Genomic DNA, 144179 nt, shown 5'->3' with positions numbered 1-144179 from the left:
AGCATTACAGCCATGTGTAACAGTTCAGATCCTCTAAAAAAAAAAAAAAAGCAGTCATTTAATTTAACAGCAAGGCTTTTTTCCATCAAAAGGCTAGATAAATCACCATTATCAAGGTTAGTCCTAATCACAGTATATGACATGAAAAATTCTATAAATACTAATGCATATGCTGATGTTTGGAAGTTGCTATCTCTGACTGGATATATGTACCTCAAAAAAATAATCTAGTAGTAACTCTGGAAAAGGAACTGAAGCATTATCACACCTCAGGCACAGTCCTTTCCCATCACCTTAGGACACTTATACAGGCAGTGAGCTCCAGTTTGATATTTATACCTAAAAGGGTTCAACCTCACAGCTCCCACTTCTGAGGGAAGACATTTAGCCATCTTCTCTAATATTAAGTTTATGAGCAGGCCTATGTTATGGAGGCCACCAGAATGTCACTTAGGTACAAAGTGTCTTTTGAGATGAAGCTGCACTCGTAAACTGCGCCATTGACACTGACATAGCCATTATATGTATCCTCCTCATGGACAGAGTAGAGAAAATAGGGAGAAAAATGAATGGAAAAATGAATGAGGTTTAATTTTTATCCCTGCTGGAAAGTTTTCTACCTTGATTTTCTGTCACACATATCAAGACAGTTTTGCAGGAAGAAACACAAAGTAATGTTTTGTATCACCATGTAAGATAAAAGCCCTTAAGAGGTAGTTTGAAGAGGTGAGGCAGTGTGCAGTTCCCTTGCTTCTGGCTCTCAGGCTCAAATCAAGTTTACAGTGGCCAAAGTTTGTGCCCTTGTGAGGTGCTCTAAGTGAAGGTCCTGATTACCTCTAGGTCTAGCTGGGAAGGCCTGCAGGCCACCTTTTGCATGTCAGAAAAGTATACTGTAACATCTGGGCCATTCATTTAAGAGCTGGAATTGATGATCCTTGTGGGTCCCTTCCAACTCAGAACGTTCTGCGATCCTAATGGATTCTGTGATCAGTGCATTGATCAGGTGGCTCCTCCACTCTGGCACACAGATGTAATAGTTTCCTGAGAGTATCAACAAAGACTCCACAAGTGTTTGGCAACACCAAGACTAAATGCCCAACTCCTTTCATCCCTATTCTGTTCGACTTTGGGTGCGACAGGCTCTTTGTCTTGTTTAAGCCCCCAAATACAGTGCAGCGTGCTTAGACCACAGTCATTCACTTGATGCACACACTTTATATGATAACAGCCTATTGCATTGGGAATGGAAGAAGTCTGATCCAACAACCCCCTATCCACTTTGTAGGAGAAGGATTTTAAGACTTCCATGTACTGAAATCTGAAATGCTCACAGAGCCCTGAGGACAAAGCATCAGATGTCATCCAGAGGAATGTAGGCTGCCATGCTTTATGCAGTATCCTGGCTTTACTAAATCTGCCATTAATGCCTCTGGCACCACTGTAGAAATTCCCTCTGCAGACAGAAAGCCCATGTTATATTGGCCATCCTGAGCTCATAACTTTCAAGATTTGTCCATGTTTCCAGGACTGGATAGGGAGACATAACTTGCTTATATATCATTCAGTTCAAATGTTCATGAAGCTGTTCTTTTTGTACTGCTTATGTTCAGAATGAATTTGGTGCTTTCAAAGTTGGGCATTAATTGTTTCTTAATAAGATATCATCATAAAACATGCAATTTAGTGCTTCGTTTCTTCCAATTTCGATATAGAAATGCAACTCTGCTAAATTCGATCTTTAATCCCCCTGGCCCTTCATGTAACTGGTGCTATAGACTATGAAAGGTTACCGACCCATAGCAAATAAATTAATAAGCTTGCGTAATTATATTTGGGTCATTTTATTTCAAACCATGAAATCAAATGCTCTGTTCACATTAGTGCAGGAATTGCTCTAACTAGCCATTGGGGCTCCCTTGATATACCATCTGCAAATGAAGCAGACTGACACATGCTGGACTAAAGAATCCATGCTCATAAATTGCATACATGTTTTTTTCCATTACGTTTGCTGGGCATCAGCTTTGAATCCTATTTCTATCAATTTCCTGTCTCAAAAGAGTAATTCTGCCTTACAGCATGATCTTTGTCTTTTGTAGTGAATAAATTGCAGTCTCACATCACTACGAGGTAGGTCAGATTATTTATCCTCCAGCTGTCTTGGGGTGCAGTGCAGAGTGTATTGGCACAGCCACCAAGAGGACTCCTAGAAAGCCTGGAAAGCAGGGCTCTGCTTCTCATGGCAAAATGTGTCGTAGCACTGTCACTTATCCCATTTCTGCTGGCCTCCTGTGCATCCTCTGCTGGAAGTACATGCTCTTAATGACACCTGGAGTCTTTGAGGGTCTTACTTGGCTCTTTTTGGCTCCATTTCACCTCATGATCACCTTAAATTGGAGGCCTGGGAAAGTTCTGCAGCTTGAATTGCTGCAGTCCCCAGGAACCTAACTGAGCTTGAAAAGTAGTTCTAACTTCTATACCTTGTCATGTGGTCACAGGGTAAGGCTGGTAAGGTCAACTTCTAGGTTACCGTGAGCATCGCAATAGCCACCTTGGCATCCGTCATGGAGAGATGTCCATTACACACAGCACGGAGCCATGAAGAGGGATCTTCCTGCTCCTGCTGTATGCTTAAAGGGCCAAAGCAGGACCGTCATTCCATCTATTTCCCCACTGCAGAGACTCACTGAATACTATTTCTGCCCATAACTAACAACAATACGGACAGCCTGTGAATTGATTGACCACCTGACATCTCTTGAAAAAACAGCTGCACACAGCTGTCTTGTGAGGTAGGCCAGCTGCCATCCACAGCTGGATGTGTATTGCTCACACATACCATAGTGAAGAAGAAGAGGAGCATGATAGGACCTTAGTTGAGAAAATAGAATTGGAATTTCCTCCAGAATGGGAGATTAGTTCACAGCATTACTTGTGATATATTAGTCAAATAATGGTAGAGACAAGCATCTACAGCTGCATGGAGTTCACAAAGTTAGCAGAGCTACAGGTGAATATGTATGAGTAACAGGGCAGCTTTTAGACGCTGTGTTAGTTCATTGGTGGCTATAAAAGTGACAGACCTTATCCAGCCTCTCCATAGCAAGTCTCAAGTATGGTGGCTTCTGGATGGTAAGAGGATGCACCAAAGGAAAGGTCATGCTGTATGTGCCTTGTGCTTATATACTTTCCCTAAACATCTGCTAGGAGCCCTGTCAGCCTAGTATACTGAGCTAGATGGCCCTCTAATCTAGGAGGAGAGTTCTCCTGACCTTCTAAAGGAGGATCTCTGGGGAGACACGTTATGGTAGCAGAAAAAATGGCACGTCTTTCCCAGCTGCTTTACAGCAGAAATGCCTCAATTCTGCCCTCAGTAAGGTTGTTGAAGTTCCCACCCACCACAGTGCAACTTGTATTTGAATAGCTGAGGGTAGAACTTCTGAAATTCACATTTCAATATGTTTGATACAACCTGTGAGCAGTTTACCTGTCTGGAATTTTGAATGCAGCTATTTCATACAAGGGCAATTTTTGGCAGATGTAGCCATTTTATACTTATAAAGTTAGCAATGATTTTAGCACAGGAGGTTTTGTGTGCAAGAAAGCCACTGAAAGAAAATATGAATCAGAAATGAACGTAAATCTAAGCAGAATGAAAGCAGCTGCCTGCTTCCAGCACAGCGCTCCAAAAGTTTAATTGTGTAGTCATCACCCTTTTAAACTTAAACCATACAGAGTTTGGCAAGAGAAAAAACAGAAACAACAGAAAAAGGAGACCCGCAATACTTTATCACATTAAGGGACACACAAAAAGAGGATTCTGTAATTTAAGTGATGACGTCCTTTGAACATCCTTTTCATTTGGCTCCAGGCCTTCCAAGTACTGCACATGGGGGATGCCAGGTCCGTGCTGACAGATGGGGTGGACCAGCCAACAGGGGGCAGCCAGAGGACAGGAATGAGCATCAGAGACTGGCACCCCTTCACTGGAGAGCCCAGAAAAGCAACAGTCAATCACCCCACCAGCAGCCTGCTAGCTGGTCTCTAGACCGATTCATTAGACAGACACCTCCCTCCCTGGATCATCATTTCGTTATGACACAGGAAGATGTCAGCCTTTCATGGGACAAAAGGACATTCTTAGGAATGCAAAGGACTGAAATATCATCTCATACCCTGGCATGCTTCCAGGACACCAAGGATGTGCAGTCTCCTTAATCACAAGTCCTTTTTTGGTCCTGCTGCATTTTAAGAGACTAGTCTGACTCAAAGATGATATCAAGTTTGCCTGAAGTAGCCTGGAGGATTTGCATTTGAAAGCCATCCAGCCCAAGCTTTACCAAACTAGCCTTTCTGAAATTAAAAGCAGAAAGAAGGGTCTTTCTTGACAGTGGTTTTTTTCATTCTGAGCTTTGTCCTTAGGAGAGCACACTGCTTTCTGCCTCCATTATAATATTTTTGGATGGTATGCTCCTTTTATTTGGGCGAGGTTGTTAAGCAGACCGCCAAAAGGACAGACACAAGCTATTTCAGAAGGCTGTGCTTTCATTCTGCCAATGTAGTCATACAAGTGCATCTCTGCTTCATAGCACTGTTCCTACACTGAAAGCCAGTGTTCATGGAAGCTCAAATTAAACTGGGCAGATTGGCATTGCAACTGGGTTGGTCGCTGGGTCTTAAGGGAGATTATTGCTATGGCATAATGTTGTCAGAGCATAAAATTAGAGGCCTGACAAATAAGGATTTCTCACAGGATCCTATATCTGTGGTGGACTCTGGAGCCAAACATAACCAGCTCTGACTTTCATCTCACACGTGGGATATTTATAAATAAATGAGATTACCCTCCTCCCTGTGAAACATGAGAAGTGAGGAAAGGAATGTTACCCAATGAAATCACTACAGCCTAATCTTTTCAGAACACTGCTACTGAACTCACACTATTGTCATTTCTTCTTGGTTGCCTCAGATTTCTAGAGCCCTTTTTCAATTATTTCCTACTCTTGAATTTTAAACTCAAGTCTTCTACCTCTGTTTATGAGGTACAGTGAAGTTTCTCCCACATCCACAGGACCTCCCTTCCTCAACTTTTGCATCCACCCCCGTTGTTCCTTTCAAGGCACTTTATCTATTCATCTATTCTTGTCTATTTCTCTTTTATCAGCCCCAATTTTCATGCAATTTTATATTCTTAAGTAAAAAGATTTTTCCACTTCTTTTTTCTTAGACTCAGTGTCAAAAGCTCACTCCTATCCCATAACACTCTCCACTGCTGCACATTTCTTGTCATCTTCTAGCTTCGATATTTACTAGCAGACATGACAAAGAGTGGGAGCCACAGGCACATTCAGAAACACAGTAACTGGAAAAGAACATTTTAAGATAGTGGCATTTCAACATGGATGTTACTTCAGTTCTGTCTTCATCATTAATTCTAAAGGAGTCTTTCATCTCTATGTTATTGTATTTTCAAGCTCTATAAAGGAAGTTTCTCAAAATTCTTAAGCAATTCAGAGCACATATGCTAGTCAAAAAGCAATCATGTCTTTTTTAAAAAAAAAGCTGGTGGATAAATCATATTTACAGGGTGGTTTCCTACATTCATTGTTCAGATTGCTACATGCTAGCTGGGCCATGGAGAGATGTCAGCTTCTCAGAAACTTTCTTTGTAAGCAAGTCCCATTGCCTGCCTAAAAACTGTTCAATCGGTTAGCAAAAGCCTTTGTTCCACTTCCTTTCTTTCTCGAAGTGACACAGCTGGCCCCCTCCTATGCTCCCTCAAACACCTTGGATTTGTGAATGGCTACAGAGGCATGCTCACTAGATTCTAGAGGCATTTGTTAGCAACATTAAGCAAGCAAGAACAAGATACTGAAGGTCTGCCAGCACATGTGAAAGACTGAGATGGCTCTAGCCCCAGATGAGCAAAATACGTTTCTTTACACATTATTGTTCCTAGTCAGCCCCAATTCATTGTCCATTGAAGACAAAGGCTGTCTATCCAACTCAACGGGTCCACACTGCACCCCAGGTAACATATTTCAGAAATTCTCCTGAGAAAGAGCAGGAGCATTAGCAAAGCAGCACATGAATTAAAGCAGGCTTGATCCTCTTTAGTGTATGCTCTGAGCTTGGGGCCCACTAAGAACCTTCTGATCACTTAATCTGCCTATCTGGAGGATCTGTATATATATGAGATAATCCCGGTAATCAAGAGTGTAGATAATAGCATTATTATTTTATTCCCATAAACATTTGAAAATAAATGTTTTCTTCTCCAGTGCAATCTGATAGGTAAAATTCACACACTCTGAAAAGGAAAACAGACCTGCCAGAAAACTGCGGAAATGTAATAGGAAAAAAACAAGGATAAAATATCTCAGAACGCAAAACATATTAAGTGTAAACATTTTGACTGGGTACATGTTTTCCAGTCTTCAGTTGTAATCAGAAATTACTGATAAACAACATACAGCTGATATGTTTTATGAGAGGTGTCAGAAAGCATAACCATATTTACATACTGTAGTTGTGCACCTGGAACCCTTGGACCATGACAGGCAGGAGCAGAAGGCAAAAGGAGGCTGAGGTATGGCTAAGACAGAAGCTGACAACTCCCTCTATCCAAGGGATGGGGATCTGGGAATATTGGGGCAGTGGCGGACAGGAGAGAAAGCCCGTAGCCAGAGAAGGGCAGTCCAGGTCTGGCATGCTGATGAGTGATCACAGCAGTTGCAGTCCTATTCTGGTGCCCCCCTAGAAATGCAGTATCTGCTTGAGCCCTACTTAGTCTATTATGTCACTACTAAAGCCAAATAAAAATTTTGACAACTCAAAGACAGGACTGAAGGATAGAGTGTTACTGATATAGTTCAGCTGGTAAGAGTGGAAAGTCCAGTCCTCTCACAGTACTGTAACAACAGCAAAGCAGGAGCATTAACTCCTGTTAATGGGGTGAACTGTTTTTCCTAGCCTTTGCATCTCTGAAGAAACGGACTCTTCATCTCTCCTGGCAGAATTTCCTTCTGATCAGAATTTCCTTCTGATCCTAAGGGAATTGTAGCAAGGACTAGAGGTCACTGCTATGACAAAGCATATGTTTGGGAACAGCAGTTATTGACAAGCTTCTATCCAGTGAGCACCAGAATAATCCCCTGAATCATCAAGGGAAACTCAGGTCACCTTCCATTCCACACATCTCTAACTGTGGTTTATTAATAGACTGAATACATTTGCTATTTCTACATAAGGTTAGTCTGTTCTATTGAATTTGTTTTGGGTTTATTTTGTTGGGGTTGGTTTTTTTTTTTGTTTTGTTTTGGTTTTGTTTTTTTTTGGGGGGGGGGCAGGTATTTTAAGATGAATTATGCTTATTTTTGTATCACTCTCCCCGAGAAAAACCTCTGCAGTCTAACCAATTTCCCAAACTTTTGCAACCTTGGCTCACATGGTGTAGATGGGGCTTGGAAGGGAAGAACTTCCTCTACAGCCAGGCATTCCTGTTTCTCGTTGGCTTTAAATTGAAAATCTATAATGAGGGATACACCTAGGAAGTGACTGGATTTATTTGAAAATTAACAGTGTAAACTGGCTTCTCAGAGTTCTTGCCATTAGACTACAGTGAAACATTTTGTGATAAACCACAGCACTACAGTTTGAAATTGGACTTGAAAAATCATCTACATCATATGCCATCTGCAGAGCAGGAATTACTCACCAGGAGCTCTTGAGCTACAACAAAATAAATGTATGCATTTCTGCCAGAAAGATTGTGCCAGAAAGAGCAGACTAACCAAGAAATAATTTTTGCTACACAGTACTTACACAATTGTTATCACTGTTGACCCCCAAGTGACTCAGTTTGCCTATCTTCTGGAAAAGCATTCAGGATACCAATATGATTCCTTATTCTTATTTAATTAATGGTAAAGTTTTTGGGATTTTTTACTTTATGGTTTTGGTTTCATCCACAATAAAGACAAGAGACTGTTTGCAAAATCTGGATTTTGCTTTTCAAATTCTCATGACATTCAGTGAAATCTTAATCCAGCACTATTGAAGTCAGTGGAAGTTTTGCCAATGACTTCAACTGGGAACAAGAATTTAATTATGCACTAGTGAGAGCTGTCAGCATTTGATTCCAGTACCTGTAAATACAGAACATGGGCCTAAACAGATTACAGTTGGTCCATAAATGGCAGTACCATGGACTAAACCCAACTCAGGGGTCCTTTTTTTTTGAAAGAGAAATTTTTTTCTAGAATCCAAACCCCAGGAGTTTGCCTTCCGTTTCCAAACTCTTTCCTTGATCTGCAGGAGACTAATACCCATCCTCTTTTTTCTGTAGGAGCATTTTTTGTGAATAAATTTTTTACAGATTCACAGAATATTCTGAGTTGGAAGGGACCCCCAAGAATCATCAAGCCCAGCTCTTAAGTAAATGGCCCATACAGGGATTGAACACAAAACTTTAGTGTTATTAGAATCATGCTCTCAAAACTGAGATAAATCCAGGCCACTGACTTCACAGGATGAAATAAAAAGTTGTCATTGTTCTTCTGTCTGATTCCTCCAGGCTGGCTTCCCAAGCCTGCAATCCCTTCCTCCCCAGCACCACAGGAGGATTGCTCTTATGCATGGTCTTCCTTCCCTGGGGAATCTCCACAAGCACTGTTCAGATATGTCAGGTCTTCTTTAGCATTTATTTCATTAGGAGATCGAGTCTTCCTTAAATGTCAAGTGATTGTCTGGGTTTTTTTTTGTTTTCCCAAGACAGGATGTTTACATTCCTGGCTTTCACCTGGTTTTCCAGGTTATCAAAATTTCTGTCAGGTAGGATATTACTTTTTGCTGCTCCCTGCTCTCCACACAATTATCTAAAGTGCTTTGTGTTTTCCCACACAGGGCCCACTTCTGATCTCCTCCAAACAGGTTTTAATCTGCCTGATTTAAATGGAGTTACTTCTGATTTAGTTCACTTCAGTGAGGAATCACTCCATGATCCTCTGCAGAGCTCTTTTGGGCTTCAACTTTTTAATTGTGCTGCATAATGCTTTTATCTTCCTTATGGGGCCTCCTAGCCCCAAATCCACACCGCAGCAAAAGTCCCACCATAAGTCAGTCTCCCCATCACAGAGTGAAGAGGGCAAAGAAACAGAGCATCAGGATCACAGGAAGAGGATACAGCATGGGCTCTTACCTTCCACTCTATTTTTCCTGTTGTCTGGCTTTCCTCTGCTGTAAGAATAAGAAGACAAAAGAGTTTTGCCCCAAACCCATTTCTGCTGATGCTTACACTAAGTTGAGACATTTTAATCTGTCCTGTCCACAATAACTCTGCTCATCCCATCTGGGTCTTTCACTGAAAGACTAATCTCACCTGCTCTAGCGGTATTTGTCGGTTTGTTAGAGAACAATCAAATCTACTAAAGAGATTAAAGAGGTAGTTCCAGAGACAGATGAGATACATGGAATGGTTTCTCCTGGATCCATCAATCTTGCATCTAGTTACAGTAAATCAGCACCACAGTGAACTCAATCCATTTCATGAACACATGGGCTAAGGGTTCATTTTTAGAGCCAAGAGTAGTTTATTCCCAGAAGTTAACACCCTACAAAAGAAGATGAAGCAGATGAAAGATACCAAGCTGGAAGTCAAATGTCTGTGTGCATGTTCTGTATTAAAGAAGTTTTCAATATTTGCATTTTGCAAGCCTTAAGTTAGAATAGATATTGTGGCTAAATAAATTAAGATTTAAACAGAGACACCCTATTACTAAAATCTGTATGCTTAATATCTGAGACAACCACTGAGGCTTCTTCTTTCTGTTGATTTACAAGCTAGTTTTACAATCCAGTCTCTAAAACAATACACACATTTTACTAGTATGATAAAATGCTCCTGATATTAGTATAATAAAATATTTTACTTGCAAATAATCTTATAAAAGTTTTCCCAAAGCAAGGAGCAAAATGTGGCACACATGTAGTGCAACTTCAACTAGAATTTCTCTACATAACCATTCCTGGTTCAATCCACCACCCAAACAATGATTACATCTTAGAGGAGAGATTTGACAAAATAATAGTGAATGTTTTTGAGAGGAAGAATAACAGGATAAACTGCCTGAAAATACATTCAGATAATGTAGCAAATTAAGTATTCCAGAGTTGTCTTTAAAAACATCTTGTCTAAGAAATGTTGCTGAAACTTCTTAATGAGAAATTACTAATGAAGGTGTTCTCTCTACAGGGCAGCTGAGATAAGGTCCATGAAGAGAAATATTCAGAGCCCTCCTCTGGAGGCAGGGCAATTCACTTTGAAGCCAGTTTCTGCTTCTGAGTAGACAGAGGCAGATCAGTATTTTGTTCATAGGCTCTCAATAATTGACTCCACATTCATCTGTGTAATCAGTATAAACAGCTTCATTGGCAATATCCAAGTGAAAACTCAGGTTAACTTTCCCACTCTACAAAAAAACCCCTGTACGTATCTTTTAGTGCAGGAGGCTTGGAATCAGTATCATCCATTATTGACTTTGTAGCTAACTAATGGCTTTGCACAATGTTAGCATTACTAGTATGAATATAGCTAATGGATATTAACATGATGTGAAAAAGTGGTCGTTAAAACACTGTAAAATGCATTTGGTTAATAATTAGCAGCTCTGAAAGCCTAACTTCTTAACTAATGCATTTATTTCACATATTTATAATTGCAAAATTATATGTACTCACTTTTATAAATTATAGTTTCAAAAGAAATGTGCTCAGTATAATTCAAATATACATTTTTAGGCTTCCTTTCTTTCTGTTTTGCACTTTACAGAAAGTGCAAAGGAAGAAGAGTTCAGCAGAAACTCAGTGATGGCAAGTAAGCAGATGGAACTCCTGGAAAAAAGCATTCCCCAAACAGGAAAATCAAAATGCCACATGGAAATACTGTGTTCTAGCGTGGACTCCAAGGTACCCAGTCCTCTCTGTCCCAAGCGTTCTCTCTTGGAGAAGCCACTCAATTTACTGATGTGCTCAGGATCTGCTGGATGAGCATCATGCATCAATAATAAGCTTCATCAAAAGTTTAGCTTCAACACAGAGGCTTTTACGTAAAAAAAAAAAAGTGCTTCCATTCTCAAACACCATAATGGTGGAGATCCAGTTTCCTGCTACAGGGAATCTGCAAGGAAGTGGTTGAATTTATCATGTCCTAGGGGGGAAAACACTCAAACTAATAACACCCGGAATAGCTATCAAAATAAACAACAACAGAAATCTAGATGAGATAAGCATAAAAAACAGAACTGAAAGAGGAGAGTTAGAGGAGAGTAAGGAGATGAAATCCCCTTAGCAAGGCCTTGACTGGAAAAAAAGGAAAAAATTTCAACAAATATCTGCTACACCTTCATATTGATTTTTGATTTTGACCAAACTAGAAATGTAGTTACTTTTTTTTAGTTTATGAGTGGGACACGTGAGACCTCATGAAATCCCTCTGCCAGCTGCAGCAACACTCTTGAGGACCTCAAGCAGAGGTCTACTGACTCCCTGGATGGTTTCTGTCCAAGTTACACGACCCCTTGGTAAGGAGTGGTCAGCCCAAGCACAGTAAGGCCTGGCAGTTGTGGCTGTTTAACTCGAACTGCCCAAGGAGAGAGGCTTCAGCTTGGCTCATCTAATCCTCTGTGCCTCTGACACTGCCTTCACCCCAGCATAGAGGGGCTGCTGCTGTGTTGGCTGGGGCAGAGTGTGCTCCTGAGCTGCTCCATGGCATGCCAAGGCTGCTTATATTTGTATATCATGAGCACAGAGACCCTCTAAGTGGAGGTTTTCCCCTGTTTGTCACAACATCCTTTACACAACTCTTTGGGTTCCTGTGGAAAAAAAAAAAAATCTCCTCAATGCCTTATTGAGTTCATTTGAAATTCCAAAACTAATGAGGCTTTTGTCTCCCTCTTAACCTAAGAGCTATTGTTACCTCTAAAAATAAAAGAGATAATCTGTTAAAGAGCTAAAAATACTGAGCTCTGAGAGCCTTTTCAGACCTTTACATAGAAGATGATTGACACTCTTGCACCTTTAATCTTCACAAAGAAAACGGTGAGGCAGGAGCTCCTATGCCCACCTCACCTCTTTCATCAGCTGTCTGCCAGTTGTTCTTCCACAGCCTGAATTGATCTAGCACAGTCTGGGTAGAAGGTTTGTGCTCAGAAAGCGGTATTCATGAAGAATCTACAGCAATCACCCAAGGGTGCTTGGGCAACATTGTTTTAGGAAAGAGCTGTGTATTTTTTTTTTTAGTAGGAAAAGCAGAGAATGCTTTCAGATAGGAATGCCAAGAAGTCCAGCTATGTGCCACCTGCCCAAATCCCCATGGCTCCAGCACAAACAAAAGCTTTCCTGGAACACAGTAGGATGAGGGGTGCAGGCTGGGTAAGTCATTGCATGCTTTGAATTGAACAGGACAGCAAAAACAATTAGACCTAGTTACCAGTAGCAAAAGAAAAGCTGTCCTGTTTATCATAAAGAAGTCTTGAATAGTCACAATGCAGTGAGCAAAACTGTCCATTTTCCAAAGCTTACTGGTCAAAACAGACAAACATTTGCCTCACTTTCCTAACTGCAAAGTTGTGTTGCATGGCCACAGCAAGTTGTTGGCAGAGGCAGGACTACAGGGGTGAGTCTGAGCGAAGAGACGAGAAGTTGCCCCGTGGCAGACATGACACACTCCAGCTGGCTCCACCAGACCCACTGCAGGACACTGAGCCCATCAGGTGGTGCCTCTGTGATAAGATAACACAGAGAGAGAGGAGAACTAAAAGGAATGAGAAACAGCAGAGAGAACATCAAGGTCAGAGGAGGAGCAGGTACACCTGAAGGAACTGCAGCCCATGGAGTGCCCAGGAAGCAATAGATATTTCCTGAGGGACTGCAGACTGTAAGAAGAATCCACATCAGAGCACAGGGAAAGTGTGAGAGGAAAAGAGTAGGAGAGAGAAATCACTAAACCTCTATGTTCTGACCATAACTGCCCCCCTGCCCCTGCATCACCTGGGGAGCATGTACAGGAGTCTGGAGAGGAGAAGAGAGGGGAGAGAAAGGAAGGGGACAGGAGGCTATATCTTTGTATTTCTTTGCGTCTTACAGCCAGATTCTATTCTAATTGGCAATAAATTAAATTAATTTTCTCCAAGTCAAGTCTGTATTGCCTACAACAGTAATTGGTGAGAAATCTCCCTGTCTTTATATTGACTTATGAGCTTTCTCATCCTATTTTCTCCCCATGCCCCACTGAAAGGGGTTATGAGTGAGAAGCTGGATGGCAATTTGGGTGTTTGCCAAAGCTAACCCACCACAAAAGTGAACCCATCACAATGTGCCAAAAACTCAGCAGTACATGGACTTTCTTGGCCTGGAGCCTCTGCAAGAGGATGTATTTGATTCCATCAAAGGAAGTACTGGGAAAGGTAAGAGCTACTTCAGAGTTCATCTACAGACATAATACAAATACACAAATAAAAAGATTATTGCCTAGGGGAAATACCAGTTTCAGCTCTTGCTAATCATTTGGAGGAAGAGAAGGTATCTGAATAATCCCTGAATCCTCAGTCCTGCTGTCCTTTTTGTTAGAAACAAAAAGGAGAGTGGAGGACACTTGAAGATTCTCCAGCAATGATACCTTGTAGAGGTTCTTTTTGATTCTAAAAATATTTTGTTTACTGCAAGTTGTTCTTTCAAACAAAAGATGCAAACCTGCTTCCAAGTCCTGATTTAATTTCAGTGGGCATGTAAGGATATAGCAAGCTTTCCTGGCTCTAACTACAATGGGGCATTTTGGTCATTTTTCTCCCAGCAGATGCATAATGCTGAATGCTCTTTATATGGCCAGCTGCATTAAGCTACTTTTAGTCTACAGTCTTTGAAATGTGAACAAGTCTTTTTCCTGGGTTCTGAATTCTTATGACACGTTTTCCATAACTTGCAGTACGCAGAGGAATGTCCTTCCACTTCTTCAACCTCTTTGACAACAAAAAGGCTGCAATGGGGAGGACAGCAAAGGAAGAAAGATTCCTTCCCCTAAACACTCATTCTGGGGAGTGAGGAGAGACTGAGAGGACATTTCTATTGTCCAGCAGACTGCTTGTGCTGCAGAACTATTTCCAACACATAGAATTCCCCAAGCCTGTACAAGGTGCCATAAATTAATCTCTAACTCATTTGTACTCTAGGATGTTTCCATCCATTTAGGCTATCAAGGGATTTGCTATGCTACCAGTGTGTCATTATAAAGTCCTTTAAAATATTTCAATCCTGTTTTAAACTTAGACTCCTCAAAGATCTTTAACTGTGTGGTATAAATTTATGAAGACCATATGAAAAATGTCAAGCTCATGATAAAAGTCAGAGATAATCTAGAAAAAAAAAATAAATGGACTACAAATTAATCTTCAATGTTTCTGTCTGTTCCCACTAGAAGAAATATCTCCAGCAGTGCCCCCAGGACAAATCTCCTGACAGAATCAGGCAACCTACCTCACGTCTCTGTGAATATTCTGAAGTCAATGGTCACTTCCACAAAATCCAGCATTAAAGCCTCTTCAACATGATCCTGTCAAGTTTTACACGATGCACGGGGTTTGGTCAAAGACCAAACTGTCTTTAAAAAATCTGGGTTGTTTCTGCAGGTCATGTTCTAACTGGAGGAGCTCTGCCTTTTTGACCAACACCAACTCAATGGCAAATCTTGTCTAAGGCTGAGCACCAGAGCTGTGCCTTTTTGCGACGGAAATTCAAATCAAGTTTTGGTTGTTCGCAGTTGACGGACTGTGTTGCACTTGTGCAGGAGTTGTAACATACCAGCTATGACCTCCTGTTTAAACCTACTTTGGGTAGTTGTACTCCAGCTAGTCATGCTCCCTACCATCTCAAACCAACAAAATAATCTCCATACTTGAGGACACTGCTGTGGGTTGACAAAACAATTGTTCTGGCTACTACCAGTATTGCTACCTGACACACATGGAAAAGAACATTTATAGATGTTTTGAAAGTGCAGGATATTGGTCAGTGTATAATTATTTCCAAATCTAGGATCAACACTATTTCTATTTCTATTGTGCTATCAGAATTGTAATAAAGATTAAATCACTCACTGAAGTTGCACTTTACTAACATTGTAACCTGGGCTTTGTAATCAAACAGAAAAAAATAATTCTGGCTTGCTTCTCATATCCTCAATCTGATGATGATTTAGGACAAAAACTTCAGTTCTACAGAATGGGAATGCATTTCCTCAAACTCGTTTCTTATCTCCCAAATCAAATATTTGTTCTCGTACATGAATCATGCAAATCCCTTGTTTTCCTGATTCATTCCCCGTGGACTTCTCTCCATTAAAGGAAGCTTAGATGGGGTGGACAGGACACTTACAGTACTTCTAGAGCAGCAGAGCAGGAGCCTTTCCTCAATTGGTTACTGAAATTTCCATGAGCTTGTCCTCTAATAGCAGGTCTGTTGAACATGAGTTGACACATGTCCTGTAGTGTCACCCTTTACAGCTGTCCTGAGTCTTCTAGGACATTCTTTGCTGGCCTTCAGGTCCTCTTTAGACCAACTTCCAGGCTCACATCAGAGGAATACTGTTCTTTCTCTTTCTCTCTCCAACTTATGATTTTTAAGGCCATCCATTTCACTTTGCATTTGACATGAAGGCAAGGAAGTACATTTTAAAAAACACCTATTGGGAAAGTAATAAAAGCCTTGAGCTATTAAATTCATACACGTTTTTCCTTAGCCTTTGCCAAGTTATGTGCAATAAAACAATTTGACTGTCCTTGACCACACTTGATTGTTGACTATCAGAGTAGCATAAGATATCCCTCAGACAGTCTGATTACATTATGCAGTGAGATTATATTAAATGTGTCCTACATTTTTGGCTCGGACGATGGCTAACCGTGAAGATAGTGAAGCCTTTGATTGTGAGATATTTCCTTTCTCCATCCTATTTAAGAGTATGATCTTCTGCAAATTCTTAATAAGATCTCCTGACAGCTCACATTTATTGTTTTCTTTAGCCTACATTTGTGTGTAGCTTATGTGAGCAAACCTGCCCCAGAGTGACCCATGCTCCAAAACAAACTGTTTAAAACATCATGCTGCTGGCTCTGTGAAACAGAGTCATTTCAATGGGCTTGCTCAGTGACAAAAATCCATTTCACATCTTCCCTGGCCCAAGTCATTTTCATTTAATCACTCAACAGAGTGCAAAGGGCTTATATGATGCATCCCGAGGAAAGGAGCGCATACTTATACCCTTCTTGATTTTTATTTTTTAGATGCTTTTATAAAAATAAGCCAAGCCAGCTATAACAAAAAGATCTTTCATTTGACATTCATCATTCACATTCATTTGTCATTAAGTTAGTGACATTGAGAACAATCTCTGGCTCAAAAAATAAAGTAAAATTCACCTTAATAACATCCGCAAAAAAATTGTTTCCCTGCTACAAGGTCTACATGCATGTTCAACTGTGGGACCCAAACCATAGAAGGTGTAGACGTACTTCTGATTTTGAAAGACAGAAAAACAAAATTATCTTCTTGTGCTGATGAAAAACTCAGTGAATTATTTTTTTAAATTTTTTAATTTTTTTTTTTTTTGAGATATGGTCTTCAGGGAATCTGGGAATCTTCATTCATGACCAGCAAAGAAAAATAGCAGCAATGCTGAAGATGCACACAGAAATTTGAAAAGGCCAAGCCAGATTCACCTTGGAGTTTGTTGGAGATATTCTCTGATAAAGGCCATCATAGAGGAATTATGAGAGAGAATTTATGAGGGCAAAAAGTAGCTCTCCCCCTACCACTGCCATGCATACCTTCCTCAAGTCATACTTACAGACATCTAAAAGGGCCAAGACATTCTGGAAAGTGGGCAGTGTCTGCTGAAGAAAGAGTTCCAAGGGAAAAACAATGTATAGAGCATATAAATTCAGTCCATAAATTCAGCACATTCCTCTATAGAAACTTCCCATAAAACTTTGAAAGTTATTGCTACTGAGAAGATGTGACAGGACAACAAACCTCTGGCTTCCCAGAGGATGTCCCAAGTAATCCATCAGTCTCCTTTGGACAAGAAAACTTACTTTACAGCTTCCCATACTGACATTATGACCTGACCTACTGGAATGACTGAAAATTTTCCTGTTGACCCCAGTGTTTACCAAAGGGCCTCCTATCTTCATTGACATATTCCTGTTAATAAATCTTGCAAGCACAGTGTTATTTTCATTTTACCAAGGAAGAAGTCAAATGAAGGTTTTTGGTCAAAGGTATAGAGACTGTCCTTGCCAGGGCTGGATTTTGGAAGGTTAGTCACTCTTCATCTCATCTTCAAGTGAGCCGAAGCTCTTTTCTCAACAACTTTTCTAAAATCAGTGCAATATTAAAAGCAAAAGGTAGCAGAGGACATCTCTCTTGACAGCACCCACTTCAGTAATGGATGTATTGATAACCTAAAAAAACCAATTTTTTTAAAAAATCCCTCTAGGTCCATTCATCTCTGGTGTGTCTTCCTTACTTTCTTGCCTGGAGTTCAGTCATATAAAAGTAAGTGGAAATTAAACTAATAAGTTTAACAAATCCAGCATAAATGGTGGCTTGGCTGTTTACATTTTGACTGGAAGTGATCAGTCTTTAATGCCATAATGTCTGAGAATCAGCTGGAAAGACAGGGAGGATTTTCTGCCCACTGATACCTGACCTTGCAGTTTTGGATTGCCAAGTAGGAGCTGAAACCTGACAGTTCATACATTCCCAGTGCCCAAATTGTATAAAGAAAGGACTTTGCAGTAAGAGTGGGGTTGACAGGCGAATTGTACATGTGGAGCATTACACTGAAAGGGCATGCAGCTCATAAAATAACAGTCTCTTGGTGAAGTAGCAGACAACATGTATCTCTGCTCTATTTTACACATGCACATTTTAAATGAGATTGTACCATTTTGAGCACTTTTTTTTCTCTCAAAGATTCATTATTACCACCATATCCTTATAATTTGTTCCAAAATGAAATCAAATATTCACTAATGTTTTTCATGTCAGAGTGACAGGGGGGAATACTACTTAACACCACAGCAAATTCCATTAAGTAGAAGAAGAGTTTAAAGTGTTGTTGTGTTTCTCAAGCTCCCATTTTTCATTAGATCTCTTGTATCCTTATTTTCCATGGGTGGTGGGAATCCTTAAGAGCCCAACATATCAGGAAAAAGCACAAACTTACTCAGAGCCTATGGCTTTACTTCATTAATACAGAACAGTTACATATCATTGCAGATATAATGCAGCATCTGGACAGTTTTTCAGTTTCTTTCACTGTTGTTTCTCCCCTTAGCATTAAGAAATAGCATTTTCCTTTTTAATTCTTCATCTAAAATGTTGTGTACATCCATACACCAGCTTCTCCTCCTCCCCAAGCACTCTAAAATGAGACTGCTTTTGAACTGCAGGCCCAGCACATGGAAGTGAGCATTTTTAATTTTATTTCTGTTCTACTGGTGACGGGGGCTGCATTTATCAAAGCTGAAATATACAAAAAATACCTTTCAGAGATGATATGATATAAATTCTGATCACAAAAATAAAAAGAGGGTATTATTTTGCCTTGCAGAAGGAGAGTGAAAAGGCAAGCTAGAGTAACTACTGAGAGATTGCAGTGCTGCAGAAGCTTATATGTAATGTCTTGAATCCGCAATGCTTTTTGCGGCAAAGGCCAAGATACTTAGCATGCCTTTGCATTTAACCATTCTGCTGTCCATCACATCTTTAAAAATTGTGTTTTAAAGAGATAGTTGAGCTTAATCAAAAGCTCAATAATTTAAAACAGATTTAAAAAAAAAAAAACAATGCAAATACGTAGGACTTTCATCAGTACTTTAATTCCAGTTGTTGTGTGAATTCAGATTAATCACCTTGGCATTTTGGAGAAAATGATGCTAATGACAAAGTGACTAGATCTTGCACTGTGCAGTGCTAAGGCTTCAGTGACCTCAGGACGCAAGCTAAGCCAACACAGCATCATGCTGTATCTGAGAGGTATTGCAGTGCCTCAGGAATCACTGAATCATCATCACTGCATGGAGCAAGCATGCTTCTGGACATGGAGAACAATGGAGACTACAGGGATGAAGCACAAGCCAAGCAGAAAGCCATCTAAGTTAATAGAAATAGCCAGAAACAGCAAAGTAACTGTGAGCCCTGCTTTGCCTACTCCCAGGAAATTCATGCGCTTGGTGTGAACAGAAGGGAAGGCCAGAATGCCTATGATGGCAACTGCTACCGTGTTGGCTGGGCAGGAAGGATCAACTCTTTCCTTCTGCTGCCCTCATCTGTAGTAGCATCACCAAACCAGTTTCAGGAAGGTTGCCTGGCTCTCTGTTTTTCACCACTCTTGCTCTCAATCTGTCTCCTTAGAACAGAAGAAGATAGCCCAGGCCACATTCCCTACTAGAGAAAGATAATAGCTGAGTTTTTCCCAGACAGTAGAACGTGAGCAGAACACAACCAGCTAGCTCAGTCCATCACCTTTCAAATCCTGTTTCTACCATGTGAGATACTACTTTGGCCCACCTGGAATAGGAGACACAGAATTCTGCTCCAGGAAGGCACAGATGTTGGTCAGTTCATGCATGTGGAAATTAGAACTTGGTAATTGTGTCCTTTGTAGGCATTATCTTGATTAAAACAACTGAGGTAGAAACAGAGTGAGGAAGATGGCTGAGGAAGACCCAAAATGTCTGCACAGTAATTTTTCATAATATAAAAATTATAAAAGTTCCAAATAACTAGGATCAAGTCTGAGGGAGTAAAGGGATCAGAATCAAAACCAGAAGACTCCTGACTGTGAGGATCTGCAATCCATACATCCTCTCTTTTCATTGGACACATATGTTAAGGAGACTTGCAGTGCTGCAGTCTCTTGAGCCTCTCTGTGCTGTACATAGTTACAAACTAATTTGATTTTTTTCCTTATTTTATTGTATGGACTGGCTAAGTGCTGTTTTGTGTAACGCAGGGAACCAGGGGTCTAGTTAAGCATGTGTAGCCATTCACTCTTACAATAAAGATCTGATCCCCTCAGTCTGCCATATATGAACTTAAATGGCTAAAAAGAAATTTGCCTTCAGCTCAATTGCTCCAAATTACAATTTGTTTTGCATTATCGAGGAACACGCTGGGGGTCACCTGGAAAGAATAATAATTACCTCACTGTAAGCAGTGCTCTCAGAAGCTCTCTACCATGTGGTTATTTTGTCTTATTCGGTATGCATCATTTTGATCTAAAATAATTTCTAAAAATACAGTCATTGCCTTTGGCTTTCATTCCGCTTAAACTATCACATAATGCTGCACATGGACTGTTTTCTTTCATTATCCCCGGCCACCCTGAGCTAGAGAGCATGCATTAACACTACACCTCCTATAGTGTAACACATCTAAGCCAAGGACTAGAACACAGGACTCAGAGTGCCAGCAAATGAGCCATATTTGCATTTGTATGCTTGGCCACAGTGATGCAGGGGGACGGGGTAAACAGAAGCTGCCACTTGACTCAGTCTCTCTAAATAAATGGAGGCAAAAATACTTGATAAATGCATGATAATCAACACAACTGTATAGTGAAAGAATTATGGCAGGGAGGATAAGGAGGAAACAGACATGTCTATTTGTAAAATGCCATCCTAACAAGGAGAGAGCAAGAGTTATAAGATCACTCACCTAAATACCTCCCAGGATGTCTTCTCTGATTAAGGATTTGTGAGAGTTATTGAGTTTTGAATTAGATGCACTTTAATAAAACAGTAGAATGTTCTTATCTGATTGCACCTGTATTGATTGTGTTAAAGAGGTCTATCCTCAGATCAAGGTCAATGATTTTACATAAACTCACTAGCTAGATGGAATTGCTAGCCATATTTAGGACACCCATAGTATGTCCACCCTTTCGACATATGATACCTACCTGTAAAACCTAGAACTGGAATGAACTTAACACTCTTTCCATATTCTCTCTGTCTTCTAGCAGGACAGTACTTACTCTAATTAAAGTGTAAAACTAATTTGGAAAAGACCACTCATGCTAGTAAACTCTCTAGCAGCTCTTACCAGCTAGAATAGGAAATTTTACACATATATTTAAACAGTGTTTCATGGACTTTAAAGCACCCTTGACCATTTTGAAATACTGTACTTCATGTAAATATCCTTCTTTACCCAAGTAAAATGGCACATTAATCTGATTCATTGTTCCATTGGCTTCAGTAGAGCTGATCCAGCTTTGTACTGTGGTGTTATAACTTGGATGGTTTCTGAGTGATACACTCGTAGTTCTCCTCAGTAACTGTACATAAATATTTTATATATGTATGTATGTAACTATAGATAGATAGATAGATAGATAGATATAAAGCATAGTACATATAATTATGAGCATGTATAAAACTTAAAATTGCACATACCCACCTACCCACTTTTAGTCTGCTGGCTTACCCTGCTTGGGACCTGTGTGACGATCTAGGAAGGAGTACAGCTGGTAAAGACTTCTTGCCAGTCCCCAGCTCGATTTTGAAGCAGAAAACAAGCCTTCAGAGCCTAACTAGACCAGGCAACTACCACAGTGAGTGAAGGCCCTAGCAGGTTGTTCAGGTTAGCAGTAGTGCATGACTGTGCAGCTGTACTTCGTGGGGTTACCTCAGCTCTACCATCATTCCTGAGAAGAGATCAGCAATGCTCTTCCAGAGGTGGTAGAGGAACTTCGTCCTATCCACTCTCACCTAACCTTGCAGAGGATGAAGCGGAGAAAGAGGGTTGTTCAACAGGCTGCTTGGTGCTAAGGGAGACGCACAGCAAAGCAGAGGTGATCCTGTGCCTTTGTATGGGCATAGTGAGGCTGCACTGTAGCTGGGAAAGGAAATAGGCAGCCCTAAGCTGCCCCCTTCAAAACTCAGACTGAAGAAGTACTTGTCATGTGAGTTTTGAAGATAAGGGATGTCTTGCTCCCTATGAACAGGTGGGGAGACTTCCAGGTAAATCTGTACCTCCTCAAATGTTGCAGGAACATTCCTCACTTCATGCCAAGTAATGGAAACTGAGCAAATAGAGAAGTCTCCTGTCACATTTATAGGCTGGAAAAAGGACTGGCCATGATCCTAAAGCTGGTTTCTGTTGGTGAAGCTGCTGACAGACTGAGGCAGAGTCTGAAGGGAACAGCTGCAGGGGAAGAGATGGGCTTACTGTTGAGAGAGACAAGGGTGCGTCAGTGGTGCAGGTGTTGAGGCTGCTGGAGGCCCAGATGGCGAGAGATTTCCTGAGTAATATTTCCAAATGTCACAATTGAAACACATGAAGGGGAAAGGGATCCCAATACCCATGAAAAGCAAGTTTTGTTCATGACAACATGAAGTCTGTCAGCAAGGCAAGGAAAAGCTGCCACCCCAGCTCCAGATGGAAATACATCTTGTCCACATAAAATACCACTCAAGAGCCTGTTATTTTTTTTCTTAACTACCCTACTAGTTTTTCTGTGAAAATTTCAGTCCCAGCCACAGACACAGCAGGAAAGTAGGATTTAGGAGAAACAAGTTTGCCAAGGGCATCTGGAGCTTTCTCTAGAAAGTCTCATGCTTCTGCATGTCCCAAGCTTCAAAGACCACCTGGCCAAGATGACAGGCACCCAAAGGAGGAAAAAAGCAAAGCACTCACTGCTGTCTTTGAGCCAAAAAAATCACATTTGCTATCTATGGCTAAGGACACCAATAAGGATCCTGTCTCCTCTTCAGCTGGCGCATTTTTATGAAGGGTGGGATTTCATTTGGATGATACACTGACTCCCATCTGTTTGCCTTATTTTCCTGGTGCTGCTAAGTGCTGGGGAGGAGTGAGTGTGTTCATTTTTGAGTTTTCTACTCCCTGTGTCAGCCAGTTAGAGTGAGAGCAGAAGGGAATTAGATGATGCTTCTCAGCCAGTAGGAAGTGGTTCAGACAGGACTGTGCTTGAGCACTAACTGGTCACACAAATTTCCCTGGATTCTGTTATCACGTCTGCCTCAGCAGCTGAATGTTCTCTGTCCATCAGCAGGTAAAACACACTGAATTTTGCTCAAAATTGAAACAGGGAGAAAACACTTATTTCTTATCATTGACAAGTTGGATCCCTTCTCCTTGCAATTCCACTGAGCTACTAAGATACAAGATACCTAATCCTTTTCTTTCATGCACTTGCTACTTGTTTCATTTCTCATTAATTAACTTAATGCACGAAAGAATTCATAGGTTTTTGAACAGCTCAGCTACTTGTTTCACTGCTGTAGCACTTGCACGGTCTAATAAGGAAGGAGCTCCTGATGCAATTCTAGGCACCAACATTGCTCTTTTACTGCTGCTCAGCACAGACTTTGATTTTCTCTCATTTGGCAGGAATGAGCAGAGATCTCCTTCCAACAGACAGGTAGTTTGATGAGAAAGGTCTAAATTCTGGGGCTTAGAGGGAGGAAGGAAAACTAAATGAGCAAGAGAGGCAGTGGCTTCACAGGAGCACAAGCCACCAGATCAATTCATTAAATGAAATAGAGCAAGCATGTTGCTTTAAAAGATTTGTACTCTGGCAACCCCAAATTTTTAAGGTTTGGAGTATGATGTTTGCCATTTCTCCTAGCCTCATTTTCACTTCTAGAAGCTGTAGGAAAGGGGTAAAAAAAGGTGAAGACTCACTGTCTTCTCATCCTATGAGACAGAGACCTTCATTTGTGGGAATCATCAATTATTTTGAGAACTTGGACATGCTGGCTTTAAATGAGGAGGCATGGGGCAATACATAGGAGACCCCCACAAATGCTTAGGCAACGTGCAACAGAGAGGCAAGAGATAAATTCCTGAGCTACTGTCCTGTTACAGGAGTTGCACTGCCGCTGCTACCCATGCTCAAGGATTTTACTCTGGCCCACTTTTACCTGTACAAGCTGCCTTCATTTTCAGAGCAGTCAAATCCTGCAGTGCCCTAAAGGAAAGTCAGAGAAGCAGCCCAGGTGTGTCAGGCAAGAGAATGCAATGCTGGAGAACTGAAGCAGGCTCTTTGATTGAGTTTCTATAATGACAGAAGCAAGGTCTTTAGTGCCAGCAGATAATCATACTTGTCCTTCTCCCCTGCACTACTCAGACAATAGGACATGGTCAGGGCCTTTCTCTACTGAGAACAACATCTGGGCTGCCAGAGAAATTCCCTGGGACTCCAGTGCTCTAGAGATACAAATATAAACCAAATTTCCTTGTTTCTTCTTTAAACAAGGCTCAAGGAAACTATCCCAAACTTGCTAAACCCAGTGCTCAAATAGAGTTTGCCTGGCTGGACAGAAAAAAGGGAGCAGGAGTAGGGGGTGTCAGGCACAATTTTGCGTTAGAGTTGGCAGAGTTTGGAATTCAGATTGGGTGTCCTTCATGGCTTTACTTCAGCACTTTCATGCTAGTTTAACCCAAAAAATTGCACGTACTTATTTTCTGCAGCCTTCACAGCACAGTTCTGCACACTAGCATTGTGGGTAGCTCAAAGAAGGGCAGAGAAGTGAGGGTGAATAAATGATGACTTTTTAGAAGTGACACAACTTTCAGTCTCATCAAACAGTCTGCATTACATATTTGTGTCTGTCTCCACAACTAGTAGGGCTGGAGACATGCCTTTTTTTCTCCTTTTTAAATGAAAGGGAAGACAGAGTTATCCCTCAGGATGTCTGTCTGCAATCAATAGAGATACAGCAGGCACTGTGGTTGCAATAAGCCAGAACAAGAAATAACAAACCAACTAAAATCAAATATCTGTCAAGTCTTCCCTAAACTAGGAATGCAAATGTCTCCAGTTTGGAGATTGGATGCAATCACCTTATGTGGCAAAAAAAAATTAGTCTGAAGCCAGTCAAAGAAAGTTCAATGTATGCGCAGAAAAGCAAAGATCTCAGATCTCTCCTTGAAGAGCTTTCAGGTGTGAAAACATACAGCATGCTTTCACATCCAAAGCACTAAGCTCCCATTCCAAAAATCAGCATCATCCATGATGTGCTCTAAGCAGCCCAGCTGAAGAGACCAAGGACACACAGTGCTTGCCTGCCCAAAGGATGTCTCGTCTGGCCTCCGACACTGCTGTGCTGTCTGTATCCATTGAGCACTTGTCTCCCAGCAGCTGTTAAATGGGCTGGCACCTTTTGTCAGCAGAGACTTCAATATGAAAAAATCAAAACACACTCAAAAAGAAAAATAGAGGAAACTGCAAAGCATATTAAACTCCAACTGGGACAGCAAAAAATAAACTGGGGAGAGGGAGGATGAAATTGAAGCCACTGCTTATGTATGAAACAGCAAATGTTTCCAGGGCCACATGTTTTACCTCTGCTGCAATAGGCTTGCTTTGGTTCAGGTAACAAAGTTCATAAATAAGACATACACAGAGTTGTGCATAGTTTGCTATGCCTCTTCTTTGCTAGCATGTTTGCACTTTCCCTCTCCTATTTTAGGAGTTGGTGTATTCTTCCAAACACAAACAGGCAGAACTGGAGTCATCACAGGCAGACAAGGCAGAAACCTCTGGACTGGGACTGGGACCCAGTCCTCCAGCTGCTCTACATCTTTACAACCCTTGGACATAGCTTTATGCCATGAGCCACCTCTCCTACCTTCATACCTCATTCTCGGGTGAGTTAGAAGAAAGGAGACAGAGAAGCACTTCCAAAGGTTGACTGAAGTCTGGCAAGGATAATCAGACCAGGGTTTTCTATAGTTACAAGGGAGAGACAGACATCCTCTAAAGCAAGATTTGGAACAGGAGCCCAGTTTGGCTGATTTAAATCAATTTCCCTTGTTTCAAGCCTGATTCCTCTTCCTGCCATGTGGCCTGTGGGAGAAAACTGAATTGAGAATGAGACCCCAGCCAGGAGGGAAAGGTAGAGAGCCAGGAGAGAAAGTTACAGAGCCATCATCACTGGGAGCCTCCAGCTGCTCCTGGAGCTTTTTATATAGTTTTGACTAGGTTGTCAATTTGTGCTAGTGGGCTGCTTCCTCCAGCCTGCATCACGGTTTTCTTGGAGCATAGACATCTTTCCCATCTCCTCTTTCTCACTTCACTTTCCCTCCTTTTCCATTTCAGCTTCACTTCTCGGGAAATCTCCTGGGTTCGGCCTTCCACCAGCTTCAGTGCCAGCACACTGGCTGCTGCAACCACGCCGTTGTCTCCCACTGTGAGCTCTACATCTCCCTTCTGCTGCATGTGGCCAGGCCAACAGCACGGCTCAGGCTGCTGTGCAGAGGGCAGGACCTGTCTGCTGGCTTGACTCTGCAGCACCTGGGACAGTAGAGCCTGTTCTTGGCTGCTTGTAAGGCATGACTGCAGCAAACAGGATGCCCCAAGAGAGATACATGCAGAAACCCACGCAGTCTTCCACTTGAAAATAAGATTGTGCCAGGCCTCAGAGTCCCAAGAGGATGCCTAGAGTCTGGGGAAGGAGATGTGAGCATTGAACTGGACACCTTTTCAACTTCACTTTGTACGCGTTCGCTTTATGAAAGCCACACACACACACCCGATCAATTGTTTTTTTCATGAGACTCAGATAAACAGGAGGTGATGCTGCTTTCGGTCAGCAGGAGTGAATAAGAGAGATAACAAAGGTGACAGGATAAGGAAGCCCACATCTATAAGATGAGAGCATAATTTTTCTACTTTCTGGAGCTCTCTCACTTTAAATGCCTTGCTTTCATTTTCTCGTGTGTGTTAATAATTATAAACCAAGAAACTAACACACCCAGTCTCTATGCCAAGTTAGCTCCTTAGGAGTGCATTTTTTTAAAAAAACATTGAAGTTATGAGACTGATACAGATAGGGAGACACTGTGATCTGCTCTGCATTTGTGGGATCAAGCAAGATCAGCATAACTTCCTGATAATAGCACAACTGCATTGTACTAGGGTTTATATACTGCTTTCAATATACTAGTTTCAAGCCTAAATTTAAAGCAGTACAAACACTGCATGTAGGCAAACCCTTGGGAGTATGTTTTTGCTCTTCAAAAAATTGTAATCAAAGGAACAATGACCCCACTGCAGTCACTGGGAGTTTCACTAGACATTGTTTTCAGAAGTTCTTTCAGCTCCTGGAGAAATTTCTGTTAAATCAAAAGGCTTTCATAGTGCAAACAGCTTTTCGAGGTTAGGAAAAAAAAAGGGGGAAAAGAAAAAGGAAATAACACCGTCTGATCAAAGGCAAATCTATGTCTTCATCAGCTACATGCACATTAACACCTCATTAACACTACTTGTACCTACAGAAGAATTCAAGCATGGGAGCTTCTCTGGCACAAAGTAAACAAATCCTAGGCAGAAATACTGCTTTTTTCTTACCAGAAATAGTGGGTCCTTGACAGCAGTAGCTTAATTCTTACCATTTATAAGAACAGAAATGAAAGATTCCAACATTCAGTGATAAAGAGTTCCTATATGAGAACTCATAACAATCATGATAAAAACAACAACAGCGACTGAAGAGAACAAGATAGGTTTTTTTAAACATAATATCGATTTACAGTATGGTAAAAATATCAGAATAATCATTTGGAGAAAAAAGCATCAAAAGGGTCATAAAACATTCCAAGTGTTTCATAGCCCTGAAGGCAAGACATCATTAGAAATTGTCGCATCTCAAAATTCTCCATTGGAAATTCTCAGTTCTCCTGGGATTTCCATTTTCACAATCTAGTGCCACACCTCTGCCAAGAAGCAGAGCTGCTGCTTCCTCTTTCTTTGCCATACCTTCAGCTCAGCCATCTTTGCAAACCTCTTCAAAACACTAAACTGGCAGAAAACAAGTGCATTAAAAGCACATAGTGGAAGACCAAGATGGTTTGCTGCCTCAGTGGCCTGGGGGGCTGCAGTCTGGGCCGTCAAAGTCAGCAAATTCTTAATTTGCATCTGGCTTGCTGCTCCCAAAGCTCCTCCACTGACCAGTGCAGTCAGGATGAGGATGTGCTTGTGCACGTGTACAAGTTGCCGAGGAGAGAGTCCTTCATTCAGGCAACCATCATTATCTGCCTTTCTGTATGTTTTGTTTTGCCAGGGCTTAAGATTGGGATAGAATCTGCTGAGGATGTGCAGGATCTGGGATTTTACTAGGATATCCTCTAACTGATCATTAGCAGGCAAAAAGAGAAAGCAAGCCTTCTTTGGGCTCATGCTGAATTTGCACCCATTTCACTTCTCTAAAACCAATTTTGTTAAACCAGATCAGATGTTCTTATACTGACTTAGCTAAAATCAATTCCTAATTGATTAAAGCTAACTTGAAATAAAATTGCCGAGGCTATAATAAAGGGTGACCGTAGCAATTTAACTGACTGGATTTAAAACAACCCCATCAATTAAGCAGCTACAACTGTCGAGCTTCTCATGACAGAGTTTGCTTCCTCCTCTGTGCTCAGGAAGCATTAAGTGCAATGGGGACCTAATCCCAATTAGTGCAGCAGAGCACTGATGTGGGAAAACAGTAACAAATCCAGAGTGAAGCTCATCATGCAAGGCACTGGGCTGGAGAACTGAGTTCTGCTTTCAGCTTTCCAGTTAGCCACTTGCAATGCCTCAGGCAGGATATTCTCCCTCCTTGAAGGTTATGAGTATAGTGGTTTGGTCCAAAATACTCATTACTGTTTACCTTCTGTGAGATAAGAATTAGGAGAAACGCAAAGCAGGCACCAAACTTGAAAAGAATATAAAGAAGTTTATTAACAGACCCAAAAGAAGAAAAAAAAAATCATACCACACCTTCAGAACACTTCTCCTCCCCCCACCTTTCTCCCTTCTCCCACTGACAATGGAAAAAGACAACCCTTGAGATGTTCAGTCTGTTTACCACTTCCATAATAACCTTGTTCAGTCCATTTAGGAAGAGGAGTCTCTCTTGCCCATGCTATGAAAACATTATCACAACAAGACAGCCGCACAGGTTGGTTCTCTGCTCGCATGCGAGTCCCTTCCCCCAACTTGCAGCTTTTCCCACAACTGCTTTCGAGGGTCCACTCTTGAGGTTTTGTGGGGTACAATTTTAAGGTTGAGCCATTCAGAAACAAAAGTTCTCTTCACCCATCTCTGGGAGCATTTCATCTCTAAGAACAGAGACCCTTCTCCTTCCCTGGGAGCAAAGGGTCTTCCTCATCTTCATCTTTAAGACTATCTCTGGAAGCATCTCTAGGAACTGAGGTTTTCTCCTTTTCCCTTTGGAGCAAAAGTCCTCATCACTTCCATCTCTCCCTGTTCAAACTTCTCATGAAATTACAGCTGCATCAGCATCTGCCTATCTCAGCACAGGTGCTTTTGCTCACAAGTACAAGTTGAACACTCCACCCCCCATGCCTTCATGAAATTACAACGGGTACTCGGATATATCACAGCTTTACAACAGAATTTCAGCTTTAAGCATCTCCTCTTTCTCCTCCCTCAGGTTTTCAGCTCTTCACAGCACTAAAAGTGTTAATCTCACCTCGGCCTTGCAGCTGGAATTTCACTTATCGCTGTTGGTGACATGATCTTTGCCAGACAGCGGTGCAGCTTCAGCTGAATCTTGGCCGCAGTGGAGAGGGGGAGCTGGGCCACTCTGTCTGCCCACAGCAGGGCTGTGGGGGGGTTCCGTGGGTGGAACAGGGCCCATCAGCTCCAGGATGGCCATGGTCTGGCCTGGCCTGGCCCGAGCAGGGCCTGGGCCGGGCCTGCTGGGCCCCTGTACAGGGCCCCGCAGCCACCTGTCCCAGCGCCGGAAACGAGACAGCTGTGGGGGTTTGTCTATTCTTAAGTGTGTATCACAGAGGCGGTCACAACTTTTAAGTGGCTCAAAGAATTGTCCATATTCAAACTGGCCAGCTGATAGGTTCTGTTAGGTCACAGAGGAAGCTGTAAGCACCCCTTTGCAAGAACATCAGTTCTGGGACTATGCTTGCTAACCCATGACAATGAGCAGAGAAGGCAAATTCCTGGAGACAAGACCAGTCTCATACCTTGCATTTGCAGCGCAATTTGCACCAAAGGGCTTCAGTCTTGTCCAGATCTTTGGAATGCTGGCATTAACCAAATATCTGTCTTTGTAAACTGAGCACCAGCCTTGTAATTTCTCAGCAGCTCTGTCAATTTTTTTAAACTTATATAAGTCCATAGGTGAGAGACAAAATTAAGACAAAGTTAGAATTTCTCACTTTTAATGGCTTATATATCCTGTTCAGCAGGGATTTCTGCAACGTGTATAGACAGCGAGGCCCGTGGAAAGAAATAGGGACCGATTCTTGATAGATGTTTCAGAGATCTTTATTCTCCAGACGCATGGCCAGTGTCCTGCTGAAGAACGGAGCAATCATGGGACCAGAGGGTCCTCCCCAGGCAGGGGAACACAAAACAACCAATGGGGAACAGGACTGACCAGGGAGTAGGGAAACCCCATAGGCCCTGCCTCTGCCCCAGGGCCCCTCTCCCAGGACTACATGGCAGGGGGGAGGAACCCCAACACCTCACCCTTTTGTTTTAACTAAAAGAGATTTAAAACTGATCATTGAAAACAACTGGATAAACAAAAGATAACAAGTACAATTTTAAAAGAAAACAAGCCACCCTCCTGAGTCTCTAAATGTCCAAACAGATTTTTTTCTCTGGAACATCTTAGGGCTGGCAGAAGGGAGACAGGACTCTCTGAGCATGCTTTGTGAGGAGACTGAGGCAGGAGAGCATTTCCTTCATCTGTATCTGTTGGGACTCCAATCAATGACAGTTAATTTCTTCCCTCCCCCTTTTCATCCGCCCCTCGGCATAGGAGAGGAATTGTGGGGAAAGGGAATTGTATAGGGAAGCCATGGGGTGGAAAACGGATTAGGAATAAACTCGGGATGGGGTAAACTTAGGAAAGGGTTCATACTGGGTATAGGGTAAAAGGGGAAAGTAGGCTGTGAGTAGGGAAGTTGCTGGTATGGATATTGTTTATAATTTTGTGCATAACGGCTGCCTTTGACTGGAATACCCCCAGGCCCTGTCACATTGGCTGCCTGCGGGCCTTTTCTTCCTTGTACTATACCAAATTGTACAACTTTTCCATCTCCTCCACTCTGGAGGTATTTTTCAGGGTTATTCTTAATGGCAGTTCTATGGATGAATACATCTTCCCCTGTGTCATCTTGTGTTACAAAGCCATTGTTGTTTTTGACATTGTACCATTTCACAATTCCTGTGATTTTACTGCTACAACTTCTCCTATCACATGCTTGTGTGTTTGTCGTGGGTGCTGCGCGTGGGTCCTGCGCGGCCGCTGCTTCACCAACTCCAACGTCTCAGTTGGGCCCCCACGTTGCGGCTGCTCCGCGTCCTCCAAGCGGCAGCTGCTCCAGCGCGTGTCTGGGCTCTGCGCGGCCCCGCGTTGCCATCGCCGCCAGCCCCGCGCCCTGTGAGTGGTTCCACTCCACCAACTCCATGCTGCTTTGAGAGCGGCCTCATTTCAGCTCGGTGCTGCAACGCTGCGCGGTTTCTCGTGTAAACAGCCAGGGAAGGGGCAAGAGCAGTCCCATGCGCTGGTTCTCGGCTCCTGGCTGCTCGTGGGGGCCGCCTCTCTGCTGCACGTGACCCATGGCACCCGCGGCACCTGCGGCGTTGCTCCCTCACTCGCTGTCACGTGGCAGGGGACTCCGAGACAGGGATGGGGTCTGCGATAAGGCACAGGCTCCCAAGGGGCCAGGCACATCCAGCACAGGCAACTCCGCCGGCACGGGCAGGGGAGACCCAGTGGCTGCCATCACGCACCCCTGGGATGGCCGCCGCGCAGTCTCAGCCATGTGATGACTGTCATCTTCTGACATAGGGGTAATAGGACCATGCACATGCTTCTCAAGATCTTCATTCATTACAGGAAATGCACGGAGAGGTTCTATCACTAGTACATGTTTTGATTGAGCCATTATATTATCCAAGATCTTGGACCAAAAATCGTAGAGACCAGTTTTAGGAGGACTAACGTCAAAAAGTAAGTCTCAAGAAACATAAGGGAAATTTTTGAAAAGCCAGTCAAAAAAATGTTCTAGATCTCCCAGAGCAAGTTTCGTGTTTTGCTGTTCCAGGATTTCTTTAACTTCCAGATACACTTCCTTCTGTGGTTTAGACAACCCCATTTCCCACGATTCCTCCATAGTCCAGAGAGAACAGCCAAACAAAAGCAAGAAGAGAGATCTAGGGAGTTTCTTTACTCACGAATTTTTGGGATCTTCAAAATCTTGATTGTTTCACGGTCGCCGTCTCCAGTGATCGATATGCTGCCCACATTCTCCACCGTGTCCCACTCTAAAGTCACATCCATATGGAAAAAATTACGCACATAAAAAACTGCTTCAGCCACAAACCTGCTGATGAAATTTGGCTCCTGTGATTTAGTGCGCTAACAACACATTTGGATACTCTCAGAGGAAGAGTCTGCAGTACAGCAGAGGTTTAGCACCAGATTAATAAACAAGGGTTTGGGGGGCATGTAACACTTGGCTGCTTTCTCTGTTTTTTCTGTGTCCATTGGAGCCACTCCTGCCAAGCTGGAACCAGCATCAGGTTCAGAGCACCCCGAGTTTTTAGCAGACAGCTCTAGTATGCTCCTGAATTATGTAAAACCTCTGTAAATAGGTGTCTGAAGCACTGAGCACCAAACATCTCCTGTCTGTGAGACCAGCAGCTTCTGCCTGGTACACCAGTCAGTACTGGGAATGAGGGTGGCCGAACGCTGCTGCCTTCAGGGAGCTTCATCCATACAGGACAGCAAAAGTTAAACAAATAATCTCCTTCAGTCCTCTGTGCTGCATATCTTTTCTCTGCCAGCCCACAGGGAACTGAAAAATACCCAAACTGCTTAACTGCTTATTCAGAACAGACATGAGCCAAAGCTGGAATGGGTTATGAAAACTATCCTGAAGACTGGATTTTCTGGTAAAAAAGGATTCAAATCCAGGCCACTCTGTCTTTGTTTCTGCACAAACAGAAGTCAGACAGTGATTTTTCTCCAAAACAACCAGAATGTTTCTATGTCTACTTCATTTCCACATTTTGGATTCCCTGGTTTGCCATCCATCCCACACAACATCCTTTCCTTCCTCCTGCCAATCACTGCTTCACACTTTCAACATTTATTTATCTTGCATTAGCCACATAAAGAGAGTTTTCTTCTTATTGCAATCCTGCTCAACTGAAGTCTATACTGACCTCAATATAGAACAAAGAAAAGGAACTAATAAACATTTTAAAATACACTACTTTTATTCATGTCTAAAATCTAGTTCATAGGCAATGGGAGAAATTTTCCAAAAAACTGAAATTCCCTTCATTTGGCTTGGTTTGGTTTTTTCCCATTGATGATTATTTCAGCTACTCAAGAAATTATTTAAAAACTTTAAAAATTTGAATGTTCTTTGAGGAAGCAGAGTAAACACTGATGGAATTCGTGTCAAAAATATATGTCTCTTATTATTATCAAGTATGACACTGAAGCAAGATATGTACATTTGTGTGGTTATGTATCAACATACATATATTGTGCCTATATGTGCACACACATGTACACGTGGATTTACGCTCTTTGCACACAGAGTTATCTATGTATTTGAAAGAGATTTAAGTTGCACAATTCAGTCGAAATCCAAGTTTGAATCCTCTCAAGATTCAGAGGTATTTGGATCTAAGCCTGGTTTTCAATACTTAGAAAAAAATGGGTTCTATTCAAATTTAAGAATCCATTTAAGGCTCAAAAGTTTCTCACCAGTAACCTTTCCCAGAGTGGCAATGAAATTTGAGCTTTGCAAATAAGACAAGGTCACATGAAAAATACAGGAACATTGTGTCTCTACCAAGATGACACAGCAAGATGGCATTCGAATAACCAATTAGGACTTCTGCTACTGTAAATCAGTATATCTATATGGAAATCAATATACCACGCAAAGGAACACAGCCATTTCAAAATCACATTTTTATCCTTTGTTATGAGAGGGAACAATACTAAGTCAATAAAGTAAAATGACAACTCTTTTAATCTGATTTCTTTAGGCATTTGACAGGAATTTCACTTTTTCCTCTGTGTAATCAATGAACCCCCTTTGTGTAGGTTTTTCACACAGCAACAAAGGACTGTGTACACGGATGTGAATAAATTATGAGAAGTACTCATGAAAAAGTCAGGAATAGAAAGAAGGAAGCCTAGAAACAAGTGCTACATTAGAGACATCTTTTATTTTTGCAATTGACCACATTCCAAATTGAAGTTAATAGAAGTTAAAGTTAAATTTAAATAAAGTTAAATTATCAGCCTTAATGGAGATTTATCCTAGTTGCAGTTCCAACACTTTAACACAATAAATTGTTATGCTCACCTGCTAAAATGCAGTTGTATTAAATGGCCTGCCAAAGACAATTAAATCCTTGTGAAGACATGCAGAACAAGATTCTGGAGAACATTATTGAAAGGTAATCCTAACAATAATTGTAATCAACAGAAAATATGTGTAATCACAAAATGTGTGCAGCTACAGGCAGCATGTGCATCTAAATCTTTGAAGGGGCAGTGATGTCTCATTTTCAGAGAGTGTCACCATGAGCGATACCCACTCTGTGTCTAGTTTAGGAAGACATGGTCTCCCCTCTCACTGTTTTCTGCTGGAGACATATCCACCTACAAACCTCCTAAGGCTGTCTGGAGCTGTCTTCTGCTCCTTCTTGGCTGTCGAGGGCCACCATCAAGGGATGCACCAAAACTGCTGGCTGCACTACTGCCCCCAGAGGAATGCAATGGATGAATGGAACAGTGGATGAATGAAACACACACACCACCCTGACTTTAATTAATCCAAATGTAAGCCTATTTTTGAGTGTATGAAGGAGTCAGCCTGACCACTGCCAATTACATGTTACCAGCACTGAAGAAAGAAGACAACACCTGTGCAGCCAAATAGTCAGAGTTGCTCTGCTGCCACGGGTAGGCATTTATAGCCGACACCTTGCCTAATTTAAGGATGCTGGCTACTATTCTCTTCCAGCTCTTGCCAAGGCCTGGGCAGGCCTGAGCACCAAGGAGGCTGAATTTTTCCTCACACCTCATCACTTAGGGGCAACAGCAGCGATAGTGTCAGCACTCGGCTCTACAGCGCTTGGTGTGACAGCCAGCCCTCTGCCTCCATCAGTTTGATTTGCAGTTTACCACAAGGAACTGCAATAGTTTGCACTTGAATAATAAATACATAAATAAACTGGAATGAATAACACTCCTGGGAAATCAGCAATGAATTTCCAGGTCTATTTCTTACTAGGAAAAAAAAGGGAGAGAGAGAAAGGGAGAAGATGAATTACTGGGAGAGAATTATGCTGCAAACCTTCCCTGGTCACGGAGTATTGACAGAAAAAGAAGTGCTGAACTGTGGGCTATTTGGAGATGCATTTTTCAGTCAGTACACAACTTCCCCAAAATCTGTACTTTGTATTTTCTTAATGTTATTAGAGGTGATAAAGACTTTTAGGAAACTGAGAGATGAAAATTATATCTGAAATTAGTATTTCTGTTTTTCCTTCCTCCAGGTTATTTCTACAAATCAGATATTGTGAATTGTTACCTTGTTCCCAAATCAAGTAACTCCAGTGAGTGGCAAAGGCAGGGTTTGAAAGCAGAATCTCCAGTGGTCTGTGCCTCAAAACTGCGGTTTATTCTCTTCAACTTTGAGCTTTGAGGCTGCTTCATTAACTTGGACTTAGATTCCAGCCTCAGCTCCTGTTGTGGAGAGAAAAAAAAGGATAAAAGAAAACCTCATCATGATCCAGCCAGACCTTGAAAAATTAGACCAACAGAAGAAAAGAATACAATCGGAACTTGCAAAGACATTTTTTTATTGGCCTTGTAATTTCCTCACTAAACACGCTTTTAGCAGCCTACCCCTCTCAGAATCTTAATTATCTGGAGGCCCCTCATAATGGCCCCATTCATGGTTCTGCAGAGCAAAAGCACTGTGATATCACAAACACAGGAACTCAGAAGATACAGCATGTTCCTGAGGAAGGGCTGCACACCCACAGATAGCTGGCAGAAGGAATTTACTACTTGGAGAACATAACATAATACGAATATGTAGATTTTCTTCCCTTTTTTCTTTTTTCTTATTTTTTTTCCTGAAGTGAGGAAGAAGAGATGCTGTGCCTGAGCTGTGTAAAAAAGGAAAAAAAAAGAAAAAGAAAGCCTATAATATACAGTTCTGAAAAAAAGTAAATATTATAGGCTCTCCATCTCTCTCCTCCACCATTTCTGACTGTTCATTGACTACCATAAATTAATATGACGTGATATATTGTAAAGGCTGGAGACATTTTATGAGCTTCTGAAATCTTTTCCAACAGAAAATGTGAAGCATCACTTACAGTTCAGGGCTTTTTTGGTTTGATTTGTTTGGAAATGAACCACATGCTGAAAATACTTCATTTAAATCAAAACTAAGAATAACAAGTTGGTCAGCATCCTTGAGAGCTGGACATTTTTAGTGGTTCAAGTACATACTTCTGCAGACCCTTTCTATGATAAAAGAAAGAAGGAAAATACTACTCTATCTAGCTCTGAGAGTCTATTACTTCTCAAGTTCCCACTGATTTATGCTCTCCAGGTACTTTTTGTAATCAGTTTTGCTTCTTAAATTCACAGTCTGACTTTGTCTAAAAAGAAAAAAAAAAAAAAAGAAAAAAGAAAATAAGAAAAAAGAACAGAATCTCTTCCCCACCAAAAAAACCCCCAAAAAAACTAACTTTGAAAGAAACCACATGGTATGCAAAATACAGTCCAGAAAACAATATCAAATCACATTAAATAAAAATCTTGCCGAAAAGCTGTAACTTCTGTAATAAGTAATTTTACCAAAATATTCACTGTTCAGGGGAAATATCAACTTTGTATGTCCATACTTGTCTTGGGATGACAGCTTAATACATTTGATGTTCCAACAGAAATGGTCCCCTTTACTTCAGGATTTGCTGTCTCAGGCCTACTCATTAAAGATTGACCAAGGTCCTAGGGATAACTTTAGGAATACCTACCAATTTTTATTTCAGCAAATGTGCTGCCTCCAGAACTCATGGGCTAGCCAAACACCATGCCCATATTCCTAGCTGTAATGGCAAAATAAAAGTGATCCCAGAACAATGATAAGAATTATGGGTGGAGAAAAAAAAAAAAGAGAGGAAAAAAAGAGAGGAAAAAAAAAAGAGAGGAAAAAAAGAGAGGAAAAAAAAAGTTTATGTAGAACCCTTGCAAAGGAAATTTTAACTTGGGTCCAGCTTATCACACCTAAAATTTGTATTTTAATATTAAACCTGTTGTATCTAGTATGTGCAGATGTGATCCAGATCAATTTACATATCAGAAATATCCAGATTAAAAACAAAGCAAGCAAACAAAAATAAGAAGCCCACCCACAAACAAGGATACATAGAGGCATTTGGACCTGTGAGGGTGAGCATTTATAGATAACACCTCCCTGAAGGCTTCTCCTCAAGCAGTAAGACAAGTTAAAAACATTACAAAATGGGGTTTCGGGACTGTACTCCTTCCCAGAGTCCTGTTTTTAACCTGCAGGGAGGCCACCTCAGAGAGAACCAAAAGCCAGAGGCTCCTCACATGCATCCAGGAGCCTGTGCATGAGCTGCTTTAGGGACCAGCTTCAGGCTGGTTGCGCTCCAGGAACCCCATCACATGAATGTGTGCCAACCCAGCACCACCACATAGGCACCTTGAAAGAAAGAAAAAGGAACATAAGAGAAAGAAACAGATGTTTTCAGTCATCTGGAAAATGTGTCCTCCAGAAGAGGGTGAAGAGCAGAGTGTGTGCATGCCAGGCTACCCCACTGCACCTGCCCTAGACTGGTACAGTAGCATGTCTCCACATTTCATGAATAATAAATTCCTGTGTTAAAGGGAGAGATCACTAGAGAGAGTACATTGAAGAAAAGCTTAAGTTAAACAGCTAGAAATTCACCTGATACTTGCATTTACCAGCTGAAGCCCAGAGTTTTGCATCTCTAGGCAGAAAGAACAAATTGACCTCTTCACAGAAGCAGTGCACTGAACATGTTTAATAAATTGCTTCAGAGGCAGAATCAGTTCTGAACTTAACACAGGTGTCTCAGGGAGGAAAAAGGCACATAAAAGCACTGTGCAAACTGCTGACAGCACTAGCTATGTGAGAGACAATCAAGGTACTTAACGTTTTAAAACACATGCCCTGCATAATAACCAACACTTCCAGAAGCCTCTGTCACTCTTCCAAGAACTGAATTAAGAGTCACTGTACCAGGATCATAAAAGATATCCTTTAAGCCTCTTGCATAAATTCATGTGTTCTGAGATGGAGAAATATGAACTTATATTCTTCATGTATCCAGGGGCCATTTTCCCCCTGAGAAGTTGAGGGGAGAGGGAGAACAGGGCACCACACTATTGATTTTCTACAAATACATTTAACCTTTAGCAGCTGCTGTCAGCATTTCCAGTGCTAATACCAACAGTGAACAAAGTAGCTGGAGGAGTGTGGAGAGCTTGCGTCAAAGGTGAGGCTTAAGAAATCAGAGACTCCTCTCTCAGCCCAGGGTGAATTGCTTTAATGGCCATACCAGAGAGGGTATGGATGCAGGAGAGAAAGGAGAAGAGAAGGGGAGGTGTCTCCACAAGTTCAGGCAATATTTCCTGCAAAAGTAACAAGAACCTGTTCAGTAATTTCCCTGAGCCATTGCATCTGGGTCAACTAGTAAGACTCACATCAGAACGTTCACGAATCTTCTAGTGAACATTTCCCTCAATGACTGCTATGCAGCATCAAAGAAACAGGGCTTAGGCCACAGGTGCTGGGGGCTGCCACTGCCCAGCTTCCAGGCCTGGTGAAGGCTGATGGTGATGCTTTTTCCTGGTCTTAAAATCAAGAGTCATATACGGTTAGAAGGGGAAAAGGGATTTTACCTTGGTGTTTATTTTAAGGATCCTTAGGTGCACACGTCCAGGTCATATACATCGAGATGCACCCTGCGGAGTGTGTATCCCCCCCAACATTGGGTATAACATTATAGGTTTTACTAATTAGCATATATATCAAAGATTCCTCAATGAGAGGCTCAAGTGAGCCCCCCCTCCCCAAGGAACCTTCCCCTGGATGGTTCTATCTTGGTTTACAGAATGTGTTCTGGAGAGGACCTTGGGGTCTGGGGCACACTGATCCCTAGCTACGAAGCTTCTAAAATGTTTAGTCTCTTAGCTTAACAAACAAGTCCAAGAATGTAGGCAAAAAGCACTATGAATACAGAAGTTGTAAAAAGGTATAACAGGGGTATAAAAGAAAAGGCAAAAATCTTCATGGCATCAATGGAAGCAGGGTGACTGGAGTTTTGCAAGAGGCAGTAGTTGAAAAGGCTGGTAATAACTTCTGTAGCCCTTCATTTGTGGGTCACTAGGTCGAATGCAGAAGCACACGAAAGTCAGATTCATCTCTCTCGCAGTCACACAGTGCCTACATGAAGGGAGGCAGTGGTTTCAGCCTAGCTCCTCCCTAGCCACTGCTTGCTCCCACCATGAGCCCAGGCTGACTCCGTCTGGGACAGTCTCGCAAAGAACACATAACAGCAAATCAGCATATAGTTTGAACTGCTTCCTGAAACCTAAAAAGCTGATTTATGTTAGGCAGGTGATGTGACATCATCACAGTAAGTTACAATTGTCTTGAATTCCTGACCAGCTTACCCACACTCAGGCCATTAATGTACCTCCACCGGGCATACTTCACACACCCCGCTGCTGCAGCTGCTCTCTGTAAAAGCAAACCAAGCCAGCAGCAGCACAAAATCTCCCTATGTCCCACACAAATGCATACTCCTCAGCAGAACAGATCCATGTTCAGTCCTAAAGTAAAAGCAGCACTCCACTGTCACAGCCCAGAGACGGGCGAGTGCTGAGCCCCCTCAGCAGAGCACCAATCCGCAGCACTTGCTCCCCTCTCACTTGGCAGTGGGGCCTGAGCCCTGGTATCGTAGAGTTACGACTGAGCTTTCTAAAATGCACTGGTTGCTATTTTTTTGTTGTTATTACCTCCTCCAACACAGTTTGGGCTTGCAATATTAAGACAGCTTGGGTTTACATACAGAGGAACTAAAAATAGCTTTCCTGCTAAATAAGTGGTGAAAACACACCATTCGATGGTGCTGCATGGCTCACAGGATTTATGGTCTTGTGTTTGGGATGAACAGTGCAGTTCTCTTGTGCTGTTTCCATTATGAATAATGTGGCCACACTAAACTCACACTAATAAAACCTGAATGTATCACTGCATTGTTTGGTACTCTGTATAGGAGAAACCCATCCATTAGTAAGGCAGGCACTGAAAACTCTTTGTGACAGGAGCAGCACAGGGACAGCTTCACAGCAGCTATTCAGAGCCACTTTACAGCTTCCTGAGCAGAGCCCAGGTTGGGCTTCATGCCAGCAGTGTGGAAAATGGCTGGCAGAGGCTCTGTCCACTGATTTGTAGGTCATGTGAATCCCCAGGGGAAAAGGGAACAGGTACTGAGAGCACCTATTAGAGGGTGCTTGCAGCATGTCACCACCCATCTTTAACATTTGTTTCAGTCCACCTATTGATAATTCCTCTGACAAAGCAAAATGACTAAGACTCTGCAAATTGGACAATCACCCCACTGCTTCAGCTGCTACACAAATATTGGTGGCCACCAGAGTCTGCATACGCATCAGAAACGTTCCAAAGAAAGCAAAGCAGGCAGTGAGAGGGACAGTGCATGCTGCTGAGGCAGTGTGCTCAGAGGGGTGCTCCCTGTTCTCAGGGAAGGATTGAAGGCACTGCAGACTTTCTGCTGTCACCAGCCCAGTTGCAGGGGCAGAGCCAGTGACCACAAAAGGTATGACTGCCTCCAGGTCAGAGGCGAAACCAAAAGCAGTGAGATCATCATCTACCAGCAAACATCATCTGCTTCACAGCCAACAGCCTCCAGCTTTCCTTGATAATGGCTGACATATGCTGCTTCCTGCATGCCCCATCACTAGGTTGGCCTCCTGTGTTCTGCTCCAAACCACATTCATTTGATGAATCCTTTAACCTTGGAGAGATACCCAAGAATGTACTAACACCATCCCTTACATTTCTTCTGTATGAAGCCCGTAACAAATGTCTCCCTAAGTTGAACAGCCTTCCTTTAAAGAAACTTTGCTACTGGATTTGCCTTTCCTGCAAGCAGTGGTATTTAACCTTGCAAAAAAGCCCTGTGAGTTCACCCAACTGCTGTGGCACAAAGAGAGTCCTGATGAAAAATTTAAATTTAACATCTTTCAGCAGATGACAAACCTTGGCCTGCCTGAAGCCTTTGAAAGGCCAAAATGCAATGCAAATTAAAGTTCAAGGAGCCTAGAAGAAAACTGTTTTAGCTTTAGGCTTTCAACCAAGCAAAAAAGAGTTAAAATTTTATTTCAAACAGCAGTTCAATCATTCACTTTCCCAGTATTAATGAAGGCCTCCTGCATGTTTCCCCAGATAAGGCTGTGATTCACGTAGCAGGCATACCCCACAAACTCAAAAGGTCAAAAAGATGGCAACAAAGCATTCTGTTAATATTACCTAGAATCCACTCGGTCCCTTTGGCTATTTTAGTATCAGTAAATAACTCCCTACATTTTCTGACCTAAGCAGTTCCATTTGAGAAGGTTCCCAGGCTAGATGTTTCTAAAACGTTACCAAATGATTAAACACAAATCCTCAAGTGAAGAGAGCAGGTTTTATTAAATATCCCAGAGCAGTGCTGTCTGCCCACACTTATGCCCATGTCTGGCTGCTGGCTGATAAACGCCTTGGCTTTAAGATATTACTTATTAGCATGCCTGTATATTTCCACCTCACACAGTCACCCAAGGGTGATTGCTATCTGTTAATTGAATTCCGTGCCAGCAACTGTGTCTTTGTGTGCCTGCCATTATAATTTCGAGGACTGTGACTTCATTTCCTATTTACAAGTTGCAGTGATGAAAAAGTGTATTTATTTATATATAAATAAACTCAACATTTTTGTAGCTATATGGCAGGAGGTGAGTGGAAGTCACAAGTGAAATGCATAGGTGTGTCTGGTTTTTTGCCTTCCTTTTTCTTTTTCTGTTTAAAGGCATTCTGCTTTCTACCTGAAACAGAGCCGGTGTGATGGAATATATCTCCAGTGATGGAAGAAGGGGTCAGGGGAACAGAATGAGAGTCTTAGCTTAGAGCAGAGCAAGCTAAGACTGTAGAATTGCTTGGGTTGGTGCCTTCCAGCAGTGGACTCTATGGTGCAGCCTTACCATATTTTAATCAAGCATCATCGCCTTCGTCAGAGTGGTTTATGCAGTGTTTCTCCCATAGTTTTAGATGAGAAAATGTGATGCGTACATTGTTTGGCTCTCCCAGTCTCTGGAGGAGAAGGAAGCCAGCAGAAGAGACAGGACCCCAGTGACATTTCAGTGAAGACTGACTGGTCTGAGTTCTGGCCCTGGACTTTTGCAGCAGGAATCTATGCCTCAGATAGCTTTTGCTGGCCTCCAGAAAGAAGTGGAAGCTTTTGAGAACCCATTAGTCCTTTTGAGTTTGGACAAGTCTGCTTCAGCAAACAAAAGGAACTCCTGAGCCACCAGCCACATTTGGCTGCTGCTGCAGGAAAACTTGGTCTATAATCCCTTTCATAAACACACTGAGATCCACTTCATAATCCCTCTTGGCTTTCTTGCCCCTCAATATGTCTGTAGGAAAGTTGTTCAAAAATCTCAGTCCCTGGAAGACCAGAAGCTGATTTCTCTATTAAGATCCCCAACAAGTGGCTAGTAGAAAATTAAATGTAAAAAAGCTTGGAAGGGGTTGTGGCCACCTCAGGCTAAGGGTCTGTGGAAAACCAGGGTCTTTTACCCAACCAATTAATGTTTGACAGAAAAAGCAGTCAAGCCTACAGCCAAACAAGTCCTTGTTACAGTGCGCTGTATGGAGGTGGATTTCTTCCTACCCACGTTACACTTCTGAGCACGCCTGCTGTGAATACTCTTATTTCCAAATGCCTCCAAAGGGAGCAACTGAGAAATGAGTTGAAGAATCCCAATCCGTTATGTCAGACACTAGCCAAACACTGTTTATTTAGCAGGAAATGCTATGAAAGCATTGCTTTTTAATAAAACTCTTAATATTTCCTGATACTTGCCTATGTGAGAGTTTCCTTCATCACTGTTTTGCTTTACCTTTTTCCATAATCAGAATGTAGTAGACACATGTCAATTAATACAAACACCCAGGAAGTTACAAAATGTTTTGTGAACTGAAACTAAAAGATTGGGGATCAGATTCATTTAATCATCCTGAGAAATCTTTATCCAAATATTACTGTAGTCCGACCTGTCTTCAGTTTAAGATAACTTCTATTTAGTCTGGTTTTTATTAGGACAGTATCAATATGCAGGATGCGTATTGCTATAAATTAGCTTTAGAAAATTTTAACTGTAGGCAATTGTGTACATTATATTCATCAATGATTCAGCTAACACTAAAAAAACTGCCTTCAAACATCTTCTCTTTGTGCTATAAATTCTCTATAAATGGTATTATTTTAAAAATTATATACAGTTTGTGTTTTCAGAGTACCTTCCAAGGACAAATTGTTTGCAGTGTAATAGATGGAACAAAGGTTGCCATCTATTATTGAGATCACTCAATAATCTTTAGATTTATTTTGGCTTCTCATAACTTAGGAAAACTTTGTCCACTTAAACAGCCTTTCATTTTTTTTAAGTTGGATGTCATCCTCATAGCAGTTATAAATTCCATTGACATTAAGTTTCTGGAATTTGTTTTTTTAAAATATAGGAAAACACTGTGCATGCACAAGGGCCAATAAACACGTAATTGTTAAACCCCAAACTTACTGAAGCCTTCGAATAATCAAATCGGTCAATGTCAGAATTAACAGGATTGAAATGTTTCAAGGACATTGTGCAGGGGATTTGATAATATTTAACTCATGAATAGTAAATATAAATAATATATGCTCTGAAACCAAAAGAAATGAAGTGAGGACTACATTGAAACAACCAGCAGTGAGAAAAACTATCTTCATATTTTGAATAGCTCACATTTTTTTCTGTCAAAAATATCATCACAAACAAAATGTTCCTATGAAGTGTTTCAATTCTGACAAAGAAGCATTTCCTGGTGGAAGATATTCTGGTCAGGAAAACCTTTCAACACAATGTACTTCAGGCTCAGTCTTTGATTATATGAGAACACAGTGCTCTTTCAAACGTCTCAAATGCAAAATTAGTCCTGCTTGGTGTATGGCTCCAGCCGGAGAGGTGAATTAGTGCAGGGAGTTTTCTTGCTGCAAGCTCTTGCTGTTGGAGTGGGAAAATCAGAAACATGCTCACTGAGCCAGGTCAGTTGCTTAGGTGACCAAATCCAGGAAAGAGTCCCTGCCTGGGAAACATTATAAATTTGCCTTGGTCTGATCCCAAGTCTTGGCTGGAGCCTTGGTCAGAGCCTTGGCCTGTGACACAGCATGGGACACGCGCACTCATCGCAGCTGAAGGCAGCTGGGGGACAACCGGAGCATGGCTAGTGAAGGCCATGCTGCAAGGCACATGTGCATCATTGGGGGTTGAAACAGGATTGCACCTTACCTCTGATGCTCCATAAATCTGAGTGCTTGCCTTCGCAATGCTAATAATTTTGAATCTGTTATTTTTGTTGTATAATTGTATATAGTACATAATTACTCATAATACATTACTGCACATGCGACTGCAGACAATGTTTAGACATTTAATCTTAGCTCAGTGATTGAATAGAGGGTACAGTAAAAATAAATATCCATGTATTTTGTAAATATTTGCATAATGAGCTATTTAAATGCAAGAGATTCTAACATATGTAAACAATTGGAAATACCCTATGTGTGTAAGTCTAAAGTGGATGTAAAAATATACACAACCTCTTGTAAAATCATATGATTTAGTAGTCAAACAGCATATTTTTTAAGGCTTTATATATAACTATTACAGATTGTAAATACCCATTGTATTAAAAAGACATTGCTTGGTACAATTAGTCTGTGTGACTGTATGACTGTCTCTGATTGACTGTATGACTGAAAGATTCGGATGACAAAGGGCAGTAAATGGACATTAGTGACTGTCCAGTTACAGTCAAAGCTCTTTGGGGTCTGCAGACTTAAGACATCCAGACGCTTACAGGACTCAGTGTAATCAATCCCACTGCAACAAGTAACAGAGGACATAATTTCCCTCTTGTTAAAAAGCCATCACATAACATGCTGTGGAGCTTCTCCCACAGAGTTTTCTCCCAGCTCACTGTACAGCAGTCCGTGCCATGGGAACTGAGAGGCTACCTCCACCCTCACCGCTTGCTTTTCTGGTCTCGGTCCAGTCTGAGACTCCTGAACCAGTGCATCAAAATGGCACCTTAAAGAGGCCCCACAACCTTAGCCACAGTGTAATGTGACTCAGCATGGTTTTTGCAAAGGAAATGTAGCAGTGGAGGATGGAGGGAACAAAACTAATTTCAAAGTGAAAGCTTTTCTTTGTGTTAATAACCAGCCTGAGCTAGCTGTCAAGGAGGGAAACAATGAGCATTGTACTTGGTAGCAAGGCTGCCTTCTGACTACTGTTCCTGCAGAAAGGGCCTGTGCTCTCTGCCTCTGCACTAAGGACCAAGGCAGTTAGATCATATCCACAGTCACACCTCTGAGCTCACGCCTGATTAAAGAAAGTGAGGAAGGGATTATTGCTGCCATCTCCCTCAGGCTTCATGACTCAAAGGGACACTGCTACAAGATGCATCCCACCACCTGTAGAGCACCCCATGTCTCTGTGGTAGAGGGGATGAGTAGAACTTCCCCTACTGTGGGAAACACAGCTCTGTTCCCAGGGAGTATCCCTGCTGCCTCTGTCAGGATTCATCACTGACCACCATCAGTGTCCTAAACGACTTCAGTTGCAACATTTTAGGCCCAGGAGCTTCTTAACATGATGAACTCCTGGTTCCTGAGCAGTTAATAAATGTTTGAGTCACTGAAGAGCTAATTTAAGATAGCTCACAATAACGGGGTGTGGCAAATAATTGGCGGACTGAAGAAATGGAAGATAATACGAGATGCCTGGGTGTGGGTGTTTATGTGAGGCATAGGGAGCAGTTTTTGACTCAGAGGCTAAGTTTTCTGGGCCAGATTTAAGGCTATGGAAACTTCAGTATGAATTTTGGGGAGGGAAGAAGTTAATTTCATTCTGTTCTATGGGACATTTAGTTTCAACATTAAACTCGAACACATTTTCATTAGTAATGCTCACAGTCCTCAGGCAGCTCTGAATTTTTAAAACCTCCCTTTCAAACTCCTACATTGCATTCCAAACAGGTTGTGTCCAACTCGTGACAAGCCCTGCACAAAAAAAAAGTATTTTCTGCACAGGAATTCCACATGCTTGGGGGCAGAAAAAAGGGGTTTCTGAAATGCCACACACAAGAAATCCATTTATGTTGTGGGGGAGAGTCTCTCAGTGTGCAAACCACAATCACAGTCATATTTCTTACACCTTCCAACAATCAACCCACAAAGCTAACACTGCTCAGAAATGCTTTTCAGAGATTTTCTACTCACCTGAAATAAAGATAACATTTATACTGCTCTCTCTCATTGAGCAGCTATTCTTAAAACCAAGATGTGTTCTTGACTAACCCATTTTCAGAGGAAACTTGAGCAGCTAAAACCCATACCTCCTGCAGACCAAGGAAAAAGGACAGTCAGTTAGCCCACTCTGTTCTCAGTATCCATAATATGAAATGTTATTATTTTTTAAAAAATTATTAAAATAAAATTTAATTAATATAGGGTAATGTTATGGAGAAAGATTTTCTTTCTTTTCTCCACCCCCCAACAAAAGGCTCTGAAATTAAATTGTTTTGTTAGAGGAAAGCATCCCAGATCCTCATCACAGACAAATGTGTGAGCAGGAAAAACATTTGAGAAAGCCTGCATAACAAAAAAAATTCCCATTCTATATATCAGACTCTTTTCCAGTCTCCTCTCTCACTGCCCTTACTTGTATGAATGGTATCTGCCTCAAACCAATGCTCTTTTAAGAGCAAAAGGCTATGGTGGACTCATTTTATGCCTAAATGTGTGGAAGATGTGTGTGTCCTAACAAAGGGCGTTTGAAGCTCAAGGGCTCTCAGACATCTCCTCCCATCCATGTTCTTCTTGTGTACTCCACCACAGCACTACATTTACAAGAACTTGCAGGTGTGTAGCTGAACATGTGCACTCATGGTACACTGTATAGGAAAGTTAAAAATTCTGACCAAACTAAGTCCCTCTCATCCCACAGGCTTCTTCCAAAGTACAGCTCCCCAGAAATATGTGTGAGGAATTAATCTATTGCTGTCATTTGCACCTTCACCATCACCACTGGGACTTGAAATCATTCAATAAACTTTCTCTCTGGGTGGAGCAGTGTTCATCTCCACAGGATGGACACAGGAAATGGACACTGACATGCCTGAATCTTGGGGGGCTGCCTTCAAGCAAGTATGTGTCCTCATGTTTGTGAAGACAAGTTAAGACAGGCTGAAAACCGTCAGACATAGCTTCTTGTTCAGGTAAGACACCTTGCTTTTTGAGTCTGAAGAAGGAAAAGTAGTGCAATTTAGAGGCAAATGATCTGGGTCTGCGCTAACAGCCCTTCATACTCCAGCAATGAAAGGTCTAATTGAGGCTGTATAATTATCTCCTCACAATATAAAATGAAATGTGCGCTCCCTTGGTGGATATCATTGACAAAAAGCCAGTTCGGGAAAAGGCTGAGATATACAGCAGGATCAATTTTATTTCTAATGGTTTTTAACATTTCATCTATACATTTAACAGGCTGAAGCAGGGGGAAATAAATGTTATGTTAGTGGCTGTGTCATGGAATGAGGCTTTGCTTTTCATTAAAAAAATAAAGGGAAAACAACCATCACCATTTTATGGCTATCATAATTTGTTTCACATACCTTTTTTCAGTACTAAGGTGTACTAAAACATTAAACTGGTAAATAAAAATACCTATAGACTTGTAAAGAGATCTTCAAATCTCCTGGACAAAGACTTGAAGAATGTGGGTTTATTTTATGTTAATTGCCTTGTAATACTTATATGAGTTAATATAAAAAAGATAGATACATATACATAGTAACACATACAATTATCTCTTTATCTATGCATTACTTCCATATAGCAAAAATGTACTAAAAATATTGATCTCAAACATTATTTTGCATTGCTCTGTTTCTTGTTTTATTGATATTAGCAATGTTTGCCTCCACATAAAGTCTATTTTGCTGATTTTACTACCACATGGTGCAAACTGAAATCACAAACCAAGACATAAATTTGCATTCAGACACCCATCCTAAACTCCCCCCTATAAAGCAGTTTAGACTTCATGCTTAAAGAACTAGAAAGATAAAAGCTTAATTAATGCATTTTTAAAATTTTAATATATGGTATATATGCACCAAATGGAGGCAAGAGTACAACATCTTTTATATGATAACATATAATTTGATCTCTTAACTATGAGGCATCAATACCATTAATGATGTAAATAAATAAGTCAAGCAAGATGAAGTAAAAATCTGACATGCATCGTGTCTAGGGTCCTTGGTTTTATTTTGAACCTATAAACCTCGGGTAAGGATCAAGACTTTTCTACGGAAGATTTTACCCTGTGGATGTTTATTTTTCTGCAATGTAATTTGATGCTGCTGATGGTTTTGGCATCAATACGTTAAAAGTTAAATTTATGTCAGCTCAAACAGATCAACTATCAGATGTTGCTATTAACTTTGACATCAAAATCATTAAGAAATTGCCATCATGTAAATTAATTATCAGAATTGTATTGGCATGAATGCCTAATGATATTACTCATGGAAATAATTAAAGAAAATGCACAGTGAAAAATGCATTAGAATAATGGCACAAAATGTCATTATTCTGGCTTCTTGACAACTAAATGCTATTAGTTTTCAGCACAGTGAACTTTAAGGTTAACTGAAAGAGGCAGGGAAATCCACTGCAGAGCTCAAGCCACTCTTATTTGTGCCTTTATTTATTCAGTAGATGAGACTGAATAAATAGGAGTGAAAACTGACTTTTTTAACTTGACAAATAAAGCTTTTTTTATCACTCTGGAAGAGATTAAAATAAAACAAACAAACAAACAAATCTAAAATTAAAAAAAAAAAAAAAAAACAAACCACAAAGCAGCAGAATGAATTATAGCACTGTTGTTCAAATATATATGTTCTTTTGTGGTTGTCAATGTCAGGTCTCAAGGGACCTTAGGCACAGCAAAGTTGTTAAAATGTTAGGACTTTCCTGAGCACAGAGAAGTAATAATTAACACAAAAGTAATCAGGCTATCACCTTCCACCCCCTACCCAAAAGGTCCCTATTACTGATCAGTGCTCAGGGGAAGAGAGTTGCCATTATGGGGCATGTGTATGTTCTCTTAATGTGTAATGGACTGAGTTAGGTTTCTTTATCAACAGTAAAAGACTGTCCACCCTCACAGAATAAACATTACTAACGACTCAGTGGTGCATGCCAGCTCACTCATCAGCTGAACACGTTTCTTTTAAATGTCTCTCTCCACTCCCTCTCAAGTCAATGGAAAAGCTCTCTCTCTCTCTCAGTCATGGTTTTGTACTTGATCCAGAATTATATTATAGAAATAATGAAAAAAAGGCAGTAATTTCTGGGCTTCTTGCCTTCCAGCTCCCATCTTTACTAGACTAAGCACACATCACTACGCCCCCAACACAGAAGTTCACATCCTAAAAATAAAATCCTATGTTTTAAACAATTAAAGTATGGAGGCAAGAAGCCTTATTTATCCTGCTATGGAAGGTCAATCCTGATGACACTCAGAAAAAAAGGAATATTTCTAGGATATAAGTGGAGGGCTACGAAACAGGACATCTCTGAGCTGTTTATGGCCCTGTCCTTGTTCTTCTACATAACTACAGGCAAATCAATTAAATGACTTGCCTTAATTTTTTCCCTGTTGCCAAAGGGCCAACACAAAGAGAAAAGAAAAAGATGTGGCAAAGAATCCACAGTTAAAATGCCAAAAGCCACTCCATAAATTAAAATTAGTCAAGCTACCTAACCAAGCACAAACAAACCCTAGAAATGTCTCTAAAAATTTGCAGAAGAGTAATTTGTGACCTAACGTCCAAAGTCTTCATCTGAATCTGCCAGCATAGACTCCTGCATGTCTGAGGAGTCACTTGTAAATCTCTGTTTGGAGCCTTATTGTCACTGCGCTCCCTAGTCTTGACATAATGAATCTCAGCTGAGAAATGGGACACAACAGGCAGGCAATCTACGTGTCACTGATACCAAAGGTTTGGGTACTGTCTAGATCTCCTGGCACTTCAGAGCTTATTTTCTCTGGTTTTCTTTTGGGGGACTGGGAGAGACACAGATCAAAATGTTTTAGGGCAGACAAAGTTTCTGGGAGAAATTTGGAGCATAATAAATATGAGGGCAATGGGTTTAAAAAAATTAAAAGCAATTTTAAAAAAATACTTGAAAGTTATTTATGGATTTCTTTAAAATTTGTAAGTTGCCTTGGGGACAGCTAGCTTTTGAGGTATGCTTTGACTTTTTATGGTGAAGTACAGATATTTTACTTGAAACAGTTTGTTTAATGATGCCTTGAGCCTTTTAATTCTGCTTAACAATCTAAACTTTGCTTCTAATCCATCAACAGATAGGTCAAACTTGTACCCATAATTTAAAGTTATGTTAATAAGATCTATGACGTCTTGCAACATTTTATTGATAATATGTAATTTATTATAAGTATCATGAGCTTGCAGAGCTGCTGTCACTCAGGGATTTTGCGTATAAGGTATTACATCTCCAAAGCGCGCTGCTGCAGTGAAAAAAGAACTTTAAATAAATAGGCTGGCACAATTCTGCCTTCAAAGGGACAGTCTATAAATTCACAAACAAGATTTACTGTGTAATTCAAGCCTGAATCAACACAGGACTTACACTGTGTAGCTAAGAAGGGACACACCATGTGGTAGGGTGCTTATAGTGCAGGCAATACTGTAATGCAGAGGTTGTTTTTCAGGCACTCCTTTTCTCTTCTAACTACATTGATTGACACCTCCCATTTTCAGTCACATACCCACACAGAGATTGACTGCAAAAATTACTACACGATAAATTTATATAAGGAAAATATATCTCACCTATTTAGTGCTTTTTAATGTAATTTAGCAGCTGGGAAAAAAAAAAAAAAAGATGGCAACAGCAGCATCATGGGACTTCATCAATTCTCCATGCAACATGGCAAAGCAGCTTCTGCACTACATCTGTGTGACCTTGGAGGTACAGTAGCTGCATCTGGATTAGAAAGAACATCTGTAAATGCACTAAGTTACTTACAGTTTATAGCCACATTTGCTTGTGTGAGTTTACTATGTCCTACAGATGATATTTTTCACTCCCCTGCTGTTTGTTGATGGTATAAAATCTTCCTGGGAAAGGGCAGACAGTACATTACTTAGGGAGCAATAAAACCATGCAGAGACAGTCTTCGTGACATCATCTGAAGATGTAATTCACTCAAGGAGTTGCTTCTTCTCCACCCAAAAATTTAGCAATGCGATCTACTAAGAATCAGCTTGCCTTTTTCATATCTACATAGCAAAAAATACTTAAAACTAAAAACAATACAGGATACATTTATCCAGTTAGATCTAGCTTTACAGGGGTTGGGACCCCCAAAAATAGAACTCTCTCCAAAGGGTTAATCCATGTCTGTGTTATGACACCAGTATTTGTTGTTGTTATATGATCAACAGAAGTCCTGGCTCAAGTCACCCACTCTCAGAGCTGTCCCTGACTTTCAGAGGTCAAGATCATGTTACCTCTCATCTTCTCCTATATGAGCAAAGGAAATGTGTTCTCTCCAGCTCCTTTGATCTCTGCCTACAGAGCTGTTGTTTGACAAGTAAGGGTGTACTAAGAATGTGATTTGCTAACCACAGATACAGCAAAATCAAATGTTACATCCTGCAAGCTGAATTGGAGTTGCAATTCATCAGCCCTCTTTTAAGACCAGAACAGAAACACACAGCCCAGTGTTTAGGCAGCTGGAAGAAAAAGATGCATAGTATATCTGTCCTTCAGAAATACTTCCTGCAGTTTTAGCTAGTGTAACTGGAAGATTTCTGACCTGAGTTGGAGAGCAACACCGCACTTGCTTTCCTAAGAGGCAATGTTACAAATTATCATCTGCTACTAATTGAAAAGAAGGGGTTATGGACAAGCGTTTGCAGTGGCCCATTAAGTAAGGCAGCTCCTTGGTCCTGCTGCCTGCTCAGCTCCGCATCTTAAGTCTTTGAGCAAATAATTTTAACCCTTGTGCACCTGAGACTCCAAACCTGTGAAACAGTTACTCCCACAGGAGTGCTGAATTTAAATACATATTTTTAAAGAGCTTTTTGATTTGCAGGCACACCCTACTCTAAACAGAAGATATCTTCTGGCCAGGCTCATGGGCTGTGAGATAGCAAGGAAAAGAGCTAATGCTGAATGGCCAGCAAAGCCACTACTGTCTGTAGTGCTGGGGACTCCTACAGCTACAGTTTGTTCTTTTAATTAACTTCTCCAAACACACGGAGGGTGTCACACATCCTCACTGCTCTTCCTGTGCTCATGCTGTCCCAATGTGATCTCAAGGAGAGCCTGACTGCCTCAAGATGACTCAGACAGGCCCATGGTGAGGGCCAGAGCCCTTACGATGTTTTGTGTGAAACAGGGATGGAAGCAGCCTCTGGGCTGTTAGAAGAGACTACTGGGACCTGGAGCTGCTTTCTTTACTATGATTTTTTTCTATCCAAACCTGCTTTTTCTTCTCAGTTCATATTGCATGAGTGCTACCCTATTCAAGAAGATTTTGAAGAAGTGTGCTTGAAGTGATGAGCTTGGCTGTGCTGCAGAGCAAGTGGGCCAGAGCCCTCTAGCCCCTCTCATCTCCCCCTTGCAACACAGCATGAAAGTGGGTTAACAGGCCCCTTAAAATGGTGACTTCAGCCATCTCACAGTTCCTCTCACCAAAGCCATGATGCTTGCTTAGTCCTTCACCTCAGTCCTCTTTGGCATGATTTCAACGCAGCAGCAACATCTGCCAGGTGAATCCAGGAATGCCTGGCTGCCTGGCCATGCTGCTGAGATGGGGTGGCATGGGATGGAATGGGATGGAAAGCAGGGTACCCAGGCAGCAAAGGTCTCCTCATTTTAGACAGAAGGATCCTGATTTACACAATCAGAGACAAAAGCATAATCAACCTTGCTCTGATCAATTGCAGTGGAAATGGTAAGGAGCTATCAGTGCAGCAGCCAGGAGAGCGTAAAACTAAATATAACCTGTAGGAGGGGAAGAGAGGATGAGTTTTTGGAAACACTTTTCCGAAGTGAAACTGGAATCTAGGGAAGGTTTTACTCTCTTCTCCCCACTCTCCCAGTCTGTGCAGTGAAATGGGAGTTCCTGCCTTCCCTCTCGGATAGAAGTGCCACTCACGTCCTTGGGATGAACAGCTGGGACCATCCTGCTATCACCTCCCTGCGCTTCCTCACCACTTTAAAATTAGCATCACTGTGATCAGGCAGCAGCGGAAGGAATGCTCACCCACTGCTTGCCACGGCATTCAGAGCTGATCACTAAAGCAGCACCTGCCTCCAGGAGCCGGGGAGTTTGCAACACCCCATATCTCCAGCAGCTCGGGGCCGGGACTTGCTGTGCGAGCAGAAGGCTTTCACCCACCAGAGAGCTCCTGCTGCTGCTGGCACCGCCTCACGTCTGCCAGGGCTAGCTCTGCACTCGGTGTGAAGCAGCCGGGGAGGCAGAAGTGCCTCTCAGTCATAAATAGCAGAGCCGGTCTGAGCTGAAGAAGATGATTCAATGAGATATTTTGGTTGCATTTTTACAAAGGCAGCAAGACTCTCTATGGAAGTTATTTTTAGTGGGTTGAGCCCCATGATACTCATCAATAGGCACACACACTGCCAGTGCAGGAAACATGTAGAGTAAAACCACCCTGAGGGTTATCCAGACTAGGTGGTAAGTGCAAGTCAGAGAAGAGCTTCTTGTAAATTCTGAGCTCCAGAAACTTCATGGAGCAGATTTCACAAAGAGACCTCAGCAACACGAAAAGTCCATTCAGCCCTTCCTGGCCCATCCTGATAAATGTTTCGTTTCTGGTTTAACAGCAAATTGAAATTGATTAGGCCAGCATCGATATTGTCCTACAAAGTACAGAAAAGCTAAACTCATTTGGGATAAATCCCAAGAAAGAGCAACATTCATGCACGCAAACAGACACACACCATTTAAAATAGATTCATCTGGGATGCATAAAACCTGAAAAACATTCATTAAGACTGGAAAAGGAAACACTATTAATCAGCTCTAGGCTTCTTTTTACTCAGTGGAAGAAAACTTCAGTCAGATAATTTTTTAAACATACATAAACTCTTAATATTCTCATTGGAAGTATTAGCCAGATAACTTGCTGTAAATATGAGGAGGTGGGAAAAGAAGCAAATGAAAGGGGTTGGGGGCCAGATTATTTTTATTTTTTAATTTGCATTCAACAGGAGAAAGATTTATGCATGAGATGCAAATTGCTATGCATTATTTACACATCTGAAGAAAAACAAATCTTGAATGTAAATGCTTAGAGGGCATATTTTTAAATATGAAAGTGGTAACATTATTATAATGTTTATAACTCCCACACTGTTTAAAGGAGATTAAATTGGGGAAAAATGAGCCCTTTTATTTAAATTATAGAGTCCTCACTAAATATTAGGGCAGAAATCAAATACAAACATCTGTGTGTTTCTATTCTTGAGAGTCTTTTAGAGCAATTTGTTCACCTTGCAGTTGTCCTATCCAGAATATCCCAGTGGGTTAGCAACTGGAGAGGGCAACAGCCAATTACAGCATTTCTGTTTCCATTGTGAAATATTATTCATGCCTTCAAACAATTAAGAAATGGAAGTACCATTTAAAAGCAAGTCCACTCCATAAGCAGTCCAGATTGGGTAGTAGAGTATATATAACCTGTAGCTGAGCACTCTCCTGAGAATGAGGTGAATAGCACTGAAGCCTGCAATGAATGAGCAAACAAAGCTAAAAAACAGGAAGAAAACAGCAAGAATGTGAGAAAGATGAGATAAGAGCAAGTGATGGTACCTAGAAGATACAGCATCGCTTACCTGATCCATATCACTGAACTGTGCATTTTCCAGTTCTCTTTGGAAAATTTAAAGGACTTCTACTGTACTAGCACTGCTCAATCTTTCATGTATTCATTTCTGGAGGCAAAAAGCTATTATATGTGGTTTTTTACCAAGAGAAAATCAAGGTAATGAGACCTGAGTTATCAAATCCATATAAGTGCTTGACTCCTGCCAGCTTCTAAAACCTTTGATTATCTGCACCACAGACTCATTAAAAAGCAAAGACGTTTGTGTGCCTTCATGTCCTTGCCACTTTTGAAAAAGCGACTCGCAACACTGCCAACCTGAGGGGCTCAAAAGTTGTGAGACTAGACTGCATAAGCTGAAAAATAACCATGGAATTGCCACTTTAGCTTGCTTTTTGACTTTGTGAGAGCTGCATGGAGGTTGTTCTTTTCCTTCAGCTGCCCTACATGAAATGGACCTTAGAGTCACCTTTCCTCAGAGCACACCTCTCCAGTGGGCATGCTAGAGTGAGACCTGAGTACACTGAAAGAAGTGTTCTTGTAACACAAAGCAGTGACTGCCCACAGCAATCACTCTCAGGTAGCCCTGCCCACTGCAGAAAGAAATCAGTGGGAGTCCCGGCTGTGTCCTGCAGGAGAAGGAGCCTTGCAAGCACATGTTTCGCAAACTGAATCAAAACTTTGATAGAGAACCCAAAAATTTTAGCAGAGGGCTTAGAGAAGGAATGAGGGGCATTCCCTATCCTATTTCCTATTAAATCAGGCAAGGGAATTTCTAGTATGATTAAGAGTTGTCAAAATGAAAGGAAACCAAATCATTAGTCATGACCACTCACTTTTTGAATGTCAGTTCATAAACACATTAAAACCAAGTGAGAAAGCACCCATGTTTGCAGCCAAAGACGTGGAGCAGGGTTTTGTGGTTGTGGTTTTTATGGGTATCCCCATGGCTAATTCACATCCTGTTTTTGTTGATCTTTTAATATTTATGTCCAGATGCCACTGTAAGCTTCCAGATGTTTTTGCACAGACATCAAAAATGTTTGCATAGCAATTACCAAAAGAAAGTTTGAGGCATTCTCAAAGGGCTGAGTATGACAAAAAACAAAGTGGCTTTTGTTGCTAAGATTTAATTTTCTCTTTTTCTTCTCTAATTTTTATTCTATTATTACTATTATCTATTATTGTTGTTATTATTATTTCTTTATAGACCATTTTTCAGCCTACTGACCAAAAGCAGAACCCAATCCATCTACTCTGAGTATCCTGTTTAGGTGCTGCCTCCAAAAATTTTAGGTTTCTGATGTCAGATGACTCCTGCATTTTCTAGCAAGTACAAATATTTAAATATGTTCACAGGTGAGGGTGATATATCCATATAACTAAATCACCCATTCATTCTCCACTGACCATAGACGACTCTATTCCTGAAGTTTAAGCCACAAATATTCCTCTGCAAAAGAGAAGAGACTGAAGGAGCAGGAGCTAATATGTGCCCGCTGACCTTTTGGGTTCAGTCTTGAAGCAGTGGGCTCTGCCTTCCTGCCTGGTGCCACAGCATGGTCCCTCAGGAAGCTTCCCAGACGTCCCTCGGGAAGGAGGTGGAAATGAGCTGCCTGTCCATCTCCACTTTCACTGCACCACAGTTCTGACTCACAGAAAGAGCTTGTTGTCCCATAGCATCTGCTTCCAAAAATAGATGTGCAACTAAAACAGAGCCATCGTAGTGCATTCAGGCTAATAAGGAAATTATCTAACACTTGCAAGTGTCCACAGGGAAGGGACTCCTAGGAAGTCAGTGCTGGACCACGGACAGGGATTCTAGATGAAACAGACTGTATGGGTGGGAGTTAGGTGGGCTTAAACTCTTCAAGTTATGTGTTCTGGCAAATATAAAGCAAACTCATGCTTCCCTGTGTTTCTGTACCGTGTTGGGAAAAAAAACCCAAACCCCTAAAAGCAAATGTAATCCAAGTGCCAAGTGTGGAGGAAAAGAAACAAAGCCTACCTTAATGCTGATATTTATATCATATGCTAGAACAACACAACTAAAAAGACCTGTGTTCCTCTAGAGTGAGATGACACAGGGAGGTGATTTGTTTAGCACCAATGCTCAAAGTGACAGTCCAGCTGCCAAGTTTGGTGGCTTCTGTGAGAGAAAACAGGCAGTCTTGTTCTTTATGTGCTAAGTGTTTGCTGCAGTACACATTTTGGTCCCAAAAATAGTCAACAAGGGTTTTACCAGTGAGTTCAATGGGGCAAAGGTTTCCCTTTGGCCAGCAGCAGCTGCAACAGCTTCAGCCAACCACACTGCTCTTGTGAACTGGTGTGTCCCTGGATTTGCCCACAGAGCTCCACAGAGACAGAGGTGGGTGGCAAACACGACTGCATGAGTTATATTTGTATTTAGCCAGCTACAAGTGAAATTACACCATAATGTACTCAGGGAAGGATTTTTCACAGAGAAACAAATATTGAAGTGTGAGAGTGTTTGTCAATATTTTCTGTTAATTGACTAAGGATTGGAAACATACATCTACGTCCCAGACAGCGGTGTGAAGTGGAGATAGCCAACCACTCTAAACTGGCTTAGATACCAGAAGAAGTATGTCTGTAGCAGCATTATTTCAAACTCCCACTCAGTTAGAACTAGCTCAGGCATCTTCCTCAGTTACCTTGTAACCTGCAGTATATTCTGATGCTATGACATAGAAATTGCAGAGAGCAAACAGCTGGGAAACCATAAGATAAATTTAAAGTTATTTTTCAGAAAAATAAAACTTGCTAGAGAAATTATTTCCTATGAACATCTTTCCTAGTTTCAGCTCAACTCTTTAGCTCAAAAATTATGTTAAAAAAAAATGAAAATGAAAAAGAAAAAAAGATTAATCTGATTAGCATCAGGAAATCCATGCAGACATTATACAACACTGCTACTGTGAAATGTCTTCTTAAGTCCATAAAGCCAAACATAAAGACCTTTAAATTCAATCTACGATCTTTAAAAGGCAAAACAAAACTAAACCATGTCTGAAAACTGTGGGTCAGGTGTTCAGCTGTTGAGAAACACTGTGGTTTCCTTGAGTCCAGTGAAGCAAAGTTCCCACACATCAGCCACAAAAAGCTGTAATGAGTTGCACCAGTTATTGTATTCACTGAAATAAAGGAAGCTCCTCACAAGCCTTCCTGAACTGGTGATTCTCAGGCAAGTCAGGTGTCTTACCTAAATGATCTACCCCCAGAATTTAAGGATTTCATCTTACAAACACAGCCACCCCTGGAAGCTGCACTGACTGTAGCTACTTCCAACACTGACCATGAAACTCCATTTTATGATACTCAGCAGCAGAACCACCTATTCACCTTCTGTTTCTTGGCATTTGCTTATGATTAGTCCAGAGTCAAGAGAACATTTTATTCTCATAGCACTTGCTTGAAGCATTTTTGTCTCTGTTTATTACAATTATTTTTTTATCTTCCCCTGCAACATCAGACTTTGATCACTGTCAGGGACTGATTAATGAGCAAGGTGGACATGAGATGTCCTCTGGGAAGGCAATTTTTATGATTCATTTACAGTAGTGACATCTGTTTGCATCCTACTTTAAGGACTCATTTCATCAAACTGTAGTGACCAAGAGGCATGTCCCTGGAAATCTGTATTTGCCATTTGGGAAGCAAAACAAAATTTTATCTCATCAGACTGCAAAGGGAAGTGATGGAGTTTAACTGTGAACAGGATGGTAGTGCTGGGTTGACAGTTGGACTAGATGATCTTAAAGGTCTTTTCCAACCTAGACAAATCTATAATTTTATTTATGATTACTCTATCTTCTTTGGTCTTGCCCAGTGCTCCTAACTTGTCATGGCAAGAAGTTTGACCAAGGCTCAAAATGAAGGGCATGTGCTTATGCTGAAAGCCTAAAAAACCATGTGAATAGTTCATTTAGTAATGTTTTCTTCCTTTGTTTTATAGTGTTTCTGATAACAAACAGTGTTTAGCAATGAAAAATATGTTGCACTATAGCATCAGTAACCACAGAATTAAAGTGACTGAAGCTCCTTTAAATAAAGGACACCAAGGAGGTATGGGCTCATCTGTAGCTGTGCACCAAAATTACCCAAAATATTCCTCTCCTTTACCACTTCTAGTCAGGCAGGAGGTCATAAAAGAGGCCAAGGTGTACATGGTCTGGTAGGATAAAGCTGCCTGGACAGTCACATAAAGGAAGGGAGCCACACCTCTAGGCTGCAGTTGATAATCATGCCTCTTTTAATCAGGAGTCTGTCCTGGCTGTATCACAGCATCAGGGTCTCTCTTCTGTGCCATGACCCTCAGGAGTCTTTCACATGTGTTGAGCCCTGGCAGTACAGCTCAGGGGAGGGACCACAGCAGGGTCCTGTGCAAACACTGGAGGTATAGCCCAGGGCACAGCAGGTCAAGGGGGAAAGGACTGTGCAGCCCTCTGTTACAGCCCTTAACGGTTTATCTCTTATTTTCTTGCAGGTCCAAACAGGCATTTTAAAACCTTCAAACAGGAAAAAAAAAAAAGAAGGGATAAAAAATAATTTTAATTGCAAATAGTGGCATAAAACCTGTGCCATTCAGTCAGCCTTTTTCTACCAGGTAGTAGCTTAACTGGCTGTTTTTAAAAACTATTGCCTTGCCCTGTTAGATTCAATATCTGTCACATGATTAATGTGCTGGTGTCTTATTAACTGCTGTGTTAGAGGAGCTGCTGTACTCACCACCCCCCCCTTCTCTCACTCCTTTTGCAAAAACCTCAGTGCAATCCTGCTGCTCTGACTGGAGGGTACTGCACCTTCTGACTAAACATCATGAAGAGCAAAGAATTACCATTTCCAAGTAATCCATCCCATAAATCAACCCTCACATTTTGTTCTGAGGTGGTGAGGGACTGTGTGAGTTCTCCCTGTGTTCACATTCACAAGACTGTCTGTCTTCAGAAAGAAGAATAGGAAAAAAGGGAGCAGGGGGAGAAATCAGCAATGGTTAAATCATTCCAGCATCTGATTGCTCTTATCTGGACCTCCCTGGCTGCAAAAATAATTTGAGACTGTTGAAAATTGCCACCTTATCTGATTGGTGGTCTTACCAGCTGCTACTTTATCAGTGCCCAGCTGGATGAGGAAAGCAGGACGTGGCATGACCTTGGTGTCTCAGCGCCCGACCTCAATATCTGATCAGTCGGGTGTCTCGCTGAGGCTGCCTCGGGATGCTGTGTGTGTCCCCTCTGGCACCAATTAGTTCAGAAGACATTTGCTTCATACTGGCGTTAGCCCCCAGCACACATGCACAGAGCACATCCCAGCACAGCACTGCCCTGCCTGATGATGCTGCAGCACCTGAGGTTTAAGATGCTTTTCTGTAAAGCTTTGGCAGCCTTTCTCCCAAAAAGCTTAGTTTGCAGGACTGCAGACAGTCAGCAACATGTCAGTATCCTGCTGGCACTGCAGCCAAGGCAAAGCAAGGCCCCCACACGGCTTTCATTGGCTCTGTGTAAGCTATCCAGTAATGTCCGTCAGCACAGGGAATGTCACCGGCAGAGAGGCGCACCACAGACACTGCCACAGACTGTAATAGGGAGAAAATGAGTTTTGTTCCTTCAGACTGGAAATTGAAGGGAAAGGTTTTTACCCTAGCTCTAATAGCCATTAGCTGCATATCTGGGGAAGGCATTCCACCTCTCTGTGTTGAGACAAAGACAGAATTACACTTGTAAGAATCCTACCGAGGCAAGGTTATAGTGCTTGTTACCCCAGGGCTGCCCCTCAGTGCTGAAGAGGAGAAATTCCCTGTCTATTCCATTGGAGGGGCAGGGTGTCTGAGCAATACCTGTGATCCTCTACCCAAAGGAACAATAAGTGGGACAGTATCCAGGCCTTCATCAGCCCTACTCTTCCTTTTCTCCTTCACTTTTCTCCTTGCTGTGTCTTCAGGAGAGCCTCCATCCTGAAAAGATCCTGCAGGAAAATATATTCTTTGGGGCCAGTCCCTGGGACACAGTCACCTCCTCTCCTGGCTGCTTGATCTTCCACCGTGGTGGATGCTGTTTGAGGAATTACTTCTCAAAACAGCAGTCATTGCTCTGTGCTGCCCTGTTCAACAGGCAGAGTATGAACAGCATGCTGGGGAAAAATCCGGGCGTGACTCACCTGAGGTATCATAGACCAACAAGGGAAAAGGTTGCAATAAGTGAAACCTGGAGCACAGGGAAATTAACCATCCAAGGAAGATCACAGTACTCTAGCATGTCATTTCTAAAAAAGAAAATTTATAGTTCCTGTTTCAGTTTATAGCTTTTAATTCCTTTATATGTGTACATTTGTTATACAGATTTTTTAAAAGGTTGAAACTAGAATCAAAGATTTTGATTCTCTTAAGCCTTTAGTATGACCTCAATTTTCTTTTCTTTTTCCTGGAAATTACTATAAGTTTGTTTGTTCCTGTTCCATTCAACAGAATTTAATGCAGAATTTCTCATAAAACAGCGATTTCCTTCCCAATTATTTCTATCCATCACCTCTGCTGCATTCGGTGACTGCCAGTAGGAACTTTGGACATGGTCTTTTCACACCAGACCTGTGCCCAAACCCTGGTGTTTCTGCATGCAGGAAGTAGAAGAAAAATGTGTCAGTTTTATACCAAAAAAAGTCTCTCACAAGCTCTTACTCTGGGGGTAAATTTCCCTGCACAGTGAGTAGGGATTATAGCAGGGGGGGCCATGAGGATTAGAGCAGGGGAGTCCAGAAGACAAACCAATGGACCAGTGCATTCTTTGACCAAGGCTTTGTTTGCTGTTGTTCCAAAGTGCCAGAACATTGAAAACCATTATGTCCATGCAACCTTGGAATTTAAAGTTCAGGGGCCTATGTAAGTCTTTGCAGAAGGTGCAAAGTTTATTTTTAATGCTGCTGTAATTTTCTCCCTTGTTCCTTAAGCTGTGATAATAATAATAATAATAATAATAATAATAATAATAATAGTAATAATAATAATAATAATAATGAAGATAAGAATTTCCTATATATTTTTGTTCCATTTGGGCTTTACTCCACTGTGGCTGAGCAGAGTCATAGGGTTTGCTGTCTCCTAAAGCCAGATTAAAATGCCTTTAAGGTAGAGCAGTTGCAAAATAATCCTTACTTTATTTTGACAAACAAAGAATATTTAGTGTATTTGGAGTCTGATCGTTTACTAAAAGAAACAGAGTGTGACAGTACTTGTGGCTTGCAGTAGCAATCTTATCAAGCAGGGCTGCCTGCTGCCCCCCGACTGCACACAGAGCATAACCCTGGACAACATTCCTGCACTCATGAGGACATTGCAGCAAATTCCAGTCCAAATAAAGCCTCAGAACAGATAAGCAATTTCACCTCAACACACACAGATGCATATGCACAAAAATGTCCCCATATCAGGACCTAGATAATAAACCCAAGGATGCAGCCAAGTGCATCTTGATTGACAATAGGTAACAGATTGCCTTAGTGTATTCTTTAGGAGAAGCAAAACATACAATTAAATAAAAGTTGTTATTAAAAGCAACCCCCTTCCCCCCCGAAAATAGATGTCAAACTCTGACTAGATAAATGTGGTATTTCAGGTGGAAAATTGAATGGACTTAAAAGGAGTAATATGAACAGTTGGTCCTGGAAGAGCTTATAGACTGTAAATATTGCTCACTGCTGATGCTAACACAATGATGAATGTATCAAAATATTAGTATCAAAAGACTGCTGGAATAGATTGGCAATGTTGTGGAAAGCGTGAAGGGAGGTAGCTGTCCTTCCTGTGGCTTTATATTAATCTGGGTATTGGCTGATAGCAGGGGCCATGAGCACTATAATTAGATTTTGGAAATGTATATGGGGAGGAGGAAATGGAATAATTAAGGTAAGCTATCAGATGCCTGTCCTCGTCCTTTTTAAACAAGCCAGAAATATACCCTGCACTCGTTCAGCATGCAACCTTCAAGGGGAAAGGTGTCAGACACTGTAATTGGTAGAACTTGAATGCTGCTGTACTGGTGTCCCTTTTTTAAGGAAACCTATTTTCCACACTATAATTGATCCAGCAGGGTTGTTATCTCATAATGCACACCTAGAGAGGTACTAAGAGGCCTGAAGGTAGGAAATAGCAGGACACTTCACAGCCTCTGTGCTGCACCCTCTCTGGGGGAGCTCACTGCCAAGGCAACAGGCTATGTGGTGAAATTATGTATATGTATATGTATATGTATATGTATATGTATATGTATATGTATATGTATATGTATATGTATATGTACACGTATATGTATGTGTATATGCATATGTATACATACATGTATGTGGAGAGTCTGGGGTTTCCTTCTAAATGCATGGGTGAGGCGTAAAAAAGTGCTAATGTGATGGCATCTGGCCGGGTCTGACAGCTGAACCAGGTGAGCATTTGCTTCCCCTTCCAGGGTGCTGGTGGGCGAGAGAGCACCTGAAGGGCACACTGGCTTTTATTTAATTATCCTGCCCTCCTTAAACAACAGAGAACAGCCAGGGAACCTCAACAAACACACAAAAAAAGAATAATTTTGGTGTGGAAAATTATTTGACATTATTCTTAAATATTTAAAGGACACTGCCTGCTGGTTTGGAAATGCAGTGAATAATTTAATACTGTTTGACAGAATCTCTTTGGGTCAATTATTCAGTAAGTGGATTAATATATTCTGACTAAAACAAAGCACATTGCATTTTGGCGGGCATATCTCATTACATCACATATTCCATGTCACATTGCATTGCAGAGGATGCCAGCATAATAAAATGGGGCAACTTGAATTAAACAATACAATCAGAATAATTTCCAAATATTTTTCCAAACTTTTCTGTTCCTGACTGTTTCTCTACCTGATCTGTTTATATTTATCTGCTGAAAAAGGGCAATAACCCCAACAAGAGATCTGATCAACTCATTTTTTAAAAAATCTTGTTGGAAACTGCCAGCAACTCTTGACCTCATTACAACCCTAAGCATCTTATCTATACCAAACACTTTAATTTTAGAATAGCATCTTTAAAGCCCGAGGGGAAGAGAGAGAGCATCTCTTGATGCTTGACAGCAATTCTCTAACACTGACATAGTCCAAAACAGAAATTCTTATCAAATCGTTCTGAGGAAAGCAGCCGTAATATAGGATCTCAAGGGCAGTAGAGATACAATACAGGTTAAAAAAAGAAGGATCCTTGGGATTTTGAGAGATACGTAGAAGGCTTCAGAGGCAACAGCTGTCTCACACCAGGGAGGGTTTTGTAGATAAAATTGGAATGCAGGGTCCTGCTTATGTTTCAAATCACCAACAGCCATACCTCCCTCTCCTGTACTTCCACTTTTCATTCTTCCCCAACATGCTCTGAAGAAACAGGTGAGACTTTACTTGCAAAATCCCATAGTGCTAGGTGTGGATGACATTTATTTTAGTAAAGCTAATCAAAATCTGGAATTTCTTATTTTGTGGGGAATTCTCAGATTCTTCAGTGTTCCTTCAAGTAAAATGGGGATAAAAAATCAAAAATCTCATACCTTTACTGTGAAATAGAATATTCCAAAAGCAATTCTATGGCTATGCATTTTTTATAATTGTAGCATGAATATTGCAACATGGTGTAAAACCCAAAACTATGCTGTAGAGGACAAACGCTCAATATTGTGGGAGTGATCTGAGTATAATATGATGTTTACTTCATTAAAGTGAGATATTTCTAAAAACAGCTTCCATTTCCTGCAGTCAGCATGTTCTGACCAAATCCCTTTACCAGCTCAAAATTGTAAAGACAGATATGCAAATATGCATATCTGAAGGTCTAAGTAAAATCAGAATAAAAATTGTTACAAAAATAAAAGCTACCTGCTCTGCTGCTCTCATGGCTGCATTCAGCAAAACCTACTACATAGAAAGGCTAGGATGGCACTTGGCCTTGTCCAGCAGCTGCTTTAGCAGAGCAAAGAGCACATCTAGGGAAAAAAAGAAAGAGTTTTCTTCTGAACATTTCCTGAGGATGACTCTACAGGAATTTTTCTTACCATACTTATGAATGGGAGCAGGGATGAGGTCAGGATAAAGGTCCAGAGGAGCTTGTAAGATTTGTTGTGAGGAGTCCCTGGATTGTTTAATGCAGACCAGCACCAAAAAGTCCTCACTATCACGTGCATCTTTGCCAGACTATCTGAAAAATCTCTTCTCCAGAGCTGTATGGCAACCTGTCTTCTTCAGGTCTCCAGCATGAGGCCAGGAGTCCTTCCTGCAGTCCCATTGTCCAAAACTGCTGTGGCCTTCTCACACTCTTCAGGATCATAAAAAAGAGGGTCAAAGGCACTTCAAGAGAAAACACAAAGCTTGAACCAACCTTCAAAGCCCAAAAGAAGCCGGAATGGGAAAATGGTCAGGCTTTTAGATTAGTCAAATTTTCTTACCCATTTCTTTGTGTTTTGTGTTAGGGATCACACTACAGCATAGTGATGCTGCATGCTTGTCATTTTGAACATCCAAAATTGTTTTTCCCATTCTACTAATTGGGAAATGGAGACAAAGGGAAAGTCATTGATCTAAGAGCTTAGAGGTTAGTGTCACAGACTTACACAGAGCTTGCAGCTTTAGCTGTTGGCAAGGTTTGAGGTTGGACTGGCTGACATGAAGCTCTCAGATCTACACTGACAGATGGCAATGCTTCCACAAACAAACTTCCACATTCCAGACGCCCCCCAAGGAGCTCCTTTGCAGCAAGGTAACTAGTAGCAAGCACTGATGAAAAGATACAGCCTGAGTTCTCCTTCAGACTATTCAGTAATAAACATTAATATTGAAAACCCCATAACCACCTAAAAATGCATAACATCAAGGCCTCCTATCCTTGACTTTTATGCACATAACTTCACTCTGAGTCAGCCTCATTAAGCCTAGCTGAATAATTCGAATTCTCAAGTGTTTGGAGGGTTGAGAATTGAATAAACATAGCAGAAAGCTCACGTATCCTCCTTACATTTTTAAAACATGTACTTCCAAAGAGATGTTACAAGAAATATATTAAAGACAATAGTTCAGTAGGCTGAGATGAGAAAACATATGCTACCAGAAATCTCGCCTGATGTATGAGGGAAATGCAGTTGAACTAATTTCTAAATTTTCTAAATTCTATCATGTCACACTGAAAGCAGACAGAAATTTATTACACAGGGGGTTAAAATATACATGCATACATATACATTCACACATACATACATATACACCTTGAATGGCTCCTGTAGGCAGAGGCAGAAGGTGCTGTGTGGTCCCTCTGACACGTGGAGGAACAGAGGCTAGGGTGGGGTGGGTAAGGGAGGTGGGACTGGGGGCTGGGGGAGTCCAAGGGTCTGCAGTTTTTCTGGGTCTGCAGTACTATTCAGGGACATTTTTGGCAGGGCAAGGAGTAAAAGGATCACTAGCTGCAGCACAAGAAAGCCTAAAACAGGATGGTCTGGGCTCTGCCCCAACATGAATGCTCCAACATAGGAAGGAAAGCATTACCAAGAAATAAAAAAAAGATATATGCAGAAAAGAGTTTTTGGAAACCTCACAGGTAGTGGATTATTTTAGAAACACAGACACTCTCCAACCATTTCACACAGGCAGCAGAGTCTTTTTGCGAAGACAGGAGAACCAGAGGGAGAAGGGTCAGAATCAAAAATGAAAGTGGTCAGGTTAGATGTCCAGATTGAGCTGTTCAAAATGCCAGCTGTGAGTGATGGCATTAGTTTTTAAAATGTGCTTTTTAGGATTTATTACAACTAAAATGTCTGAAAGAAGCCACAGAGATGAGCCCAACTGTTTGAATTTCAGTGGTGCAGAGAAAGCCAGCAGTGACTACATCCAGCCTCTTGGATAGCACAAGCAAATTGTCTCCCCAGAAATGTGTGCTTCAGCCTCTCATTACAGCTGCACAACATCAGTTAGAAAGAGTTGCTGTCCTGACAAAGGGTATATCAGTTCAAGAGAAAATAAGTAAGGATCTGTTTTTTCTTTAGTAGATGTAGCAGGTTCAGTAGACTTTTTTTTTTTTTTTTTTTTTTTAATAATGAAATTTTCCAGTTAGAGAAGTGAGTATTTTCTATGTAAGTAAATATTTTCTATATTCCTGATTTGGGAAACTGAGTGCTTTCTCAAATAAGGGGTGGATTTGAAGCACTCATTGAAGGGCTATTCATGAATAGGGATCTTGTTTCTCAACAAGAAATGAAAGATGAAAGGAAGACCAAAACTATTTAGTGGATAAGGTTTAATGCAGAGTGATCTACCGAGATGAGGGGAATCACTTCCGTTTTTCACTGATGCACCAACAGAATTCGGGCTCCAGGCTTACTGAAAACAAAACAAATGCTGCTCTATTTGAAAGTAGAGTTACAGAGGAAAAAAGCCTTAGGAAGAAAAGTTCCAATTAAAAAAATATCTAGGAAAGATCAAAGAAACATTCATGGTTTAACTGACACCTGTAGCTCTCTCTCTAGTTACAAGGAAAGAAGGGTTACATGACGAACAGGGGCATGCTCCCAGAGGGAGGAAATGTGGCATTTGACAGGTGCAAGAAGCCAATAAATTATGGGATATATGGAACAGAAGGGGCCATCTATTTCATTGAAAACTGTCAAGGTTCAGTCTGCAGAAGATCAGAAAGAGATGCTTAAGATAGAAGTTAAAGATAAAAATGCTTTTTTTTTTTTCCTTTTTTTTTAGGAAGAGGATAAGAAGAAGGAGGATATCAGTCAGAAAAGTAACTGAGTTAGAATGTAAATCAAAATTTGCATTCCAGTGCTATAAAAGTATGATGGGACATTCTGTCTTCACGTTAATCATGTAAATTAGTTCAGGGCTGAATTCTGCTCTTACAACCAGAAATGTCTATAATATAATATTGCACGTGTTCTGAACACCGTGGGTTGTATAGTCTGCTGGAATTGTCTAAAAACACCAACTTTCCTACTTGAGTTTAAATTTTATCTCTACCACAGAGGAGGAAGAAATAGTCACCAGCCAGTGAATGTATGAAAAGCTGATAGCAAAAGCAGCACGAGGCTCAAACCTGATGCACAGGTGTCCAACAACTGGTGCTGCTCAGCATGGTGTTCAGAGCTCTGGCCAGGCTGGAGGCTGCCCTCTGTTCACCCTTGCTCTTGGTTTGAATCTGGTTTCTACTTGTGCTTCTGCTGTTCAATGGTATAAGCAGAAATACTTCATTGTCTCTTTTGCCGTAGGCAAGTGTGGCTGAGTGCAAGTGTATTCCCATTAAGTCATGGGCATTAACTGTGTATTACTAGCAGTGAACTAGGAAACTGCTACACAGTCTCCAAATTGTTCTATTTCTTTCCTCCCATCCTCCCCTTAGTAGGAACGGATTAAAAGTACAGACTCTCTGCGTTTTCCCTTTTAGAAAGAGGAGGAAATGGCAGCTTGAAGCTGAGAGCAAGACTTCCCCATAATATAAAACAGTGCACTGCCCCTGATGTGAAAGGAGCTACACTAATTTACATCCACAAAGACTGTGGCTCTCTAGCATACTAAGTATCCTGAGCTAGTGCTGCACCAGGTATTCAGCTGAGATATACAACTGTCCAGTGCTGACAGTACTGTGGGGAATTGGCTCTCCAAAAATAAAGTAGGAGCAGGCATAGAAATGCCTTGTCTTTCACTATGTGGCTCTCACAGTGAAGACAAAACCAACATTCCCATCAATGTCAACAGGATCAGAATATGGTCCTCGGAGAATATTTTATATTGTTACCTCCTTTCATGACTCAAACAAAATTTCCTTCCTGGGTAACAGCCCTGGTTTATGACAGGAAATAAGTGCTCTGTCACACCCTGATAATTAGTACATCACAGGCAGAATGTAAAACCAGGCAGTAAAATGGCATTAAGTTTCTGGCAGAACTTTGAGCCACATATAAACTATAAACAAGAAGACACAGACAAGACATGGTTGTACTCCTTCCTTTCAGAGAGGCTGATAATAGAAAGGTCATCGCCTCAGGAGAAAAGAGAATACTGAAAATGAGCTCACGCTGCAAAGCAGTTACAATGCCATTGCCCTGCTTCATATTCACACAGAAAAAAATCTCAGCACAAGCAGCTTTGGCTGTGTGCCTTTCTTAGCATATAAGGAACTTCTTAAACACACTGGGAGCTGAAGGGATCACAGTGAGGTGACTATCACTGACCATATGTGATGGAGATGGAGAAGGAAGAGTCTGCTGTGAAATGCTGTGAAATGTGGTGGGGGTTTAAGGTTTTTTTTTAATGGAGATTATCATTTCAGTGTTCTGAAAATAACCACTGTTCTGAGAAAGGGAAATGAGGGGAAGGAGGATATACAGCAAGAACAACACCACACAGGTAAAAATGAAGACCCTAGACAGCAGTGAAGAAATGGAGACCCAGGTTTCTACCCATTGCAGCAGAAAACACATTTCTCACACTTCACATCCATGAATCATTATCTAGAATGAAAAGACAAAACTTTTAAAAAGTAAATTAGAAAACAATTTAAGGGCTCTAGATAGATTCATTAAACCAAATTGACACTCATATATTCAGGAGAAGAAGAACATGCAGGTCTTTTCAAAGACTTTTTTTTAAAATGCCATGGAAATTAATTACTCAGTAACAGGAGTTGAAACCCACTGCAAACTTGAGTTTTTTGATTTGAGTGCAGATCCCAAATGTGCAGAAGGCCAAGGAAAACCCACATTAAATGGATGTGTGATCTCTATCCTTTTCTGGTGAGCAGGTGTCCATACCCCAAAAAAGCGGGGTAAACTGAGAAGCAAAGAGGCTCTGAGTCCCCCCTGCCCAGGACTCTGCTGTGACCATTCACCCACGCACCAGCTGGAGGAGAGTTTGTTTGCCAGCAGGGCTCAGGAGAAAGTTTACAGCAAAAGTGCAATGGGAGCAACGCACAGGACTGCACTTGGGCTACACAACTTCAGTGCCACACTGCATTCCCACAGTGGTAGCTCCAATCCACAAGTTATTGCTAATATTAACTTTTTAGCTGAGTTTCCTAAGGAAATGAGGCTTAGGCAATCATTTTTTCTGGCTGGTTTCCCTAATAATTTTGAGCCTACTGGCTGATGTCAGCCAAGTGGAATAGATGGACAGACAATTATGTTGTTATAAATTTTATAGAAACAGATGTCTGGAGAGGGGAAAGGGAGAGCAACCAAAATTTATTACCTGCTAAAGGAAAGGCTTCAGCATGAGATCATCATTTATGTATCAGAGGATCCACACAGAAGAAGTCCTCCTTTGGATGGAAAAGCTCTTCTGTAGATGCTTGTGATACCAAAAATTCAATGGGCACTGACACTTTTAGAGACATCAGAGTCAGTTGGCCCAGGTGGAAGCCTGCAGGAGACCTGGCTTCATTGGTTCCAAAGCCTGCAGAACCACTTGTGCCCCATCTAAGCACTGATTCATGCTGACTCACACTGGACATTTCCCATATGACTCTACATCCTATGGTATTTCCTATTCTCAGAAACTCTCCTCACAAGAGGCCAAATGCAAAGGATTTCCTTCAGATTTCTGAGACTATCTTCCTTACTTATTAAAAGTTTGTTGATAATTCTCCTGCTTTTCAGCCCACCTTTCAGCTTTTTTGATACCAGTAAATAGTTGCAACACATTATAACACTGATACCATCAGCAACACCCCTGTAACACCCCCTTTGAATTAATTATCTACTTAGTGTAGGAATTACAATGACCCATATCTGCTACATTAAATGGATAGGGCACACCTCTGTGTATTGCCTGTGTAGGTAACCCATTGCTACACCTACATCAGCATCTAAACCTCAAAACTAAAAAAAAAACTAAAAAAAAAAGCAGACCTGAGGATCTGTACTGGGTGGTGCCAAAATACATCTGGTGGATTCCTTTGAGCTCATTTAGACTTTCTCTCCTGAAGAGTTAAAATCCAACACGTGAGGGCAGACTTACAACATCAGTTTAGCAACCCCCTTTTTCGAGAAAGTGTATGTTCCATTTAAAAAAAACAAAACAAAACAAAACAAAAAAAAGGAGAAACAAAACCTCATCAACATCTTGACCAGCTCCTGTTGAAAAATACATCTCTTTGAGAAATCCAGGACATTCCTCTTTGCATTAATTGACACCTTATTAGTGGAATGAATGTTGCCAGTCTTTTCTCAAGCTGCTTGGAGGTGAAGAGACTCTTTCTTTCCCATTACCAAAAACAACAACAAAACATCCCAAGAGAGAAGAAAAGAGAAAAAAGGAAAGGGAGCTGCTGAGAGCCAGGCTAGTTATTCATCTTTGAACATTGGTTTCCATGGGAATAAGTTTGGTTCTTTGTGGAGGCTGAACAACCCCATGCAGTCTAATGCTTCCAACATTACATTTGTGTGGTCAACTTTCCTTTGGCCTCCCCTTGTCCCCTTCCTCCTCATTCCTGCTCAGCAACAAGACTGGTGTGACAAAAATGAAGAAATCATTCAATAAATTGGCTGAATTAGGTTTGAATCAAAGCCTCCTGAAGCCATTCTACTGCCACCAGTGAAACTTGGATGAAGCCCTCACAGCATAAAGCACACTGGCTTCCAGTCAGCCTGTCAAAACTATTACTCAGCCTTTGTCTGTCTCAACTTTTCTCTTTTGATGGTTTCTGTCTCAGTTTTTATCTTTATATTTGGGTGTTTGGTTTTTTTTTCCCTCTGCAGCTCTTCATTGTTTCTCTGTTTTGACAGATTGTGTAGAACATAAAGCTCTGTTCATATTAATGTTTAAAAGTGAATGATTACCTGTAGGCCATGAAGGACACAGGTTCACCAACATTGGCAAAAAGGACCAAATAAACTGAAAAGTGATTTGAGATGAAACCTCACTTAAATCATGAAGCAATTTTCCTACATTAAACTCTTGAGAGATTCACTTGCTTTACTCTGTTTTAAGCAGAGGTGAACAAAAGCAACATGACATTCCTGTGAGAGAGGGAAACAGATGAAGACTGGATGATCTCAGTCAGGATGCAGCAGACATTACAGAAAAAACTCAGGGACCGTGTATTCTGTTTGAACTGACTACAATAATTGCCTAGTCTTCTTGTAATTTATTTTGACACATATTTTTTTTAAAAAAGAAACTGTTTATGAATACATTACTCAGAGGCTGCCATGCAATACATTTTCATACATTAATCCTCATCATTTTGCTAACTGTCATGATTTTCTTCTATTAAAGGAATAAAGGAAAAGCATGTTATCACAAATCACTAATAAAATATTTAGCACTTCCTATTGCTCCAATTTAAAAACTTCTCCTTCTTAAAAGCTTCTAGAGTCCAAAGTTTTTTTGAAAAAATGAACAAAAGAAAAATATATTAGAAATTCATGAAAGCCATTCACAGGGAGACTGCCAGGACTACAGGAGTTTTCTTTTGTAAGGATACCTCTTCCTTACAAAAGATTTTGTATTTTCAGATTTTGAAATGTATTTTCTTTGCAAGACAGAGACGCTGATGGGTTTTCAATTCTTAAATCCAAGATTATGTCGAATTGTCTAATTTACTTTACCTACCCCTTAGAAAACTTAGCTGAAACTGCAGCATTTTATACCATAAATCAGGATGAAAGAAGCTATTGAAGCACAGAGAAATTGACCAATCATTTGGTTGTCAATTCACACATCAGTGAATGACAGGTAGAACCATTTTAGTCTTATCATTCCTGTAAGGATGTTAGCAATTCAGGCCAATGAAGATCCATTGTGATAATGGAAGTAATAAAGAAAGCTGGAGCTTTGACCATGCACTAGCATTCATGGCAGTACATCTTCTCCCCTTATTCACAATAAGATTAAATAAGAAGGTTGTTAGAAACCCACAAAAATAAAGCTGCCATAAAAACTACCTTCTATGGATCCAGGTTTCAGTGGTGCAAGTGCATTTCTCTTTTTCTCTTCAGTTTCAACTCAGCTGAGGCCTTCTCCCACCTTCCTACTGCATTTCAGTCTAGGTCAGAAGTAAAGCAACTGTGAGAGACGTGTTTTCTTAACATATGTGTTTCAGGAAATCAAATATACCAGGTTATTTCTCCAAACAAAGGGAAACACAAAACTAAGATTCAGAATTTGCGAGGTCTTACGTCAAACATTTCAGATACTTATTAAAAAAGTGGGAGTGCACAGCATTACTCAAGCTAACTATGAAATGTCAGGAGAGTCAATTTAGACCAAACTGAGCAAGTTTAAGCAAAACATGAAAGAGCAGTCCAACTTCTTGCTCTGAAGTACATCTAGCATGGAAATGTTTGTTGATATATATCCTTTAAACCAGGGAGAAGACCAAGTTTTCTTCAAATCATACTTCTAAGACAAAGTGAATTGATGCCTTCAAGACATTTTATCAGAAATAACTAAAATGCAGAGGATAACTGAAAATTGGAAAGGCAAATCACGCTTCTGTTACTCCTTGTCCTTCAACACATGAGAAGCATGAACATTTTGTACAGAGAGAGCCATCAGCACATTAGCTTCAGTTCAGCATAGACTGGTAGATTATAAGAGGAGTTAATATGGTCTGGTATGGGAAAGCTGTAAAAGCTAAAGCAAACCCAGGACCTTCAGAACATGAATTTTGATGAGAAGCCATCATTGAAGACTGAAACAAAGTTGAAAGTCTAATAGAGAACATTTATTGATTTTTTTGTGGAGATATTAAGTTATCTGGAAAATATGTGTATAGCAAACATCAGGTCTCTAGCAAAGGAAAACTGTTTTGGTTAAGAGTTTCTCTTACTTTCCTGACACTTTCAATTGGGAAAAAAAGAAAAAAAAAGATGCTCAGCACAGCTGGAGCCAGAAGACAACATGTGCCTCTGCCCTGCTATAAACACTGCCTCCCCAACAGAGAAGGTCCTTCAGAAGTTCATGTGGGGATGGGAACCTCTTATGAGGAAGGTTACAAGGAGGTAGAGCCATGACCTACTAAAACAACCTGGATGGAAGAAGGACCTGGAAGGAAGAAGTGTTCCTGGTTTTATAAACTGGATACCTTTCCAAAAAGAACAAAGAGGAGTTGGATGTGATGGTACTTGTTCTCAGACTGCTACTTAGCAATGTGAGGGTTGGGGTGCTGCCCTGGAAGGGGAGCCCTCCATGCAGCTCCCTATTCTGTTGCGTTGGACACAAACCATTAGAACTAATGGAGAGAAAAAAATACATGATTATGCCTATACTTCTACAGCCTTGTTATCAGGGCATTTACCTGAAAGATTGAATATCTAGGGTCTAGTCCATGGCTGAATGACAACTCAGGGTAAGTCCTGTCACTGTTTCACGGTGGCAAAACTGTCCTTGTGCAGGTAATAAACAGGGATATCCATCAATGAGCTTGTTAAGCCTTATCTTTTTCTGTTTTTATAAATAATTCCAGTTCCTAATGTGTCATGTAGAAGTCATAAATTGGGAAGGACAGAATCTCACACTCATTTTACAAAAGGAAAAACATTATCTCCAAGGACGTAAAATACAGAAGAAACTCTGTAATTGGAAGCTTCTACTGCCTGTGCAAATTTATGTCACAGAGGAAAAGATTTGGACTCTCTACAAGTTAGAGTTAAAATTTTAATACCTAGGGTTTGTACTTTGATGATGGTGTCTTGATTCATCATATTTTCTCTCTGCAAATACCTTGTAAGCTAGAAATTTCTGCAAGCTTGTCAACTTTCTCAAATAAATCTTTTTATTTATCTTATTGATTTGTTTTCCGGAAGTATTTTTCCTTCTTCCTAATGTTTTATTTATCTAACAGTGTTCACATTTTTATCCCTGGAAACCTTTTCATTTGCTTTTTGTTGCTGTTTATTTGGTTTTTTTCCTTTTGTGTTTTCTGCAGAAATACAACTTGCATTTCAATGGCAATACTTTATACAGCTGAACATCCCAAAGTGCTTTACATTTAATTACACTCATAGCAAAGAGACTGTAAGACAAATGTGGCCTTTGGGATCTCCAGAAAAGGGAAGGAAAGCAAGTCTTTCACAATCAGACCATCATGCACTCACATGTGGCACTCTTCTTGCAAATGAGCACCACTGCAGCTTTGATATGTGATGCACAGGAGACAACAGTCAGGAAATGGAAACAAGAATGGAAAAAACACACACTTCTTGTTTTTCCAAATTAAGAAAAGGTACCAGGCAGCTTCTGGAATTTAGTGTCTTATCCTAATTCCCATGAAGAAATGTAGAGTATTTCTTTTTACCTAGAGTAATAGAGAAAAAGACATGTAATAAAAACCATGCATAGATACCTTGTATTTATTTTGTTCAATTTATAGCATGTGGTGTTCTATTCCCTTCTTCATCCTTTTGTATGTGATATTTTCTTCTGTGGCAGTTTGCAGAATATTTTACTGCTCATTAAATGATGAACAAGAAAACAATCCATAAAATTTTTGCTGCATAAAAAAAAATATATATTTGGAAATCAAACTGTAATTTTAATAATAAAATTGTGTCATATTTCTTATTTAAGGAAAAAATAATGAGGAATGTAACTAAGATGCATAAATTTTATGACTGCTGCAGAAATTTTCAGTGATCATGAAGTTGGTAAGAGGTATTTTTGGTCATATCATAGTTTTGCAACCAGTTGTTCAATAATTTAAACAAATTATTTTAATTTCTCATCCAGGGACATTCAACAGTCTAGCATGGTCAGCCAATTTATATTATGCTTGTGATGTAATGTAATAGCTTTCATATCTTTGGTCAGGTTTTTCTGAAAGTTATTTTTGAAATAAGTGAACAAGATAAAAAATTAACCTGAAACTGTTTAGTAAATATGAGTAATATTCATGGATTTGCCACAGACTGGTGGGATTATCATACTCTTTTCACAGATAAGAAAGCCCTGGCTAAGTGGTCTGGTTAATGTTCTTGGACAATTTGATGTAGAAATTCTACAGCAGTGCCTAGGATAAAATCCCAGACCAGTGCTTTATCCATCACGTTACTGTTTCTCAATGGTGGATTGCAAGTGTTCTTGCAATATGTAACATTGAAATTGTTACATCTGACTAAATGAAATAAAATCTAGTTTCCCCATTCCATTATGTTTAAAGGTCACATATTCGCTAGTAACTATTCAAAACACATATCCACACCAAAAACCTGTATCTACAACTAACATCATTAGCCAGGAGTTTTGGTTTGATTTGGGTTTGTTTCTGACTTTCAAATAAAACCAAGGAGGCAGGATCACAAAATTGCTTTTCCTGAGACTGAATGTTGCTATATTGAACAGAACAACAAAACACTGCATTGGGACCTAGTGTTCCTTCCCAAATATTTTGGCTTGTTGGAGAAGGCTGAGAAACACAAGCTCCTTTCACAGAAGCTCTGTACTGAAAAGGGACCCAAAATATCCAACCCACAGCACCCCCCAGCTACACTACAATTGCACCTACACACAGCACTACCACACTGTGCAGCGATGCATAGTCCTGAGCAGCTGGATTGCATGTTGACCATGACCAGTTTCTATACATTTCTAGACTTAGCTCCATGCCTCAATACTTCTTAAAAACATGTCTTGAGCCTCTGAAAGCTGAGCAGACAAAATAGATAGGCAAATTGTTACAAAAACAGTAAAGGCTATTTTCAAGCTAAAAAGAAACAGTAAAATGGATTTTTTAGTTCACAGCTGATCTCAAGTCTCTTCACTATTTTTAGTATCATTCTCTTTCATTGGTAATTTTTTTTAAATATTATAGTCTTTTCACCCACAATCTATTCTCAAGCCCAATACATGATGCCGTATGCAACAGCTTTGTAGATGGGTTTCACTGAATTTTATGTCTTCCACTCTTACAGCAACTTGCTAACATTGTACTAAGACAGTGAGAAAAAAAGGGTTTATAAGCACAGGAGAGTAGAGTTACTCCATGTCCCTCCCTCCTTTAAAAAGTTACAGTTTTGACACAAAATATTGTCCAAGAAATCAAACATTACTTCATGGGATGACATAGTTTAAATCACAGCCCACAGTGCAACACCAAGACAAGTGTAAGCCAAGACCCTAACAAGTGGTGGGCCTTTTGAAAGTCCCTGGCTCCTCTCAGTCAGTGGAAACACTGAACAAATTTACACAGAACAAAATGTAGAAGTGGTTATGGGACTCAGATTTATAATATGCTTCCAATTTTAAAGCTGAACTTGGGCATAGTTTTGTGTTCAGTGTGAATGGTATTCCAGCATCAAGGACCATTTCTCAAGGCTGTTTTCCATCTTAGGACACTTGTCAATCTAAACTAAACCAATTCTCCACTCACATCGTATAACTGCAATCTTCCAGGGCAGTGGGAGCTCGGTTGACAATGCCCTAGAGCTGGGAGCAAGGAACTTGGCACAGCAGCTAGCGGCCATCTCAGACCAGGAAAGGCCAATCACAAATCTGTAACTCACAACAGCAGTCAGTCAGTGGCTAACTGGACATTTACCAGGTACTTTGGTCTCATCACCCAAATGAACAGACATTCTTCCTTTCCCCCTTCCACCCTTCTCTGTGGCACCTCTCTGCCAGTGTCATGCAAGTAGACTCTGTCTCTGACCTACAAATTCAACATTTGCAGTTTTTGATTAGTTTGACCCTACTGTTTCCCCTCCTGATAACTGTAATTTCCTTCTTTCTTTCAACAAAACTATAATTTCTGCTTCATTTCATGTCCAGTTTACAGCTGCTCTTTCTTCTAGCTACTTTTCCTGTCTACTCTCCAGTGATGGGTCACACCTGTATATTTGCCCCCCATGTACCAACACTATTCAAAAGGAGTTACCCAATTTCTTTTATACCTAATTTTTTTTTTTCTGATCGAGGCACAGAGCCAAAATATTACTTAACAGACAGAACAATATTTTACTAAGCTTTTACTTATATATTGGAAGTTAATGTAGCAAAAAAATTGCTTTGCTAAATGAATGCAAGACTGAGTTTTCCTGGCTTACTCTAGTACAAGAAAGCTGCAATGAAGACAAGAAAGATTATATATTCCAAATCATCTTAGCTACCCTCTTTATCATTATTATTGCCTCCATTTTCTACTGCATTTTAGAGTATATTCTAAATGGAATATTAATATTAATTTCTTTCTTCTTCATGAGAGTTCAGATTATTTGGGATAATTAAGGGAGAGAGGATAGGAGAATCCATTGTGGAGTTATAAATCTCCAAGGAATGTGTTCGTTTTGCATTTTAGTTCTGCTGAAAAATGTAAATGCTTCAATTAGTGTAAAAATCAGAGGCTGCCTCACTCATTAACAATGAGGCCTCTAACCTCTCACCTTGCCCATATCTGAATCAGAGGAGTCTGAAAAGGGAAAGTTGGCCCATTTCCTAAATACAGACATTGCCCTTAAAATGAGTAACAAGAAAATATCCCCCTCAGCCTCCCTCCCATAAGGAGCTAATTCATTTCCAGAAAAGGCCAATATGGAGAAGTTAGTGTCCTGTTGCATATGATGGGGAAGCTGGTGTGCTTGTGGATAGCATTAGAGCAGACTTGAAGATAACAGGGTTGGGCATCTGCAGTACTGGGATGCATCTCCTCAATCTAAATATTCCATGTTTCATAACAAACCTGTCAATAAGGGACGTGAGGGCAGTTTTGCTGCTGTGCTGTGCTATCCTACAGCTAACACAGCCTGAAACCTCCTAAAGGCTGATTGAAATCGATTCACACGCAGGTGGAATGCTACAGATCTCTCTTCTCAGCCTTTATAAAGCGAGATTTAGTGGGAGACTTTTTATTTATTGAGAGATTCGTATTATACCAAATTCAATATTCCTCCAGTCCACAGTTACCCAGAAAGATACACTTAAACAAATGCCTGATGTATTCAGCGTGTATGGGACCAAATAAATCAGGGGTAAAGAATATAGCTACTACCACACACATCCATTCTGCACACATTTATTTCTAAGCTAGCAGCTGGGAGGCAAGGAGGAAAGCACTGCCTGGACTGATGATTACATTTCCTCAGTGGATAAAGCCTACATGTGCAAAACACTAATGCAAAATTACCTGCTCCCTTTGCATAAAGAAATTTCATCTGTAATGATTTGATTAATTGAAGAATTAGCCTTTTGCTACCATTTTTGACCTGAGGTTCTTCTGCTAATTTTCCTTGAGGATCTTCCAGGAAGTATAGCACAAGTAATACAGCATTACAGGATTCCAGTATATTTTCAAGATCATCAGCCCTGCTCATAACTTCTAATCCTATCATACGTTAGTCCAGTTAACATTTTCTGAGGTTTGAATCAGTTTTTAATATATGAACTGCTTCAGGCAGGGGCCCAGTTGTCCAAATGCCTTCAAGACGTTGACCTAGTTTGCATAGAGGCAGCTTTGTTTGCATGAACAAATTAGTATGGAGAAAGGTCATATTATCTCCTCATGCCATACCACCCAACCAAAATATTCTTGATCACTCTTCCAATCCACTCTAAGTGCTGCTACCAAAAATTACCTTCCTGATCCATCATTTCCTCTCCTCTGCTTGTTCTCAATACTGCCTGCAGTCACTCTATGGTATCTTAACAGTCCCAGCTCTGTTCCTACAGTGATATTAGCCTCGGTCATTCCATCTCCACACTACCCTCTTTTCCGATCTCTGTTTAAGAAAATATTTTGAAATGCTAAATTTTTACAGAATTCTGATAAATTCCACAACAGTTGAGTGCTTCAAAATATTTTCTTAAACTTCTTCTACCATTTTGCCTTCAAATCAATCCCATTGACACTGGTACATGTACCTGAGCTGTCTCCTTATCACCTTAAAATCTTTTCATCTCAGGATTTCAAAATACTTTGTATCATGACAGTTAAGACTATGTAGGTTCTGGTTCAAATTTTCATAGAAAAAGCAGCATTCAAAAGCAATGACCATAACATACTTAGATAAAATATCCTCTTTGGAGTATCAAAGTTAAAAAAGCCACCACAACTGGGCTAAATTTTGAGAAATTGAAGTATAGAAAAATAAGGAAGCTTGTTAAAAAAGAAGCTAAAAAAGATATCTGAGAGAATGAAATCCTTACAAGTAGCACAGGGACTACCAAAGAATGTCCTACTAAAAGCAGAGCTTCAGTGCACACTGTCTGTTTCTCAAAAACGAGAAACAATAAAAAGAAGCAGGCGTGATGGAGCAGTGAACTAAAGATTTGGGAAGTAAAAGAGTTTATTAGAATTTAGAAGGCATCATTCAAAAAGCAGAAGCTGTATCCAAATGAAGAAAATAAAAAGGATCATAAAACCTGGCAGATTAAATGCAAAAATATAATTAGGCAGGCCAGGGGGAAAAAAAGAAGTTTGAAGAATATTTGGCTGGAGCAATCAAACATAATGCTAAATTCCTCTTCCACAGGAATCATCAACATCAGAGCAAAAAGCCTGCCAAGCAGTCTGTGGAGTCCACTGACAGGTTGTTGCAGAAGCGCAGAGGGAGCACCTGCATTACTGCAGCCTTCCAGTACCCTAAGGGAGCCTACAAGAAAGATGGAGAGAGACTTTTTACAAGAGCATGTGGTGACAAGGGAATGGCTTCAAACTGAAAGATGGCAGGTTTAGATTAGATATTAGAAAAATATTCTTTGCTGTGAGGGTGGTGAGGCACTGGAGCAGGTGGATGTTCCATCCCTGGAAGGGTTCAAGGTCAGGTTGGATGGGGCTCTGGACATTCTGGTCTAGTGAAGCGTGTTCCTGCCCATGGCATGGGAGGTTGGAACTAGATGATCTCTAAGGTCCAAATCCAAATCATTCTATGTTTCTATGGTTCCAGGATCACTGTAGAAGAAACTGCTGGAATTTCCTCACTAGAAGCCTTTTTGGAAGGCAATGCTGCAGAGGATTCATCTGAAACATAACTGACTGTGGAGAGGCTGTTGTAATGTTAACACAAGTGTTAATGAGTTGTCTGGGCTGGGTAGTATTTCGCCAAGAGTTACAAGAAAACACAAGGAAGTAATAGCTGAATCACTGATAGGGGTACAAAGCCTCCCATGTCGATTTTTAGGCACTGAACACTGAACTGAAGGTTAGCAAATGAGATGCCGGTGAGGATCTGGAGAGCTACAGGCCTGCAAGCTTGTAACTCTAGTTCACAAATTTGTAAAGGCTACAATAAAGGACAAATACATGTCTGAATGCAACTTATATGGAAGAGCCAATGTCAGCTCTGTAGTGGGACATTATGCTTTGTAAAATCCATTCGAGTTTTTTGAAGTTAGTTAACATATAGGTCAGGTGAGACAGCCAAATAAAATACAACTGAATTTTCAAAATTCTTTGTGTAAAGTGTCACATTAATGATTTTTAAAGAAACTGAGCAGCCGTAGCATAAGTGGGAAGGACCTGGCAGGGACAGATAAAGGGCGAAAAGACATGAAATAGAAGATCTGCACTTACAACAGAAAAAAATGCCCTTCACAGTGAAATAAAATTATGGACTCTGAGGTGGCAATTACCATTTGGTAGCAGGAGCTTGAGGTTACAATAGACAGCTCCATGGAAGCATTGGCTCTGCTCAGCAGCAGTCAAAAAACCAACTCAAATGCCAGTAACAACAAACAGGACAAAAACACAATTGTGACTCTGTTCACCTGCATGTTGAATATTTTTCAGTTAGGATCCCTTCATCTCAACAAAAGGACACAAAGGACACACTTGAGGTGGAAAAAGCTCAGAGAAAGACCAACTATGATAAACTACTGCATGGTTTATACAGTTCTGAAAATTCATGATGGTGTGGAGTCAGTGGATAGGATATGACTTCTCACTGTCCATCCCCTGCAAGGAGCAGAAAGTGTCAAATGAAGTTTGTAAGAGCTAAACTTAAACAAAAAGAGATGACCTTTTCAGAAGAGGGATCTGTACCACTTAGCATATTTTGTTCAATATCTAAAGAGTTTGTTTTGTAGAGCAAGGACTTCACATTGTTCTGTATCTACCTCTTCAGGTCCAGAGTCCTTAAACTGGACTTCCTGGGGCTACTGGTACAAATAATTAATCATATATATTCCGCCTACCTCATAACTGTTCTTAGGAGTCAGTTTGTAACAGGGAAATTCACTTGAGCAAAGCCCTAGACCAGTCATAGCTTCCTGTTCCCTCTTTGTACAAATTCAAAGTCATCTCAACATATTGGTCTCAGTTTAGAACAGGAGTGGCAAAGGTAGAAACAAATGATAAAAAGATGAGCCATAAATCCCTGTAAATTCTTATATCACAAGTAATGCATGCACGTCAATGATGAACCTGTGAACATGAAGAAAAGGCATGTGAAGTAAGAGTATTTGAACTTTGCTGAAGGTAGCTGTTTCCAAGATGCCTGCTTGGTGAGAAGCTACTTTCATCCTGTACAGAGACTACTTTCATTATGTCTCATTTTTGCATTATCCTCTGCACTCCAATTTCTTGTATCATCTTTCTATTGTGGAAGATGTCATGGGAAGTCTCTTCCTCTACTGTTTATGGTACAAAACAACTGGGAGAGGGAATCCACTCCAGATAAAATCCCTACCTAAAGGATATAATTGACTTTTCCTAACTCAGAGCTAACAACAGAAGTTAAACAACTGCCCCATGGGACTGCACTTCTGCTGAAGATTAGGAGAACTCTCCAGAGAAGAGGGAAATACCCTCTAACATCCACTGACACAGATCCAGAGTCATGCCACTGATGTCTTGCCAAGATTTATGCTGATGCAATATTCCGTCCTGAGAGCCAGTTCTGACTGATGCATTCGCACCATAAACTGAGTGGTGCCTGGGACTCTCAGGCAGTTTTCACTACATTTAAACTGGAGCTAAGGAGCCAAGTTGGTGACAATTTCACACAGAAACATAGTACAGTACATAAGCTGAGGCTGGTTTTATCTGCAATACAAAAAATGTTAGGTGTCTTAAAGAAAAATTAATTTTTTTTCTGGTGTGATGGTGAGAACTAGCACAGCTAGGCTTCACATATCTGAGACAGTATAAGGAGGAGATATCCCAGCAAAAGTACTTTCCTAGTGAGGGAAGAACAGTCCATCACCTACTGGTTCATATAGCTGAATTATTTAACACGTTAAAAAATTAAATAAATTTTATATTAATTACATTAAAAATTGTATATAATGGATTCCCCCTTTTCTTCTCTAATAATTCAGATAAACAAGCAAGATCAAAAGCTGTAGTCTGGCTGGAATGAGCATACCATTCTTTACTGTTAAATTTCCTATACGATATTACTGAAGATGAATTTTTCATTGTTTTAATAGAAAATTGTTGTACAAATCTTTCAAATTTCCTCAGTATCTGAGCTCCATATGAGCACAGGTTTTTATTTGGATATGTCAGTTCACCATAACCACTTCACTAAAGAGAGCTTTACCATAAGAGTTTCCAGTTAACAAAGAAAAATAAAATAGCAGGTGTTAACACTGGAAAAGAAAATTGTGACAGAAAATTAAGGTTATTAGGGAAGCTGAGAATTATAAAAGGGCCAACAGGGAGTGATTTCAGAAATCACAGTTTAGCAGCAGAGCAAATAAACAAGGCAGCCTGTGACTGAAGTCATCAAACTAGAGGATATTTTAGCAAAATAATAAAATGAGAGTCTCCAAATGGAGCCTGGTTACCTAACTGCTGTATTCTTTCACTTTTGGCTCAAGAAATACAGCCAGCCTCACTACCTTGCAGGGCTGAGCCCTGGACAGGAAATCATCCAGATGTTCTTGGGTTTGGGGACTGGATTGAGGTTTTGACACAAAACCTGTCTGTCAGGCAGCACCTCACTGTGTGAACTGTGAGGTGTTACTGCGACCTATTCATGACTTCTTCTCTTACCTGAGGATGCAGTGGCTGACACAGCAACGTGAGCCAGATTTTGCACTTATCCCTATGCAACTCCAGGGCAGCCATGCCCATCTGCAGAGCTGGGAAAGGAGACACCTCTGCCTTCATCTTCCTCACTGCTGACTGACACATTTGCAGGCAGGAAACATAATGATCCCAGAAAGATTGCTCTTGCCACCACCCTGCTATTGGCTGCAGGGGTGAGCAGTGCACAGACACCGGGACAGCGCAGGGACACTCTCAGGACAGACTACTCAGAAGAGCTGTACAGGGCGAAGGGCCTACTGAGAGGACGAGGGACATGTCCCACAGACATGAAGTGCAAAGAACCATGTCACAGGTGTTCTCTGTCCACAGAGGCTGTGGCCACAAAAGTATTGTCACTACAAATATTTAAAACAAGATTTAAATAAAGCAGTTTGTATGAGCTCAGAGCATAAGATAGACTCTTCTGCGTAGCACAGAGTCACAGGTAGTGGGCAGCAGGAAGAACAAAACGTCAGCATTTCACAAAAAACCAAAGCTGTGTTACAACCCCTAGGCTGTAAGCCAGCCCTGCTGAAGCAGACAATGACGTAGATCTTAAGGGCAGCAAGAACTGCTACAACAATCACGACGCCTGACCCCCTGTGTAACACAAGCCATAGAATTTCATCCAGCAGTTCGTGCAGCAGTAACACCTACTCTTCCCTGCTGCAATGAGGCTCCTTACAGCCCACTTTCAAATGAACTCTCAGCAGGACTCCAAAGGAAATGGACAGATATTAGACAAAAACTTGTTTGTTTGCTTTTCCAAAAGGAGCAGCCGGGAAAACAGTTGCTAATCGCTGATGTAGGAGTTCATCACTGGTGCCCAGTGGGCATGAGGCAGTCAGGCTCCAGCTGAGCGGTGAAACCAGGGTGGCAGTCACACCACGCTGCAGCAGGACTAAAGCTCTTTCCTGCTTCGCTGACATTCATGTTGCCTTCCTCTCACCCACTGAGTATTATCATCACAGAGGCTGAAGTCTGAATGTGTTTAATGCTTTCTTAGCCACAGATCATTAGTAACCAATTCCACTTTCCACTGTCTCAATTGTTTTTATACAATACAAGACTCCTTTTTTTCCTCTCCCCTCCCTCTTCTTTCTTCCTCCTTTTTCCAATTTTCTTGTGGTAAAACAGTCCTGCCTGAAAGCAATAAGCTCCTTTCAGAACTTAAAACCCTAACGGCAGGCACTTGGAAAAGAAGCTCTAAAGGCACCATTATTCCTCACTTTGGCTTCATTACTGGCTCGCTGTCTACATGCATAATGCTGAGCTTTTTCCCACAAAAATAGCAGTCCTCAGATAGCCACAAATCCATGTTAGCTGCTTGGGTTATTTATTCTGGAGGAAGCTAGCAAAGTGACAACTCTTAGGACATTTGGGAGGCCACCATGAAGTGGTGAGCACTCAGCCAGGTGTGGGAGGAATATAAATGAAGAAATTACTTAGGTAATTGTACCCACCAGGAACAGCTATTCATGCTTGTGGGGTATTCCCACTCTGCTCATGATGTTCTCTCCTCTTTCTCTACCAAAGCTTTTCTGGTTCACAAACTCTCTTTCCACAGTTCTGCATCTCAGTGCTCACATAAGGCCTGAAACAAGACTGCAACTTGTAATCGCTTTTCCTGTTTCTGGTGGGCTACAGTGTCCAGAGCAGGAAAAGTCAGGGGTCCACTCCCAGTGCTATTACTTGCTCTCTGTGAAAATTCCAGCCATTCATAAGCTACTGACTGGCAGCAGGCTGGCTGGAATAGGCAGCACCTCTCAATAAAATGCTAGAGAACAATAGGACATTAACACCAAGGGGGAACCTGCTACTGCTCTGGGTGTGCCAAACCAACAGGGGCCATCGAGTTTTGCCTGCAAGACACACATTTGGAAGTCTCCAAACAGAAATGTGGATTGGACTTGGGACTCAATTTGTGGCTGCAAGGGACAGCAGGGGACCCAGAGACTAAGAAATCTAGGGAATTAGCCAGATGGTGAGTCCCTCTTCCATCACTGTCCTAAGGAGAATAAAGAGCAAACGGCAGGGTTCACCCATCCCTGGCGGAACAGTGCCAAGTACTTTGCCAGAGGTAAAATGCTCAGGTTGTTAGTCCCAGGCAAAGACAGGACTCCACCGTGCCTCATCACTGGCCGTCCAACAGGCACTTTAGGATACAGTATCCTGCCACTGGGATTGTGTGCGGAGGGTAAGGAGATGCTGCCTCTCTCTCAGCCAGTGCTATCACAGACTCCTGTGGCCAGTCCATTCCCTGTCACTAGGGTGGAACCACCACATATTTGCTGCAATTGGCTCTGAGCAGGGGCAACCCTTCAAAGAGGATAAAGGGAGAAAACCCAAAGGCACTAAATGTCAGTGCGCATCCTCACACTTTGTGAAGAAAAAGCCTCCTGCAAAGCTGTGGGTCCTGCTGCACGGTCTTCAAGCCTACAACTCAGAGCTTCTCATGCCTTAAGCCCAGCATAGCCCATCAGAAAAAAAGAGGTGTACCACTGCAGTGGGGCATTTGTAGCTGTTTGACTTGCAATCCATCCCTGAATGAGAGAAACTGTGCAAAAACAGTTAATATATCCACACCCTGGCACTCAGAAAGCCATTACCTGGGGAAGGCTCTGTACCCTGTTTGGCTGGACAGCCAGGGGCGCTCCTAAACCCCAGCCCAGAGCATTTGGTGCACGGATACTGTCAATCCCCAAGCAGCCACTCTCTGCCTTTGCCATAAAGAGCAATCCTTGTGTGCGTGGGGAGTGGGGCTCCTTGCAGCCCCCACACAGCTGCCGGGTGCCGGGGGGAGGAGCGGGGCCGTGCCCTCCGGCTGCCAGAAGGATGGGGCGAGAGGCGGGCAGGGGCACGGGGATCTGACAGAGGCACGTGGCCCAAATCCTGCACACCTGCTGCGGTGCGATGCCAGCTGCAGCCCAACAAGGGGCCCTATTGATCCTGCCCGTGTGGTGGGTTTCTCTGTCTCTGCACACGCGGCTGAGGAGATCTCGTGGAGAAATTTTCATCTGTGGTTTGCTAAGGGTCTCTCCCCAAAGAATCATGATTTAATTGCTGTTATTATCTTCATAAAGCTGTCTAGAGTGTGTTTCCAGTGGTTATTTAAAGCTTATCTAAAAGATATTGATAGGAGTGGAACGCCTGGTTAAAACTGCATTCCTGGTATGCCAGTAGCAGAGTGTGATAAAAAGAGTAGGTCACTTAAATCAATCATCATCTTTCTCTAATTTATTGTATTGTATTTTTGGATCCATGCATAGCACATACAGCATATCATTATGAAAGTAATGCAGTTAGAAGATATATAAACAGATAACTGCAGACTGAGTTACTGTCAGTTTTCTGTGGAGAAAAAAAAAAAAGATAATTTGGCAAAGAAAAAAAACCACACATTATAATTTTTAAAAAGATCCGCTGATGAGGAACATTGCTGTAGAAAGTGAACTCTCTAAAACATGTCCCTAAAACAGTGTACACGTTGCTGATGAAAAAAATTATTTTAAAATCTCTTGATCAGTAACAGCTTCAAAAATAACAGTATGAATAATATGAATGTCTGGTGGGAACAAACAACTGCACAGGATATCATTAGGTATATAGTCTATACATATTTTTTTCTATTTTGATTTGCTGTAGAGAGAAAAGATAGAAGAACAGAAGCGATTAAACATGTTTTAAAAAGATGGAGGAATTTTTTATTTAATGCAAATCCCTTGTTTCATCATATCGCTAGTGACTCATGCATAAAGGCTTAGAAATCTGTGGAAGGAGATGAGAAATCTCAGAAACAGATATGAGCAAATAATTCACTACAGGAGAGTTGTTTTCTCTTTAAATCAACTCTGTTTTTTTTATTTAAAGAAATTATTTGCAAATAGGTCATTCTAACTATGAATTTATTCCTGTGTTTCTAATCGCCTCAGGGATTGTTTCTGAAAACAAATTTTAAACAATGAATTTACAGACTGATCATTCAAAAAGCTTAGCTACTGTGAGTTGCCAATCAATTGGTATTAAAAATCACATGTATTATCTCTACTTTGTAATTCACTCCCTGAATTGCAAAGTCAAAAAAGTATCCACCAGAGTTTTGAATCTCTCAGGTTCACTTTGCATAATGAAAAGAGATAAAAAAAGTTGAGGAATTAAATGTCACTTCATGTCTTTTTATGCCCTTCTACACATTCACCAAAACCCCTTGTCACCTAGCCTGTTGCCCGTAGTCCAATCCCCAAGTAGTGTATCCCTTTATAACTCGCCACAGGAGAAGGGGCACATGACATCTTTGGACTAGTGGCTTTTACCTCTCTTTTCCCCTCGCATTCTTCCCAAGTCATTTGTGTTGGTGAGCACCTGTCCGCCAATGATGCAACCTAACTCTACTCTGGCATGTTTAACTATCCAAGTTCCTGTGCCAGAGCTTTGGAAGAACATTAGGAGACCTCCCTCTGCCTGTCCTACACCATGCAGCACCACAGACCAATTCACATACCCATCCGTGAATGGCATGAATGGTCCTGGATGGTCTTCCTCCTCCACCATCTACCATCTCCAGAAATCCTCTTTAGTAATTGATTTGTGATTGCTTGAGTTCCCTTCAGCTCTTAAATAGCTTGGAAAAGGAGTTGTTGAATGTGAGACAAGGCTACACAGACCTCCTCCAAAGATGGGCACCTCTCTGGGCTGGAAGACTGTCAGGAGCAGGCAGTGGCCCCTGCCCTGATTTTTCTGTGAATAAGCCAAGGAAAGTCAGACTTTCTGCTATGGGTATTACCAAAAATGAGGTGGCAGCGTATGGAGTAGCAGCACAGTTGGTGATGATTTTTAAGATTCATTGCACCCTAATTGGGGTTCACCATTGCACCTCCTAAATAGCTTCCATAGCCCAAGCTTTTTGAGGCTTTTCCTCTGGTTTCCTGAGCCAGCTGTACCCAGCTTAGCTTGGGTTTATTTCTTTAATGCTTGGCTTTTGCTGACTTTACAATGACTTTTGTCCATGCCCTCTTCTTTAGCAATTCAATGTTGCCTATAGTTCTGTGCACCCTGCAAAAGAACTGGTGAAGGGTAAAAATGCCTGTGAAGAAATATTTGGATATAGTTATTCTAGTGAGAGTTGTTGCTGCAATATCTGGCATACAGAAGGAAGTATCACAGAAACATTTTTCCCCATGGAGCAGTTTCATTACCCTGCCAAATCCTTTGTAGCCAGGAAAATGCCTATGCCACAAAACTGAGACTGATATTATGCTAGCATCAAATCTGGGCTCATTACTATGTACATCTTACCCCAAAATCATTCTTCACATAGGGTGCCCATGCTTTGTTCTTGCAATGGAGTATGCTAAGGAGGTGAAACTGGGAAGCAAGACAGGACATGAGATTAATGCTACAAGAGCCAACACATCATCATTCTTCTCGAAGGATAGCATATATACCCCACAATAACATTGGGAAGTGAGCAGAAAGTTCACTGATCCCAGACAGATCCATGACATCCCTCCTTGAAGAGAGATTTGGGACTTAACAATAAAATTATAAGAAGAAAAGAGTTCTCTCTATCAAGAAGTAGATTCCTCTTCTAATAGATTGAAACAATTAGGTAATTTCCGTCTCCTTCCTTGCAAATTGAATCTCTCAATAGCTCAATTTCTTCAAGTGCCACTGTTTTCTCAGGCACGACAAAAGTCATTTTGCTGAGCTTCCATACTCTCCAAGTACCCAAGCATCTCTAGCACCTGAGTGTTCAAATGCTGCAGCTGTTTCTTGAGTACTGCTTGGACATGTTTCAAGTTGACATTTTAGATTGCATAACTCCCGGTGCAGCACTGCGAAGATGTCTCCTCCCATTGCATCAGAGAGTGACCTGCTGTGGCAAAGGCTATTACTTCTTTTGAGATTATCAAGTCTGTGGTGCCTCATCGAATTATACAGATTCCAAGGGGAGGAAAAGTAATGCTGCATGCCCTGGGCTCTGAACTTTTCAGTGCAACACATCTGGAGAGCCTTCATCTGCATATGCGTCTCTAATGCCACATCTCCTTGGTGAACACTGCGTGCATTGAATTCTGCTAACATAGGGTACCAGACAAGTAACAATAGGAGCTACGTTGACTTGGTGCTTGTCCCATCCTAAAATAAAATACTGTGTGACGGACTAGCCACAGCTGCACTCTTACAAAGAGCAGTCTGTGGCTTCTAAGCAAAGCAGCTGAGAAGTTAAAAAAAAAATCACAGCTTCCCCCTCCCCACTCATCTCCACACACATGTTAGATTTAAGGCCAAAATCCAATGACTAAACTAGGCATACAACCAAGAGTGACCTGATTTTGTGGAGTTACTGAGCACTGGTATTGCCCAGGGACTTCACTGCTTCAACACTGTGTTTCTTGGGGAACACAGAAGCTCAGTTCCTCTGAAAATTAGACACATTTGAGCAGGTGCCTCAGCATTTAGGGTTTTTAATGGCTCAATTTAATTTGTTCATCTGGAAACTATTTCATTTGAGAGTAAGGGCAAATGAATACTGAATAAAAATCATTTAAAAAATCAAACACTACAAGTCTGGTTTCTGCAGCTACACTGAGTACCTCTAACAGGGTGGGAGCAGCAGGCCGTGCAATGGCAGGACCACTTTCCCATGAATGTGGCACAGACCAAGTGCTACAACAGATAGTACAAGTAGGGAGGGCAAAGGATGACTGATCACACCCAAATCTCAGAAACCCCAGGTGAGCAGTACTCTCACTTCTCCAGGTAGCTCACTGACACTAAAGATGGTAGCTTTTCTAGTCAGCTTTGATTATCCAGGAGTCCAGGGATGCAAATGAGCAAACTTGGATCCATCTGAGACAGAGAGGGTGATGCTGAACCCATAGGGTGAATTTTCCATCTTTTACCCCACATCGCTCACTTTGCTTGCAGCAAAGGTGGCAGGAAAAGACTAATGCTCGCCTTCAAGGGATTTGAAGAGAGTTCTTGGCTGTTTAAAGAAAGCTTAAAAAAATTGTAATTCTTGAGCGACTTTCCAAGGCTGGTTGCTGAAGGTTACACAGGGCTAGGTGTATAATCCTGTTTTTCAAATGTCAGCAGGAAAAAAGTAAAATTCTCCTTTTGGCTTTCTCCAACCCCTGAGTAATCTGATGCAGTATAAATCAATATGTTCTTGAGACAGCATTCCACGGAAAATGTAAATTGTAATGTTGTCTGATATTTGGGTTGTACAAACTCAGGCAAATTGCAGAAACTATAATCCTGGGCTGTGAATCACTGCTGCAGATCTAATCTCTACCAGTCTCTTCTGTCTATCAGCTCTGCTGCCTGCAAAGCATTGGAAGTATGGATTACACAACTTGTACTTTTCATCACTAACATGCCCTGGCAGTAAGAAACTGTAGTGTGACCAAACAGTTAATCACAAGCAAACCCTCATAGCTGGTTTCAATCTCCTGTGTGCAGATATTCTCACCTCTCCAACAGGAGCAGGTTTCGCTGCTTACAGCCAACACACATCTACCTTTATTTTTTAGAGCAGAAACCATTCAAAGGAACTCACTGTTTAGGAGCTGTGATTAGAAGGAAGCTCTCTAATGCAACAAATGGTCGAGCAGACAACACAAACCAACAGATGCCAAACTATTTGAAGCCTGATACAGAACAAAGACCTCCCTCCTCAAATGAGGGCCAGGGCTGCAGAGCCCAGACAGAAACACATACCAGCTGGCCAGCCATGCAGAATGAAATCTCCCAAAGACCGGTTTCATCATAAGCAGCAGCTGACCGATCGCAATTGACAGGATGGCTGACAAGAGAGCTCATTCCTGGGGTTCCTCCCTCCCTCGCTCTCAGTCAACATGAGCCACCACTTTTGTCATGGGAGCCTGTGGTATGTGTTTGCCTGGCACAAACTCATGTTCATGAGGAATCAGACTTATTGTTTGCTACAGTCTGCCACAGGGCAAGTAAAAACTCCTGTTTCGAGTTGGCAGAAACCAGTGAAGTCAAAATCTCCTCATAGTGAAGTGCATGCTGAGCAAGTCTTTAGCTGCTTTGGAAATGCAGGCAGGTCTGCCCTGCTTCTGCTGGGATTGAGTGGTGCTTTGACACACAGCCCTTACCCCACAGTGATAAACACAGTGGATATCACACCTCTGCATTATTGCTCACATCTCCAACTCTGCCACCACAATTTTAGGCTGTATATTTGTCAGCAGAGACTAAGGCCTGAATAGTTGTATCTCTACTTTATTAGTGTATTCACAAGCCTTTCTAAGCAGACCACTATAGACATTTTGGTGGTTCAAAGAAGGAAGTCTCACAGCCTGTGTGCAATATGAGACAGGAAAGCGGAAGATCCTGGAAAGAAAGGAAAGGAACAGAGTCAGAGAGAAATTTCTGGTGAGGTGAGGACTTTGAAGAGAGAAATGCAAAGAAAGTATCTGATGTGAACTCTTCTACAGAAAGCTGGCAGACTTCTCCAAACCCACCCAAGCTGCTGATCTGAAGAGAGCACCCTGAAAATTCCTTGTGAAGCAAATGACAGGATGAAGGAGGATACAGGAAGAGAGGATGTCTGAAAGAGACACACAAGTAAGGTAGGGACTGTCAGCAGGAAATTCCTATTTTATATATCAGGTCTAACAAAATTAGGAGTCACCCAAAAACCTCCCAGCAAACAGAAATTTCAGCATCCACATGCTTTTTGGTTTGCTTAAGTGCTGTTTATAGCTCCATGTTTACATACAACCCATCCACTTTCTTCTTCAGAAGACCCATGCTTTTTAAACGGTTCTGTAATTATATTTCTTCATAATAGCAGATAGTTTTAAAAAGAATATCAGAAAAGCCAAGGGAACAAACTCTTCTTGGACAGTTTCCCATCCCTGTTATTTTCATTAAAAAACCGGGTGCACCAAGACTACAGCTCTTTGCACTGTGCCTGACTCAGGAAACAAGCAGTTTGTTATTATGGTTATTTCTGGCAATTTAGGCCATTTCTGCTCTGAAACATAAAGAATTCCTATTTCAGCTTAAGTACTAGTCTACAGATTCAAAAAGCATGTGCTAAGTCTTAATCTACAGGGTGTCCCACCTGACTGACTAGGAAATTAATCCGAACAGAGCACAGCAAAAATTACAATAAGTTGCCTGCATCACTTCAGGCCATATTCATCAAGTGATGGCTTATGAGTGCTGCATACTGAAAACACACAGGAGCTGGGTATTACGAATTCTAAGCCACTGCCCATCATTTCCCTTTACCCCACAAGTTCCTTAAAAAAAAGCCAGATCCTTGGCTGCTGTCAATTAACAGAGTCTCATTCAAGCTGATGCTGAATTAAACAGGCTAAAGATGTGTGCCCTGACTCAAGTAGAACAATCTCTCCCCCACAATTAAGCAGAGAAGCTCATCTTTGTTTAAATATTCAATTCTACAAAGGCTTTCAAATCCTCATGCTCACAAAGGTTAGGAATTTTGTGGGCAACAGTGTAGGCTGTGTGCACAGGATTTGGGAACATTTATGTAAGTGGCTCCTAAGAAGACTTTACAACAAACTGGGAAGAGCGTGGGGCTTCACGTTGTGGCTATAGCTCTGATCTCTCCCTCCACATTTGGGTCTTAATCACCTAAGGCATCCACTAATTTTTGAGAAATAAAATGGGAATCAGTATTCTTAAAATCAAAATTTTAAAAAATATGGGATTTCCACTGCACTGCCACAGCACTTCTCTGTGCAGCTCCCCATTTATCTTTCATGTACACACTCTTCCCTCTTGCCACCTTATAACCACTTCACTTGCAGGGCAAGGTAGCAACTTTCAGACAGCCAAGGAAGCTGTGAAGAAAAGGGTAAGGTGTGACTATTTTCCATATTTCAGGCTAAAAATTGACATGATTTATTTAAAAAAAAGACCAGGGAAGTTAGTAAGCCTGTCCTTTACCACAGGATGCAGGATTTCAAGCTAAAATATGGGAAACCCCATATTAAAGGAGAAGTCTGCCAACCCTAGGAGCTCAATCATAAAGTGGATTATTCTGTGCAGTCACAGAGGTTTTCTAGACTACTCGTTTTCACATGAGCTGATAGCTTAAGGGGATGTTCAGACACTGCTTGATGCTTTTGAACCTGACCTACAACCAGCCAATGTCAGTTCAAACCTGACTGCCGGCAGAAAGCATGGAAAAAATGGGAAGAGGAGAGAAGCATGTTGTCATGGTCTGCCTCTATCAAAGGAGTTTGTAGTCTGATAGACATCAAACCAACAGAGCAGAAAGCTCAGATGGCACTGAAGCTAAATAAATAACACATATGGTGGGGATGGGGGAGAAGTTTGGAGCTGTGTAGAGAGGCAGGGGAGGTCTGGGAAAAGGGTAGTGGGTGGCAGAGGAGGAGAAAATGGATAAGACATGGAGTGACACAGACAGGCTCCCAGTCCTAATGAGGTCCAAGGCAAGTAAACAAATGCCTCCTTCTTCTCCCTGCCTCTTCTTTGTCCTCAGTGGGATCTGGGCAACCCTTGCCCTGAATCCCATCTCCAGTGGATGGTGACTGTCATTCCTCACGGGAGCCAGCAATAGGGCAGACCTTTCCACCTTCCTAGTAGCTTCTGCAAAACACAAAGTGCAAGACTGGAAATGCCCTGGGTCAGTGCTTAGCACAGCATCCCAGGCACTGACAAGGGGTTGGGAGGGGAGGCACTTACTGAGATGAAAGGCAGTTCCCACCCCTCATATCTCCTGTGTCTCTGTGGAGGACATTTATATTCAACAGAGTGTACAGCTCATGGAGATGAACAGGTTATCTCACACCCCTTAAAAAAATTCATTCTTCTTAGAGGTCAGGAGTCTAAAATCTACACACTCAATTGGATTTCCTTGATACTAATAGCACAACATAAATTTGCCATACAAATACATAAACTTGCCATCACCTGAGTGATTTACAAAATGCATTCCTAAAAACCAAAATAAATAGCCTTCCTGGAGGTTGAAAGATTGTTCCTGGGGGCTTTTCTTTGGAGTCAAAGTGGGTCCAATCAAAACACATAGCACTCAGTTCCACAACGTCCATCACACCTGGTACATGGTGCCTGTCACCTGCTTGGCAGACAGTGAAGATCAGGGAGCTTGGCAAAGGCTTCAGATCTACAAGGAAGATCAAATCTCCCCCCCAGATGGAGCAGCCCTAGCAGGGTACCCACTGGGATTCTCTGGTTACTTCCCCATGTCAGCTGGGGAATAAGGTCTTGTTCTCCCTAAGCAGACCTGGCTGATTATCAGTCTCAGGATTTGGGGGTGGCTAGCACATAGAAATCATTCTTCACTCTACCCTGTGCATGTGCTGGGGCGTGGAAGGGTCCTGATCTCACTTTCTGCTGTGCTCAGCGATGGTCTGAGGGTCAGCAAGAGAAATGAAGCTGAAAAACCATAAGAAGTCAGAAAATTTACGTTAAAGACACAGTCCCCTCTTCCCCCTTGGGACAGGAAACAGACTAGAGCAGGTTGCTAGGCTGGCAAGGAGGGAATGTGATAAAGCAAGCCTGGTTGAAATTGGTGCAGGGAATTTCACAGATGGGTGACATACAAGGAATGCAAGATCTGCTCATATGTGTAGTTAAATAACCCCAGAAGCATGCAGAACTCCAGCAGGCAGCTGCCTTTGACGCATATACAGCAATAGGTACCAGCTGATAAGGAGTTATTGGCTCCTAAAATACTCATGGATTAAGAAGACAGGAAAGGAGGTAAACTAGAAGTCCTAGCTAACAGATATGCATGGCAGAGGTTGGAAAAGGAAGAAGATTCACATTTTTAATGTGGGGGTTTTTGTTACATGGCTGTTACATTACAATTTGTGGAGCTAGACCTGCTAGATGGTTCCCCCTCTCTCTACACAATAGAGAAGATCTCAGCACTTATCACAGCGTGACCAAGTGCCAAGGAGAAGGGAAGAAGCACACAGCCACACAGCCTCTCCATTCCAGCCATACCCATGTTTCAGCTGCCCCTATAGTTAAGAGTCACAAAAGTGGAAATTTCACTTCCAATTCAAGTATTTATCTCGCATTAAAAGGCAAATAAACTGGATGAAGGCTACTCACACATCATAAAGTTGTGTACATCCAAGATGACCTTCCTACTTTGTACACTTTGGGGTCAATTTGAACTAGCAATCTAAAAGGGAAAGTTTCCATAACCTATTGCCAGCTACTTGAATCAGTGATTTCCAAAATGTGGGCCATAGACAGCTGGTTGGTCATGTGTGGCTGGCACTCCTCCTTTCTCATTGCTATTTCAGCCTAAGTACTGCTAAAAATATACCAAATGGTTTCCTAATATTGCATTCTCATGTGATCACTAGCTAGTGTTGAAATGGGGATGTAAGAAACCCAAAGATGTGAGAGTTGGAAGAGTGGTGCTCCACACATCAGGAGATAGTAAAGGGAGGTATGGACGACTTCAGAAAAATGTGAGATGCAAAACCAGACTCCCACTTAAGAAAGAAAACAGATAATGCAAAACCATGGGATGTACTGGAAAACTGTATCCTTTCAGTTAAGGCTGTTGAGAAGTATGTAGATATTTTTTATGATTTGTTGGGGAGTTTATGTTTTCTTCTGTCTGTAGCTGTAGCCTCATCTTATTCCAGGACACCCACTGATACTCTGCACCAAGGAGTGTGACTCTGCTCACCTGTCAGGGTGAGTCCTGGGCCCCAGGGACTATGACCAGACACTCAGTGGCACAGAGGTAGCTTTGGAATATGCAACCAAACGTCTGTGCCATCGAAGCAATACACCACTGCCATTTGGGCACCCGAGCTTGTGCCAGAGCAAGGTGCATTTTGCTTGTAGTTAAAACTGTCCACCAGCCTGCCAGTGCCCCAGACCTGCAGACTGTTGTATGACCCAAACACTTCTGACTCCTCCTGGTCTCAGGCTGCATGCCAGCCATGCTGCAGGTAGGGTGCAATGTGGTGCAGCCATCTCAAGAAACAGATGGATCAATACAGATCTATAGGTCTTTCCTATCACCAAAAAACAGGAAAATGGAAAAGCAGGCCTGAATAATTTTCACAACAGCACAAGGGATTCCAAGGGAGGGCAGGGGGTGTTATGGGAGTGTGTAAATATGTTAAAATAATTTTAGAAAAAGGATACAAACCAGTCAAGCCTGAGTTTATGTCTCCCACTTACATTTGCTCTCCTTGACAAAAATAGGTGGCTCTGCTCTGAAGTCCCAGGGAGCCTGGAGCCTTTCTCAGGCAGCCAATTTGAAGCAGTACATCAAAATGCAGGCTGTAATGCCCTGCAGATCCTTGGCAGTGGATTCCAGAGAGTTCAGGATCCTTTGGAAGGCTGCACAGTGATATCACCCACCTCTACATCGAGAAGGATTTGGGAGCCTGTTCCAAGAAGATCTGGGGTTGCAGGCAGGACAGATAAAGCTCTCACATGCTTTTCAGCCAGACAGCTGCATGTAGTTCAGCAGGAAACTCTTTGTACTATGTGACCAGGTCACAAACACAAACAAAAGGGCACTGAGAGACTGAGTCAACAGCCGGTTCTCATGTCCCTCTGTGTCACATTCATGTCTCTAAAAATCAAATGCTCTTAAGAGGAATTTGACATCATATGTGCATGCTGTAACACTTGCTATAAAAGAAATACTAAAACATTCCAAAAAAGTCATGCAGTTCCAAAAGTTTTACTGCTACTAAAACAAAGGTTGAAGACTACATTTTCAGCAAGCAGCAGACAGGATTTTAACCATGCTGTTTATACTAATCCTCCTGAAATTCCTCCTTAAGAGAATCCAGGACTGAAAGCCCAAACCAGCCTAATTTCTTTTAAGAGAAAGAAACTGAAGAAAAAAGCTAAACTTGAATAGTCACCTGAAAGAAATGAGTAAATGACACTTCTAGAAGAGACTTCACCTACCATGCTGGATTTAGCTATTAAACCATTGTTGAAAAACATGGGTTATTGAATCCTCATAAGGGTCTGAGAAAGTTGGAAAGCAGGAAAAGTCACTGTAAAATGACAACAATGTGCTGTGCAGAGCAGAGGGAGCAGGGTCTCAGAAACCGTGATGCCCAGCATTACCACTCATTTGCCTTCACAGCACAACAATGAAGGGAAGGAAACAGACTGAAAGAACATAGCTTGGAAGAGTCTGTTAAATGCATTATGGAATATATTACTGTAAGACTGTAGTTTAATTTATCCAGGTTTGTGTTTCATTCTTGAAGGAATTCTTCTCTTTACCAATGAGTGCATCACCATGAAAATTTTGTTGATTCTGGTAACAGCACCTTTTAAATAAATGATGGGATTTTTCTTCCTTAACTAAGGAGAGGAAATGATCTTGTGTCACATCCCTGTTCTTCTAATTTCAATGACAGACAGAGTAGTAATGCAACAGCTTCTCTAGTACAGCACTCAATTTTTCTCTGTTGCAGTAAGAAGAATAGAGTCCTGTCCCTCCTTGCTGTTGGAGGCCTGCACAATTTAGGAAATCTTCCCAAGAAAATAAGGGGAAGAATATAACAGCAAATTTGGCTGGCTGAGTCAGCAGCATCCTGTTTGAGCAAGCCTACACAGTGCTCCAACACAGAGGTGGGAGGATTTCTTCCTACCACATCCTTCTGGGGAGTGAGCTGCAGAGAGCATCCTTATAAAAACACCCTCTTGCAGGTGGAATTGCAACTCATCTTTGTGGTCAAAGCATAGGTTTAAAATCTGACAGAAATTCTGGTTGTGTGAAAAATGACTTGAGTGTGTCATCTGATTGTCTTCTTGCTGTTGGAATCATCTTCTATTTCCTAGCCTCAGAAATAGAGAAAGCAAGGTGTTACCTAGGGCAGGACATGGCTGGGGAAAGAAAGCAGTCCAGACATCATGATGAGCCGTAACACCATTGCTTGTGCCTTGTGGGGGAAAAAGAAGAGAACCAGCTGCTCAAGTGGCTGCCCTCCATCTTTTCCTGTCATCAGATTCAAACCAGAGTGGTCTCCTTCTGCAGGGAAGAAGCTTCAAGTATATTCCTGCTTCTATAGGAAAACTGTTCTCTGAGTAGAGCAGCCTGTAAATTATCTTGTACCTATCCTGAATGGACAAAGTTTTTCTGGGCACCCATGCCCTGGTTGTGCATGAAATGGCCTGCTGGATCATGTTATGGCAACTGTCAATCCCAAGACAGTTACAGACCGGTCCTTTCATCAACAGAGGATCTGAAATTCAGGAAGAACTTCAAGCGACCTGCCTAAGGTTACTGGCTGCCCTCATGTCAGCACCAAGATTGGAATACCAGACTAGTTGGCCTCAAGTCAAAGGTTCAGCCCCACCTATACTATATATAGATTATTGTATCACATGCTCCCCCTTATTGCTATGCAACTGGGTGTCAGAGCAAAAACACAATTAAACACTGGTGTTGGGCCTCATTGAACCAGATGTCAGGAATGTTTTTCTCCATTGTGCTTGTCTAAAAGGCAGCTACATTCAGTAATCAACGTTCAAGCTGATTTTTCTACAAAGGCTTTTGACCCTGACTTCTTAGGATGGGAATTTGCCACAATTTTCTCTTTGAAAAATCTTGAGTAATTTGATTACAGTAGGAGCTGATTAGGCCTTCTGGTATCAAAGCCAAGTATTGCATCACGCTGAGGAAGAAACCCATAAACATGGTTGTTTCATAGCCACTTGTAACTCTGCCTAAGAAAAGGCACCAGTTCTTGCCAGTGAAACCCAGCATCCTGTGCTCCTACTGCCATCATCTAGATGTCAGCAATCCCTAAGGAGTGCCCAAAGGCTTTTCTCAAGGCTCAGGATGATAGCACCTGTTTTATACCTGGTCTAATCCTCCCTTACAGCTCCTCAAATTGGTACTCAAGATCGTAGTCACTGAAACATTACTTTTATATACATGAAATTGTTCTGTACAAGAGCATCTTGAACACACTGACAGTCATTTATTTCTGATGTGCCCTAAGGCAACATCCTGGCAATAGTAAATCAACAGAAATTTACCAATGACTTTTCTCAGGCCAGTTTTTTTCATCTTAGGGGCCTTGATCATCCCGATAACAAATAAGGGAAAAATTTGCTCCAGGTTGGAAATTCGGTTTCCACAGTCTTTTTTACTTGCCTTATTAACACCAGTGAACAAAACCAAGCGATAAATTCACTCACCGAAGGGTTCTTCTTTCTCATGTTTTATGCTTTTGATCCATACAAGTACCCAAAGAAATTGGTTTCCAGCTATTGATTTAGCTCAGTTTCTTCAGAAACATAGCAGGGACTGCCACCACTACCACCTGTGAGGAACAGGGCCTGATGGTGCCATACTGCTTTTCTGTTGATATATTTCCCCCTCTCTAATTTTCAGACATATGCCTATTTTAACTGTATGTACACAAATGCAGAATTTGTCTGTTTGGGACTTTACATTACTTTCATTACAAAACTGCGTAAAAAAGACAGAAAATCAATTTCATAGTCAGTGCTCAAGCAGCAGGAGACAATTCATACTGACATCTGATACCTGCTGGCTGCTGCTTCCAATTATGCCAGATGCCAGAGAGTGGGACTGTCGAAATAACAGTGTCGATGGTGCAATCAAACTAGTTAAGATTCTGGAAGTGTGTTGTGCTTGGTTCAGTGCGTCGTCAAATTCCCACCATAAGCAAAATAGTGACACCTACTCCTTTTTTGTTAACTTCTTAACCAGCAAAGAGATACACATTAATTCAATGTAAAGTTGCATCCTTGGATATATAGCTGAGTCTGCCCCAAGGCTAAATATCAAAAGATCGAATGGAATGTGAATGAAAAGTGAAATAAACACGATAAGTATTTATAATAATACATCCTTACTAGATCCTACTACAAGGCTGCATTACAGCCCTCAAGGCAAGACCATGTGCAGTGCCTGTTCAGTTCCTTGCAGCACCCTAGGGAATTCTTCTGTCATCAGAAAAAATTTGGTGAGCCTGAAATTGGCAGGAATAGTAGGAGAATAATAGGACAGAATATCACTGAGGCATTAACTGACCCGCAGAGACAAAGAGGGCTTCTCTTTGTTTGAGGCAGAAAGCAGAGGACAAGTTTGGCTGGATACACAGAGCAGCATAACCATGAAATCTGCTCTTATCTCCCTAAAATACTAAAAGAAAGCAGAAGACTATGGTGTTGGCAAAGCAGATCCTTCTTCATACTGACTGCCATCTCTCAAAAAAGCCAATCAACTGAAACAATCGCACATACGCACAGAGAAGGAAATCATTGGGTCTACCCCTTCCATTTCCCTGTCTTCCATGAAAAGACCTTTTGGAAGAGATGTGGTCAGTCCTTTCTTTTTCTTTCTCTTTCTTTTCTCTTTTCTTTTCCTTCCAGCAGCCTTCTAGCCAAGGAATCCTTCAGTGATTGGCCTCAGAGGTCAAACTTCTCAGGCTCTCCTGAGCAAGTTGCGACATAAATCACATTGTCCAAAGAGATGAGAATAGGAGCACAGGGCATCAGTTTAGCACAGTCCAAAATGGGACACCACCAACAGTTCCAGTTGGCCTTACCTTGTCAATTAGCACAGGCAGAGGCTTTCCCCAGCAGTTACTTAAAAGAAAATTATGAACTACACATCACTGATAGTCCCCCAAGGTTTAATTACGTTCCCTGTAGAGCACAGAGGATGTTGCTGAGGCAGGAAAGTGGGACTCCCCAGGCTGAGCAAGGAAGTTGCAGCAACTTTCTGCATATGACCACTTCAGTTGAGCATTACAGTCGCTATGTGTGTGCAAATACACAAACACCTCCTCACTGGAGGCTTCCAGAAGAGACTGAAATGTCTGTTTTGAGATACCTTTACTTTACTGGGAGACATCGCTTGATGTGCATGATCTCCACAGTCAGTGCACAGTTACCTATTCCATTCACAGACCAGGAAAGTGACTGTATGTCTGCAGTAACAGCACCTACAAACAGTTCTGAAAAGGCCGTAATTGAAACATATAAAAAAGCTCTATTGATTTGGCTGGCCATAGCCCCAGAAGCATACTGTTCTGAATTGGACAAAACCTGCTGGACTTATAAGTAGATGGTCACACTAATGCTGTTATTATATTTACAGTAATCACAAATGACAAATGATGCTTTGCAATGTTTTCATCAAATATTTCTAAATGTACTACATCTGTGCTAATCCTCAATTAATACGTTTTTAATATGCCATGGGACTGTTATTAGCAGAACAAATAAATTTCATATTAAACCTAATCTAAATACATAGTTAGGACTCTAATTTAAAAAGTTACTCTTAAATCTTTCAGACAATAAGACCTATGGCTAAATGAACCCAAATAGCACATATCTTTGGCAATAATTTAAAAATGCTTAAAATGCACAAATGCCTCACTCTTAATTACGTGTTAGAGTACTTTAGCCCAAAAAATGGAGGAATTTCAACAAAACTTCAGCCTCTTAACCCAGGTATCTCTGCCTACCTCAGCGAAAAATTCAAACACAGAGGAGAATGCACTGAATCTTCAAATTATATCCATTGACTTGGAGGGGATAGTGTGCCAAAAGTATTTCATTAATTGTGGATATCAACCGCTGTATTAATAGCATCAGGTAGAAGCCATATGTCAGTGGCAGAACATAGCATACACATTCTGTGAACAATTCATTGTGATGGGATAAAGAACAGCATATTTAGTTTAAATACCTTGACTGAAAAAAAACCTCAAGCATGGTTAAATTAATTACTTACCTAATTATTCTTGTTCCAATAACAGTCATTGACTTGCTCCACATTACTATATATTTGAATTTTAGACTTACTGCTGCTAATAAAATTAGTACTTAGCTTAGATCTAATATAAACAGAATTAATGCACATCCAGGAGATATTCAGCATTTAGCTATATTTTATTTTTAGAGTATTAATCAGTCATCTGGCTTTTTTCTTTCCAAATTATCTATCACACTGCCTGCAAAATCACAAATTATTTCTTCATAATATTTCCAATCCAAGTGTAACTCAGTCAAAAAATAGTTGGGAGTGGGGAGAAGAAGAGATAATTTCTTCCATGAAAAATGTACATTACAAAATCTTGCAAGAGACAATCTAAAATACAGCGGTTGACTTATTTTCCTAACTCAAAAACCAATTTGCACTTGAAAAAATTTCATTTCTAAAACACACAGATATCAAAGGAAACAAAGTATAGATATCTACTGTGTTCAGAAGATCCAGATAGAAAAGAATTAAAGTCAAAAAAAGTGAAAATTATTTCTAACTAGATCCCAGCTGTATTAAAGGCTTGTTCTTCCATTCAAAAATTTTCACCATTTTCAACAGACATTAAAAGTATAAAGGATTTACAAAAAATTTAAATCAGATCCTTGTGCTGCAACTTTCTTACCTAGCATCTAGACACTAAAGTTCATGTTTTATTAAAAAAAAACCAACCAAACAAAAAGAGACACAAGCATTTACTCCAACAAGATTATCTTATGTCTAAAATTAAATTACAAAGAACAACAGTAACTACCAATATGTGGATGTGTGGAAAAAAGCACAAGGGCTTCAGTAATAAGATCACACACCTAATTTCAGGCTCCAGTGCCTTACAGCTTCTGGGAGGCAGGACTTTGCCAGCAGGAGTGACCAGGGAAGTAAGATCTAAGACTGGGCTGAAAAATTTTTAAAAACTGTTTGTCTCAATGTGTTTTGTTATTTATGCTCAACCTCTCCCAGAGTTACACTGTATAGAGAGGTGATGATGAGGGAGAGAAAGCAAAAGATTTCTTCAAAAAGTTTCTACATGTTTTCAAATTTCGAAAAAATATGAAATTGCGTGCAGTTCCTGGAACAGTGTTCATGTCATGCTTCCTTCTGCACACTCAGGAATCCCTAGCTCTTATGTACATATTTTCAGAACTCTAAAACACCACTGAACCCTGATTAATTCTGATTAATTGTCCAAAGACTTAATCAATATTAAATGAGCTAATTACAACTAGCTGTCCCTGTGGGACTGTCAGAAGTCTGATAAAGATCAGTCTGTTGCAGGTACAAGCCATCGCAGATCCTTACTCTTCCCTAAAGAACAATTTACTTTGACACTAAACCTCAAATTGCCACTGATGGATAACATGCTAAATGTACGTACCTTAATCTCTACAAGAATCATGAAATATTTACCTCCACAATACTGGCCAAAGGAGCACAGAACCACAGCAGAGCAGTGCTTCCTTGTGCTGGTTTCAGCTGGGATAGAGTTAATTTCCTTCACAGTGCCTAGTACAGGGCTAGGTTTTGGATTTGTGCTGAACACAGGGTTAATAACAGATGGTTTTGTCATTGCTGAGCGGGGCTTGCACAGAGCCAAGGCCTTTCCTGCTTTTCTGCCACACTGGTGAGGAAGTTGGGGGTGCATGGGAGGTTGGGAGGAAGCACAGCCAGGACAGGTGACCCAAACCGACCAAGGAAATTCCAGACCATGTGACATCATGTTCAGTGTATAAAGTGGAGGAAGAAGAAGGAAGGGGGAGGTGTTTGGAGTGATGGCATTTGTCTTCCCAAGTCATGGTCACATGCGATGGGACTCTGTTCTCCTGTAAGTGGCTGAACACCTCGCTGCCCTTGGGAAGCAGTGAATTAATTCCTTGTTTTACTTTGCTTGTGTATATGGCTTTTGCTTCCCCTATTAATGTCTTCATTTTGACTCACAAGTTCTGTATTTTTTATCCTTCTGATTCTCTCCCTGATCCCACTGGTTGGGGAGGGAACCAGTGGCTGTGTTCGTCTTGGCTGCTGGCTGGGGTGAAACCACAACACTGCCCCTATTGCTACCCCATGAACCACGTGGAGTACATGAAATAGGGTAGCTGAGATGTTGGGCCGTCTTCAGTCTGTTTCAACCCACAGTGCCTCCTTTTGAAGGAAAAAAAAAAAAAAAAGTATGATAAGTGTATACGGAAAAAATAATTTTGAAATGTCATGTCTCAGCATTCAGACAGGGGTATGATAGATGTATAGATTTTCATGTCTTGCACATTGTATTGCTAGTATAAATCATGACAGCAGTGAATTAAGACATAAATAGGAAAGAGAGAGAGAGACTGGGAAAATAGTCTCATGATGTAGGGACAGTGGAACAAATTCACTGCTGCAAGAACAAAATCAGTGAAGAGAGTGAATGCTTCTTTCAAAGGAGCTTTACCCACCCACAGCACGATAAAGCTTGGTCCATTGACTCTTTCCAGCTTAAAGCAATTCCTAAAAGCCGAACTGCCTGTATGTTCTCTGCCTCCAGGGAAAATGAGGAGCATTAGTAGGAATGGCTCTCTGAGGTTTCTGATACATGTTGAGGGCACACGTACGTATATGACTGTTTGCGTGAGGCATTGTTACTAACTGACATCTTTTCTTTTGCAGAAATGTTCAAGTGCTCCAGAGTTTTTAATGATGTGCTTTGACTGTGCTTTTCCACAGATGAAAAAGGGAAGAAGTAACATGAAAGAAATCCTTCAGCAGTGAGAACTGGAGGATCACCTCAGTGGTAGAGCAGAAGTGCTGCCTGGAGAATGCCTGCAGAGCCCCTAACAGATCACTAGCCCTGGACGTGCACAGAAACGTTTGGAAACCTTTCCTTGCACATTTTTTGCATGCATCTGTTCTCCTTCAAGCTCTACCAGATGAGGAACTATCATCTAGTGATAAGAGTTCAAGTTTGAAGACAGTTCCAGTTCTCTGTCACAAAGGTGCTATGTGACATTAAACTATATAAGGAAAAACAAAGGAGTACCATGATTGGGCCTCAGGTTTCATAACTATTGCAATGCAAATATCTACAAGATATGCACATTTTTGGCATTCCCTTTTTATGATGTATCCTAAATTTTCAGTAAGTTTTAGGCAAGTATTCACAGAATCATAGTATGGATAAGGCTGGAAAGGGACCTTAAAGGTCATTTAGTTTCAACTTCCACCATGGACAGGGATGCTACCAACTAGATCAGGTTTCTCAGGGTCCCGTCCAACCTGGCCTTCAACACTTCCGGGGATGGGGCATCCACAACTTCTCTGGGAAACTTCTTCCCGGGTCTTACCATGCACTGAGTAAAGATGATCAGTATAAAGACCAAGATCAATATAAAGATCAAAAATTGCTCAGCAGTAATTCTTTAGAAGAGCCACCCAGTAAGTGAATAAAGGGCTGGGCTGGACTTATCACAATGACAAAAAGCTCAAATCTGTAAAAAGAATTATTCACTGTGGTCTTACACAAATTGGGAAAAACAGATGCCTGGAAAAATATAGAATAAAGCTAATTGCTTCATAAAAGCTTCAAGATCCTCGGTTGCCAGGTGCAACTGTGATGCAAATATTACCATGATTCATTTGTTCTAACAGCACAAGTGCAGTAAGGAGTTAAGCAAGTGTTTTATAGCAGAAGTTTCCAAATGGCTATATGTGCTGTACTTATCTGGCCCATAACCAAACTTATATTCAGAGTTCATGGTAGCAAATTTGGTATGAATGATTTAGATGGATCATAAAAAGGAAAAATGGGAACATTTACCTACATTGTGCTAAATCATAGCAGTTACACTTATTCCTGGAGAGTGAAGAGTTGCTAGTGCTGTGCAAAGGGTCAGGCATCAGCTATATGAATCCCTCAGTTTTTTCCTTGGAAATGGAAGAAACCAGAAAATGGAAGACTTTTTTTTTTCAGACCAGGCATCTTTCCAGGCTTTTCTGGAAATATACATTTACCTTTGCTCAAGCCAATGAAGCTTCTTCAAGGAGACAAATATCCCTCCTCCAGCTGGTGCAGCCACAGCACCTTTTTCCCTAGTGAGTGCCCCTCCTGCAAACAGAACAGTTCTTGATGCCCCCTGTGTGGTTCGTCCACCGGCAAGTATGGAGCAAGCAGGGAAGAGATTCCACTGAGGAGTGCAAATCAGAGGGAATTATTTTCTTCAGCTTGTTTAAGGATTTGAAGACTTTTCCCCAGAGCCTAGTTATCGAGAAAAATAGCAAGAAACAAGAGATGCCACAAACACTTTGTCAGCTTCAGATCTTTCTGGTTTAAAGATGTTAAAGAAAGCTGTTTCCAGCCAGGGCAATGGTTTTATTGCTAGACTAAGTAGGAACAATCTGTTGCAATTCAAATGCATTGTGTTCCATAGAAAGCTGGATTTTGCACAGAATAAATCTTATAGGGGAACATTTTAACTGCATTAAATGACACCTAGTACGTCAGACTTACCAGTATGTGCTGTATTTCCACAGGAGTAACAGTTTGGTTTGTTGATGTGGCTGGTTATTCACCACAACCCAAAACCTCTTCAAGATGTGCTTAGAAAGCATAGAATAATCTGTCAACATATATAGTTTTCTGAAAAAGCATAGTTACTGTGGTGCAGACACAGGGTAAGTATTTCTGCTATGGATCAAGGAATCAAGGTGCAGCTTGTGAATTTTCTTTGAGATCACAGAATTTTTGTACATTGAAACTGTCATGGATATTTGCTGTAACTCCTTGCCCCGTGTTTCTTTTTCCTTTTTTTTTATTTTGAGTAGTGTCTACATATCTGTCTCAGAATAGATTGCTCAGTGAGGACTATCAGCACCAGCACTGACCCCGACTAGAAGGAACGAACTTATAAAGAAACATTTTTTCCAAGGGCTTTGAAGAAAAGGATAGGGCAAGGGAAAGCAGGAGATGAGATAAATCTCAGACAGGAGAGAGAGATCAGAAGGCATTGGTTTGTATTGCAGGGCACCATTTCTTTCTGCAGGAAAGCTAACAGAGCTGGTCATGGAGAATGCTGGGCTTCAAATGTTAGGAAAACAAAACTCCATGTTTGTAGGATCTCATAAAGCAGTCCTGAAAAGACTCCATGTCACAAAAAACATTCCTAGAAACCCAGTAGGAGCCAAGCCCTCAACTCTGCCCTGATTAAGACAACTTGAAGGTACGTGGCTCCAGTTTGGGGGATATACCTAGAATGTGCTGACATATATCCAAGAGGAACAGGCTGAGCAGGCTGTATTAATATGTGCATTATTCATATCTCTTACCTTGCAGCATCTGGTAAGTGCTTAGAAGACACTGGAGACTGAACAGTGCAGTTTCCACAGTGAAGATCTAATCTTTTTCCTCAGTATTTTACTCACAAAATAATCTAGCATTTCCTAGGTACACATCCCTCTGTCTTTGTGCTGCATGCCAGAAAGCACCCAAGTAGGAAAAAGCAAAACTCCAGGAAAACCCTTGCAGCAAAATATTCAAGCCTCTTGTTTACTTTCTCTTGCTTTCACAATGTGAATGAAAGCTAGTCATGCACCACACAAAAAGTTGTTATGGTTGTGCAGATACTTTCCCCTGTGTTTCTGCCCATCAAACACAGAGAGCTCATGTCAACATTTCCATTATATCTCAGTGAGGGGAGTAGGTGACATTTTTTACTGGGTCAACAAACTTTTCACTTAAAGGGAAAGAAAAGCAAAACCCAGCAAGTCTTAGCTAATGAGAGTCCATATGTGTGGCTTTGCGCCAGAGAACATTATATTTTCTGTTTTCTTGCCATTTTTGGCAAATCATTTGGAAGCAATATTTCTGCTTGCTGGTATCACAGTAGGAAGCACTGAAGGGGTGGCTACAATTAAACCCTCTGGAAAGGAACAAAAACCTGTTCCTGATGCATCCAAAGACACAAAACAGCTAAAAATGGAAAGAGGGACAGTTACCAGTTTATGGACATGTCTTTTCTCACAGGCTTCCCTGGAGTGGGAGCTGACATAATCCAGCTGTCCCAGCTTCAGCACAGCCTAAACCTGGTCAAAAACACACTCTTCACATCAAAAAAAATTTACTTGCTGCTGAGCTGGCTACAAGACTCATTTTAAGACCCTGTTGATTTTTCAATCACTGTTCAATTTAGGCTTCTATATAACTAAATGAGGTTTTGGTTCCCTGTTGCCCAGGTCATGTTCTGTACTTGGTAGATATTGGGCTGCAGCTCATACAGAAATACTGTAGTGCTATAAATCATTAAGTGTCAGGGTCTTTTCATACTATATTCAGCAGTTCTGGAACACATGACTTGTAGACATTCAGGAAACATTAGTTTCTGTAAATACTGCCACATCAAGCTTAAAAGCATATTTCAACAATTTCTTTTCTAATCCTTGTAGTAGCAAGTATTTTGGATGGTCATCATAATACATCCCATTATTTCAAGACAGAGAGCATAGCTTTAGATGTGCATGTGTGTATTGCAGTAAAAGCTAGGTTGCATGAAATAAAGGGAAAATTTCCCATACAGCCATAGAGTCCAAGAAAATGTCATGTCTGAACTGAAAAGGTTTCCCCACTTTTTCCTGGTCTGGTTTGCATGGTATTCACAAGCAACAACACTCATGGTGCTTCAAGTGCAGAAGCAAATTGTCACACAGGTGAAAGCACCCTTTATCACTGTTCATTATGAATTCAAATGCATTGCCTGAGACATCACATGAGGTCATAAAAACTCACAGCTATTAACTTATAGACAATAATTACTGAATCTGACCTGAACACAGCATACAGAGTCACAGGGCTGCAGATAATGAAATCAGACTTCTCTGTGAATACAGAAGACAGATATTTCCAAAAACAAACCAAGGGTCAGAGCACGTGGGAATGATGTAAAATGAAATCAGTGAGAACCAAGGGAAAAAGCAGACCTCTCCCACTCTCCCCTTTAGCTTGCAGATGGCTTTTCCAGGCATGGGAGCAGTCTCAGAGATCTACTCTGAGCTGTGCCCACTCGCTCCAGTCGTGGGACTACAGAGGACACGCTTCAGTCTCAGGACACAAGAGGAGCCCACTGCAGGGACTTCCTTCTTTCTTTGGCTGCATGCCAGCCATTAGGGCTGGCTCAAGTTTTATGCCAAATCCAGGTACCATGGAGCTCAGAGAAGTTTTTGCATTTCTCACACAGGCTTTTGGGGAAAAAATAGACCCCAGATTTTGTAACACTTCAAACTTCTGCTAGAATTAAGGGGTTTTTTTCTCACTAATTTTGGAAAATCACAGCATGCCATATTGGCCTTGTTCCATTAATAACATATTGTGGGATCCTATTTACAGGCCCTGGAGAAAACCGATATCAATGATGTAAACATATTTCCCACTGAAAACATTGAAGATTCTTCTATGAAAAAGCTAAAAATAAAATTGTCTTGAAAAAAATTTGCTGAGGGTAACATATATACACAGAAAACTAAGAAAAAAAGTCATAGCATCCCTGTCATACAGAGGATTTTCCAACTTAAACTGGGGTGGGGTCTGGGGGGAGGGGAGAAGAAAAAAGAAGGAAAAACAAACTACTTCCTATTTCATACCTACTTCTGGGAAATCATTTCCCTCCAATTCAGGTTGACCTTCTGAATCATACCTGGATGTGATTATCCCCTCAAGGACCCAGAAGAAACGATATACCATGTGTGTCACACACAGATGACTAGCCTTTACCTGGTCCATCCCACTCAGCTTTGCTATTGACAAAACATCATTACAAAAAAGGTCAAAACAACAAATCACTAGAATAGTAGAAGAAGATATTTTCTAGTCAAGAGATTCATTTTCCCTGCAACATAAACACTAACATATGCTACAACATACCCACAACAAGAAAGCTAAATGTTAGCTTCTACATAATAAAAATACAAACTTGCCAAAGGTCTGTGCACACTTACATAAACTAACAACACGTGAGCCAGGAAACCTCACATAAGTACTAGAGCATATGGTAAATTACAGCAGGAAGGCAGGCAGGCAGGCCATTAGACCTTCAGATTAATTGTGATTATTTACATACTTGCCTCCTATTTTTTCTTTCTCTCCCCTGTCATGCTCTGTAACACTGTCCCAGGCCTATAAACTAAAGCAAAACAAAACAAAAGCTCTGTGTTTTCTTGGTGTTGGAGATGGGCTCTGCTGAAAGTGACCCTGTAGCCCCATCTTTGAAAATCCACCCACTGAAGCCACAGCCCAGCCAGGCCCTTCTCCATCTGCAGAGGTGACTCTGCGGAGCTGTGGAGCATCGTGCAGGCATCCCCACGCCCCACGAGGAAGGATGAGATTTGGCAGGTTTTGCTGCCCCTTGTCAGATGTTGCTCTGGAGCCTTCCACCAGTGCAGAAGGCACAGGAGAAGGGGAACAGGCAGGTGTTGGAGCATTGTGCCCAACCCCAGCTGTCCCTGCCACTGGTCCCAGCCCCTCCTCTCCCAACAGAGATGTAACTGGCATCATGGCAGGTGTGCTGAGAAGAGCAAGCAAAGCTCAGTGGAGTCGACCAAGGGGAGTATTGCTGTTCAAAACACATTGGGAGGATTTCTGCAATGCAATTCTGGCAGGCCAGTGTATTTAATTAAGCAGCAGCCCAGAAATTTCTGTATCATTTGCACTTTCTGCCAGCAAAATGTTTTCTCCATCCCTATTTTTGTTTTCATTGTAATTTTCCTCCTGAGATGCGTGTGCAAGACAAGTGACCTTCGCAGTGAGGCTCCTCAGCTGGCCATAGCCCTGCCCTTCACAGCAGAGACATGCTCACAAGGGCTAATGGGCCAAAGCAGCGTCCACACCTGAACTGCCTGGACTGATGGGTACATTTCACAGCCACCCCAGCTGCCCTCCTGCATCGACAAATGGGCAGTCCTGATGCCCTGCCAGAGCGGGCCCAGCTGTGTAGATGTGGGTAGCCCCTTTCCCAGATCCTGTCACTCTTCCATAGCTGGCTCCCCAAGGTTGGCCCACCACAGCACCTGTCATCTCACATTAAAACCAGAGACATTTGGGGGACAGAGTGAAATTCAAGCTGAAACCTGAGCAGGGCCACACCATCCCCTTGGGCACTTTTGAGCATTGTCTCTACTGTGCTGGACAGGCTGGGCTGCTGCAAGCAGGACATGGCTTTTCCACATGTTCATGCATCCCACCTCTGCAGACCAAATGGCTGGAGAGGACTGGCCTTGTGGTCACCACCAGCAGATTTCAGCTCTGGCTCCTTTTACCCAAACAGTCCCTTTGAAAGGGTAACAGTTCCATTTTAACACTGGCCAGCTCACACAACCTTAGCTTTCCAGCTCTTTCTTCCTCTCTTCCTTCATACATATATACAGAAAGATAATGGTCTAGATACATATTTTGAAAGCCTGCTGATTTAGATGAGTGCAGACATAAAATCAATTCCTCAGCCTGTGGTCTAACCACACCTTTGTATGGTTTATAATGGAAAAGTCAGTAGTAAAATTAAAAGTGTTGTTAACTTCCAAATGGCACTTTCTGTTGTTTTATGTTTGGCATAACTGACCAAATGGGACATGTTCACTTTTAATGGTGGTTTTATTTATTTTTTCAACAGTATTTCTTTAGTATTTTTTCCTTTTATATGACATATTAATACATAATTCAGTGGTTTTATGTCTCCCTGCACAGCCAGCATGATTTCTTGTGCTATTGAACAGTACTATTTATGACCAAATGGCCAAAATGTCTTTTTTTATTAATCTATTCTGGTCATGGGTTTGCTTGTTTGTTCTTTTGTTTTCTTGACGTTTTCTGAGCCTGCCTGAGTGCTTAGCTCCCCAATTTCCCTGTCTGAAATATGTCACCCCAAAGGGTCAGAATTTGCATGTTTACTAAGAAAAGTCAGCCAGTCCGACAGAGGTTGAAAATACAGCAGAGACATCAGTGTTCACAGAGCTGTTGTCAGTAAAGGTCCTCTTGCTTTTCTGTGATGCTTGAGGAGTTGCACGTGAGCATGTGAACCAGATGCCCCCATTAACTCCAAGAGCAGCAGCTCCATTTCCTGTTCCCAAGACAGCCACCCCCAAGCACCAGCCCACCTCAGTGTTGCTGTGCCACCTTCCTGGGGCACTGAAACCAATGCAGCAGTGCAGGCTGCAAACCCAGCTCAGCAGGGCAGGTGAAACCAAGCACCACCTCCTTTATAAAAATTTGTTTCAAGCATGTCCCACTTGGTTATCAGCATCTAGTGTGCACTTTATAATTGAGTAATTACTTTATCCGTAGGTTAAGCACTCAGTGAATCCAATCATTGTATCACCATGCAGTTAGTACATGGTGTATATCCTTATATGCCGTTTCTGGGATATTTTCCATCTGTACATTCTCCTCAGGCAATAGCAGAGGACATAGAGACTTTCATTAGCCCTCTGATGGACTACAGACATCCTGCTTGTTAATCTGTTATCTAACTGCTTATCAGTCACATTCTCAAGCTCTCATTATTTTACTCTCACACTGCTGTAATTAGCTTCTGCATTTTTCAGGCACTCATAGTCTTGCTTCAGTTTACAGGGACAGATTATACAGAAAGGAAGCTCAAATATTAATGCCACAAATGCAGGCCTTTTAAAGGCATCCTGTAAAGGACTGCTGTTAAAAGAGGCTAAAAAGTTTCTTGTGCTTGCATTTATTTCCTACAGGTATTGGCTGCCTCTCTTCCAAGTCTTCTGAACATTGCCAAGGAACAAATTCTGCTTGCCTACCCAGTGTAAATAATTTCAGGTAGCTGCTCACAAAAGGTGAGCAGGATTCAGCTGAGCTCAGGCAAGGAAGATGTTTTCTTCCTTGTTCCATTTCTTGTAGATATATTTTCTCTTTTTCCATAATTTTAAGGGAGGCTCTCACATGTTGTTCTTCCTTCCAACTTAGAGACAAAAAGGGTAATTATTTGGAAATAGTAGGGAGAAACCTGTGTACTGCTTTCTCTGCTCCGAGGTCTAAGTTCTCGTCCCCATAACCAAGCTTATATGATAATAAGATATGGTGCTGGAGAGTCCATTGCACTTTGAAAGGCCTGTGATGGTAATTACAAGTGTGAACATACAAGTTGGATTTCAACTATTATCAATGCAGGAAGAGTCACTGCCTTGAGATCTGACTCTGTCCACCAGCAATCCCTTTCATTTTTTATGTGGAACAGTGGAAAAAACTAACAAGCAAAGTATGCTGCTGCTAAGGAACAGACTCATCACCAGCACTTTGAATTCACAGTAAACGAGAAACCCAGTAAATTAAGAGGAGCCATTACATCACACGTACTGCTCCTCTAAGGAAACTGGATTCTTGTCAGTTCTTAGTGGTCCATTCCTAGTGACTTGTGTCTTTCTTCCAGCTCTACTGACTTCTTTGGAAATAATTTCTGAGTTTTTCCAGGATCTCACCAGTTCCCAAGGACCAATTCTCAAAAGAGTTTTCCTCTCTCCATCCAGACTACCTGCACCCTTAAGTGCATCATGCTTTCTGTTCTCCACACACTGGAGCTCATCCCAATTTATACAATTCTATATGCTGATATTTCAAGTTTTTCTCTTCTTATGAAATTGAAGCAATCTGAAACTCATTTCATCAGCTGTTTCATCTTATTCAGTAATAAGCATCTGCCATCACAGAGAACAAGGTGTGGAATGTAGATAAAATCCTGAGATTAATTCAATTTCACCTCTCTGTATTTTAAGAAAATAAATCATATTTATTATTTCATTCATAAAATGCATCCTCCCTACCATGCTCACCCATATCTTTCTATTGCTAATACTATTAAAGGCAGTGACCTATGCCTGGGCATTTCAGCTCCATGTTGCTCAAATTTTAAATGCTTTTTGGGTTGTTTTTTTTAATGAAAACCACTAGCATAGCTGTAATTGTTGTCTACCAGGGAGGTCTCCATCAAAATTATAACCTCCAGGGGTTTCATCAGACTGCCATAAAAATTTGCCCCAGACTGAGCACAGCTAAAAATACTTCTTTTCCCACACCAGTACTATGCAGAAGCAGAGCACCGGCCCCAGTGCATCACCCCTTCACTTTCAGGATACAGCTGGAGAGCACTGGAAGTAGACCAGACATCAACCCCTGCAGTGTGATGCCCACTACCTCTCAGTCTAAGGTCACATTTACCCTCCCATAACTTTTCACGATTTGTCTGTCGAGACTTAAGACTTTGAAGGCAAGTTACTGTGTCTTAGAAATTGAAAAGCCATGCTAAAACTTCAACAAAGGAGATTTCAGCTGTTGCCACAAATTACATGAAAGAGAGCAGTATTGTTTTGCTAGTAATTACAGTGATCCCCTTGCATTTCTCCTCCACAGGGTGCAGGATAGCTCCACTGAGAGACCTTAGCTGCACTCTGTATTTTACTGCAGGGATTGGTTGGCTCGACTGAGAGAGAAAAGCATCACCCAGGAATAAGAGAGGTGCCTTTTGCTATTACCATGAAAATCCACAGACATTTGGCCAAGTTATAAACCACAGGTGGTCACTAACTGTGTGTTCCTCATTTTCTGGATGCCTGACTTGAAACCCTGGGGGCTGATTTGCAAAGTGCTGAGTGCTGGAAGCTGTAATTGAAGTCTCTGGGAGCTGTGCTTTGAACATATATCGAGCTATAAAAACACTAAGTACTCTGAAACATCAAACTGGGGTCCCAAAATCAGTGGGTCCTTTGACCTTAATCTCCCTGTGACTCAGCTCCCCATCTGTAAAATGGGAATACTGTCACCTTCTTATCTCACAGGGCTACTGTGAATTTGAATCCACATGCATCTATTAAGTACTCAAAACGTTCTGCTGAAAGCACAGCTGAAACACCCAAGAGCGAATCAATAATTTTGTATTCAGCACACTTTTTGGATGATATGAGGTAAATAAGGCCTGGGCCACACTTTGAATGATATGGCCAGATGTCTCTGAGCATTATGCAGCAGGGGAAAAGCAAATAAATATAAACTCATGTAATTAAAGACTGTCTTGTAATGTGTTTACACAGGGGACCAGAGTTGCGGTTATGTGGGCAACTTTAGCATTGGCATTTCCAGAGCAAGAAAAATAACATTGCTACTGAGGGATAGTGTACAGTGGATTCTGACACTCAACACTGTGCAGGAGATAGGTGGAAAGTGCAGTGATAAACATAACTCACGAAATGGATACGTTAGAGATCATTATTCAGGGGCAAAGCAGAGCTAGGACACAGTGGAATGAAGGATGCCTGCAGAGCCTTTCCTCACTGCCACTGCATTAGGATACCACTCTAAATTACATAATTGTATATTTTGCCTTGGGAACCCTTGTCTCAGCACAGACCACATGTCTACAATATTTTGTTTGTATTCTTCTGTGTACTCGCCTAGCTCTTATTTTGCTGCACATTATTCCATCCCTGCTATGAAGACAGAACTATTAACTTCTGTGTGAGTTCCTTATGGCTCTGGCACTAATTCACAGTAAATTTGCTTCCACGGTACATAGAAGCAAGTCATATTAAGCTAAAAGGAACCACTAATTTGGGACTCAATTTGATTTTTCTGAGGGGGTGGAAGGCTTTGTCAATCGATGCAGTGGCTATTTGCTGGTAGCAGACAAATCCTGAAATTCAAGGACCTGAGGTGCTTTTCCAGGTACTCTGGAGCAGGGAGGGAGGTATTTGCTCCCTTATACGGAGATAACTGTATTTACTGACACAGCATTAGACTATCTGCTCTAGTCTATCCAGCCTCTCCCTCCCAATCCCTCTCTGTTCAGCAAGGTCCTTCCTCTATTCCTCAAGCACTTAGGCAATTAATTCTTGTCTGGCAAGCCAAGTCCACAGCTCCATCCCCTGTGTATTCTTCAAAACCTGCCTGATCCCACATGTGCTGCCCCAGCCTCCTTCCCAAAAGCATTTCAGCTCCTTTGAGCTCTTCTCTCAGCCTCCCTCTCCCATCCCACTTTATTTTTCCTCTCCTTGAGACATCTTCCTGTCACCTGAGAAATGTTTATTGAGTTCATACAAGCTGCAGATTTTCAAAACCAGAAAAATTTGTCTAAATTTGTTAGAGCAGAGAGAAAGATGCAGAAGATATCCCTCTAAAAACAATGTAAGACCCATCTTAAAACACTGTCTTTCAGTCTTGCCTGGTGACAGTAGGTCTTTGCAAAGAAAAGACATCAGAATTTAGCATGTAATTTTCCCTTAACCCTGCTAAAATTTGTTTTTCCTGAGAATGATGAACTTCACTCTGCAGCAGGCACCCAGCAGAGAAAATTTCAATCAATTTTCCAAAATCAAGGTTTGGGGAATAAATGTAAACATATTCCATTAAAAAAAAAAAAAAAAAAAAAAGAATGAAAGGAAAAGCCTCTAATAAGGAGAGCTAAGAAGAGATTACAACTTCACCAGTTATCTATGTGATAGAACACTGCAAGTCTCAACTGTGCTGTAAAAAGCAGATTTTTTAAGACACTTTTTTGGAGGTCATGTCATAGGTGTGTTGTGTATCAGAAACACTGCAGTGCCCCTTATGAACAGATCCAGTCTCATTACTGAGCTTTGGTGTTTTATTGGTGGGCCTGGATCATCCTGAATACATTAAAGGGTGAAAGAAATTGTCTCTTCTGTAAGCAGCTGAGAAAAAAGAAAATAAGAAAGAAAAAGATAATGACAAGGAGGCATGGAATAGAGTTTCATTGGTAGGTTTGATGTAGCCAGGCAGCAGGAATCAATGTCACTGGAGGGCAACATCAATGTTTAGTCCCATGCTAAACAGATCACACCTGGAATCTTCCTAAATATGTGTCTGTATATTACACTGTATTTTACAGCGCCTCTATATTTTCTATTAGCTTAAAAAAATAAATTTTTAAAAGGACTTCATTTATTAACTCAAGAACTTGTCCTCCAGAGGTGATTGTGATCCATATTCAGTTCTGACAGAGCATTATAATACTAGCAAAGTACTTAAGAATAATTAGAGGGGAGAAAAAGAAAGTCCAAATTGTTTTCTTTTTCATACAATGGATAAAAGAACAGTGTGAAACCACACAGGGTTAAACAAATCCAAGTAAAATTTCCTGTTCTGCTCTGGTCTATGAGGAGAAGTCAAGCATCATTTCATCCTTGTTTAAATTTCTCTTTACATTTCCTGTTTTATGTGGGAAAGATTGCCCTCAGATCTCAAAGGGAAAGCCCATTAAACTGCAGATCCCTGCGGCAGCCAGTCCCATCTGGCCTTTGCACATGGGCACAGAGCCAGCCAGTCTCCAGCCTCTGCCACTAAGGCATAAGGCAAGTCTGCTTGGCACACCAAAGAGGAGGCAAATTACTAGGACCTGGAAGTCTGAGGATCAGTCCTGATAGTTCCAGCCACATGAGAAATACTTCATGTGATGTCTATCTAAATTCTGAGCAATTACACCAAGTCACAAGCTGGGGGCTGGCTAGATTTGATGTTCATTAAGCCCAGCCCTGGCTTTCCCTTATTCAAGCTCTGGGATCACCTGTCATGGCCATTTCTTGAGGGAAGATTTGGGCTCCTGGCAGCGGCCTGGCTGCCAGGACATTACCACAATGGCTGCTTACATGTGATGAAAAGTTCAGGTGGTCAAAGGGGAAACACAGTTAAAAGACAGGAGGCAGAGAAGGAACAGCTTATCACTTCTGCATTGTGCGATGTGATGGCAGAGAAAGAAATAGTTAACCCCACGACAGATCAGTAAGTCAATTTTTCCATTCTTCTGCTATCTCCTTGGTTTTTGCCTTTATTAAGTTTGTTATTTATCCCAGTTATTTCTGCTTGCACATTCCTTTGGTTCAACTCAAGTGATGTCTTATCAGCATTCTACTGCTTATCCAAGTTACAGAAGTCCCACTGCTCTTGGGCTTGTTAGATAGGGACAGAAAGGAAAGGAGCTTAAAAACAAGCTCAATGCAAAATGAGTGGATGCTTTGAGTAACCATTTCCTTGCCTAGTGGAAAACAGTTGCCCCTTTACCCTCCAACTTCATGGCAAAATTTAACCTTGGAAATAGAGACTTCACAGAACAAAAAGCACTTAGATAGCCAACTGTTTTGATGCTTCACTTCTGCAGAAATGAGCTGTTGTGTTTGACATATTTATTACACCACATCTGTCTTCTAAGTCATAGAGTAATATTAACATCTAGCTTTTGCCATAAATTATAAACATCTAAGTAATTTTCCTGAATTTTACAATTAAAAATGACACCATCTCAATATTTGTCCTTATCACGTATACTACTGTATATATGTCACTTCCCCCCCTGCCTCCCAAAAAGAAAGATCAAGCCCTCAAAACCATTGGAACAAAGACAAGCTGCTATTAACATTATGCTCAGACTAAGCAAAAGTTTGTGATATTAGATGCCATTCCCCTTACCCCATTCTCCACTCACAGAGGTGATATTTGTTTTGCAAAAAAAAAAAAAAAAAAAAAAAAAAAAAAAAAAAAAAAAAAGGAGGGAAGGAAATACCGCATCTTTGAGACAAATTTTACGACACTCTGAATGATATGTGCACTTTTTATGTTTATGAAACCACCATCTAGCAAAAAATAGCTGCCTAATATTTTGACACAAAGGTCATTTGAAAGTTTTACTGCCTGCAAGCCCGATCCATTTTGTTGACAAAAGGCTCTCTCAGGGCTCTTTATGGTGTCCCAGCCTGCTCAACTTTCTCTCTGTCTAGCATTTCTATTTCCCCTCCTCACCCCCTTCCCACCTGACTAATTACTAGCTCATTAAGGCTGTCTTAATGAATTATGTTACAGCATTAAGGAAGGGCTTGGGATAAATGCTCATTTAGGTACAGGAGGAGGGACAGAGAGATTATTACTTGTGTCAACCTTGCCAGCTGAAGCTAACTTGATCTGACCACATTCAACACCCAGACCTGCCTCCCCCCCCACAAAATCATAAATATTTCAGCCAAAATGAATTTTAGATTGATATAAACATGCTCTTGGGAGGAATTGGCTTCCTAATGCCACAGAAAGAGAAATGCTTGGGAAGGTTATACTATGTGTACATCTGAGCTTGTGCTCTATGAGCTGTGCTGCTTGGACCTGCAAAAGGCTGAGGGGTAACAGAGGGTGTGGAATGCTCTCCCCTTGCTCAGTGCTGTCAGGCAGAAAGGCAAAGGCACCCAGTGCTGGACAGTACTTGTTTATTAAAAGCACTTCTGCTATATTTTGGATAACTTATGAAAGAAGCTAGGCAGAACAGCTTCTGTTCAAGATCACTCCACACTTCATAGCAAAATTGTTCCTATTTCTTATACAGAACAGCAGCATTGGCTCCACAAAGTATTCTGTGATCCAGCCAAAACTGTGAGCTTCAGAGGTGAATGAGGGCGTCCAGCTCTGACCTGTGAACTAGATTCTTAACATGCTGCTTTCTCAGACAGAGCTTTATCAAAGATCCCTCACCATTTTCCACATTCAGTTTAGACACTTGAAGTGCTAACATTTAAATGTGCCATTTTTCAAAGGAAAATCTTGTATTTTATTAATATCTTGCTATTCTTCTGTTGAACAGGTATATATATTTGGACCTGGGCTTTGTCTCTGGCTCTCCAGAGGGATTTTTATGGTCTGCAACAACCCCTCATGCACGTTTACTTTTCTTCTCCTTGTTTTTTTTTGGATGCAAGTAGCTATAAGTGATTGTAAAAGAAAATTTTACTACAAATAGGCCTGAATTTCCTCAAAATGCACTACCAACATTAGCTTTCACTATATGCATGTGAAACATATTCCAACTATGGTCAAGGTAGCAACGTGCACACAGTTTAAAATCAGATTTGTACCTGATAAACTTACGCTTAATGTACAAATTAACATAAGACAGTGAATATGAGACAGATAAGAACTTATTCTATTCTCTTGGAATCATCTACTTTTTGAGAGATCGAATTACTTTCAGATTTTGGCAAAGAATCATTAAAAGTAGACCAGTTAATACAGTGCCCTCTATTTTTGTGCTTCTACATTACTTTGTTTTCCAAATGCTTCACCAGAAGGAGACACAGATATCAGAAAATGGTCATTTTTAAGAAATCCTTCAGCTGAGCCATATTGCATTTTTAATGGCTTCATTAGCACCCAGCAAGAGTAAATATACATGCAAACCTATGAGCTGACATTTCCCCACAGACCTCAAAATCTTTTTAGCTGTAAAGGCAATAATTTAAGCTGTCTCTTGGAATAAGAGGCCACACAAATTCAGAGCTTATGTACTTTAGAACGTGTCAATAACTGGCTACCCTTAAGGAATAATTAAACTGGCTTTAAGCAGCATCTAAGCCTAAGAGCAGATAGTTTCTGGATGGAAGTGGACTGCAACACTTTTACTTCTTTTTAAATACATACACCCTCCAGGATTTAGGGGATGCCACAAGCTAACCTTTATGTTATCCCCATTCATCATCTTCCAGTCATAAAAATTAATAGTAATTGAAGGCAAACTTGTGCATACAGCTCCTTGCATTACACAGACACAAGTACATACGTTATACAAACAAAAAGTATTAAACAGGCATTTTTCACACTAAGAGACAACTTAGCAGCCAAGCACTAGATTATTCTTATCACTCTTTTGCAGTGAAGCAGGAGAGAGAAGGCAAGCACATATATGGCAATTTCTGCCAGAGCAGCAGATGACAGAGCTGTTGCAGGACAAATAAAAAAAATAAGTAAATTTTCCTTTCCCCAAAACATCCCTTTCTCATCCCAAGTTTCTTGACCTTTTTTTTTTTTTTTTTTAATTTTGGCCCCCTTTGGACTATTTCTTTTCCCTTCCTTCTCCTTTAAAAAGACAAAGAAGCAGCTGGTAAGCATGGGGAGGAGAGGGGTGAAGGGAGAAAGAGTCCTTCTCCCCCTTTGGGAGAAGGTGCAGGATGCCAGCAGTGTGACAGAAGCCATCCTGCCCCTGACAGCAAGGCTGGCGGGTGAATTGGGCTGCCACGGTATCAGCTGGGGCCATCGGCACGTCCCGCTGCCTATCAGCGCTGTGCCTGGCAGCTGGGGAGATACATTTAGATAAAGCAGCCAGCAATCGTTGATAACAAGTCCCTCAAATGTCAGGCAGCACAAAGGGCAGCATTGATTGCTGCTGTACAGCCCGCCTTTCCTTTTCTTTGGTGCTCTATTTCCCCCCCTTTTTTAATATAGCAAAGACTCTGACTGGGATAATCTGCCTGCAGAAAAGGCCATTGTGCTGCTACATGTATTGTGTTATTCACTAAATAGAATTTATCAATGTTTTTCTGATTCCCTTTCCTTTCTCTTCCCCTCCACCCCCTTGTTGCTACCTAGTCGCTTCTTCACAGAGGTGGGCCTGATCCAGCAAAGCGCAGACATCAAGTCCTAGATGAGACATATGGGCTCTTTGAAATCTATGGTATAGATTTCCTCCTCTCTCCCACAGTTTTGGATGGGTGCCCAAACCTAACACTCATCTCAGCTTTCATTTGTTTCTGACACAGAACTGACATGGTTGACATTTTGGGGCCATTTCATCCCAAAAGTTGTGCCAATCTGAGAATGAAAAGTATTTTGAATATCAGACATTCAATATGCTCTCTCTTTGAGCTACCCAGTTGAGCCCTGGCAACCTACAAAGCTCAGAGTCAATTCGTTGAGATTTACAGCCACATTTGGCAAAGGCTGCTGTCCTAGCAGGAGACACCCCATCTTCTGCCATGAGAATGAGATGGGACTTTGCAATGAGAAGCAGCACCAGCATAAAAACACACAACGTAAAGTAAGACACTGAAGGTGCATTTGACATTAAGGGTTCCTGTGCTCTGTTTGCAGATGCCTCTAGTGGTTCTCTTCAATTTTTCATCCTCAGCCTTTCTTTCCAGAAAATGAAAATAAGGTATTGCCTGCTCCCACACGCCAGCCATGGGCTGCAGGAGCCATCCAGTTGGTCTTTACAAAGTAGAAGTCACCAGCAGGTTCACAAAAGGCCAAGCAGTGACACATTTCCAGCCCGCTGTTCAGGACTGTCCTTTACCACAGTTCCCTTCTTCTCAATGCCTGAGAGAGGTAAGAGGGGACCCAGCCCTCAGGCATGCTCACTGTATTCACATCAACACACTCCCCCTCTCTCTGTCTTTTAAACTGATGCAAATTTAAAGCCAAATCTTTGGTTGAGTAATGAACAGGCTGTTCCCAGCTATATAAAAAAACATTACAATCACCAAGATTTTATAATCATTTTAATTATTATAATTTTAGACTTCATACTTCACCAATAATAGGGCTCAAACAAAAAGTGTGGAGTCCCTAGAGAGATAAAATGACAATGGGTTTTGTCTCATATGCTTGCTATAATTACAACTATTTGATCTGATGCAGTTTTACACTTTATATTTTCAGCATTGGCATTTTGAATGTAAACCTCTCCGAGGATCCTTCTGAAGGCCTGGAGGATTGCATCTCTCTCCCTTCACAGAACTATTTCCTATACTCTCCTCTCTCATGCAGAGATGAGGAGTTGGAAGACATTCACCTCAAGCCACAATAGAAATGACCACAGCCACAGAGCATTCCCAGGCAGCATCTGCTCTGAAGGGAAAGCAGGATGCTCCCTGGGAAGGTGCTCAGCACTAACAGCTTTACCAGCTCCTGAAAGCCAAGTGTACAGGATGAGTCCTCAGGGGGAGTGATGACATGGGCAGGACCTTGACATGGTGCACCTGGACTTTCTTTGTTCCCCACTTACCAGGGTAAGGCAACACAATGTCTGGCCTCAGAGTCTGACACCAGCAGCAGCAGCTGCCTGGGGACAAGCACAGGTATCATGGTATGGTTGGAAGCTCAGAGGCAGGAAGAGACTTGCACTTCCATGCTATATTCTCCCCATCTATCCAGAAATTGCACTTGCAGCTCTATTTAGAGCTGCTTAGCAGCCCTTAGTGGGTTTTTTTTTTCCTACCCTTTGTCTTACTCTCTTTGAAGTCAGTTTTACAGTGCAAGTAAAGTTAAACATTTCCCTTTATAAAAATAAACACTATTTTGATATAAGGAAAAAAGTTGGCAGGAAAAAAAATATATTTTCCCCACGGAACTGAGGGTTGGCAGTTCCTGCAGCATAGTGATCTCTTATACTTTTTCCTTCAAGTCTGGAAGTGAAGGGGACAGGAGAGAGTTTGTCTTTTCAGACACAGCTTCTTTGATCAGCGTCATTCACTCTGGAGAATGGAATATTGAATTCCTTTTGCAGTCAGCCTGTACTTAAGCGCTTTTGAGTCTGTCTGTAGTTTGTGGACTTTGTGAAACATGAGTATCCCTCCCACCTCTCCTCTGCCTTTCTTCCCTGACATGGGGATTTTCTCAAAGGGCATCATACTGCTTGACTTTAGAAATGGGGTGTTCTAAAATGTCCTTGGCCATTGCTCACATACAAATGGCCATGCTGGGAAATTGGGCAGAAGTACTTTTAAATTGGAGGGCTGCGTTCTCACCCCAAGCTCATGGGTAGAAGATGCAGGAGGTGGAATTCATAGTCATGTATGGCCCAGGTATAAATTCAGGTGCAAGCTTCACTACTAAAGTACAAGAACCTGAAGCAAAAAAAAAAAAAAAAAAAAAAATCTATTAAGCTCTTAGGATACAATTTTTGGCAAGGGACAGTATTTCCAATTATACTGAATGTCTGTTAATGCTGATATAACCAAGTCTGCCAGGTTTTCCATTGCAAACCACAAATTTCAGGAATGTGTAAAACTCTGCTATGCAAATGCATAGCCTGCAGTGAAACTTGGCAGATAAAGCTTCAGCTGGATAAAGGTTTTACAATAATCTTTGTTTAAAACAAAGTTAATTAAATTTGGGTTTAAGCAGAGTTTCAACCATTTTCAAGTTGCAGAGTAATGCCAGGACTTAATTGTACCTTTTATCCGAAGATCTTTAAGTACTGAGGCATCACATAAGCTGCACAGCTCAGTTGGGAAGTTCATTCCCCCTTGCACTCAATTCAGAGAAGGACCAGCAAGGAGCTGGCCTGGGTCTCCCTCAAACAGGCTGCCGTGCCTCTTGTGCTGCTCTGCAATATCCAGCTGTTTCAGCAGCCAGTGCAGACAGAGAGCAGGGACTGCAGAATCAACACTATGGGGGTTCTGATGACTAATTCCTCTCCTGCCATCCTGCCCCAAGTCACAGTACCCCTTCCATCAGGAAGGGTTGCTACATATTCACTGTGTGAAGAACCCCTGCTCTGCACAATTCTATTTTGCCCAGGTGGAACAGAGCACATGATAAATGAAATCCAGCAAATTTAAAAGGCTCTGTTAAGTTGCACAGTAAATTAAAGACACACACACATAAAAAAGAGAGAAAAAAAAAAAGAACATAGTGCTGTTGTGACTATTAGTCAGCTTTTTGCTTGGGAGGGAGATATGGCTCCAGAGGCTCTCATTTTAAAATGTGTCTGTTCCCCAAACCGAAAAGCTGATCAGTTCATCCATACTGCAGACTAATTATTTTTGGTATTTTGTATTGCAGCAAGGACAGAGAGGCAACAAAATATATTTGGTCTACTCAAGAGTGTCTACTCTACTACATGCAACATAGAAAAATTACTATATTTTATCAAAGCATGAAATTGCTTTAAGAAATGGAACTAAATAATTTAGTGCCAAGGGTGAAAAAATGCTCCCAAGACAGGATGGTTTCTAGCAGTCCTTAACACTAAGTCTTATAGGGACACATCCATCTTCTCCCCGTTTTATAACCAAGAAACTAGAGGTGATTTTGGTTTGTCTTAACTCAGGGACCTAACAAGTGAAAATTTCAGTTCAAGCTGACCTCAGCCCCATCTCCTTGTGTACAGCCAGCCCTTGCTTGTTATCTGACAGCAGGAACAAATAGTCTGTTGAACCTTTTGCTCTGTATGAAAGACCACAGCCATGAGAAAGCCACATGGATACAGCGAGTTTAAAATATCTGTGTTTGCTTATCAAACAAAGAGAAGATAAACACAACACAGAAATTCTGCTTCTCAGGCAAGATACCAGTGGCCCTCCTGATAGTACAGGACTGCTCCAAAAGTTCGCTGCGGCTGCAAGCCTTTTGCACGCACACAACCCAACAAAAGCCACACAAGCACCACTCAGCAAATATTGGATTATCTTGATTTTGTGCAATTCCTTGTTCATATGCTTTATCTATGATTCAACTTTCCCTTGCTGACAAAGGCTGAAACAGGCCATTGTGTTCCAGTTCCTTTCATAACACAAGTTGAGCAAATTTAGGTAGGGCAATGCTTTGAGAGCAGTTATTTTGTCCCATCAGGAATACTGTCTGATGATGTTCTGTAGGCATGAACAACAGCAATGCCTCTGCCAGGACCTGGACTGTGAGGAGCTCAAACAGATACTCTACGTAGCCTTATGTAATTACAGTAGGGGAAATTCTTTGACAAATTTTCACCTGGATTAAACTAGGGCAAACCTATTCCTTTGTGCATGGGATGGGGGCATGAATCTGGGAGTGCTGATGCTGGCTTGCACAGTTGTGAACTGTTCCCAACTGGGACCTCCAAGCATTACAACACAACTCTGCCCTAACCTCAGCAACCTGTCACTGAGCACCCAAAGGTGCTCGTATGACTGAGAACTTGGGCTCATTGCTCTCTGACACCTTTTGCAGTTATTTCAAAATTCCCATTACATTTACTATTTGGTTGCATTTTGACCTGTGCCCTCTTTAACTGTTTCCAGGCATTGTACCATAGCATGGAAGAAGGCCTGTTGAAGAGCACAGCCATGACAACATGCAAAAAGGGCTCTAGGTTCCTAAGCTACCTGAAGGAAGATAAGAAGCTTTGAAAGACACCAGTCCCAAAGGTCCCATTGATAATATGTAGCAACATCTGGAGGAGCTCACAACATTTTCTTGAGTCTCCATGGAGTCCTACTGCCAAACGCTGCAAACATCAGTGGCAGGGTCTGAAGTGCTGCCACAGCCAGTGCAAGTCACAGAGCTCCAGGGATCATGGAGTGTTACTTTCCCCACAATCCATTTGCCACTCACTACCAGCATAGGATGCTCCCATCTGAGATCCCCAGCACAAGGGAGAGCCTGGCCACCTCTGCTTCTTGTTGCTCCAGTAAAACTATTCTAGGTATTTCTTAATCTCAGAGGTGAATTTCACCTTTTTGCCTTGTGACATCTAGGGCTGGGCAGGATTAGCAGAGAGGGCAGTGAGTGGAGCTGTGCATGATTTACTGGAAGCCCAGCAAAAGGGGTCTTAGACAGATCCCATTACAGATCACCTTACACAAAACTAACCCACAACTCATTCAGCACAACTTCTAAAGCTCAAAGACGTCAGTTCCAGAAGTTCCTTCTCTATGTAGATACTTGAAAGACATAAGCTGTGAGGCCATTTGTAGACTCAAAATATATTAACATGTTAAAAATGCTAATACGAAAGGACAGGGAGGTACTCAGCAACTTCTCATTTTGTCTTTGAGCACATGCCATGTGGGGCTAAAGAGAATGACCATGAGAAAAGAGGTAGTGCATTAATCCAGACTAGAGTTCTGAAAATTGTTTAAAAGTATTATTTATGGTCTAAAATTATGTTGGTTCTCAGCAGTAAAAAAAAAAGAAAATCTGTATCTCTATGGGTTATTAAGGGTTAGCAATTGGGTAAGAAGAAATGGGAAATTTTTAAAGACTTAACTGGTCAAAGTTGAGTGTTGGAAACTTGAGAGGAAAAAAATCCTTTTTCCTTCCCTAGGAGCAGGATGAAGTAGCAAACAGAGGAAGCAAGGCAGCAAGCTAGCTCAGTGAGGAGACCTGTAATCACAAAGAGCCCAGGATCAAGCTAGGTTTTCATTTAGATCCACATGCTTACATGGGATTTTTACTTGGGTGGAGGGAATGCATGAATTTTTGAACCATTTTCTAGTTCGTTATACTACTCTGGTGCATAAAGTTGCTACAGTGTCTTTGCAGTGACAGCTGGCTTGGGTTTTCCTTCAACATGTCTGCTTGCAGCACCATTTGAGTAGCTGTCACCCTCTTCATCACTGAAAGGGAACAAATGCCTTCCCAGCCAAGCAGGGATCTGACATTCTATTTCTGTCTCTCTCCTCCGCAGGACAAGTGCTAGGTATTGGAAACAAGGCACTGAAATCAATTGTATCAAGACACCAAAAAAAAAAAAAAAAAAAAAAACCACACCATAACCAAAAAAAACCCTACAGAAATAAACATTTTAAAATGCAGGAATGTTTAACAACACACACACAAAGAATGATCCATTTTGACTGGCTTATAATAAGTTGGTAAAAATGGTAATGTTTGCAGGGAGAAAATGCTTTCATAAATATATATATTGTGTGTAAGAGAAGTTAATTTTTCATCTCTAATCAGGGCTGATTTAGAAAGCAGTCTGCATGCTTTTGTGTCTTACAGACTCCTCTTGAATATGATACCTAATCCGAGTCTCAAAAGCAGAGAGGCAGAATGCCAATGATCCAGGTAAAAATGTAAAAAGCAGCAGCAACTCTTGCCTGTGGCATTGTAAAAGTCAAACCACTGTAGCAGATCCTACCACCTAATGAGAAGGAAGAAGGGGAGCTCTCACATCCGAGATGCAGGCTTCCTTAAAAGATTTGGCATCAAGGCTGCAGCTTGAAGGCAAGAATTCGCTCTCGTCCCCCCTCAAGCAACTGGATGAAGCCAAGCTTTGAATGTCAGGCCCTGTCATTGCAGGCAGAGCACAAATGCCCTGAAGTAATGCCACTACCAAGGCAGCACTCAGTTGTCAGAGCACCAGCAGCACAATTCATAAGAAAACCAGCAAATACGACAGTGCTTGAATATGAATCCAAAGACAAAGCAGAAACTGCAATCAATTGAGAACACGCAAGTCAAGGCTCAGAAAAATAACAGTTTGCAGAGGACTTTTCAGTGCTATGGCAGTAATTCACTGTTGGGTGCCATGAAAGCAAAGGGCCCTGCCCAGGCTGCAGAAGGCCTGACAAAGCTGGACTGTAAAACAGCCACTCACCCAGCAGCAACATGGCCAGCACTGCTCTGTGATCAGTTCTGCCCAGACAGTGCTTCAAATACAGGCTTCTTAGACACTTTAGAACAAGACTCCTCTCAGCTAACTCTGACTATATAAAGGGTAAGCATAAGGTATATATATAGGGTATCAAAGTTATATAAAGGGTAGGAATAAACAAGTCTTTCAAATTTTTCTCTGTAACAAAGACAGAAAATCACCTTTGGATGTCAAACCATCTTGCACATTTTAAAAGTCGTTCTAAAAAGGGCCAAGTTACCCTCATGGGATACCCTTCTTCTAGCTATGGTGGGTACCTAGACAACTGGCTTAGGCCTGATGGCTGTGTTTTTGATGGCAAAAGCTATTTTAGAAGATTCCAAGCCTAATTATTAAGCTTATGTTCTGACTGGACCTTTTCATTCAAATACAATGCACACACTGGTTTCCCTTATGCAAACATCCAACAGAAAAGAATAATAAAAAAAAATGAGAAAGAACTATAAAAAACTATAGAAAAATTAGTTATAAGGAAAAAGATAGTCTTACTTTAAGTTCAATAGAGATTCACTTTTCTGCTTTTTAGTGCTCTTTTGCACTGGTAAATGGGAAATTGGGCTCCTATGTTCTATGCAGCTTCTAGCACTTTGTGTGGAGCAAACCAGCTCCACAGATCAGACATCTAACATATGTTGTTTACATAACACTTTCAGCTGTGTTGCTACTCTCTCTGAACTCAACAGTTCCCCAAAATTTGGGATCTTGCAAATTGTTCTATTAGGAAGAAGCATTTGGCAGTGGAGCCTGGTATCTATTATAGAAACTGCTCTCTGACAAGGAACACCAAGTCCCATTTGCCAGGTTTGAGGGTGTCACACGACAGGAGATTTCATCTTCACTGGCATTTTTCTATCAGCACACAATCTAAAAAGATTCTCTCTTCTACTCCGTTCAGGGTTACTTGAGATAGCTGTGCTCAAAGCTTTCCTTAGTGTCTTTTTCCCCGTCATTTCTGAGGCTCAGTGGTTCTTCTGTATCATGGATACCTGAAGGGTCCAGGATGTTCCTCTTACCTGGGCACTAATATGCGTATAGAAAATCATCTGAAGAGCATCACAATGTCCCAAAGGGTTTAACCACTTCTACTACTTGAAAAGGAGGATAGCAGTTCTCCCTAAATTTCAAGATAGAGCTAGCATTGGGTCATGCTATAATCTGAGGCTGTGATGTCAGGAACTTTTTTTGGTGTACGCATACGTGTGATCATAGACTGGGCCAAGATAAAGTGGAACCTCTGGATCACTGTAATGAGTAACACCATAAGAAATTATATTAGCAGGACCTTTCTAATTTCCTTTCTATTAATTCTAATATATATTCCCAAGAGACACATCAGAGTAATGTAAAATAACTGGGCCTTGTTTAAATGATATACTTTTGGACTCGTGTTCTGTTACCTTCTGCATCTAGAATACGTAATGAGAAGACGATGTACAGCACTATCTCCAGCTTCTTGTCATCTTACAGCATACTCAGAGGGGTTACTCATGTCATTGTTATGAAGTCATTAAAGCCACGCGGCACACAGAGGCAGCCTGCTTCTATTTCTGGTCCAGCTCAACGCTGTGGGGAAAGCACCATCCTTTCCTAAGTGGAATCAGACTCCCATGGAAACTATGCTGTTGTTATCTTGGATTTGCCCTCTTTGAGCAGCAAGTCCCCAGTGGCCACTTGTGGAGCCCTTAAAGGTGCATTTGCCATCCCTGTAGGAAACTGCCTGGGTAAACCTAAGAGCCTGTCTGGGTAGAACAGGCCTTTGTTCTCAGTACCAGGGCTCTGAAATCAAAACAAAAGCCGATGTCCTCAATGAAACAAGTCCAAAGACGTGGACAGAGTTCTCCTGCCCATGCTTGAACCACTCACATCCAGTACACACTATTCTGAAAAGGACACCTAGAAGATACTTTCACCTTGTCTAAAGCAAGTGTTTCTTATCTGCAATACCAGATTGAACCGCTAAAGCAAGATTGTAAAAAACGGGAGAAAGGGGATTAAAGGGTGAAGAAAAAAAGATCCTCTCTACATTTCAAAACAAAACAGGAATCTTATTAGCATTTAAATGAATACACTATCTGGATGGTGAAATCCTTATGAACTGTTGTGCTCTAGACAGAAGTGAATCTTGACCCTCATTACCAAAAGCCACCCTGCATGCGACAGGGTGTTTGTGAAGCCGGAGAAGCAGATGTTCTCCAGACCAGCATCTCTTCTCTCTCTGTCTGCCTGCAGTCAAGAGAGACTAGACTTGGTGACCCCCAAGTGATTTTTGCTGCTGTTGTTTTCCTTAATAAATAACATTAATATTAATACAATGGCAATGACAAAACAAAACAAAACAAAACGCATAAACCTGAAGCAAGACACCAGCACAGCAGTGAGCTGCACAGGTCAGCACCCTGCAGTGAGCAGTAATCTGCCTATTTTGTATTTGAAAGGATAACAAATACTCACTGCAGCCTAAATAACAACCACATGCCTACAGAACTCCTACTGCCAAAAGAAGGGTTGTCACACGCATGGGGTTGTCATGTGCTTCCAGCAGCAGTGCCACTGAGATCTCTGCTTAATGCTTGCTTAAAAGAACTATCCCAGTTCTGTTCCTCCTCACCACAGCACAGCAGGACTCAGCCCTGCAACCCAGCCTTTCTCCAGACTGGCAGCTGCACCAGTAGGAAGCAGGTCTTGGGGAGGTGGGAAGAAGATAAAGGCTCTTCCTTGCTTACCAGGAAAACTACATCAAGGAAGTGAGGCAGTGAAGGCCACTGCCTGCAGGAAGAGGAAGACAATGAGGTAGGCTTGGGAGATGAGCTACATCTGTTCCAACTGAAGTTATTTCCAGCATGGGCTGCATTAGGCAGGAGATGAGCACAAAGATACACCATGGTGGTCTTCAAATATGTGGACAGACAGCTCCAAGTCTCAAGCTATCTCTTCATAGCACAAGCTGTTGACCCACAGAGAGCTTCTCCAGTGACTTAATGATGTGCAACATTCTTGCTGGGGCCATCCCCACACTTTCTTCTACTGACCTCACTAGGTCTGGTGAATGGATATGGCCATACTCCTGTGGCATTGCCACCTTTTAGGGTTATGTCATTAATCTAGTGTTCTAATCAGAACTGCAGCTGAGGACTTGCATAAGCATCTTTGATGTTCTTTGTTTCTTTTCTAGTAAGTTTTTAAGCTCTCGGGAAGAAGAGCTGAAAACCTGAAATGAATACACATCAAACCATGAAGCACAGAGAAAAAAAGTCATGACTTCTCAGCTCAGCAGGTATGCTAAGGGCACAGCTGAGGTTGGCAGTCTAAGAGGCCTTTGTCGATGTGATGTGAGATACATGCACAAACTTTAAGAAAAATTTGTGTGTGCCAGTGACTGCAGGGGAACTGTAATAAGTCACAGGAAATTACAGCAAAACTTCGCCTGAGAGAGCAACATCAAGACTCACAGGTCTGAATAAAGTTAAAAAAAAAAAAAAACCAAACAAAAAACAACCCAGCAGCCATGAGGAAAGAGAATATACTTGCTCATCCAAACACAATCCTGACCCTTCTTCTTGAAGATGAGTTTCAGGTGTCCCTGCTAATGTTCCTGCCCAGCAAGAAGGCAGCCTCTGTCTCCCCAAGCAAACTCTCTTGAGCAATCTTCTCATAAGAATTCGGCTGCCAATTGAAAAACAAAATTTAAAAAACCTCTTTATTTTTTGTGTTAAGAACTCTTAACTTATACAGGCAAGCTCAAAAAGTAAAAATGAGCCACTTTCATAATCAGAGGGGAAGGAAATAAACATGACTGCAAAACCACCAGCTCCAGTTCCTCTCCTAATCCTGCAGTGGGACCAGAAAGAGAAATCACCACAAAAGAGCTCAACACATTAACAACAGGGATAATAAGAGCCCCAGAAGTCTGAGTTTCATATGTAAATGAGCAAGCACAGCTCTGACATGGATGCAGCCACTGGAGTGTAAGTAATGTCAGTGTAACCTCAATCTCCTGAGCCGTATTGACTTATTGTAAAGATATACTACCTCAGCTTCGCAATAACAGCACACCTTCAGCACTTATCCTCTGCTGCTTTTCCACAACATTTACTGATTCACACAGTGTAAATTCAGAGCCTGAAACAAAACCTTAGCTCAAAGTAATTGATGGGGACATGCCTATTGGATACCAGTGGACAGAGCTGTTGTGCAAAGTTTCAGAATTTCCAGTCATTTTTTAGACAATTAGTGATCAAAAACTCCAATTTCATTATAATTTATTTTAATTAAAATTAGGTTTGTTCCTTAATCTTATCTACAAAACCTTATTGTCCGTGTACCAGCCATTACATATCTGAATTTTCAACATCATATGCTGTACTTTTGAGCCTGAACAATACTGATTGCCACTTGAATTGCTTTTTAGAAACAAAAAAGTACAAAATATAAAGTTATACAAAATGACAGAGAATTCATCTAAGGACTCACCATCCAACTGAAGACCAACCATATTCATTCTCATGTAAGAGGTAATAGTGAGGAATTTATTCAGCTTGAATATAGAGAAACCCGCTGTACCTGGTCCTCATGGGATGCTTTCATACAAGTCCTGATATTGCAAAGCCAGGTGATTACTGCAGTCAAAAAGTTGAAGGACTGTAAATGGTGCATCATAGCCTACAGAAACCCTGAACTTTCTGTTCTGAAGGAAAGGAGCAGAACAGAGAGGCAGTAACTGCTGGGCATACCCAGCTATTACAGAACAAACTTGGGGAATATAAAGTAATCCAGGCAACATATTGGAGTTTCAATAAGGACAAAATAGAGCAATAAAGGATAAGAAACAAAAAACTCAGAACTGGATTACCAAGTACAGTCTTATTAAATTTATGCTCTATATCCTACTGTATATTGCATTTCACCAAAAGACAGAATTTAATATGAGCTGGGGAAGGATGGCTACATGGGTAGGTGTGTGGATGTTGTGGGTGGGAAACGTTAATAAGGCGAGAACAAGTGAGCATTAATTACAACTGTTTCTCAAACGGCTGTTTCTCATTTTAGTCTCAGATATACCAGTAGCTGTAATAGTTTTCTTTTAAAAGCATAGAGAAATGTTTTTTTTTTCCTTTCAGCTGTTTTGGAGAGAGCAGGAAATAAACATAAACTGCAATAATAGAATATAATTATCTACTATCTTCAGAAGATCTCCACATTGTTTTGAAGCTGCTGAGATAGACTTGGGCATACCTATTAGGGCCTCTTTTGTTGCAAAAGGTGGGACAAGAAGCCTCTTTATTCCAAAGGCTGCCCACAGAAAAAAATCTGCATTTCCAAGTGAAGGAGACACCAATCTTCTCTTCTTTTACAGGTGGGAAGCATCTTGGTTCATTGCTGTCTCTTCCTGCTTTTTACCAGCAGCCAACTCAACTGGGCCAGCATAGCAAAAAACTATCTTCTCAGTGCACTTTTTTGCAGCAGGGTACTATCAGAGCAAGAGGCACGATGCCAAGGCTGAGAAGTCTCATTCAGTCTACTGCTGGGAGATATTGTAAAGTCACAGCCCAGATCAGCAATGTCAAGAAATTTATGCCATTTAAATTAAGTGTCTAAAGGATTAGATTTCAGCCAGATATATCCAAGGATATTCTCCTGTTACACACCACTTCTGTTCCAACCCCAAAAAAACCGCCTGCGGTATGAGGTGTTGCTAGCCAATCATCAGCTGCTTTATTAACAGGGAATTGATTAATGGAATTAATCCGTTATGAAGACTGAGCACACACTGAGTCCATTTGTGTGGAAATGGAGTGGAAATGGCTTTCCAAAGTGAGAAAGCAAGCCACTTGCGTACCAAGGGAAAGGTTTTCTGACCCTGTACCATCTACTCCTCTTCCAAGGGCAGCTAGACAACAAAATAAGTCTAAACTCTGAAGTGTTGGGTTGGTGATTTTTTATATATAACTACTTGACTTCTACTCAGTAAATCCTATCAATAATGAACTACAGCCATCTCCCTTCAAAGGGTCTGAGATGCAATCATATTATGTCCATGTTAGTTCATAATATTTTAGGGATTATTCTGAGAAATATGTTCATTGAGCTAAGCAGCCAGTGCAGCTAGGTTTCCCTTGTGTGCTCTGATAATGATTTTTACATAGCAGCAGCTGGAAACCAATAGATCTGATGCCTTTCATGAGAAGCTTCTGTTCCTAGGAAGGTCAGTCATCAAACAGGATTTGTTTTTCACCTGAGACAAGAGAGATGTTGAGGTCTTATAGAACTGTATGGTGTTAAAGTTTTGCAAATAGCAGAGAACCAGCCTTCAGTAACTACATCTCCTTTCAGAAAGGACTGCAAAAGAGAACTTTGAGTAGGCCGTGTTTATTACAGTGATAAAAAGAAAACAGAGTAGAAAACAATGAGGCAATTATTAGAAGACAAATGCTTCTGAAGCAAGGTGAAATGTTTTCCAGGCTCCCCAAGATCCCAGACAAAGCAAGTAGACTCAGGAGTTTTGGACTTCTGTCCTGCCCATCCATCATAAAGCTGGCAACCCAGAGACCTCAGCTGAACCAAACCCCAGCCTTTGGATGCTGTGCAAGAACCCCACTTCCAAATTTTCAGACCTGTTTTTTCCAGATTTTTCTTTCTACAAATATTTCAAAAGGTCTGCTTCAATCCTGAATAGGGTTGGGTTTTTTTTATTTCCTTTCACAAATATTCCAAGGGATGGGAAGGTGCAGGTTTCATTTCGGCTCTAAACATAATGCAGCCTTTTGCTTTACTAATTTTGCACCACTTCATAAGTCATCCTTAAGGAGCTTGCTCTAGAGTACTGTTGTCAGAGCAGAAGTCTGCATCATACTATTAGTACTCTTAAGATTTTCACAGTAGAGCTGAACGATAGAAATCGCACAGCAAAGGTCTATAACATAAAGGCAATATCTCCTTGTTTATGAGTGACTTGTCATTTGCCTGAGTGCTGGTATCCTATCCTTCAGAGGTCCAGCATAATGAAGAGAGGTCTTTGGTAGTTTTCCCCGAGGGGATGGTGTAAAGAGGAGAAAGGCAGAGGTAGAACAAATTGAATCACAACATTTAGGCCTTGAGATAGCATGATTGGAAAGGGAAAGCAAACCCGATGTACTGCTTCCCACCAGGTACTGTTGCCAAAAGAAGGAAACAGGAAGAGAAGCCATGCCAAGACTTTTCTGGCTTGCATACTGCAATGGAGAGATCAAACAAAGTTATGTGGAGGGCCCCAAAAGCCAGTCATCTTTACACCTTAGGCTCGCCTGGCAGGACAAAAATGAGAACAGAAGATATGACCACACCATGAAATTTCCAAAGCAAAATCCTAGATCAAGAGAAACATGGCTATTTTAGATTTTTATTATTAAATGGATCACACAGCTTTCCAAGAGTCCAGGCCAGTTAGTATGTAAAATCAGAGTTTCTGGTGAATCTGAAGGCTTTAGTCAGACCCATGTAGTAGACTTGGTGTTTTGTTATTGTTTCCCATCCACAACCAAAGTTTACTGTATTCTTAGAATTTCCTTTAAGAAAAACAAACAACGAAACACACCAACAAAAAAACCTAACTTATGAATACTTCTTAACACTGAAGTGTGAACTGAATGAGAGGAGGAAAGAGGCTGCAGTCCTATACCCACTCACCTTCTTGTAGTTAACCCTGCTCCTGTGGCATTCTGGTGGTATTTACACTACCCTGTTCAGATCCACAGTTGTACATTCCCCTGTCTCAGGCTTTGACTCTGCTGTACTCACCATCTGAGATGATGCAACCAGACTAAAACCACTGAGTGAATATCCATCTATATCACAGCTGTCATTTTTAAAAAGTGTATCTAGTCATGTGCACTTTCCAGTTTTATATTAGGCCCACAAACAGCTGGGCCATCCAAGCATCATCAAGCATAAAAGCAGGAGAGAATAAGCAGAAAAATTTTAAATATAGTTACAGGATACATATGTATGTCCTGCCACAAGGTACTTAAAGCTTAAGAAATTAATAAGTTGTTAAGTTATTATAAAATGTGTTAGCCTGACAACGGTGAGTCACTTCTTCCCAAGTCATCCAAGCATTAAAAACTGTGGGTGGAGGTGAGGAATTTATAAAAAAAATATTGTACAAATAACTATTAGGATTATTATTGCCCAGAATAACCATAAAGAACACAATGGGTTCTTATTATTCAATTATTTGAAGAGTCATAAGACGAAGGAATTAGTAATGCTAAGTGACTTCTTTCTCATTAATAGGAGAATCAAACTGTACAAGATGTAGCAAAGAGACAGGGGAATCTACTGAATGGAATTTTTTAGAGTTCAAAACGCGCTATGCTTAGATTCTTACAAGTGGAAAACTATTAGAATACTTCCAGAGGCCAGCTGAAGCACCGGAGCTGTGTATCTAAAGAAACATTTTTCATTGAATGAACACCACTATTTTACACCTGCACTGACATCACTAGCTAGCCCCAGCTCAACAGTCCCCTGGTTCAGCTAGGAAGCATCCATACCATTGCTCCTTAGTAAGTACCATGAAAATAGAGATGGAAGAGACCACCTACTAGATAGACAAAGAGCAACCACTGAAATCAGCACCTCTGTGTTTCCTATGCGGAGCTAAATATTCTTTTTCTCACAACTGTTATTTCGAACGAGTAAATTGGAGACTATAGGCAGTAGGTGAAACTCGGGCACCCACACCTACCAACAGGCAAATGCATGTTCTAGCTTCCCTCATGTAATTGTTGCTTGCTGAAACTGATCTGTTCCATAAAAGGCTATGATTTCCAGGATATGGGGGGAAACTCAGAATGAGGTCTAACACAGCACAAACAACTTCTTGCTAACGCTTCTCATTGATCCTTCAGCTCAGAGGTAAGATCAAATGCTGGCATCCACTTGTGCTGTAGCAGTGGACCAGTGTGCAAAAGCAGTAAAGCAACCCCTTAAAGCTTGAGGAGAGGAAACCTCCTGCTTTGGGGTCCATTGAGAGTAAAGCTAATGGAAGAAGATCAAATAGGTTTTTGTCCATCCAGTTCGATATGTTATTAAATATGCTGCAGTATTCCAGGACAATGCATTGAAGGTATTGTGGATATAGATTCGTATTTGAATCCTATCACGTTTATCCACACACAAAAGACCAAAATTATTCCTCCTGCTAAGATAAGTACGTTAGATGACACAAAAGGAAGCTGTGTGAGAGATCACATGGTTTTGCCTCTTCTTTCCTGCCTGTGTTGGATGTTATACAAAGTGATCTCTTGTCTTTTCAGAAAGACAGGCAGTAGCCATTTATAGGTATGCAGCAGAGAAAGCAAGAAGCATAATAGTTACTTATTTGGTACCTAGCAATAGGCATATAAAGGGGATTTGATGGGAAGATTTACAGGAAAGGAAGAAGCAATTCAGAAAGCTTCTTCAAATGCACTGTGTAACATAATATTGAAGTTTTCAGATTCTTTTCTGTCCACAGCTCAGTGCCAGAGGTTTTGAAAAACAGCTTCATAAAACATTCACAGTGATTTTAATTAGAAGTGAAAGCAGCTTACAGTAAGCAAACACATAATGGGGAGCAAGTATACCTACAAGCTGATTAGAAGCTCTTCCTCAGAAATCTGCAAAGAAAAAGTCAAAAACCTACTTTAAAGAGCCAAGGAGACAGACATAAAATGAAACAATTCATTCAGACATAACACAAGATTTTTTGGGGGAAAAAAATATCCATTATTTTTCAACTCTTCAAGCTCCACATTTACACAAAAAGCATGATAAAACACTTATTCCCAGCTAATCATACTTTCTGCCAGAAGTTGCCCCCTCTGTAGGAGCATATTGTCAAGGCCCTGTAGCCTGCTCAGCCATACCTGCTTGCGAACTGGCTTTTTTGTTCTGTTCCACGCAATTTGCCCAGGAACAGCTAAGGCAAGGGTAAGTCCTCCCCTTCACAGGCACAGAAGGGACAGCAAGGGACAGCAGTTTCCATGGACAATAAGAGCCATTTTGCTGGTACAGACTGAATGACCATCTCAAGTAACTTCCTAAACTGCTACAGGAAGATCCACTCACACATCTCTGGAAATCCTGGTCCCCCCACCATGTTCTGTCTGTACTCACACACAGTGCCAACCCATGGACAGGTTTATCAGTATTTTCCATTCATCTCATCATTAAGATGTTTCCTTTGGCAAGAAAAGCAGATGGGATCCCAGTAATTTGAGGAGATATCCAGCTTCGCAGTACACATGGAGGAAAAAAGATAAGCCAGGATGAAATCTGTTGGACTGTTCTCTCAACTCTGCCTCAGATGCATTGGAGCATACAAAGGGAATCGCATTCAGTGTCTCAGTTTCCACTCCTGTGGTTCAAGGGTATCACTACTGCCCAACACCACACGGGTATGTGGGGGTTCAGGATACATGTGATACTCTAGAATGTAAAATGGAAGCTGTATATACAAGTGCAACAACCTATTAGAGTATCATCAAAACTGGACCCAAACATCAAGGGACTGTTTTAAAATTTCAAGATATGAGCAACACTGTCACATAGCTCTAGAAAATAACATTCAGTGAAGCAATAAGGGTTTCCCTTTGTGAAGACTGTTTCATTATAAATTCATTTTATTCCGAGTCAAAAGACTCACAAGTCTTTCCTGGGTTTTGTTTGTATGCTCTTAGAATTGTTATCCTTTGTTGTCATATTCCCTCTTGCCAATACAGTAAGAAGAGAAATCCTGATGCCCTGCATTAGAAACTACCCAGCTTTATTCCCACAGCCTTAATCTATTAAAGCCATTAGTAATTGCAAAGTATGAAGCAATCATCATTTTCTAGAGTTAAGGAACAAACAGAAAGCAATCTGAAGGTGTATAAATAAGACAAAGTAGAAATCAGAATACTTCAGGGTTTTCCAGGGTGTTTTTTATATTAATCAGGTTTCCTGCATCTCTCCTCTCTACTAGCCCATTGCACTTTTTCCCCTCTGTTTTCCAATGTTCTGTGGTCTTTCTTTCCTCACTTCTTCTGTCCCAGAGATAAGATTCAATCACAGACAATATAAAGAGAATATTTTATTGAGGCCAGATGACTAAGAAGTCTCTCAGGACTGAGGGTACTGTCTTCTCTAACACAAAGGTATTGGGTGGGGAGAGGATGTCCACTTTCTTCTTAATTTATTGAAATGTGGGATTGCTATCTTGCTGTAAATTGCAAGAGGCCACAGGTGCTTGCAGGTTTTACTAACAGCTAGGCAAGGTCAGCACTAATACAGAGGCTGATGATTCAACCTCAGCTAATTCACCTGTCCGTAAAATCAAAAATGCCTTGGTGCATCCACTGCCTCTCATTGTGTAACAGTTAAAAACTGCTTTCTTGTCACCGAAGACAAATTAAATTGTTCAGCCTAGTAATAGCTTTAATGAGCTTCTATGTAATGCAGCTCTGTAAGCACAGGGCTTTGCTACAGCCTGTGGATTGCCCTGCAGAGGTCTCAGGCACGCCCCTGAGTTTGAGCCAGCATACTTAGGTGGATTGGCACTCAAGTTTCACCAAGGTGTATGTTTAGTCATAGCAACTCTCTTCCTTTGGCTTTTTTCCTCAGCCTTTTTCAGTATTAAAAAAAAAAAAAAAAAGTCCACAAAACATCAGGATAGTTATGCTTCATATTTAGTGACACAAAAACCTCAACAGGTTTAGATAAGCATGTAACAGGTTCAGGTAAGCACATGAGCTACCCACCATCCATAAAGAGGGAGCTCCTCAGGTAATGGATTCTCTCCAATACTGGCCCTACTGAAATAAACATCAGAGCTCACATGGACTTCAGAGTAGCAATTTTACCTTCCTTAAATTGCCAAAAATTATAAAATTGCAGTGAATATCCCAAAGAATAGACAGTCCAGAGATTTCAGGTACTTTTGTTTTGTCAATATATCAGTGCTTCATAAAGATGCTTGGCCACAGCTTTAATTTAGGTTAAAAGGAGCACACAATAAGAGACATACAGGCATTAACAATAAAGCAAATATATTTTAGCCTGAATATAAGCAGTGTTCAAGCAACTTTTTCTGTCTGGTCATTATCATCCTCTCCATATTTTTAAGTGCTGCCTCGGCTAAAATTTTCTTCATCTGCTTTCTTATTTTTCTCTCTTCTAGAAAACTTTTGGATAAATTTGAAGTGTGGCTTGGCTAAGGCCACTGTTAACTGAAAACTTACTATCAAAACAAGATCACTTTAAAAGCAATCTTTAAAACATGTTGTTCTACAGCTATCTCCAATTTTTCAAGACAAAGGGTTATCATCTCACCTACTGGATGAAATAGGAGAGGGTTTGGGGTTATTTGTGAAACACTAGGAAGAAATACCATTGTTACATGTAACACTTAATAACAATAGCACCAAATGCATCTTCTTTGAAAGTAAGTTGCACTGGTAAGCAGGTTCTGTCCAGCTCAGAAGTCCTGCTCCCCTTTAGCATTACTTTCCTGAGGGTAGAGATTACCCTTCATATGGGCTGATACAATGTAGTGTATAAAAACATTTTACTTCACTTTAAGAAAGGAGGAGGGGAAGAATAGCCGTATCCTAGAATTCATAGTTCACAGGCATTTCCACAAGTGGGGAAAATCTTTAACTACCAATGACCTTACTAGCACCTGCTGGCAGTTACTAATGGATGACAGCAGTAAGAAATATAATAAAGAAATAATAAATGGACTTTTTTCATTTTAAAATGCAGTGGCTTTTTGAATTACAAGTGACTTGGCCAGGTTTCAGGATTAGTGACCACTCACTTGTCTAGTTCACCATGTCTATATATCATGCAGTTTACTGAGAACATGCAATCAAAACTTCCCACCTTGAGTTTGGATTGACCCTTTAAGGACTTAAGAGAAGTTTTAGAGAGAGAGAATTAAATTCACAGGTGTGCCTATAAAATTAAACTGCTGCTTTTTGATAGACTCATAACTTTTCTGAGACACTGAGTTCCTTCAGAAAGATTACAGCCCGATCCAAACAAAGCAGAGAGTGTAAGAATTGGGAAAGTTACCACAAAAGAGTGGCCTTATCAAAAACTGCACAATATTACAAGAAGTTAATTGTAATCGTACACACAGCCAGAAAAATGTTACTGGAACATTACACTCGGAAATACACATGCACAAAAAATTGTAAGCTTTCTTCTGGCTATCTGCATACCAAAGCACCTACTAGACTGTAGTCATAATCTGACTAGCTAAGTTTTCATGGGTTATTATTTTCTGAAACATCATTTCAAGAAGGGCAGAAATAGTTACTCAGTCCTTGAGGCCCAGCTGGTTGCCTGCAGGACCACAATTACATACTGTACAGCCAAGGGACCAGACCTCAGGACAGCAAACCCTGCTGCATTTCAGGCCTGGTGTGCACCAAGAAATTTCACAAGCTCCTGCATCAGAGGGTATCCATATCCTCAAATAGCATGAGCAGAGGACACAGGAACCTGGTTTAGCTGGAGTAAAGCAGGGAGCTTCCACCAAGCAAACTGCAGGGATGTTATTCTTATTAATGGGCAGCTGGGAGCACTGATAGCTCCTGCTGGCTGAAATAGGTTTAGAAGAGGGTATTTCTTACAGTACTCTCTGTCCTATACTGGTAACCCAGCCGCCAGCTCCGGGTGCATAACAGAGCTCTGAGGCAGAAAGTAGCCCTAACAGCAGCATCAGCTGCCAGTCTGCTTCCTCCTAAGTGAGTACCAACGACTCAAGAGCAATGAGTGAACACAGCAAGCTGTCCTTTGACCTTTACAAGCTGTCCATGCTTATAGTCTAATCTACCACAGTCAACTGAAATGGAAGGCTGTATGACACCCTTACCCCTGGCTGAAAGTGGTGGTGGTGCAGAAAAAACTATGCACCAAATCTGCTTCTGAGTATAAGCCAACATATCCAAATATTAAAGGACTCTAGGTACCAGAAAATCAAAAGCAAAGTTAAATAACAACATGGGTGTAGTCAGGAAAACTAAAATAACATACGGATCAAAGTCTTTCCTTTCTTAGTTTGTGCTCACTTACTGCAAAAGCATCTGTACAAGGCTAAAATATTACCTACACAATTATTATCAATTATGGTGCACCTGCTAAAGGTCCAAATTGACACATCAGAGCTGCAAAACAGACTATATGAGCAATTCTCATCATATCCCAGCTAGGCTAGCTTTACTCACCACAGAAAAACAACCCAAGGACCCTCAGGAACACAACACAGCATCACTGAAAAGCCTTCCCAGGTTGCTTCATCAGTTTAGCTGTAAGCTGACAGCCACCTGCTGAGGAACAGTAACAAATAGCCTAAGGAAGCGGATCCAGCTGTTTCCACCATTAACAATAGAATGGCCTCAGGTGAGAGACCTATGGCCATCTGTGGCCACTGCTGCCCATACAGAAGGCAATCAGCCTATCTACTACAGTGGCAGGGGCACAGCACACCCAGCTGGAGTTGACCCTCCACAGTGAAGCAGGGGCAGACAGTGACTATGTACAGCATCTTTGTATTGGTATGAAGGAGTCTGTAGAATGAGTTTTGCTGGGCTCTGAAGACTGATGAAAAAAAGCACTTTTGGCCAAAACTACTGGTATGTGTGTGACAGCTCTGTGTCTGAAGCCAGCATGCTGATGTGGCTCCATCCTCCTCTTGTCACTACTGTGAGGTTTCCTATGAAGTAGTTTTCCAGGAGGAAAAGTCACTTAAATGCTATAGAATATGGCAGGATTTTATCCTTCAATAAAAA

General features: G+C 41.2%; 3 long non-coding RNA genes across 5 annotated transcripts; 1 reads left to right on the top strand and 2 right to left on the bottom strand.

The window, feature by feature from the left end:
* The first annotated feature begins 6873 nt into the window (after nucleotides 1-6873).
* Nucleotides 6874-15143, top strand: LOC138108048 (uncharacterized). Of its 2 annotated transcripts, XR_011149841.1 has the most exons (4): nucleotides 6874-7250; nucleotides 10829-10965; nucleotides 13295-13463; nucleotides 14471-15143. It is a non-coding gene; the product is annotated as an uncharacterized lncRNA (long non-coding RNA). The 2 variants fall into 2 exon arrangements; XR_011149840.1 differs by having other exon boundaries at nucleotides 10829-13463.
* Nucleotides 15144-59286: 44143 nt separating this feature from the next.
* LOC138108046 (uncharacterized) lies at nucleotides 59287-143702 on the bottom strand. 2 transcript variants are annotated; one of them, XR_011149837.1, is made up of 6 exons: nucleotides 143616-143702; nucleotides 75569-75768; nucleotides 73415-73515; nucleotides 61633-61737; nucleotides 61313-61440; nucleotides 59287-59984 (listed from the first exon to the last, which is right to left on the bottom strand). It is a non-coding gene; the product is annotated as an uncharacterized lncRNA (long non-coding RNA). The 2 variants fall into 2 exon arrangements; XR_011149838.1 differs by having other exon boundaries at nucleotides 75671-75768.
* LOC138108047 (uncharacterized) lies at nucleotides 103398-107801 on the bottom strand. Its single transcript, XR_011149839.1, has 3 exons — nucleotides 107718-107801; nucleotides 107222-107465; nucleotides 103398-105376 (listed from the first exon to the last, which is right to left on the bottom strand). It is a non-coding gene; the product is annotated as an uncharacterized lncRNA (long non-coding RNA).
* Nucleotides 143703-144179: the final 477 nt, after the last annotated feature.

This window comes from Aphelocoma coerulescens, chromosome 3 (assembly GCF_041296385.1).
Source record: "Aphelocoma coerulescens isolate FSJ_1873_10779 chromosome 3, UR_Acoe_1.0, whole genome shotgun sequence".
Lineage (NCBI taxonomy): Eukaryota > Metazoa > Chordata > Aves > Passeriformes > Corvidae > Aphelocoma > Aphelocoma coerulescens.
Note: the sequence above shows the minus strand (reverse complement) of the source record. Positions and strands in the feature narration are given on the sequence as shown.